General features: G+C 47.4%; 4 protein-coding genes, 2 long non-coding RNA genes and 1 other non-coding gene across 12 annotated transcripts; 4 read left to right on the plus strand and 3 right to left on the minus strand.

The window, feature by feature from the left end:
- Positions 1-4,176: 4,176 nt before the first annotated feature.
- TRNAM-CAU (transfer RNA methionine (anticodon CAU)) lies at positions 4,177-4,249 on the plus strand. Its single transcript has one exon. It is a non-coding gene; the product is annotated as a tRNA-Met (tRNA).
- A 1,598-nt stretch (positions 4,250-5,847) lies between these two features.
- TBC1D31 (TBC1 domain family member 31) lies at positions 5,848-31,119 on the minus strand. The gene is given in 25 exon segments (XM_077351572.1): positions 5,848-6,179; positions 6,962-7,084; positions 8,831-8,981; positions 9,092-9,286; positions 10,308-10,448; positions 11,690-11,782; positions 13,277-13,412; positions 14,444-14,596; positions 15,701-15,933; positions 16,679-16,858; positions 18,623-18,676; positions 18,678-18,727; positions 18,730-18,756; positions 20,155-20,288; positions 21,282-21,391; positions 21,393-21,429; positions 21,512-21,591; positions 22,364-22,531; positions 23,051-23,251; positions 23,990-24,149; positions 24,877-25,028; positions 26,256-26,434; positions 27,363-27,478; positions 29,183-29,329; positions 30,944-31,119. Coding segments are annotated over 25 exon segments (3,237 nt in total). The 5' UTR covers positions 31,021-31,119; the 3' UTR covers positions 5,848-6,039.
- Positions 31,120-32,509: 1,390 nt separating this feature from the next.
- On the plus strand, positions 32,510-49,431 carry DERL1 (derlin 1). The gene is made up of 8 exons (XM_077351573.1): positions 32,510-32,806; positions 37,218-37,329; positions 40,560-40,624; positions 42,140-42,166; positions 42,303-42,398; positions 42,654-42,706; positions 43,715-43,825; positions 45,123-49,431. The coding sequence occupies exons 1-8, from the start codon at positions 32,654-32,656 to the stop codon at positions 45,259-45,261; spliced, it is 756 nt and encodes a 251-aa protein (XP_077207688.1). The 5' UTR covers positions 32,510-32,653; the 3' UTR covers positions 45,262-49,431.
- Positions 49,432-50,542: 1,111 nt separating this feature from the next.
- On the minus strand, positions 50,543-89,500 carry ZHX2 (zinc fingers and homeoboxes 2). 2 transcript variants are annotated; one of them, XM_077351575.1, is made up of 4 exons: positions 89,081-89,500; positions 66,921-67,010; positions 55,411-57,997; positions 50,543-51,764 (listed from the first exon to the last, which is right to left on the minus strand). In XM_077351575.1, the coding sequence occupies exon 3, from the start codon at positions 57,818-57,820 to the stop codon at positions 55,415-55,417; it is 2,406 nt and encodes an 801-aa protein (XP_077207690.1). In that variant the 5' UTR covers positions 57,821-57,997; positions 66,921-67,010; positions 89,081-89,500; the 3' UTR covers positions 50,543-51,764; positions 55,411-55,414. The 2 variants fall into 2 exon arrangements, with proteins under 2 accessions (XP_077207690.1, XP_077207689.1); XM_077351574.1 differs by lacking the exon at positions 66,921-67,010.
- On the plus strand, positions 71,910-72,656 carry LOC143844451 (uncharacterized). Its single transcript, XR_013233987.1, has 3 exons — positions 71,910-72,128; positions 72,248-72,367; positions 72,499-72,656. It is a non-coding gene; the product is annotated as an uncharacterized LOC143844451 (long non-coding RNA).
- LOC143844448 (uncharacterized) lies at positions 73,019-81,351 on the minus strand. 3 transcript variants are annotated; one of them, XM_077351578.1, is made up of 3 exons: positions 74,130-81,351; positions 73,867-73,950; positions 73,019-73,587 (listed from the first exon to the last, which is right to left on the minus strand). In XM_077351578.1, the coding sequence occupies exon 1, from the start codon at positions 75,393-75,395 to the stop codon at positions 74,766-74,768; it is 630 nt and encodes a 209-aa protein (XP_077207693.1). In that variant the 5' UTR covers positions 75,396-81,351; the 3' UTR covers positions 73,019-73,587; positions 73,867-73,950; positions 74,130-74,765. The 3 variants fall into 3 exon arrangements, with proteins under 3 accessions (XP_077207693.1, XP_077207692.1, XP_077207691.1); XM_077351577.1 differs by having other exon boundaries at positions 73,019-73,950; XM_077351576.1 differs by having other exon boundaries at positions 73,867-81,351.
- LOC143844450 (uncharacterized) lies at positions 87,903-108,823 on the plus strand. Of its 3 annotated transcripts, none has more exons than XR_013233985.1 (3): positions 87,903-87,987; positions 91,036-91,204; positions 97,868-108,823. It is a non-coding gene; the product is annotated as an uncharacterized LOC143844450 (long non-coding RNA). The 3 variants fall into 3 exon arrangements; XR_013233986.1 differs by having other exon boundaries at positions 87,906-87,963; XR_013233984.1 differs by lacking the exon at positions 87,903-87,987 and having other exon boundaries at positions 90,532-91,204.
- The last annotated feature ends 33,779 nt before the right edge of the window (positions 108,824-142,602 follow it).

Consider the following 142,602-nt stretch of genomic DNA (forward strand, 5'->3'; position numbering starts at 1 on the left):
GTGGCAGGTTACAGTGGATGAGCGAGAGGGTTGTGAGTGTCCTGCACAGTGCAGGGGGTTGGGCTAGATGACCCAGGAGGCCCCTTCCAACTCTATGATTCTATGATTCATTCAGGAAACCCTGCCAGGGCCGTCAAGAAACTCCAGGGTTTAATGAAACCCTGGTTGAGAAAGGCTGAGCTAATGTTTCAGGTGTCAGAATGGAAGGTTTTTTTAAAAAGACAGAACAAAGTGTGCATAATATTTCAGTTGCGGAAGTTTCATTGCCGCTGAGCATGCCTCTATACTCACAGTAACCACGAGAGCAATATAGGTGGATTTTTGCTCTGTGGAAGTAAGATTAATATGCGAAAAATGCAGAACCCATTCTGTTAGTTCTGTTCGAGGAGTTGATGCTGGTGAAAATTACTGTCAAGTTGCAGCTGACCTACGGTGGCCTTTTAGGGTGTTCTAGGCAAGAGACATTCAGAGGTGGTTTGCATTGAATGTCTCTGTATAACAACCTTTCTCAACTTCTATGCCATTGAGAAACCTTTCAGGCTTTGAGAAACCCCAGTTGTGGCGCAATTGTGCAGCATATGGTTGGGAAGCAGAGCTATGTCCTCGCCCACTATGGACCCCTCCTCTTCTCAACCCCTCCAGGCCCATCAAAAGGCCATTTGGGGAGGGGTAGAGTGAGTTAACATGAATGTATATGGTCGTATCTCCCAGTAAATGTTTAACACATTAAAAAAAATATATTAAAAATTAATTAATTCCCACCCATTCAGGAAACCCTTCCAGGGCTGTCAAGAAACTCCAGGATTTCACGAAACTCTGGTTGAGAAAGTCCGCTGTATAGAGACCGTGGGCTGCCAAAATATTTACTGGGGCCAGCCCAGTTTAGCTTCCGTGATCTGACAAGATGAGGCTAATTTAGGCTATCCAGGTCAGGTAAGCTAAGTACCACCGATCAAAGGGTGGGCCATCTGTGTTTCTTGCGTTTCATGGCTTCCTGACCCTTTTCACGCTAACTCTATAAAATATATGCCTAGGGAGGATTCTGTAAATGAAGAAGAGCTTTTTTTATATATACTATTTTTTTATATACTATTTTTTATATACTATTATATACTATATATTTTTTAAGTATTTATGTTGTAAACCGCCCTGAGACCTATTGGGAGAAGGGCGGTCTAAAAATTAAATAATAATAATAATAATAATAATAATAATAATAATAATAATAATAATAATAATAATAATAATAATACAGCTTTTCTCCTACCCAAAGGGGCTTACAAACACCTTTCCCTTCCTCTCTCTACAACAGGCACCCTGTGAGGTAGGCAGGGCTGAAAGAGCTCTGAGAGAACTGTGACCAGCCCAAGGTCACCCAGCAGGCTTTGTGTGGAGGAGTGGGGATTCAAACCCAGTTCTCCATGTTTGAATCCCCACTCCTGCCACTATACCATGCTGGCTGCATCTAGAGAAGTGGTGAAATTTGTTTTTATTTATTCAATTTATACCCTGCCTTTCTCCTGAGTGGGGCTGAAAGTGTCCCACTCTTTTCTGTCATATCTTCACAACAACCCTGTGAGGGAGGTTAGGCCAGTCTGAGTGACCGGCAAGCTCAAGTTCATGGCAGAGTAGTGACGTGAACCTAAGTACCACTAAGACCACTGAGTGGCCGGAGGGTTGGGTGGGGGATGGGGTTTCAGATTCATGTTGAGAAACAACTAGCAATTTGGGGATGGAATCTGGGAGGACAGAGACATCATCAAAGGGGTAGAATGCCATAGAGTCCACCCCCCAAAAAAACATCCATTTCTCCAGGGGATCTGATTTTGGCAGTCTTGACATGTGTTGTAATTCCGGGGAATCTCCAGATCTCACCTGGAAGCTGACATCTCTCACCGCCGGCTCACACTGGTTCTCAAGAAAAGAGAATGCTAGTCTTCCAGATGTCACAAGACTCCTGTCTAAATCTGCAGCAACAGACTGAAAGGGCCACCCTGCTAGAAGAACTGACACTAACAAATCACAGCTGATCCTCCTTCATCAGCCTGTAGGCATTAAGCTGAAGGGTTTTTTTTGTAAGGTAATTATTCGGCGACCTGTTAAGTTCAATCACAAAGGATAGAGGTGTTTGGAATTGTGAACCTGACAGGTAAATTACAGCCTGTCATCCTCAATCAGGCCAGCCAGAATTGGCATGATATGGATTTGGGTTTTGGCGGGGGTGGGGGGGGGGTGGGAGGAGGTACGTTGCCTTAAACCATGTCAGGCTCAGGCCTGAAGAGCGTCATCACCTTTTCTTCTAAAGAGCTTTGCGACAGGCAGGCATTCAACCAGTCCGGCTTTCCTTGGTGTGAAAATGTAGTGACAGGGGTGGCTTGCCCGTTGAAGGTGCCAAGAAAACTCTCTTTTTCTGTTTGCGGCATCAAACGAACAGGCTAATTACCATGGAAGTAAAAAAGACAGACTGAGACTGTCTATCCATCCACTGCAGCCTGATCAAAGGCGATCATTGGGTGGTACTGAGCCACAGGCGAAAAGGAGGAGTAAGGGGCCTCCAAATCTTGACGGATACGACACCAAGGCCTGAGAAAAACCGCAGTGATTTTATTTGCCACCTTTCTCCCCTATAAAGGACCCAAACAGCCTACGTAAGTTACCTCGCCTTTTTTCTTCTCACAACAACCCTGTGAGGTAGGATAGGCTGGTTCAAAGTCACCTAGCAAGCTTCTGTTCGGAATTGGGGAGTTGAGCCTGGGTCTGACACACTGACCACTCCACCCCCCGCCCAGCTTGTTCATGCAACTCTTACAAGGTTCTAATGTTAACTTATTAACCCTCCCTACTCCAAAGGCCCAGGGCAGGTAGCAGCATATATAAAAATATAAAAATAGTACAATAATCATTCATTAAAAAGGTAAAGGTATCCCCTGTGCAAGCACTGGGTCATATCTGACCCTTGGGGTGACGCCCTCTAGCGTTTTCATGGCAGACTCAATACAGGGTGGTTTGCCAGTGCCTTCCCCAGTCATTACCGTTTACCCCCCAGCAAGCTGGGTACTCATTTTACCAACTTCGGAAGGATGGAAGGCTGAGTCAATCTTGAGCTGGCTGCTAGGATCGAACTTCCAGCCTCATGGGCAGAGCTTTCAGACTGCATGTCTGCTGCCTTACCACTCTGCACCCTTCAATCATACATTAGTAGAAGATGGAAGAGGCTCTTCAATCATACATTAGTAGAACCCAGTTACACCAACTCATTTCAAAGCTGCCTTTAATTATCAGCTGTGTGTTTAGGCTGTATAGATCTCAATACCTGGGGATTTAGGGGGGGGGGGGTGAAGGCTAGGGAGGTTGGGGTTTGGGGGAGGGATTTCAATGCATTATTTTGCCACAGAGTCTACCTTCTAAGACATTTTATTCAGGTGAACTGGTTGCTATGCTCTGCCGGAGACCAGCAGGTGTAATAGTGGGAGATTTCCAGCCACCACCTGGAGGTTGGCATCCTACCAGGAAAGGAGTTTCCTGCCACTGCATTGGGGACCCCTGGCCTAAAGCATAGGTATGCACCAAAGGATGGCTTCAAGGAATCCAGTGTTCTGTTCAAATGTACCAAAGCAGGAAATTACATCCAGTGATTGTGGACAGAGTGCTAAGCCTGTGCGTCTTATGCATGGCTGGGACGTTCAGGGGCAGTGCCCAGGAAGGGTAGACTTTGGGAGGGGAGGGTACTCAGAGGGCATCATCTAAAAGGGGTGGCCAAACGGGTGGCTCTCCAGATGCCCACGGACTACAATTCCCATGAGCCCTTGGAGAGCCACCGTCTGGCCACCCCCTGCAACAGGAGCCTTGTCTTCGGTTGGCCCCTCTTTGGCTTTGAGAACTTCGCCTAACAATTGCAAGAACAGCCAAGGGCTTCCCGTTGGGGAGCAGATGCTAAACGGGGCTGGAGTTTCACCACTGCAGGGGGATTATTCCCTGCCAATGAGAGCCGTTTCCCCGTGCTGCCTTCTTCCGCAGCTACCGGGGTCAATGCAAAGGACGATCTTGCCCTTCCCTCCCGCCCACAGCGGCGCCGTCATTCCTGAACGGCAATCAGCAGGAAATCGAGGCCAAATCGTCAGACCACTCCCATCGTTACAGCTTTTCTCATCAGACTTGGCTCCTCGAACACCAGCCGCCTCGTTAGCGCAGTAGGCAGCGCGTCAGTCTCATAATCTGAAGGTCGTGAGTTCGAGCCTCACACGGGGCAGCGGAATCTTTTCCTTCCCGATAACAGCTAAAAGGCAGAGTTTTTTTATAAAACGAAACGGGCGTTTTCCTGGGCTTCTGCAGAGCACTTGGACATTGCAAGCACGCTTGACTTTAAAAGGTTGATTGGTCTTTTGCAGTTGCAAAGGGGAAATGTTCACCGTGATCGCCCAATCCAGGCTGCTGGGGGCTTCAGGGGAACGATCCGCCCCGAGCCGATTTCAACGTAGCAGCCAAATGCTGCTGGAGCCTGTGCAGGCTGACTGCGAAGTAAGCAGTCCCGAATCCCCAAAGAACTGTGCAGAGTTTTGCAGTCGGCGTGCGAAAATACGGAATTTACGTGCAGGAGAGAAATTCTTTGTGGCTTCATGCCTGATCTTTTGCCTTTCCTTTACGTTTTTTGCCCAAACCTTGGGCGCCCCCCTCCCCAGGCAACTTCCGACTAATAATTTGTGCTTCCCTGCACAGTCCCAGGTGGGACTTGCAGATCCCCTGGAAATGCAAGAGACAGGAAGAAAGGGCTGCTTTGGAGGGGGGGGGGGGGGGCTCCATAGCGTCATACTTCACGGAGAACCCTCCCCGCCCCAAATCCCACCCACTGCTGGCTCCACCCCCCAAAATCTCCAGGTGTTTCCCAACCCAGAGCTGGCAACCCTAGTTTGCATATTGTATCCGGCCATGGATTGAATAGATTTAAAAGCATTGCACTGTTGTTAATTTTAAGCCTCGTGATCCTCATCTGAAATATTTGTCTCTCTCTCAAGGCATTTACAGTGCAATCCTAAATAGAGTCACTCCAGTCTAAACCCTTTGAAATCAGGCTGACATATGGCATCTGCACAACAACCAAGAACGAAGTGTGGGCAATATAGTGTTGTTTTGAATTTGTAGTAGCCCTAACACCAGGAAAGCGGGGTGTATCGATGTGTGTCCTTGTGTGGGTGGGTGGGTGGGGGGCACTAGGGATTGGACTGGGAGCCGAGGGGGCAGCCACCAGAAAAGGCTTAAGAACCACTGTTCTAGATGCTCATGCAGCAAAGGACTTCTGAGATATACTGCCAATCAAGCTTATTTCTAACCAGCCTAATCAAGAGGGGTCTTGATTCTCTGCAGCTGGGATGTCCTCAGAATGCTGGGTGTGGTTATATAGCCGAATTACAGCCTTCGCCTCCATCAAACTCCTTGCAAACAAATCAACAATACAGGAAGAATGGTTCATTAAAGCACCCTGACACGCTAGCTTTCCTGAGGAAGGAAGTATTTAACAAGAGAGCATGAAAATAAGAAAGCTTCCCCTATTCCGGTTGGTTCTTCCTATGGGATTATTTTTGACCAGCTCAAAACTTTACACAAGATAATTCTTGCATTTAATTCTGACAGGCAACACAAACCAGCTAAAATGTATTCTATGTGTGAACTTAGTCCTGTTGCAATGAATAGGACTACCCTGGTTTCCTTCTGGTATTATAAATATTGGCCAGCTGGAAGAATAAACTGGAATGGATTTTAGGACAGCCGACTTGGGTTACAGAGATGCTGCCCATCTTTGAACTGTTTCTCTCTGTATGTTAAACAGCCATCTTTTAAATAATGCTGACTTTTTATTTTAAAATGTCTACTCAAAACACTGGCTTAAAATTACAGTAACACACTGACACACAGGGAGGGGGTTTCGGTTTTTTATATACAAAAATATTTCTAAAAACATTTACAACAGTGTAAAAAGCCAATCTCTCTGATTCCCTATATGAAAAATCACTGAAGTTCATGTGGCAGGTGGATCGGATCCCTTCAGCTGCTCCACTGGGCATCGGGTGATGGAGTGTATTTTGCCCGCGCCTGTGACATAAGCTTTTGCCTCAGTTGCCTGACTTCCGCCATCAGTTCCCGCTCTTTAGATTCCAGATTTTGTCGTCCTCTGTCTAAAGAAACTTAAAGAGAGAGAGAGAAAGAGAAGAGTAGGCATTAGAAAGGGACTACAGATCCAAAGTATCTTCTCAGGATCAAAGCAGTCCCAAGTTATGTTTCCCTGGCAGGCCTTAACTCCCAGCTGTGATCTTTTGAATCTTTAACACAGTGTTTTGATCATGGAGCCCCAGAAATATTTTTTCAGGCTTCTAAGAGCCCTGATATCAGCTGGCTATGCCCCGAGAAGTTGCTATGCCCCGAGAAGTTGGCTATGCCCCGAGAAGTTGGCTATGCCCCGAGAAGTTATATCACCAGATATGCATTGACAGGCAGGCTCAAGGACTGTTGGGTGGTGGAATATAAACCCAGCAATGGGAGGCAGCTTGGTGTAGTGGTTAAGAGCAGCGGCTTCTAATCTGGCTAGCTGGGTATGATTCCCCACTCCTTCACATGCAGCCAGCTGGCTGACCTTGGGCCGATCACAGTCCTGTTAGAGCTGTCCTCACAGAGCTCCCTCAGCCCAACCTATCTCACAGTGTGTCTGTTTTGGGGAGAGGAAGGGAAGGCGATTATAAGCCACTTTGAGGCTCCTTCGGGCAGTGAAAAGCGGGGTATAAAAGCCAAGTCTTCTTAAATCCAGCTCTAGCCTTAGGATCATCTGATGAGCAGGGGCAGAGACATCTACCTGGATCACCACCCCCCCATCCCTGCCGCACATTGTAAAAAACAGCAAAGCAGTCAACTGGGAAGCTGAGGAAGCAGCCAAGTGGGGAATTTAAGGAAATGACTCCTGGCTGACACTTACAGGGTTCCGAGGAGTCCACTGTCGATGAATTGTTTAAGCAGATGTTGCCAGGCTGTGAAGCTGCCTTAGGGGGTGTCTGATGGTGTTGCTGGGATCGGGAGGTTCTCAAGTCACGCAGCCTCTCTGCAGAAAACAGACAGGGGTGTTGCTAAGCTACAAGACTCGGTTCCATCACATTTTCAACCAAGGATACTCCAAGTATTTAGATTCACTGAAAGCAGCAAGGAAAGTCTTGCGGTTTTGAGAAAATGGATAAGTGGCAGCGTTTATAAAGGGCTACATCCTGCGCACTGCCAGCGGAAGAGGCTGACGGGCCGGTCTTCTCTGCCTTCCCCTCGTGTCCTTTCCCAGCAGCCCTCTATGGGTATCAGATTTGGTTTTAATGTCTATTTCTATGCTTGTAAACGGCCACGAGCCAGCTGGTCCGGGAGTGACGGTATATAAAACTAATAAATACATAAATAAGTAAATAAGAGCCTCTTGTGGTGCAGAGTGGAAAGGCAGCAGACATGCAGTCTGAAAGCTTTGCCCATGAGGCTGTGAGTTCAATCCAGCAGCAGACTCAAGGTTGACTCAGCCTTCCATCCTTCCGAGGTCGGTAAAATGAGTACCTAGCTTGCTGGGGGGTAAACGGTCATGACTGGGGAAGGCACTGGCAAACCACCCCGTATTGAGTCTGCCATGAAAACGCTGGAGGGCGTCACCCCAAGGGTCAGACATGACCCGGTGCTTGCACAGGGGATACCTTTACCTTTAAATAAGTAAATAATAGTGGGCAGGCCAGAGACTGGAGGAAGTGATATGGACCACAAGCCGTGTGATATGGGTGGCTGCGGTGGGGAGAAAGGAAGATGGGAATGGTCCCCCTCTTGGTGGTGCATAGGGTTCAATTCAAAACCGGCTTTTCTTTCAAAGTACCCACCCCCAACCGGGGTGCAAAGCGTCACAAGCAAATAGTGACCCCATAGGGCAGGCGTAGTCAACCTGTGGTCCTCCAGATGTCAATGGACTATAATTCCCATGAACCCCTGCCAGCAAACGCTGGCAGGGGCTCATGGGAACTGTAGTCCATGAACATCTGGAGGACCACAGGTTGACTACCCCTGCAATAGGGGATGCAACAATGTAAAAAGCGCTCTCGAACAGTGATTGGCAGATGCCAGGACTCAACACACTGCCGTCAATGCTTTGAAGTTTACAAGCACCGTCTTGAATGTTGCTCTCTTGGCCCACCTCAATTCGTTCTCACACCAGCACGGGCTTGGGAACAGTCTTCAACAGCAGCCCCGAGCAGGCTGCATCGCAGCAGCCTAGCCTTGAGGCTCCCGCAACTGTGTGGTTCGAAAGGGGCAGTTCAGCTTCTTGCAATGAAGCAAACAAGCAGCGTTACGCTACAACAGGCCAAGGGAAGCACATGGGTCTGTGGTCCAGGTGATAGAAGGATGGATAAAGCAAGTGCGCTGGCCACAACAGGATGTGGCCGATTTGCCCAAGGCTCCGGGTTGGAATCCCTGCTGCGTTATCAACTCCAGCCCAGCCCACCTTGCACGTTTAAGAACGAGGTGGTGTCACCCCCACCCACACATCCACCCTGCAAGCTCCATGGAAAAAGGGCAAGATGTAAATTTTGGAAACCAGAGACTGGTGGTAGTGCATTCTGCCAGTGTGTTCCCCTTTCCTCCCATTCAGTTTTGTTGGCATTATGACAGCACATGGCTCCTGCATTCTGTCCTCCCTCTGAGGAATTTGGAGCAGCAGGCTCCCATTTTATTCTCGTGACCAGAGATTTGAACCCGGGCCTTCCCAGTCCAAGACTGAGTCTGCATCTGTTACTCCCCGTGCGAGCTTTCATGCAGCCACCACACTCACCGAAATAGCCGTTGTCACCTTGAAGCTTCGCCGCCAGCTCCATGGCATCGTCCATTTCACGCTCCAGAAGCCGCTTCCGGTTGGCATCCAACGTGGCGGTGATGGCCTGCTCTGCAGCCAGCTGCTCTCTCCTTTCCTGAACTTCCTCCCACTAGACAGGAGATGAACATACAGAGGACTAGCTCCGTTAGCGGTAGAGGGAGGGCAAGGGGGGGGGGAGGCAACCCAAAAGCTGCCTTTGGCCACCCTTTGAGCTCTTACTTTTTCAGCCTCCTCCTCTCTCAGGGTATCCAGCAGCTCCGACTCCATCACTCTCTGGTCACGAAGGTGCTTTGCCAGCTCCTGGTAGCAAGCTTCGCGGTCCAGATCCTCGCACTGCTGCTTGTGAAGGGCTTGAGCTCGCCAGTCGGCATCGATGAGCTCTTGGTCGGCCTTGGCCAGATGCTCCTCAGCCAGCTGAAGGAGATACGGTCCAGGAGAGTGAAACGAAGACACAGATGGCCAGGGAGAGAGAAAGAGAGAGGCGTTTTGTAAATATCTACATCCCTCAGGGATACCTCTGACCTTTGAACCTGCAGGCACCTCGGAGATCCTGACAGAGTGTGGTGGAGCCAGCCACAAAATGGCTGCTACAGGAGGTGGAGCCAGCCACAAAATGGCTGCTACAGGAGGTGGAGCCAGCCACAAAATGGCTGCTGCAGCTTTCCTTGCCACACAATGAGATTCTTCTGCTGTGGGGGCAGCTACTGCCAAAGCCACATTTTAAATAAACTGCCCAGCCCATCAAATCTGATGGCCAATCAGAAGCCTTGATGGTCTTAATCCTCGCCTCAAGAGATGTCTTGTATCATGCAACAAAATGACTAGTCTACTGTCCACAGCAGTGGCCCTTGTTTTACACATGCTACCACAGGGGTCCCCAAGCACAGTGCCCATGGGTGCCACGGTGTTTGCTGATTGTTTTTAGGAAATGGGCGTGGCCAGGTGGGTCTTCTGCTCAGCAGGGCTGCTGCCTGGCCACAGGGGACACGATGGGTTAATGCGGGCTAAAGACAGCTTCCATCCAAAATGTCAAAGAGTCTCCTCGCTTTGTGGCGGAACCTGAAAAGTGGCTGCTGGCTCAAAAAGGTTGGGGAATTCTGTGCCAACACATATTTTAACTGAAGGGAACCGGCACGGAAAAGCTTGTATTTCAGTGAGCCCCAACAATCTGAGGAGGCTGTGTGCCCACTTGGTTTCTGTCTCATCAGCTCACAACTGATAGGGTTGGGGATGCTACAACAACTAGGTTGAAATAACCGCCTCGAAACCGTCACCATTTCTCTGTCGCAGGTGAAAAGGAATACTGTCCAGAAACCACCTAGGAGATTGGCCTTCCAAAAGGGGGGTGAGGCTGAAAGAACTCACAAAAAGTAACTCTAAATGATTTTTGCATAGGATGAAACTTAAAACAGCAACTTTTAATCCTTGTCCTTACCATTTGAGCTTTACGTTGGCCGGCTTGCTCCGCTTCTACAAGCCTCTGAAGGAGCTGGTCCTCAAGGTCTGCCTTCGTCCGGTTGGCGTTCAGCTCCCCTTTCACTTCCTGGGTAGACGCTTCCTTTTCTTTGGTCAGTTTCTGTCAAGAGATTAAAGGAAATAAAGGCCCTTGCGCCTTAGAGATACCCCTCCCCCTATATTGGCACATTGATATTTTCAGTGTAGACCTTATACAGTCTAGAAATTATGTGAGCAAAGAATCTATGCTTGAATGCCAACTGAGGGACGCTGTCCCTGAAACCCCATTTGCTGTCTCAAAATTCCTTGCAGACATTTTTAAGATTAAGTCTAAAGCTTCTTCAATTGTAGCTTATTTCTAAGGAAAAAATTGTATGCATTTTATCTATTGTGATGATTATCTCACTCCTTAGCTTGGTAATTTTTAGTGAATGTGTTTACTGTGCTTGTTAAGGGCTGTTGAATGTACCTTTTGTCCAATATGCCAATAAGGACTGAATTGACGGACTGAACATTTATATGGCGCTTTGGATACCCTAAGCCAGGGGTAGTCAAACTGCGGCCCTCCAGATGTCCATGGACTACAATTCCCAGGAGCCCCTGCCAGCATTCGCTGGCGAATGCTGGCAAGGGCTCCTGGGAATTGTAGTCCATGGACATCTGGAGGGCCGCAGTTTGACTACCCCTGCCCTAAGCAATTCACAGGAACTGAGCCACAGCTTCTCCAGTGACCCAAACAGGAGTCAAGGCAGGGGATCAAGAGAGGGTGAACTCTTGATGATGCACAGCAAAATGGCAAATGACAGGGATCCTGCTGCACTCAAATCTGCTTGCAGCTTGGTGTAGTGGTTAAGAGCGCAGACTTCTCCCCAGTGTGGGCCCAAAGCAGCTCAGTTCTTCTCTCCCCCTTCTCTAAATCCGCCTTACTGAACAGGGGGAGCCGTTTCGAGAGCAACGGGATTCACGTAAGTTGCCAATTTGCTGCACATGACAACAGGCGTTCGCCCCTCTCTGACCCAGTCTGCTTCTCCCTGCCTTGACTACCACCTTGGTCCATCGGGAGGATGTACAGACACATCAGACTGGTATGAACAAGAGGGCCAAGGCATCCCCCCGCTCCCCCTCCCAAAGAAAGCACATCAATATCTCATGTATCTCATAAGGAAGGAAAGCTCAATCACAGTGCTCCTGTTTTGCACCTAGTGGGCTCCAATTTCAGTCCCTCTGATTAAAAAGTCAGTGATATGGGCTTGGTCAAGATCCTGGGCAGCAGCTGCCCGTCCAAGGAGACAGTACTGGCTTTTACAGAACGCCCTCAGAGAGAAGGTGGCTTCCCTGTGTGAACACGCAACGCTCGCTCACCTGTTCAAAAAGCCGCCTTTGCGCCGCGAGCTCCATCTGCTGCACTTCCACGTCACGAATGGTGGCGGCCGTCTCTCGCTCTCTCAAGGATGCCTAGAAGAGAGGTGCATGGGACGGCCGAAAGAGTGAAAACGGTTCGTCCTTTTTCGCCAGCCTCTCCTTTTCTAGCAAATATTTCAAAATGAACTAAGAAATCGCCAAATGGGGTGTGTGGGGGAGGAACTTGAGGGCCACCCAGTCCAACAGGGCCTTTCGAAGCTCCCCCACAAAACTGAGACAGGCATGAAGGTAAAGGTCTTCAGCTTGAAGTTAAGCTGTTCAGGGGCTGGAGTTTCCCTCGGCTGCTTGTCTGTGAAGAATCCAGCTCTCCTAGGCTCAAGAAGTCTCTCTGCATCTTTTGGAAAATGAATAACTGTTGTAGACCTCCCCCCCCCCTGCAGTCCTTTCATTGGCCAATCCAGAGCTATCCTACAAGGACTTTGGGCAAGAAGGCATGGGACTTTGGCTAAGATCCTGGGGGAAAGCTACCAATAAAAGCTGAGAATATTAAACCAGAATGACCAATGACCCAAGTGGATACAAGGCAGCTTCAGGCATTCATTTTTACCCCAAAAGAGACAGAACACTTGTTGTTTCTGAGCATTGTTTTTTGGCTCAACTGATGGAGAAGAAAAAGAAAGATGGAGTGCTGACATGCAAAAAAGCAGGGTTAAGGGAGGTTTGGAGATGAGGAAAGGCCTGGGATTTGAGCTGAACAAGGTACTCTTCCTCAAATTCTTGGAACTGCTCTCAGCCCTGCCCCCATCCTCTTCTATGCTTCACAATTCCAAAATTTAACAATTTAATTTGCAGATTCCAGAAAGGCAAGGAAGAGGCACACAGCAGTACATCAATTCAACTGCCTCTCCCAGTATGCCCTCAGAAGAACTTTTAAGATCTTCTAATACCAACATGTTGCTGGTCCATGGCCTGATGGAAGTGCATCTGGTCTCAACCAGGAACAGGGCCTTTTTGGCCATAGCCCCAGCCTGGTGGAATGAGCTGCCAGTTGAGACCTGGCTCCTGACAGAACTACCTAAATTTTGCAGGGCCTGCAAAACTGTGCTCTACCAACAGGCCTTTGACTGAGACAGAACAAACAAGCACCCAATAAAATCTACGGGCCTCACTGGCAGTCTTCAAGCAAAGGTTGGATACACACTTTTCTTGGATGCTTTAGGATGCTTTGGGCTGATCCTGCGTTGAGCAGGGGGTTGGACTAGATGGCCTGTGTGGCCCCTTCCAACTCTATGATTCTATGATTCTCCCTCCACCTCCGGGTACTTCCTTCCACTGAATCAGAATCCAATTAGAAGAGCAGACTGCCCGGGAAATGCACCAGGAGGCGGATTGACGAACTGTGCAGTTGTAACTGAGCACCGTAAGTTTTCAGTGTTTTAAACTGATTTCATAGATGATGGGTGGCGGGTATTATGAACCACCCTGAGCTTGCGTGCGGGGAGGGGCAGGATATTAAATCCGATAAGTAAATCAATCAATCGAACATGCATCTACACAATTTCACCAGATCTCCTCTCGCTCGATTACCTTCCTCGCGATTTCGTCATCCAGCCTGTTCAGCTCCATTTCCCGCTGATCTTCTTGGTATTTCAGAAAACGCCTCCTTGCAGCTTCCAGTAACTGTAGCTCTTTGACTTTCAGCTCTCTCTTGACGGCAGCCAGCCTTCCAAATCCAACCAAAAGTTATTAAAAGTAGGGGTAGTCAACCTGTGGTCCTCCAGATGTCCATGGACTACAATTCCCATGAGCCCCTGCCAGCATTTGCAGGCTCATGGGAATTGTATTCCATGAACATCTGGAGGACCACAGGTTGACTAAAGGTAAAAGGTAAAGGTATCCCCTGTGCAAGCACTGAGTCATGTCTGACTCTTGGGGTGACGCCCTCTAGCGTTTTCATGGCAGACTCAATACAGGGTGGTTTGCCAGTGCCTTCCCCAGTCATTACCGTTTACCCCCCAGCAAGCAAGCAAGCTGGGTACTCATTTTACCGACCTCGGAAGGATGGAAGGCTGAGTCAACCTGGAGCCGGCTGCTGGGATAGAACTCCCAGCCTCATGGGCAAAGCTGTCAGACGGCTGCCTTACCACTTAAAAGGCCATACCCCCCCACCTGGAAGCAGCAACAGAGAATTCTGGTGACCCGGTATGGCTGGCATTCTGCACTGGCCCGCAGTAAGACCAGAGGAAGCTCCCTGCAAGGGGCTGGCCTCTCTTTGGGAGAGAACTCAGAGAGAACTTCTCTATGAGAACAGCTCTAAGAGAACTGTAACTAGTTCAAGGTCACCCAGCTGGCTGCATGTGGAGGCAATCAAACCTAGCTCTCCGGATTAGAAGCTGCCGCTAGTTAACCACTACTGACTCTTTTAGATGCAGCCCTTTTGAGTTCTAGGGCCTTAGTGCAGGGGTAGTCAACCTGTGGTCCTCCAGGTGTCCATGGACTACAATTCCCACGAGCCCCTGCCAGCGTTTGCTGGCAGGGGCTCGTGGGAATTGTAGTCCATGGACATCTGGAGGACCACAGGTTGACTACCCCTGCCTTAGTGGACCAGCCCTGCCCTGAGAAGCTAGAGCTCTTTTCCAGCTGTGCTCCAAAGCGGCCACATCCTGCGAGCCCAGCCCCAGAGGAGCAACCCTTCCCAGTCAGAGCGTCAGCGGCTTCTGCCCACAAGCCGGAGGCTCCTCCGACGGAAACTACCTCTGCCTTTGCTCCGCCAGCTTCTCCTCCTCCTTGAGCAGAATCTTCCGCCTCTGCTCCTCAGCCTCACGGAGCAGCTCTTGCTTCCGGTACCACTTTTCGTCATCCACCCTCTGCTGGACCGCTTTCGCCTCGACCTCATGGACCAGCTGCCTGCACCGAGAGAACCGGGCTGTGCTTTTCCACCTGGGGAGGACTCTGAGCGAGTCTCCGTGAAAGCACACGTTACGCTTAAACTTGCCTCCTATCGCAGAGCAATGTTCACCTTCAAGTGCAGTGGGTGACGTAAACTCGGGAGGGAGGCCTTTGACTGAACAGGCTTCCTCGGGAGGCGGTGGGTTCTCCATCTTTGGAGATTTTAAAACAGAGGCTGGACAGCCGTTTGATGGAGAGGCTGATTCTGTGAAGGCTCAAGGGGGTGGCAGGTGACAATGGATGAGCGAGAGGGTTGTGGGTGTCCTGCATAGTGCAGGGGGTTGGATTAGATGACCCAGGAGGCCCCTTCCAACTCTATGATTCTGTGATTCTATGAAGTGCTTGCATGAGCCAAGGGGGCCCTTGAAGGCATGGGGGTGGGCAGATCGAGAGGTCCCAGTGTCAGAGGCGGCCAAGAAAGGCAGAAAAAACTGGAATGAAAACCCAGACAATTGCTGTGCTGTTTAAAAAAGCATATGCAGGCGGGTAGCCAGGTTGGTCTGAAGAAGCAGAACAAAGTTTGATCCAGCGGCACCTTCAAGACCAACCAAGTTTTATTCAAGGTGTGAGCTCTCGGTGTCTATGCCTTGAATAAAACTTGGTTGCTCTTAAAGCTGCCACGGGAGAACTTTTCTGCTGCTTTAAAAGTGGTTTATCTGCTGGAAACGGTCAAGCTGGCCACAGAGCCATGCAGGTCAAGTTCGGTTCACAAATAATCTGAAAATATTTCTGCGCTGTCATTTCCTGTGCCCTGGGAGTGGCCGGGGGATGTCACACCTGGTGGGAGTGTCTGGATGGTGTCACTTCTACTGCCATGTGACTTTCAGGGGCGTGGCATGTAGGTGTGGCCTGCTGACGTCATTTTTGGGGTTTCTTGAAACTGGAATGTTTCAGGGGTTTTGTTTTCAGTGATCAAAAGGCTGGGTTAGACCACCTTCAAGACCGATCCATTCTGGAATTTTGAATCTCAATTTCTCCCCCAACCTCATTTGCACAACATTTCAAAAAATTAGTCACCAAAGAGAGATGCCACACTTGTCCCCCGGTCTCCTCCAGCCATACCTCTCTCTCAGGTACTCGATTTCCTCCTGCCTGATCCGCTCCCGCTCTTGGGACTGGTAATCCACAATGAACTTGGGGTACTTATTAAAGATGGGGTACTGCCCCTTAGTCAGGGGCACAAAGTCATCCAGCATACGCTGGGGATGGATGTCTGCCGGGGTGCACTCCATGAGGTGGTAGGCCTCCTTCATCATGGCGCTGATATCCAAGTTGTTCCGGTGATGGAAGAAATACTGCAACAAAGATTATTTTGCTCAATACGTACATGTTCCCAGAAAGAACACTTGGAAGAAGAAGACTTGGATTTTGTAACCAGCTTTTCACTACTCAAAGGAATCTCAAAGCGGCTTACAATCACCTTCCGTTCTCCCCACAACAAGCACCCTGTGAGGTAGGTGGGGCTGAGAGAGTTTTGACAGGACGGCTTTGTGAGAACAGCTCTGACAGGACTGTGACTAGCCCATGGTCACCCAGCTGGCTGCATGTAGAGGATTAGGGAATCAAGACCAGTTCTCCAGATTAGAGGCTGCCACTTTTAACCACTACACCAAGCTGGCTCTCTTTATTCTCTTTAGTTAAAAGTTTCTCCAATATGCTCACTGAGATGACCTTCTAAGGTGAGCTTGGGTGGACTTGGAAACAGCGGGGGGGGGGGGAGAGAGAGAGAAGATGCTATTCCAGAGCATGGCCACCTATTTTTAAAATTTTTATTTAAAATATATTTTAGCCACCTTTCTACCTTCAAGGCAGTTTACAATATAAACATAAACAGAACAAAACATTAAAAATACTTTTTTAAAAAGCACAAAGCCAACCCACAATTTACAACAAAACAAAACAAATGCTGTCGGGAATAAAACCTACGGTAGGGCTGGACTGTGCAGCTAAAAGCATCACACAACTCCATCTCGCGGAGGGCAGAACAGAGCAGGCCCTGAGAGTCCAGAACATGGCCCACTTAAACAGTGACACACTCACCTCAAAGTCTTCTTTCTGATTGCAGTGAAGCAGAGGAGCTCTGGAGCGGATCACGTAAGCGGCAACCAGCATCAGGAGATACGAAGGGTGGTTGGAGAAGACATTGTCAAACACTTTGAGCCATTCTTCCCTTGTCAGCACCTCAGAGAACATGGTTTCTAGAAGCGGCCAAGCGTATACCTGAAGAAGTATGGATGAGACAGTCAGGAGCTGTGGGCCCAGTGATAGCAAAGAGCCTGGAATGGCAAGTTAGATGATGAAATATGTTTTCAGCAGCAACTGCAGGCTGCCACAGCACATCCCTTGGAAGCCACAGAGCTCCCCTTCTTCAGAAAAGGCAAACTATAGAAGAAGTCCAGCCTCACAGAGAATACAGTCAAATTGCTGGGGGCAGTATATAAATGGAAGGAAGGAAGGAAGGAAGGAAGGAAGGAAGGAAGGAAGGAAGGAAGGAAGGAAGGAAGGAAGGAAGGAAGGAAGGAAGGAAGGAAGGAAGGAAGGAAGGAAGGAAGGAAGGAAGGAAGGAAGATGCAATGTCCAGAATAGTGGAAGGAAGGGAAGGGAAGGGAAGGGAAGGGAAGGGAAGGGAAGGGAAGGGAAGGGAAGGGAAGGGAAGGAAGGAAGGAAGGAAGGAAGGAAGGAAGGAAGGAAGGGAGGAAGGAAGGAAGGAAGGAAGGAAGGAAGGAAGGAAGGAAGGAAGGAAGGCCGTTAATCGCACAAATTTGTTTGTCCATTTGTTTATTTTTAAGGGACCATGAGACAGTCTACCTTAGTTTGCTGCACTTGTTTCGTAATTGCAGGGAGCTTTTAAACTGAGAGGCCCGTTCCAAAATGTTGCCCGTCACCCCAGGGTATGAAGACGGGCGGTCTGTTCGTAACACCTCACTCCCTAGTGTGTCCAAGATAGGCCTGATGGTGGTACGGTCATTGGGTCACTTGCCTGCAGGGACCAATGTCACACGATTGCTTGATCAGCCTGCTAACCCAAGAGGAAACATCTAATTTGACACGGGGTGTCAGAATGGAGAATGACTTCCAGTTAGAAGAGGAAGAAGAAGAAGAGTTGGTTTTTGTACTCCTCTTTTCACAACTTGAAAGAGCCTCTTGTGGCGCAGAGTGGTAGGGCAGCCGACATGCTGTCTGAAGCTCTGACCATGAGGCTGGGAGTTCGATCCCAGCAGCTGGCTCAAGGTTGCCTCAGCCTTCCATCCTTCTGAGGTTGGTAAAATGAGTACCCAGCTTGTTGGGGGGTAAAACGGTAATGACTGGGGAAGGGAATGGCAAACCACCCTGTATTGAAGCTGCCAAGAAAACGCTAGAGGGCGTCACCCCCAAGGGTCAGGCATGACTTGGTGCTTGCACAGGGGATACCTTTACATTTCACAACTTGAAGGAGCCTCAAAATGGCCTACCATCACTTTTCCCTTCTTCTCCCCACAAACAGACACCCTGTGAGGTAGGTGGGGCTGAGAGAGCTCTGAATGAACTGTGGCTGGCCCCAAGGTCACCCAGCTGGCTGCCTGTTGAGGAGTACTGGGAAATCAAATTCACTTCTCCAGATTATAGGCCGCCGCTCTTAACCACTACACAACACTGGGAAGTTAGGGGAAAATAACAATCTTCCTTTGCCCCCAGGAATATTGGCCAGGCTCACAAGAGCAGAATCGAACTGAGCAAGGGAGAGCCCCCTTTACAGGATAATTTATGGTGATTTATACTTTGTGAGATCATTTTCGACTCTAAGCAGCAGCCGGAGGGTGTTTTGGGCCCATAAGGCCAAGGAATCTCAGAACCATTTTGAAGGTGTCTCTATTGGGGTCGAGTTCCAGTGCTATGGATAATTCCCCATGGCCTGGGGGTGTCTGTCCACTGGGGCCATCACACCCCACTCTTGCTCCCCTTGGCAATAGGTATGCCCTTCTCAAAAATGCGTTGAAAGTGTACCTGCGATGTTACGTTGCGGTTCATCAAATGCTGCAGGAGTTCTTTGTCGTGATGGGGCCAGGAGGTTTTCCACCATGCTTAGAACGTTGACGGGGGGATTGGGAAGAACTCAAACCAGTGCTGGCACCAGTTCGCTGGAAGAAAGAAAACAGAAGTGCTCTTGGAGACATTTCCATCATCTGGCAACAGCCCAGAAACGACGTTTCATCTCCCCCACCCCGCACCATCGAGGTAATTTCCGTCACCAGGAAGGCACAGCTGGTCAGCTCCTTATTGTGTGTACACACAGAAAGGATATGATAGGGTGCACATATTGTGTGTTTGCTCTCTTTCTCCAACACGCTAACAAAACTGAGACCAGAGATCACAGAATCAGAGTTGGAAAGGACCTTCAGGGTCATCTAGTCCAGGGGTAGTCATCCTGTGGTCCTCCAGATGTTCATGGACTACAATTCCCATGAGCCCCTGCCAGCATTTGCTGGCAGGGGCTAATGGGAATTGTAGTCCATGAACATCCGGAAGACCACAGGTTGACTACCCCTGATCTAGTCCAACACCCTGCACTATGCAGGAACTCACAACGACCTGCCCACCCACCCACAATGACCCCAATTTCATGTCCAAGTGATCCCCCCCCCCCCCCAAAAAAAAATCTCCAGAATCCTGCCTGGCCTGGATCCTGACACAGGGGGCAGGGAGGAAGAGCTGAAGCCATGGGGGCTTCCTCCACGATGAACACTTATGTCACTTTTTGCCTTCCTTTCTCTCATCAAGGAACTCCAGTCAGCCACATCTAAGACTGCCTCATACAGAGTCCAACTGCTGCCCACCACAACCAGAAGTCCCTCTCTGTGGTGTCAAGCAGCAGAAGTAGAAAAAGAGCAAGAGCCCAGTGGCACCTGAAAGACTAAATCTGTGGATGGGGAGAGACTTGTGTGAGTCAAAAGCTCATACATTTTGTTAGCCTTTAAGGTGCTACTGGATTCTTGCTCTTTTTCTGCTGCTCCAGAGAAACAGGGCTACCTGTCTTGCAGACAAAGAAGAAGAAGAAGAAGAGTTGGTTCTTATATGCCGCTTTTCCCTACCCGAAGGAGGCTCAAAGCGGCTTACAATCGCCGTCCCTTTCCTCTCCCCACAACAGACACCCTGTGGGGTGGGTGAGGCTGAGAGAGACCAGATATCACTGCCCGGTCAGAACAGTTTTCTCAGTGCCGTGGCGAGCCCAAGGTCACCCAGCTGGCTGCATGTGGGGGAGTGCAGAATCGAACCCGGCATGCCAGATTAGAAGTCCGCACTCCTAACCACTACACCAAACTGGCCCTCCTAGCATCAGAGAGTCCTTTTAACTGGAGATGCCATGTACAGGGTGACCACAAGCTGGTCAGTCTCCCTCAGCCTGACTGGGAGGAAGAACCATGCTTTCCCCGAACTCTGCGGCACCCCCCCTCCCCCTGAAGCTCCACAGAGAAGAGGTGGACATCAACAAATGGCCAAGGGTGCCCGCTGGTGCAGACTTCGGAATCCTGCCATACCTATGACGGTCGCCACCACTTCAAAGCAGATGAGCTGGTTGTTCTGGAAGAGTTTGACAAAAGGGAAGGCCAGCAGAGGGATGTAGGGGATCTCGCCAAAGATGGAGGACCAGTGGGCCAGAGCAGAGAGCGTCCTGCGCAGCAGAGAGGAGCACCAGCTTAGGAAAAACATCTGGTGGAGCAAAGAGTTAAGCTGCTCCAGAGTCACCTATTCAGATTTCTGTTTGTATTAAAGATAGTATTTGCTGTCATTCTGTCTCAGGAGGTAGTCAAGGCAATTTATGGAAGAAAACCACTGCCATGTCGTTCCCCTCGCTGCGCTCTGTCATGTACTTGGGGGGTGGGGAGGAATGGAAGCTCTATTTATTTGTGGATGGAGAGGAGATTGAACTGTGACAGGCAGAGAAAATGGTCAAACCGTCACATGATTTCCACAAAAGTTGTCTACAAGACCTTGTGTCAATTAGCAAGATTAGTACAGTGAAAAGTTAAAAGAACCACAGACGCTTCTCCTGCTATGGCAACTACAGCATTATCATCTGTTCCACATCAGCCACTCAGCATTTAACACCCACTCAGGGAGGTTGTCCCGCCTCTGAGTGGCTCCTCCTCCTACCAGCTTGCCTGTCTGTCCAGCAGCCAGCCAATCGCCTTCTGTCCCCCACCCCTGACCACCCCCCCTCCTCCTTCCACTTCCCTCCGAGGCTCGGAGGCGGCAGATCCCTGCTGCATGAGAGCTGCCCCTGCTAGTGAGTTCCCTGCCCAGGGACCTCCAGCCTGCAGCCTTTCCAGGTCGGGGGGGAGGGGCATCCACAGAGTTCTTTCAGCTCCACCCCCAATCTAGCGCCCGTTGTATTCCTGAATGCAATGGGCTTGGCCCCTAGTCATGAAATAACGAGCAAGAGTCTCGTAGCACCTTAAAGACTAACACAATTTGTGGCAGGGCAGGAGCTTTTGTGAGTCACTGCTCGCTCACTTCTGCAGGTAAACAAATTAAACAAAAACAGAGCAGATTTTATCCCAGCACAAGCTTTTGTGGAATAAACGTTGTTCACTTCCCAAGATTCCACCGGACTCTTGTTTTGAGTTTTCCTTGCAGATTAACACAGCTGCCCTCTGGGAATTACCTCTGTAAGACTCTCAAGAGCTTCCGGCTTTTAATAGGATATTCACTCTGAAGGTGCACGAACGCGGAATGGGTCCCTTTATCCAAGAGGCTGCTGAAGGCCAAGTGATTTTTCCGGAAGCTGGAGCAAGGACCGCCAAATAAACATCCTGCAATCATGAGGCAGGTTTACATTTGGGTACATTTTGGACAACAGGGCAGTCAACAAGAGATTAAGGGCGAGGCACACACCTGTATTTGGCTGGGTACTCCCCAAAACCCTTCAGCAAGGTTTGCAGTCGTTTCTTGTTCAGTCCCTCTGGCAGCTCATTCTAAAAACAGGACCAACACAGTAATTCCCCTGCACAGATAATGACACCATTGCCCACTTCCTTGGCTTCTTTCCTCCTGCCTCTCCCATCCATTTTGATTTCCCCACCCACACAATTTAAACCCTTGCCATAGTCCCTCCTCTTTCCTGGTCTCCACAGTGGTTCCTTCTTTATTCCCCAAAATGGCCTCTATCGCCTTCCAAAACCAACTATTTCCAAAATGGCCGTTCAGCAGAGTTCCAGCACCTGAGGCGGGCAAGCGTGGAGAACTACTGGTTGTCAGAAGAGTGACGCTCCCTGACAGGCCTGCTTCCATCTCTCGCGACTTCAAATTGCCAGATGTAAACATGGCTGCCATCCATCAACCACACCAAACAAATAAGCGTTGACCTAGTCTGTCTGTCACAGACAGCAGGGGAAATGAGCTAGCCAGGACGGTATTTAGAGTGGCCACGGACAGTTGATATTGGACGCATTCTTTTATATTAGAATTGGTTTAGAACTTATTACCTTATGACGTTTGATGTAAACTGCCCAGAGCTGTATGGAAGGGCGGTATGAATGAATGAATGAATGAATGAATGAATGAATGAATGAATGAATGAACAAACGAATGAATGAATGAATGAACAAACGAATGAATGAATGAATAACTATTTTGTTTGTGTGTTTGCATCTAGGGCTGGGCAAGAGGACTTTCCCTCCATGTCAATTAGCAAATGTCTCTCAGGCAAAAAGCAGCTCAGGCCGGCTCTGCCATGTGTGTCCTTACCTCTTTATCCTCAAGTGAGGCATTTGGCTGCGGCCTCAACATTTTAGCATGGGCTTTGCTTCCTTTGGGTTTCCACGGCCTCTCCGGCCTTCCAGAAGTCACTTTCACGGTCAGCTTGGGTGTCCCTTTGGAAGGCTCATCGATCACTTTGAACAAAGGTGGGGGAGGCTGAAACACACACACAAACACACAGATTTGGTACTGTTCAGTGGCAGCCTTCTAGCGCAGGGGTAGTCAAACTGCGAATGCTGGCAGGGGGCTCCTGGGAATTGTAGTCCATGGACATCTGGAGGGCCGCAGTTTGACTACCCCTGTTCTAGCAGCTCTGCTTTAAGTTACAGAGGACGTGGGTCCAACTGGCTCTTGTTGCCACCACCATTTTTAGAAGAAAATTTAGTCATTTGTTGTGAGAGCCCTCTGTTGTGTGGTAGCAACAAGTGGCCTGGTGTCCCCCTCCCCTTAAAGCAGGGGTAGTCAACCTGTGGTCCTCCAGATGTTCATGGACTACAATTCCCAAGAGCCCCTGCCAGCGTTTGCTGGCAGGGGCTCGTGGGAATTGTAGTCCATGAACATCTGTAGGACCACAGGTTGACTACCCCTGCCTTAAAGTGTCAAAACAGCGATCATGCCCTGATCTGATGCTTCCACGTGTTATCTGTGTGGGTTCCCATTTCTCCTGGGACTGACCTTATTGAGCTCTTGTGTCAGAGCTTGGACACTGTATAAGTTCAGGCTGCCATTCTCCATGACTGCAGCAAGGTATCTGCCATTGGGGCTGAGGGCGGCTGTGCCGATTCCCTCTTCGTGGCTGCCGACGTCAAAGAGAAGCTTGCACGTTCGTACGTTGATAAATCTCATGATGCTGTCTTGACTCAGCACCCCAAGAACCTACAGGGCACGAGAAAGCTTACATTTAGGATGGATTCAAAGCAGGAAATAAGTGTTAGATGTCACCCACATTACCATTGTTTCCAGCCAACTTGGTAGGAGATATCTGTCAGCACGTCTCAAAGTTCACAGTCAGAGTAGTTCAGCAGTGGAATAGGCTACCTAAGGAGGTGGTGAGCTCCCCCTCACTGGCAGTCTTCAAGCAAAGGTTGGATACACACTTTTCTTGGATGCTTTAGGATGCTTAGGGCTGATCCTGCGTTGAGCAGGGGGTTGGACTAGATGGCCTGTATGGCCCCTTCCAACTCTATGATTCTATGGCATTAGAATTCACTTAAGTCACCAATGGATTCCCAGGGCTCTCCCCACTGCATGAGTTGCTGTTCTGCTTCAGGCGCTTTCTGGTTCCTGTCTGCTGAGAGAGGTGGCTTGTTGCACCTCTGCATCAGACCCACAACTGCCCCTCCAAGCAGAGCTACAGGACATACCCAGTTCCAGAGTATGCTGTCTGCAGTATCTCTGACTGAATCACTGCTCAGGCCTGGCCTCTGTTTAAGTCCCATCCTGAACAGCAACTCACAAAGAAGCACCGAGGATAAGCTCCACCAAAGGTAGCACATCTCTTCAGGCGTAAGACCAAAGAGTGCCTACAACCTGAATCCAGAGGAAAGCGTTATACCTGCTTCTGCTGTGCGGGAAGCTCAGTGCTATTCCTTGGCTTCCAAGCTGGCCACTGACCTGATTCGAACCGCCGTCAAAACTGTCTGCGAGGAATTCCAGGTGGCGAACCGACCGCACCTTTGTCGGCATCTGGATGATCCGCAGCAGCTGCCGGGACTCCAAACACCACAAGTGGAGGTGATTCGACTTGCCACCCGCCGCCAGGACCCGGCCGTCTCTGCGGCACCGAAACAACGCAATTAGGTTAAGCTGATTCCTTCCATTCCGCGTTTCCGCGCTAACCAAAAACTGAACATAGCCAGGGCAAAGGTAAAGGACTAAGTTCGACACAGGTCAAATCAAATAAAGCTCTCTAGGGATGGAGCGCAGTCTTGTAGCGTCTTTTGATGTCATGCCCGACCTCAAGCCGCTTGCTCTCTCTCAAGCTAGCCTACCTCATAGGGTCGTTGGAAGGTGGAGAAGGGAAAGGCAGAAATCCTAAATGCCACCTCAGCCTCCTTTGAAGAAAAGCAGAGTTTCTTATGGTTCTCCGTAAGTTGCCTACCTGCATCATTTTATGAGATATATACTATTTTACCTGGAGTACAGGAATATAGGGCAGAATGTGGAAGGGAGGGGGATAGAGGACAATATTACAAGACAGGAGGGGAGCCTGGGGAGGATATAGTGATGTCGTGTCTACCCTACAAAACAGTCTTTCCCCCAAAGGATGTCTGTGGTCTGGAGATCATTCGTAATTCCAGGAGATCTCCAGGCACCATCTGGAGATTGGCAACTCTATGGCACACTCCCTGCAGACAGACTACGGGGGATGCTGTGGTACTCAGGTCAAAAAGGTCCCCTATCCCTAGTTTAAAAACACCCAAAAAATCCAGAGGGAAATGTAATTAAAACATTCTGCACGGTCCATGAAGGTTTTTGCCCACATGAAGATTACAACGTACCGGGTAGCAGCAAAAACTTTATAACGCAAGGAAGAGCCTTCTATCGGAGACGGCAGCTGATACTTGCAGTGAAGAGTGTCGAATTCCCAGGCAAAGATGGAGTTGTCTTTAAAGCAGCTGATAATGGTGTTGCTGAGTGGGAGGAAGAAGACCTGAAAAGGCAGCCAAGAACACCTAATCATGGTATTTTAAAACAAGCCTCCTCCTTTCACTTAGCAAGAGCCAAGTATCTCACACTCAAATCCAGCAGATCTCCCCCTAATCTGTTCCACTTAATATTTCTGGTAAGGCCTTGGAGGAGGAGCTGGTCTCATGGCTTAAGTGCCACTCAGCGCTTAACAGCCACCCACTGCGGTTGTCCCACCCCTGAGTGCCTCCTCTTCCAACCAGCTTGCCTGTTTGTCCAGCGGCCAGCCAATCACCTTCGATCCCCCATCCCTGTCCACCCCCTCCTCCTTCCACTTCCTTTCGAGGCTTGGAGGCTGCAGATCCCTGCCTCGTGAGAACTGCCCCTCCCGGCAAGTTCTCTGCAGCCTGCAGCCTTTCCAGGACGTGGGGGAAGGAGAGGCTGTAAACCCCCCTAACCTAGCATCCCTTGTATTCCTGAATGCAACGGGCTTGGCTCCTAGTCTCTGTTGTATTTCCCATATTTTATTACCCTGTGCTTTATATGAGGGAGAGAGAAAAGAGTTAATTATGCCTTGCCTTATGCGCTTTAATCCCTGTGAAAGTTTCTTGACTTATGCAGAGGATTTACTGTTGAAATACCTACTGGAGGATAAGCGCAATTTGGTTTGGCACACAGTATCAAGGCTTTGCTACATCGTGATTCAGAAATGGAAATCTCTTTTAAACAACATGAACAGCTAATGTGCACTAGCTCAGGGGTAGTCAACCTGTGGTCCTCCAGATGTCCATGGACTACAATTCCCATGAGCCCCTGGCAGGGGCTCATGGGAATTGTAGTCCATGGACATCTGGAGGACCACAGGTTGACTACCCCTGCACTAGATCATGATGTATCTTTTTTATCTAGTTTTTATACTTATGTCACACTGGGTCTTTTGCTTTGGGTTTTTACAATTATGATGTAGTTTATACATCTGATGCACTTAGAGGGGTATTATTCCAGAATCCTAATTCGTTACTTTTCTTTCTTATGAAAAAAATCTCTGCTATTTTGATCACATGAGCCTGGAAGTCCTCCTACCAGCAGTGCTAGTTGACAACCACTGCAGTATCCGGAAATTTCTGGGCCGCGGTGCTGCTGTTCCTCAAGACACCTTGGCCTCGCATGGCCCGTTTCCTCCCTCTCCCTCAGCTGAGAGCGACACCAGCTTCCCATGGCACAAAAAGGGCAACATTTCCTCAGGCCTGACCTTCTGGATGCCCACAGACTGGCGAACGTTCAGCTTCCTTTTCCGCTGAAAGGTGTCAAGATCCCACAGCTGGGCCGTATCTGCGGAGGTTGTGATGGCGTATCGGCCAGAACCGTGAACCGAGATGGAGGACACGGACGAATCGTGGCCCCTCATCCAACTAACCAGGTCTTTGGTACCTAGAACAAGAACAAACAGAAAAGAAGCTTTCAGATAGAGGTTCTAGGCTGTCTTTAGATGCCTGCCATTATGCAAAAGGTACACAGCCCCCATTGATGCCCGGCGTGAGCATGTGTTTGGCTCCTCTCTTTTTATGTGCAGCATAGTGGATGGTGACTGAATACCTACTATGTTCACCTGAGGTGTGAATGCAGATATGCATCTTTGTTCCCCTCCTCTCACAAACTGGGATTCTTGACTACTCTTTAATTCTGGTTTAAAATCTTGGTTAAGGACATGAGAACAGCCCTGCTGGATCAGACTGGTAGTCCTCCCAGTCCAGCATCCGGTCTTACACAGTGGCCAACCAGTTCCTCTAGACCAGAGGTAATCAACCTGTGGTCCTCCAGGTGTCCATGGACTACAATTCCCATGAGCCCCTGCCAGCGTTTGCTGGCAGGGGCTCATGAGAATTGTAGTCCATGGACATCTGGAGGACCACAGGTTGACTACCCCTGCTCTAGACAGCCAGCAACAGGCAAAGAGGCCAATGCCTTCCCCTGATGTTGCCTCCTAGGTCTGGGATTCAGGATTAGTGCCCCTGAATGTGGAGTTTTCTCCATAGTCACCACAGCTAGTTGTCTCCCCCCTAGGCTAAACAGACCAAGCTCCCTCAGCCTTCCCTCATATGCCTTGGACTCCAAAGTCCAAGTCTTCTTTCGTCTTCTGCAAACTAAAGACTCTCCATCCAGTTTGAATAACTTGTCACTTGACCAGTCCACATGACTTTAGGATCATTTCTCTTTTACCATTGAAGATGTTTTGTTTCTTCAGTTTTATGGGAGCCAGCTGGGCTGGCCTAGGGTCAAGCAGACAACTGAAGTGAAGACGTACAGCCCCCTACAGCCCTCTATCTGGAGCACTAGTTTCACGAACCATCTCTGTTACCTGTATCAAAGCACTTGATGGAATAGTCAGCCAAAGCAACCAGGAATTCAGTTTTCCGGCGAAGACTGAAAGCCAGAGCAGTGCAGGCTTGTGCTGTGCGCTGAACCAGGTTAAACCTGTTGGAACGAATTGAAAGAATGACTCTGTTCAAGGGCTAGTAAAAGGAACTGGCAGGAACTGTCAAAACACCCACAGCAACTGTCAACCAGAGGGACGCGGTCATCTTATTTGGTCTTCAGATACTAGCGAAAAACGCAGAATCGTCTCATTTACTCAGTGTCAAAACCATGCCTGTTTTTGCCACTTGGCCATTTATTTTACCCTTAGTTCATTCATTGCTTTGTTCTGTTTTCTGCCTGTGCAACTGATGACCTCAGATGCCTTAGGTGTAAATTTTCCCAGTAGTGGATTAGGTAGTTGTGGGTAATCTCCTGCTCTGTCCCTTTACTACGGCACCACCATCTCTGGCGGTGGCCTTGAAAGGTGGTTGTGTTTTTCCTGCGAACTGCAGGAAGACATCCCAGAATCTTAAAAAAAAATTATCCAAAATGTATTGAATCAAATGGGTGAGGCTACAAGGACAGTGCACATTTCCTCCAGACATCCCAGAATCCCAGAGGAGCAAGGGGGATTGGGGGGTTAAAATGGAGCAGTGGCCACTGGGTATTAGTCTGAACAAAGATCTCAGGTAGAAAGCATTGTACTTTCCATGACACCTGGATGGCTGAGAAGATATCCAAACATTCAGGACATAAGAAACAAAGCATGAATGGAGAGTTATATTCATCGCACTCTTACATTTAATACAGTATTATGAAGACATAGCACAGTACCAATGCAAAGACCTGAATGGGATCTTAACAGGGCAAAGGGAACTTGCCCCTCAAAGAGCTCTACGTTTCACCACCTCCAACTGGATAGTGACCCCTGGCCTCAAGGAAGTCTGCTTAACCTCAACCAGGGCCAGAACTTTCTCTGTCTGTAGCCCAGTGGTCCCCAACCTTTTTATCACCGGGGACCACTCAACGCCGGGGACCACTCACCGGGGACCACTCAACGCCTTTTACTGAGGCCCGGTGGGGGGGGGTAGTTTACTCCTCTACACTCAACCACTGCCCTAGCGCTCTCTGATCGCTATGGTAATGTTTAAACATCCCTTCAAAATAAGATACAGACACGCCACAACAATGAAGTGTGTTGTAAAGGGCTGGGGTAAAGGGCCAGGGGGGGGAGGAGAAGGCGTCCTTCGGGGCCCACCTCCAATTAGTCAAAGGACCACATGTGGTCCGCGGTCCACAGGTTGGGGATCGCTACTGTAGCCCACCTGGTGGAACAAGCTCCCAAAGATGATCAGGGCGCTGACGGAGCTAAAACAGTTTTGCAGGGTCTGCAAAAGGGAGCTCCTCCACCAGGTATTTGGTTGAAGTCGACCCAAACTAAAAACCAGCTACTGGGCCCCAATCCCCCCTCCCTGAACCCATGTGACTAATCGTACCAGCCATGGGCCTGCTAGATTATTTATATGCTGAAGGTTTTCTCTGTTCATTGTTTTTGTTATTGTTACCGTTCATTCATTAGGATCAATGAGTTTGATGTATTATTTTGTTCTATGTGAACCACCCCGAGCCTTTACGGGAGGGTGGCATACAAATGCAATCATTCAATCAAATAAATAAGAAAAGCAGGACAGAGCATTTAAAAATAAACAGCAATATCAGTAAAACTACCTTGCCCATTGCTTGACATCACTGTATGCCCGCTGTTAATATGTTTTATACAGGAGGAAAAAAAAGACTTAAAAATAAACAAGCCTCACCCACCGGTTGCCCACAAGATCAAAAACATAGATATTCCCTTGATGGTCTCCAGCAAGTAATGAATCTCCAGAGCTGTCAAAGGCCACATGCAAGAAACGGATCGTCTTGGAATGATAACCCGTCGTATTGTGGATAATATTTGCGATGATCCTGGGAATACAAGGAGAAATTAACAGCCCAGTCCAAGTAGAAGTGAGCGATCCAAGACCATCCACACAAAATGAGATTGGTTGGGCTAAACTACACAGGTCCCAAATTCTTCCTCATATAAGCACTATTTAGCTTTTCTGAGCAAGCCAGACTGTTTTGTGTACAAGAAGAGTGCCCAGCCAGAACCTTCCAAATTTCCTTATGCCATTGACTTAGAAGGGACTAAGATCCTTGGGGGATGGTCAATATGCACCATGTAGAAAATCTTCTGATAAAATGTAACATTTTTGAAAAGGGAGAAAATGTAATTAAAAAGTCACCTAAGTGTCACCAGGATAACAGATACAAAATAAAAGCAAAGAGGTCTATGATGTATAAGAAAAGAGAACTAAGCTGATGGGAATAGACTAGTTAGCACTGGAAAACCCATGGTGGGACATACCTAACAAAATTGTAGCTTGCACCATTTAGCAGAATCCTAGTTACAAGCTTGCCTTTACTACTTCATTAGGGCATTTGTTCACGGTCATAGCAACAGGAACATCTGCTCTTCTCTTTCCCAGCCTGGATCTGGCAATTCTACTGCATCCCCTGTCCATGGCTAGAGGTAACCTAGCAACCACCAAAATTCGAGCCATCACACTACAAGTCCCAAGGGAGCTTTCTTTCAGCCTCATACCTGATCCTGAAGATACCAAGGTCTGGGCACCTGAACTTGCACTTTTCCAAGCTAAGACTGCCGACAAGGTGTCCTGAGATAGCTTTAAATTCTTCAGGGAAATCTTCTTGACTAAAATACACCCAAGCCACCATTCATCTAAAACCACCAAGCAGCAACTGAGACAATGAATCAGATTTTAACATTTATCATCATGGACAACTGTAAAGGGCACTAGAATTGCTTTTTATTTGGTCCAAGTTCTGCTTAGCCTCACCTTCCATTCACAACAGCAGCCAATCATGTGGTTCTGGGACTGCACCCTTGTTAATAAATTGGATGGTAGAGTTTATCCATCATGGGGCTCAGTGTCGGAGAACCTGATTTGCATGCAGGGTGCCAGGTTCCATCCTCAATATCTCCATCTAGAGGAAACCAGTATCTTGAAAGACCTTTGTCTGAAACCCTCAAGAGCTACAAGCCAGAGGAGATGATACCAACTTGGACAGGCCAGTAACCTTATACTTATAATATATAAGACAAGCCTATGAGTTCCATAGCTATTCCTAGCACCAGCACCCACAACCTTGCCTGTCCCCTTTATGGAATCTATCGCAGAATCATAGAGTTGGAACGAACCTCCAGGGCAGGGGTGGCCAAACTGTGGCTCTCCATATCCATAGACTACAACCCTCAGTACTGGCAGGGGCTCATGGGATTTGTAGTACATAGACATCTGGAGAGCCACAGTTTGGCCACCCCTGCTTCAGGGTCCTCTAGTCCAACTCCCTGCACTATGCAGGCAAGTCACAACAAGAAAAATCTAAGCAGAATTTTCCAGCTTGCAGCTACCTGGCAAATCAGGTATACTGCTTCTACATAGAGAGATTCCGTTTTTAAAACAGAAGCTGGACCTAAGCAAGACGGAAACGGAAACTAATTTCTTGTACGGTTACCCCTGCTGTGCTGCTGGGGAAGGCTTGCGGTGCCAGATCTTGCCCTCCTCCCTGTTGCCCACATCGGTACTTTGCATCCTGGCCGGGACAGCAGCTCCTTTCCCTCCCAAAGGCTCCTACCGGACTGCCCCGCCCCAACCGCCGCTTTCTCCAGCCAGAGCCCGCCCACTTTTGGAAGAGACCAAATGCCACTCCAAGCAGGGGGAGCCCGAAACCACCGGCTTTGCAATGCAAGCGCTCAAGCGCAGCTCCCCTCCTGCAACCTGTTCAGGTCAGCCCGAGGCCTTCTGGGAGTTTTCCCTCCTGGGAGAACAGGACCGCTTTGACTAGGTGGAAAGTGCGCGTGCGTGCAGCAGCTCCCAAGCGAGAATTCTCTTGCATTTAGAAGACGCTGCTTCAGCTTGGCTGCGCTTCATAACATCGGGCGGACAGGGGGACTATGCATTTAGGGCGGGGGTAGTCAACCTGTGGTCCTCCAGATGTCCATGGACTACAATTCCCATGAGCCCTGCGTTTGCTGGCAGGGGCTTATGGGAATTGTAGTCCATGAACATCTGGAGGATCACAGGTTGACTACCCCTGATTTAGGGGACAAAGATAAGAGAAAACATTGTACCGATTTAATGTGTGTCGAACTAAGTGGGAGGCCAGATATGAGCCTTCATGTGCACCCACACTTCTTCAGAATGTGTCCTTTTGTGAAAAAATAGATTCAGGAAGTGGCCGTTTTGGTCTGAAGCAGCAGGACAAAATTTTGATTCCAGGGGCATCTTTAAGACTAACCAAGTTCAAATCTGGGCATAAACTTTCTTGTGCCTGGAAACTTCTTCAGATCTGAAGGTGTGGCATGCACCTGAAAGCTCACACCTTGAATAAGACATTGTCCCACGGGAAACTGATGCAATCCCTGTAATCCTCTGCAGAATTACTCCAATTTTAACCCTCTTGACTGAAATGAATCTTAGACTGGTTATAGCTGCATGTACCATTAGTTCTTTCCGGTATTTACAATTTTTTTACATATATTAATTATATTTTGATGTTTATTGTTATGTTGTGATTTCTTTTTTTCGCTTTAGGGGCCCTATATTGGGCAGCAAGGTGGCATACAAATGTTTGAAATAAATAAAGCGATGTATAAAATGTTGAGTTCTAATGGACCAAACTACATTTTTTTTAAAATGTGCTTTATTTTTTAAACGAATGCCCTGTCCTCTTGCTTGTTTTAACCCACTCTGTGTAACCCGCCTTGAGTTCCAGTGAAAAAGGCAGACTGTAAATTAAACAAAGAAAAAAAATGAAATAGGTGGGTGTGTTGATGTGATTCCCCCCTCCATCTGACTCATAAGCGGTTTGGGGATAAATAATAAAACCTCATAAATATCCAAATTAATAAAACTCTCAGATGGATTATTGGAAGCCACAGGCTGCACAAGGGCGGAGAGGAAAAAAGCCACCCGCGCCTGCGTCGGTCCCTTTAAGGAAGCCACGCCTCCCGACTCTCCCTTTTATTCCGCTGCTTAGCAACGGGAGGGCGGAGCCGGAAGTGCCTGATGTCCCGGCCGAATTCGGAGCGGCCACGTCGGAGGAAGGCGGGCTCCGCCCCTCGCCCATCCTTTGCGTCTCGGCGGCAGCGGCGTCTCCGGCGGCCGCGTGAGGCCTAAACTGCTAGGCCGGCGCCGCTTCGCGTGGCCCTCGGGGGCGGGCAAGATGTCGGACCTGGCGGACTGGATCGGGGGCATCCCGCTCATCACGCGCTACTGGTTCTTCCTCACCGTCGGGTTCACCGTCGTCGGCAAGATCGGCTTGGTCAACCCCTATTACCTGGTCCTCTTGTCGGACCCGTTCTTCAAACAGTTCCAGGTAGGAGCGTCGGGACTACGGCTCCCGGCGTGCACCGCGCGGCCCCGGCCGTAGAACTGCAGGCGGCATCGGGGCGATGTGCCGATTGGGAGTTGTAGTCGCGAGGAGGTGCTTTGCGGCATGCTGGGAGCCGTAGTTGAGCGGGCGTTCCCGGGGGTAGGGGGTCTGCCTGGGCTCATGAATGGGTGGGTGGTCGCCGGAATCCCCACCCCTCCTTTTTTTTTGCAAATGAGGACTCGCGGAGTTGCAGTTTTGCAAGCAGGGACCTACAGTCCCAATTAGGGAAGGGTGGTGACTCCGGCACGTGTGCCTTGTCTGCAGAAGGGCCCGCGTCCCTCCTGACCTGTCCTGCCCACAACTTCGGATGTCCACCTGGTTCATAGCAGCGAGGCTGTGGTGGGAACTTCATGCATGCAAAGGTCCCTGCCTCAGTCTCCGGTCTCCACTTAATATAGGGTTGCCAGGTCTCCTGGTAGGGGAGGGTAGTCAGCTCCAGGTTAGGAAACCCCCGGAAAAGGACCCTGGAAAGGTCAGGGATCTCAGTGGGGGACAATGCCACAGAGTCCACCCTCCAAAGCAGCCGTTTTCAGCATGGGAGCTGATTTCTCTAGTCTTGAGAGGAGCTTTGATCTCAGGGGATTCCCAGGTCCCACCTGGAGGCTGGCATCCCTAATTTAAAGGGGTCCGGACAGAGGTGAAAGGTCTTTGCTAGAGACCTTGGAGTGCCCCAGCCTTTCAAGGTAGTTTCAGATTGTTGATCAGCAGTAGAAGAGCGGAATTCAAGCTCTGTCGCATCTCAAAAGCCAAGAAGGTTTTTCAAGTCAGAGTTCCCCTTTTTTGAATCATTTTGAGTTTTCAGTTGGGTGCCCAAAGTCCCGGACAGGCAACCCAATGCCATCTATGCCTCCTCTTCTGCCTTGCAAAAAATAAAAGAGGTGTGTGCTTCTCTTACATTGTTTTCATTCAAGGGAGGAAACATTCCCCCCTCCCAATGTAAACTTACATAATGTAAGTAAAGTACACACTTCATTGTCTCTAATTGTTTTATGAGGAAAAGAGGGAGAATCTTTCAGACTGTGATGTTGGTCTGTTCTCCTTGTCCCCCTGATTTCAGAGGGTGTGAGATGGTGTGGCTCACAAGCTTACCCTTCTGGTAGCCTTGGGCCCTTTGAACCAAAGAGCAAGAAATTATTGGAACACCTCCATTTACTGGGTTGGATCCACCCAACTTTTTTGACCCTGTCCTGTTCTACGTGACTTTTGTCACTCTTTAGCGGTCATTGTTCCCTAGCAGCGGAAAGGCTAGTTGGGCCAAACACACTGCTGCTGGTCAGTTGGTTTCAGACTGTTGATTGGGGCATCCCTCCTGTCCTGTGAGAGGAGATGGACAACTTGCCTGACATGAGATTTCATTGTTGTTAATTTTATGAATTACTGTATCTTTGGAAATGGAGGATTTACCATAAATGTATCCTTGGCATAGGCGTGGTTGGGCATCCACAAATTGTGGTTGGGTTTTGTGACTGGCTTTTATTTTCCACTAGCCAGCTGCAGGGCTTAACCCTACCACAATATTATGTATAACGATAATATAGTTTCTAGTTTAGTATGTTAACACTTATACTGAATTAATGCAAGGAGAGCTGTTGTTTGAACTTTAGAGAATTAAAATTGGTATTTGAACACATGGCGTAATTGTTATTTTGAATGTTGCAGCCTTTACTGGTTGTCCTTTGAAGTTCTTATTGGGTGAGGGGGGGCAGCTGATAGATGTACATTGGGGGGCCGTGGCTCAGTGGTAGAGCATCTGCTTGGCTTGCAGAAGGTCCCAGGTTCAACCCTCAGTGTCTCCCAGTGAATGATCTGGCAGTAGGTAGTGTAAAAAACCTTTACCTGAGATCCTGGAAAGCCCCTGAATCAGTATAAAGCAACTTCATGTGTTCACATATATATATATGTGTGTGTGTGTAACTTTGTCCCAACCTCAGATGCTGTGTGCACAGTTTATATATTTTCTGACCTAGGAGATGTTTTCACAAGTATGAAGAAATCTGGCTCAGTCCTGAACTTCTTTCCCCTTGAGGTTTTGTTTAAACCCTGCAATGTTTATGCTGTGTATTTATGAGTTGACCTTATTTACATCCCATTTGCCTTCCAAAAGGGACCCAAAGTGACTTTTCCTCTGCTACATTTTATTCTCGCAACAGTCCTGTGAGGCCTGTTCGGCTGAGAGCCGAAGGTCACCCAGCAAGCTTGAACATGAGTCTGCCAAATCCTAGTTTGACACTCTACTGTCTATTCTTACAGTTACTAGAAATCAGGGGTAGCCACCCTGTGACTCCCCAGAGGCCCATGGACTACAGTTACCATGAGCTTCAAAGGGCAGGGGCTCATGGTAATTGTAGTCTATGGACATCTGGAGAGTCACAATGTGGCCACCCATGTTGTAAATGCTTTTTGTGCTTTGTTAATGGAAAAGTAATTTTTCCAGATTTAGAGAATGGGGAAAAGAGTTTAGTGGTAACTCTTTTTGTTTGCATGCGGAAGATTTCCATAGCCAGGTGTTCCTGGCATTTCCAGGTCAAAGGATCTCTGAGAACAATCTGTAGATGAGATCCCACGGATCCTTCCGCCCACGACTGTTCAGAACAGACTAGGCGGAGCCGGCAGGGCCAACAGTAAGTGATAGTTTTATAAGTTCTAAGGTGCAATCCTGTTCACAGTTATGTGAGAATAAGCCATATTAAACCCAGTAGGGACCTACTTCTGAGTCAATGTACATGTGGCCAGACCTAGAGATGAGAAGGCCTACAGAAATTTGTTTTTCGCCTCTAGCAGTGGAAATAATTGGGAAACTCTGGGGGAGCACAGAAAAAAGAAAAATGTTCCGTGAAAGTTCCCTATCCTTTTGGAATTAGCGTAACACTTTTCAAGACAAGGTTGGATTTGTTTTAATGTACATAGTCAAATTTTGATGGCGGTGCTTGGATGCCCTAGGGCAGGGGTAGTCAACCTGTGGTCCTCCAGATGTCGATGGACCACAATTCCCATGAGCCCCTGCCCTAGGGAGTTTGGTCTATTGTGGGGGAAATTGCAACAGAGGAAGAAATGATGGGACGACTCCTTGTAGGAGGTGGCACAGATCACACGACGGAGACTCAGAGATATCTACAACACTGCGGCCTCTGCTTCTTACCTCCGGAAACCCTCCGGTTAGGTTCTGAAGACCCATTGATTCCTAGACTCTCAGAGCTGGGAAGGGTCTGTTCAGTGCAGGAAACCCAAAGTTATCCCTGATAAGATGGCCCTCTAGACTCCGCTTGAAGACCTCAGTGAAGGACAGCTGGCCCGCCCTCTAGGTAATTAATTCACCTCTTAAGCTGCTCTCACCATTTGTAAGTTTCTATTCAAGTTCAGCCAAAATCTACATTTTGAGCCCATCAGATACCTGAGACAGCCGGAAGCCGATCTAGGGAGGGGCTGTGGCTCAGTGGAAGAGCCTCCGCTCGGCATGCAGAAGGTCCCAGGTTCAATCCCTGAATAAGTGATCACGGCTCCCTTTGGACTTGTCTTCTCCATGCTAAATATATCCAGTTCCTCCAGTCATTCCTTGCAGGGCTTGTTTCCCAGATCCGCCCACCCCGCCCCTTGCGTTGGCTCTCTCTGAACCTGATACTGCAGCCTTGTGAGTCAGGTTTGAATCTGGTTTGGGGCCTCGATGGGAGACATCTTGCAAACCTAACAAGAAGCCGTTTGGGAGGCAAAAGGAATGAACTGAGTAGTCACAGCCTTCGTCTAGCGTGAACTTTATTTAGAACAGCGTTGAACCAGGATCGCAGGGCGGCGGGTTAGGAGTCGCACCCTGCCCTGGAAGCTTGCTGGGTGATCTCTGGCCAGTCGTGTGCTCTCAACCTCGTCTGCCTCACAGGGCTGGTGTGAGGATAGAATGAAGGAGAGGAGGATGCCGTGAAGCATTTCGGGTCGTCCTTTCTTTGGGAGAGGGGTATAAACAAAGTAAATAAATATTTTAGTGGACTGGTTCATTGTGTACATGCATCCTTAAAACAAATTCGGTAAGTGTTGACAATATTCGATAGACATACTTAGACAGCCAAAGACCTCCCCAGCTGTCCAGACACTCGGATTTCATTTCTTTTTTTAACTACACGTCCCTTGCCCTCTTTGGTATGTGGAATTAGACATGCTTTTCTGTAATCTGCGTCCAATTTGGCCCCTGAAGGTGTTCCAAGCATCCTTTTCTTTGCCTGACCGCACCTGATCTGGTTAGCAGTGCCTTGCCGAGCAACAGCCCTGCCAGATGTTGACCTCTGCTGCCTCTGAAGCTAGCTCCTCAGGCCGCTGGTGAAGTAAAGCACAGTCTGTTCATGGTTTCCTTTGTTTCTTTCAACAGGTATGGAGGCCGATCAGCGCGATGTTGTTTTACCCAGTCAACCCAATGACCGGGTTCCATTACCTGGTGAATTTATATTTTTTGTATCAGTATTCATCACGACTAGAAACAGGTAATTGCTATTTAATATTTCCATGGGCATGTGTGAAGTGTTTTGTCCGGGATATTTTAGTGTTCTCCCCCCCGCTTCTGTGTCCTGCTGTTCAAACCTTAGAGATCTGTCCTGTGAAGACGGACACAGATTCAGCCCCGCGTTCAAACACCTTAAATGGATTCATACGTGAGGGTGGATCTGTATGTGATAATCGAATCCTAAAACTCACAGAATTCACTCTGTTCTGCTTACACAATTCTGCAGAACCCAAAGGTGGTTGTGGAGGGGGAAGTCTTGGTGGCTTAACCCTTCTGAAAATATGATTCTTGCCAGGTAGTGAATATCAAGCTTGGGTTTGGAAGGCCCACCCTAACCTGTTCTTGGAAGCTAAGCCAAGTGGGCTCTGGTTAGACTGGAGAGTCAAGGATGATGGTCTAGTGCAGGGGTGCTCAACCTGTGGTCCTCCAGATGTTCATGGACCACAATTCCCATGAGCCCCTGCCAGCGTTTGCTGGCAGGGGCTCATGGGAATTGTAGTCCAAAAACATCTGGAGGACCACAGGTTGACTACCCCTGGTCTAGTGTGTGGGTGGAAAATCTGGCTTTTCCTTGCTCTCTGTGAATTTCGCTTAAGTCTTCCAGATGCAGGTTTCACAGAGTTACACCAGGAGCTGTTGGCTCTGGGGGGAGGCCAAAACCCTGTTGTTGATGTGTTCGTTGAGAAAATACAGGACACCGCTGTGGTGAAGGGGGCAGGAGTGGAGGACCTGGCTTCATATCTCATTCATAGGACGTCAATCCCTGAATCCTAGTGCCAGGAGGCAGCATCAAGGAAGGGTCTTGGCCTCTGCGTGCTCCTTTTTAACCTTCTGGGGCAACTGGTTGCCCGCTGCGGGAGATGCTGGCCTAGATGGACCACTGCCCTGTTACAACGGACGGCTCTACTTACATTCTTAAGAAATGTGGTGGATGACTTTACGCCAGTCGTTCTCTCTGAGCGTAGCCCACCTCTCAGGGTTGTTGTGAGGCTAGAACCATATCTACTTGTACCGAGCTATTTTGAGGAAGCGTGGGATAAAATGCAACTCATAAAAGGCAGGTTTTATTTAAAATCTGCAAAAACGTACGGCTGGTCTCCATCCAAAAGCTTGAACAGGGCCAACCAACTTAGCTTCCAAGGTCTCACACAATCAGGCAAGCCTGGGCTAGCCAGGTCAGGCCAGATGACTGGTTAGCAAGGGACAAATGAAAGCTAAGCTACCTGCATCAGTTGCTAGGATACAAATGACACCTTACACGCCCCCTGGTGCAGTGGCAGCAACCTGGTGAGCTAGCAGTGCTGGGTGGATGATGGGTCTCCTCCGCCCTGCATTGCTGAAATCCTGCCTGTTGCTTGTTGACTCTGCTGCCAAATATTGCTGAAGTTTCGGCAAGGGAGAAAGTGTATCGGGCTGACTTCCTCCAAAGTGGCTGTGGGTGTCGCCTCCCTCGGCCCCCATAAAGAAGAAGAAGAAGAAGAAGAGTTGGTTCTTATATGCCACTTTTCCCTACCCGAAGGAGGCTCAAAGCGGCTTACAGTCGCCTTCCCTTTCCTCTCCCCACAACAGACACCCTGTGAGGGAGGTGAGGCTGAGAGAGCCCTGATATCACTGCTCGGTCAGAACAGTTTTTATCAGTGCCGTGGCGAGCCCAAGGTCACCCAGCTGGCTGCATGTGGGGGAGTGCAGAATTGAACCTGGCATGCCAGAGTAGAAGTCCGCACTCCTAACCACTACACCAAACTGGCTCAAAGAAGCCTCCTTGAATCCATTGTGTGTGGTTTGCATGTGAAACCGGTATTGACCGATGAGAGCATTTGCCAGTCTGCACGTGGGGTTGGGATTTTAGTCTTTAGGCAAGTCACAGCCAATTTATGGCGACCCTTTTGGGATTTCAAGGCAAGAAAGGTTCAAAGGTGGTCTGCCATGGCCTGCCTCTGGGTAGTAGCAACCCTGGTCTTCCTTGGTGGTCTCCCACCCGAGTACTGACCAGGGCCGACCCTGCTTAGCTTCTGAGAGCAGATGAAATCGGGCTACCCTGGGCCATCTGGGTCAGGGGTGCAGCCTAGATCAAATGGCATAAGAGGAAGGGACTGGTGCTTTTAGCAGGACTGGTTTCCTGGATTGTACAGTCTAGACCAGAGATAGTCAAACTGCGGCCCTCCAGATGTCCATGGACTACAATTCCCATGAGCCCCTGCCAGCGTTTGCTGGCAGGGACTCCTGGGAATTGTAGTCCATGGACACCTGGAGGGCCGCAGTTTGACTATGCCTGGTCTAGATGGCCCATTTTAAGGGAGCTTTATGTACAATAATTCTCTATTCATTCACTATTCTCTAATAAACAATCATCACTGGTTTATGACTATATGTTAGCATCTGTAGTATTATATGTATGTCAGTCCTGTTGGCCAGTTGAAGAACAGCTATTAATCTGCTTCTTCATGGACCGATCGGCTAATAAAATAAATTTTCAGTCCGCTCCTTTTGCTGTTGTAGCTGCAGCGTCTTTTCAAGCTGTTGCACTCGTAATTTTTCCTCCGCGTTTTAGTTCTTTAGAACGGAGAGGTACCATTGCATTAATGCACTGGTGCTGAAATCAGCTATGGCCCTCGTGCTGTGCGAGGTTTTCCTCGCTGGATTAGCCAGTCAAGGCTGTGTCACCTCCTGCTGTGTAGGCTTCCTTGGAAGCAAGCCTGAATTCCCTGGGGAGGTGCAGAGAGTTGTATTGCTATGCTGATCACAACATTTAAATCTTGCAGCCCTAATACTTGGAGAGCTGAGTCACGTATGTTCTTAAAGCTCTGGCCATAGCACGGATGCAGCTTCCAGGGAGACATTCGGCCCCGATGATCTTTCTTCTGTGTTTTTTTTTTTTTTTGAAAAATGACAATGCCAGATCTCAGATTGCTACCTGTGCCCAAAACTCCCTCCCCCTCCCCAATTCTCCCCTCAAATTGGCAGTAGGCTAAAAGGATCTGTTGAAATAGTCCCATTTGTCCATTGCTCTCCCTTCTTTGGAGGTAGAAAAAGGCTGTGCGCCTGCAGATTATACGCAAGAGTCTTGCTCTTTCCTCTGAGTGCAAGCTGCGGCTGTTATGTCCCTGCATTATAATCATAGCCTTTAAGAGCCACCCAGCCCCTCTTGGGAAACGCAGCGTGAACTGAAACCCGAGCGGCTGATTTGCTGACATCCTCCTTTGTTTGCAGGTTTGTTTGATGGCCGGCCGGCCGACTACCTGTTCCTGCTTCTCTTTAACTGGGTCTGCATAGCTGTATCCTTCCTTTTTGCCATTGAGGGGGTTTCATCTGGTGCAAGCTCAGGGGGCATCAGCCACAGAGAACAGCGGGGCAGGTGTGTCAACTGGGCCTCCAAGGTGTCCCAGTGAATCCCAGCTGAGTTTAAAATACTATGTACCGTTCTGGTTACCGTGTCTAAAAAAGGACTGGAAACAATACAGAGAATGAGAAATCCAGACAGCTTGTTGGAAGTGTCAAGCCAGGGTGCTGAAATGATGCAAAAGGCGAACTCTGGGTTGGGGGTTATCGGGTATGGGATTAAGAATGAAATGGCCAATACTGTAATGCCCCTGTATGTATCTTAAGTTGCAGCCTCATTTGATATACTGTGTCCAGTTCCCTTTATCTCAAAAAAGATATTGCAGAGCTGGGGACACTACGGAGGAGAGTAACCAAGATTGTTAGGGGTAGAGGTGTGTGCTTCGGCTTGGCTTGGCCGTCTTGGCGATCACCGAAGCCTGAGGCAGCCAGCGCTGCGGAGAGAAGGGATGGTGGTGGGGGCGTATCAGCGGGCGGCCACATGGAGGTGCAGAGCTCCTGGCCTCTTACACACTGCTTCGGGCTTTGGTGATTGACAAGTTGGCCGAGCCGAAGCTCACAACCCCAGCTAGGGGGTTGGAGCACTTTCCCTTGGAGGGAAGGCTGAAGAGCCTGGGACTTTTCAGTTTAGTAAAGAGCGAACAAAAGGGGGACACAATAGAGGTTTCTAAAATAATGCCTGGGGTGGAGAGAGTTGACAGAACTTTTTCTCCCTCTCTCAAAGGACTAGAACTCGAGGGTGTCCAGTGACATTGCTGGGCTGTAGGCTCAGGGGCAGGTAGTCGGCAGACTCATGCACAGAGGGATTAAAACATGGAATTTAGCGGCCGGAGGATGTAGTGATGGCCACAAAAAGAAACCGTTTTTAGAGGGGATTAGTTAGATTCATGGCCGATACGTCTGTCAGTGGCTACTAGCCGTGGTGACCAAGGGGAGCCTCCACATCCAGAGGCATCAAGCCTCCAAGTCCCAGAGCCAGGAGACCATCTTGAGAAGGCCTCATCCTCTATACCATGTTGTTGGCCCTCCAGAATAAGTGGTTGGCCGCTGAGTGAGACAGGATGGTAGATTTGATGGCCTTTTGATCTGATCCATCAGGGCTCTTCTTAGGATCTCATGCACTGCTCCTCATGCCATGACTGACCATGGGTGAGAGGTGCTCTGCTCCATGCAGTTCCCTCAAGATGGGAGAGGGAGCTACACTCTCTGCTGTCCTATGCCCGAGGCTGGGTGAGGGAAGCAATACACTGCCCCCTCTCCCTCTCTTGGCTGCATGGCTGTGTTCTCCTCCTATCCTGGCTCTGAGACCAGAAGCAGCTCACCTTGTGGGCTGTGTGAAAGGTGTGCAAGAGGAAAGCTGAAAGGCCTGGGATGCTATCCGGCCCTATACCCATGCAGGATTTGTAGCTTTGGAGCTGTTTGTTTGTTTTTCCTTAGTCACCTCTTTCCAGATTGCCTCCTTGACAGTGGGCCTCCGGGTAAGTGCCTTTCCATTCCTCAAAGGGATCTGGTGGGTGAATGGTCACATCTGTATTTCTGGGTCCGGTATTTTTAAACATTTTTATCCATGGTCTGTATGAGGAAGAGGAGGGACTATTCTCATTTCTCTCACAGGTCCTGATGGTGGCTGGCGTCATGTCCGTGATTTATATTTGGGCCCAGGTGAACAAAGACGTGACTGTATCGTTTTTGTTTGGGACGCAGTTTAAGGTAAGGATGAGTGGGCTCCACCCCTGTGGCCTTCTCCAGAGAACAGAGTTTTTCACACTTAAAAAAAAAATTCCTTTTTACATTTGGGAGGGAAGAGCGTCCTGTGCGCGAAAATGTTTCCATTGCATTTAAGCTGCCTGCTGCGTAATTACCTGGTTGGTGGTTTACGGTAGGCGAGGTGGTTCCTTTGGAGGGATTCTGCTGGTGGTGCTCAGTTTCCACTGGGCTAAACCCCCTTCTTGTCTCTTTCTCCAGGCGTTCTATTTACCTTGGGTTATCCTGTTGTTCAACTTGATCGTTTCAGGCGCGTAAGTGTTCCCCAAACACCCTTTTGCAAAGGAAAATGGGGCTTGGCTCCTTGTTCCCTGCTTGGGTGGGGCTTTTGCCCTGGTGTACGTGGGGGGTGATACTGAACTACTGACTGTGACCCCAACACCACCACCAGCTGGATGCACGTTTGAGCTCACTGTCTTGTGGGAGTGGAAGTGCTGAGTGCTGGAGGAATGCACAGAACAGCTGAGCCCTTTCTCTACAGTGGAAGAGACTGTTGTGCAAGCAAAAGCAAGACTTAGCATCCAAGCCGGAGGTTCCGCTATCTGCTTACCTGCTCCTTTTTATATGCCTCTTACTGTTTACTTGAGGCTCAGGCTGTTCTGGAGGGCCTGTAAGACAGAGCTCTTCTGCCAGACCTGTGGCTGAGGCCAGAAGAACAACATCTGGGCCATCCTGCCGAAAATCCACCCGCCGTTAGACAACCCCTCCAAGCTCTGTGCAGCCCTCACAGGGACATATGTTTAAAGGAGGTGGTTTTTATTATTTTATGGGTGTAAAATCTTTTCCACTAGGACTGTTTTAAATTTTGTGGTCAACCGCCCTGAAGCCCACCAGGGAAGGGTGATAAAGAAATAAAATATTTACTTATTTAAACTTAAAAGCACTGTGCAAAACAAGATGCTGGACGAATGAACCAGTGGTCTGATCCATCAGGGGTCATCTTACACTTTTATGACGGTCACCTCTTAGGATGCTGCCGTGTCTTTCATGGCTTTAAAATGCAAAAGTATAAATGAGTTGGAGTAAGTGACACTTGAGGAACCCTTGTTGCTACCAGGGCAGTTGGTCCTAGGATTCAGGTGTTAGTCAAACGGCACCTACCTTTCAAGTGGAAAATTGAACTATTTCCATAATGGGAATCATTGAAGGGCCCCATGGCACAGCCCTGCGCATTTGTGATTTTAGGACCCCTTCGGGCCAGCAGCACAAAATGCTTCTGAACTGTTCAGAACACTAACATCTTGTTCTGTTTTTTTCTCCAGTTTCGTCGAAGAGCTGATTGGCAACCTGGTTGGCCATCTGTACTTTTTCTTAATGTACAAATACCCCTTAGACTTGGGAGGAAGAAGTTTCCTGTCAACACCTCAGATCCTGTAAGTTGGTTGGGTCTTTTCCTTTAAAAACAACAATGTTGCATGCTTGAAATGTCTGTAGAATATCCCAGTCAATGAGTTGCAAAAGTTTGAAAGGAGCCACAGGGTTTAAGGCAGGGGTAATCAAACTGCGGCCCTCCAGATGTCCATGGACTACAATTCCCAGGAGCCCCTGCCAACATTCGCTGGCAGGGGCTCCTGGGAATTGTAGTCCATGGACATCTGGAGGGCCGCAGTTTGACTACCCCTGGTTGAGGGGGACCCATGTCGATTTCCCAGGCGAGGGTATCCGTGATTGGGTCAGCCGCATCACCGTGTTGTGACATCTCTGACTCCCGAGACAATGAAGGAAAGTTGGTTTTGTGATGGAAACTGTAATTGGGAAAGGGCAGAGAGAAAAAACGGCAACTATCAAGTGGAACTGAAGTACAGCAGACATGGTTCTACGTGTAGTCAAATTGTCCCAGTAGCCATTTTGGTGGAAGAATTCTTACCGAGAGCTTTTACTAAAGCTAAGTATATATTTGAGCATTCAAAGCACTCTTGTCTCAACACTCCTTGTGACCGCTTATCTAATGTGGGCTAGCATTTATAGCGCCTATTGGGGCTGGGGAAACAAGCTGGAGGCTAAAGTAATGGCTTGCTTCAGATCTTTAAAGATATATTTGAGAGAATTCCAGATTCTCAGCCGAGTTCTGTTCAGGGGTAGGCTAGTTCAGATTTTGAAGCCATCTGAGTACCCTTTTACGACTTATAATAATTTCTAAGATGCCTAAGTAATGATCTGAGAAGAAAGAATGGTCTGGTTTCAGGTCTATGCTGTAAACTGTCCTAATGTCTTTTAAGCCATCTATAAGTGGAGAATCAAGCTATGCAGCTCTTTTCCTGGACCCATCTGTGGATGCTTAAATCCAGAGATTGGAGTCATGAAGCAATGGGACCTGATTAAATGAAACTTCCTGCCAACCCAAGAAAAACCCTAGGTTTGCAGAAAAATTTGAAATAAAACAAAAAACATTGAGGAGATAAACCCTCCCCTGATAATGGCAACAGTAACCTGTACCTTTAAGAAAGGTACCACAATTGGGTCCATGAAGTGATTGATTAGATTGATTCTCAGCGGCCATTCTGGAAATTGCTAGGCAGTCACAAATAAATAAATAAATGACAATTGTATTTTAGGCCACTCCCCCCTGTCAATTGCTCTTTTTTTAAAGGGCCTACAAGATACCGAGTGTTACCGGTTTTGACTGCACACAGGCATAAGTTTTGAGTGGCTCTTTTCGTTGTCTCCCAGGTACCGCTGGCTGCCCAATAGGAGAGGGGGAGTATCAGGATTCGGCGTTCCGCCCGCCAGCTGGCGCAGACCAGCAGAGGAACACCAGGGCGGCGGAAGACACAACTGGGGGCGGGGCTTCCGACTTGGCGATCAGTGAAAGGAGAAAACCCCTCTGCTGCTTTGGTTCTCCCCCCTCCCCCACTTGAGGAACATCTTCAACCACACATGGGAAGGACTATCCCTGCAGGACACCCATAAGGGCCAGCTGGGCTCTTGTGCTGTTGAGTCTGAGCTGTGGAGGATTTTTTTTTTAATTGAGTTCTGGGTGGGAGATGACGTAACTGAACACACGGGGGGTAGATTTGACTCCATGCTCCTATTAAAAACACACACCCCAAAAACATTTTAATATTTACTAGCACAGTGTCCTTTCTCTGGCCTGTCTTTTAGGCAGGTTTTTATTTTTCTTCTTCTTTTAGGCTGCTTTTCTTTTCAGCCAGGAGGTTCACCGAGTCCGGTCAGAATTCGCCTCTCGGCCAAAGACTATTCTCTCGGGGTCATTGATCCAAAGGCAGTGAATGCTTAACACCCCCTCCCCCTTTTTGAATGGTTTGCTAGCCTTTGTTTGCCATGAATCAGTCAGCGAAAACGTCTTCTGTGAGTATCTCCTCCGAATTCCACTAGCCTGAGCTTTGTTTTTGATTGGGAAGGGCGACCAGCACGAACCTTCTGAAGGGGGGGGGCAACAGTGAAGAGGGGCAGCTTCTAATCTGGCAATCTGGGCTTGATTCCCCGCTCCTCCACATGTGGCCAGCGGGGTGACTTTGGGCCTCCTCACTGTCCTGTTAGAGCTGCTCTCCCAGAACAGAGCTCACAGCCCCACCTACCTCACTGGGTGTCTTTTGTGGGCAGAGGATAAAAAAGGTGCTTGTAAGCCACTTTGAGACACCTACAGGTAGTGCAAAGCAGGGTATAGGAAAAACTTCTTTTCCTGAAAGTGGCTACCTGGAGGTTGCTTCTGCTGCATCCACAGCACAGCGAAAGCCTTGATGCGCTTCAGTGCTGTGATCCTACCCACACTCACCTAGGAGTTGATTCCACTGAACTCGGTGAGGCCCCGGAGGAAATAGCGTTTCTAGGATTGGGCTAGCGGATCCTAGTGACAAGGTGTGTTTCTTGGTGGCTACTAGTGTCTTGAGAATGAAATCTGAATAACTGGAATGGAAAAGATGGGGGTTTGGGGTCTGTGCCCCAACTTGAGTCACTAGGTATGTGCTGAGCTTGGTCACGGCTGCATGTACAGCTTCTTTTTTCCGTATGCCTCGGGGCTTGGAAATCTCCCCAGTGGCCATTCAAAGAGCCCTTCTCTTTGGAAACTGATACACTGCATCATGGAGGTGATCTTGGCTCTCCCTCTACATTGCGGAGCTGCTTCAGAAGTGCCCAAGAGGCAAAACCTTTGCATGTGCAGGGGAATTCCCATTTGAACATTTCCCTTGGCACCTCTCACCCATGACAGCCATTTTTTGGGTGTCCACAGCCTCATGTGCCTAGACCCTCAGTTGGGTCCATCTGCTCTGAAATGAATAGGGTGGCAATTCTGGGTATGTCTTTTTTCACAGACAGAATCGGAGACAGAACGGCACATCCTTGTCAGGATTTACAAAAGGTTGGGACTCAATTAGATAAGCAGGTAGCCAGCATTGATAGCTTTTACTTTACATTAAGGCATCGTGATTGAAATCAGATTATAGGCTTAAGACAGATGCGTTCACCTCCCCACACCCCTCCGCCAATAATTGACATTGTGAAAATAGAGTTGGATACCGAAGGACATTCAGCATATTGCAAGCCAAGGTCTTAATAATTTCATTAAAAGTAATTTGTATTGTACTTCTATCCTGCATGGAGCTTTTGACCATTTTCTAGTAGGAAGTATCGGTGGAGATCTGCATTCAATGCCATCTGAAAATCTGTTCTGCTTAAAAAAAATATGTAGATGATATACCCATTTGTCAATATGGCCTACTATGGAAACCTAAGAAGCATTATAGCTGTCCTGGTCTCTCCCTGCCCCCATGGAATCTCCAATCTGGGCATGTCTGTTTTCCCTCCTTCTTTCCACACCGAGAATGGAGATATTTCCCGATAGCACTGCAAAAAAACGGAAAATGCAATATATGTAAAAATTATGAATGTTTTCAATTTCATTACTACTGAGATTTCTGCAGGCTCTTCAAAATGTACGGGTTAAACCCAGCCAGTTTTTCAGCTGCCGAGGCAGTCCCCTTGGACCGTGATAAAATGGAATGCCAGGGATCGTGGGATGGATGAGAGTCACGTGGGACAGGGGCTGTGGTAACAAAGAGAAGATTGGGCAGGATAGGTTTTTTTTGAATGGGCTGGATCCAACCCTGTATCAGCTGCTTGAACTGGGAAGAGGCAGCAATGCCTAGGGCTAGATCCAACAAGGGTATGTTTATGTTCACCCAATCCCATTGTCGTGGTTTCTGTATCAAGGGAATCTGGAAGTCTTGTTCTCATTTTGACTATGGAGAAAAGTGTGGATTAAGAAATCATTTTAGCACTTTACTGTTCTTAGCGCAGCATTTCTCTTTTTAAGAAAGCACGGTGCCCAAGGCTTACAAGTTACTATACCTCTCGTTATCCTTGCTGGTTTGTAGATCATGGGAAGCTCCAGTCCTGCAATAGATGAGTGCTGACTAATAACAGTGGTAACCTGGTATCCAAAGGAGGGGAGAGAACTGTGCACACAACCCAGGGATTTGCTTGCTTTTGTTTCTTCTTGGCAGCTCCCACTGCTGAAGAGACAAGCCACTTCTAAAATAGACCTGCCGCCTTGGCTCTTCTGCGCCCAAACCGGAAAGCAAAGATCTGGCTGTGTGCAAAGTCCCTACAGGGTACATCTCCCAAGCCCAACGAGTATACACTGTGAATGTTTGATTGTTCAAAACTCAGTGGCCGAAATAATTGAGTTCTGCTTATTGTGCATTATGGAAGGATCTTGTCCCTGTATTGGTACTAAGGTAGAATTTCTCACCAGGGGCATGCCTCTGAAGGTTGAAATGATGCTTCATAGATTTGCAAAAGGCATCACCTTCCTTGCATTGTACTGTTGCACGATGTTGGCACAGTATTGCAGGACTGAACGCACCGCCATGCAGAAAACTAGCAGCCTGGGAAGAAGGCGAGTCTCTGACTTTCCGCAGGCAGGGCAGGTTTCTTGGACGGGGAAAAAAATTAACCACACACCAGCATTCTGCAGAAGATAATCCTGTTTCTTTTTTAAGGAAATGTGTAGCTTGCCTCTAGCTTAAGGGATCTGTTGTGTAGCACGATCAAACCAGTCCCCTGCAGGATATGGGGCAAGGTGTTTCCAGAGATGCAGTGCTCCCCTGCTGGCCTCCAAGACTAGCGAGGATCCTGGGCTCAGACACTATACCATTTCTGACGGCAGCGCTGCCTCCACTACAGGCAGTCCTCTGGTGCTGGGTGCTTTCTGAATGATTCCAGACATTGAAACTCAGTAGTTTGGGATGGGGAAGGGGTGGGGAGGTGCGTGCACGATGGAGGAAGTGCTACAAAAAGGACGGGGTAGGGCTGTGTGGCCGACCTGGCCTGTTAAATCCGCACAAGGAGCTTTTTGATGGAAGCACGGAGATGAGCAAGGGGGGAAGTGGTGTGTCGAAAGTGGTGTGTCTCCTTGTCCCTACTCCCTATTTGCAATGCAGGGGTCTGTAATGCTGGTACACTGGAATGCCTCTGAAAGGAACATCGAATTGCATCCCTGGCAAATACATCGAATGCTTGCAAAGAAGCTGACTTCAAAAGATGTTTTGATTTGGTCTACCATATTACATTTGTAAAAATAATGAGAGGAAAATGAAATGTAAAGGAAAGGGGATTGTACATCATTCTCACGAGGCTGTTCTCATTTTCCTCTAAGTCCACTGAACTGGAACTATTTGTTCAGGGCAGTTTGTTGGGTCTTTCTTGAAGCAGGATGGGGCTTTTCAGAGGGGGTCTCCCTCCCCTGAATCAGAAATCCCATTGCCTGTGGGAGGAAGCCACAGGTATCGATGAGAGAACGTCAAACCAATTCTTCTGGCCAACGGGGTGAGCTCTCAAAATTCACTTTATAATGCTTGGCACTGCTTTTTGTTGGTTCACTTTGAAGCACTTTTCGGCTCTCTTCAAGCTGACACGATGGTGGGAGATCAGTACTTCTGTTCTTTTGTATAGAGATCTTTTTTTTTGTAATGAAATTTTTGTTGGCAAAATTTTTAAATTAAAAGTGGTAAAACTCTGTGCGCTTGCTTGGTATTGATAAGTTGTGTTTTGTTCTCTCGCAAATCCTTGACATATCATATGACCTCAGAAAAACTGATAGAATTATAGTGGGAAGGGACTTCCAGGGTCATCTAGTCCAGCCCCCTTCAGAATGTAGGAAACGTAAGTAATTCACAATTCCAGTCCCCTCTCTCTTACTAGGCTGTAATACAAATACTTTTAACAGCTGGCAACAGCTACTGTAACTTGCAAGGTAATAGATTATTAACAATGAACATGTTAAGACTCCATCTGCTGTCCCTGTAAATCTCATAGCAGTATTGTAAGGAAGAAAGATGATTAATTCATTTGTATTCATTCGACTTCTATACCACTCCTCACAATAAGGAATCAAGATAACAACCAGAAGGACCATGGCTTGGTAGTAGAGCATCTGCTTGATATGCAGAATGGATGAGCACCTGTCAGAGTGTGTTTTAAGTCCCTGAGAAAGTGGGTGGGATGGGGGTGGCTGGGTTGGATGGCCCTTGGTAGTCTCTGTGTGATTCTGATACTTAAAATTCGGAAAATTTTGCCTCCCTGTGCATAATTTACCTGTATTGAGCTTCATTGGCCACACTATTGCCCCCCCCCCACGCCCAATTTGTGGAGAAACTCCAGGAGCTCTTTGAAGTCCAACTTGGGTTTCAGTATTAATGGCACCAATAATGATCTTTGTGGGTACATTCCTCTGTGAATTCGTTTATTCCTAGGCTCTGCTTCCTTTCATTTAGCCAGTTTTTAATCAGTCAAAGGACCCATCTTCGTCCCTCGACTGTCAACTTCGGGTCACCATTATCTGTATGTTACCTCACTCTCAAATAACACCAAAAGTTTGGTGAGGTAGGACTTCTCTTTGCAGAAGCCATGCTGATTCTCCCTCAGCAGGTCTTGTTCCTCAATGTGTCTAATAATTCTATCTTTGATTACACTTTCTGCTGATTTGCCTGGGACTGACATTAGGCTAATCATCCAGTGATTTCCAGGATCCATTTCTTCCAGTTCCCACTTATAACTGGGTGAAATGAAATTGTTGTTATGCCCGAGACAAAATATTAATTAAAAACAAAACTGACAAGAGAAAAAGCTTACCGAAACCACCAAGTCTTTGTTTTATTAAATTACAACAACTAAGCAACGTTAGAAAAGTTTTTTTTATATTTAAATTCCCTAGCATTAGACTTGTGCAGCGTAGACTGGGAACCATGGACCTGTCCCTTGAAACCGCAGGTCACCTGTGAACATTGTACACGACTGTTCTCTCTCCCTCTTGGCTTTCAACAGTTAGTTCAAGGAGGCATGGAAAGTGCGAGTGCACTCGGGGACCTAGAAACAGACTACAAAAATTGGGACAAGTCCAAGGAACTTTTCGTGTTGCATGCTGGCAACATCTAAGGCTGAGAGGCTGGCAATAAGTTTCATTATAAAGATACTTGAGCTCTCTTGATGTAAAATCCTTTTGTTCTGAGAATGTACTACATATAGTAAAAAGAAAAAAAAAGAAAAGGTGCTCGGAAGAAGTTAAGGTGTAAAATCAACGTTTCTGGAGTTCCACGGTCCAAAGGTTTTGGCAAAGGATGAAAGGCAGGATGTAGCAGGAGAGTAGCTCTCCTCTACTGGGATTACGTGTTTTGTTTTTGCATGCAGAAGAACATAACTTAGCTAACTTGCAAGCAAGATGGCTTCTGAGACAGTCCAACAGGGTCCCCAAGATCTCTGGGATGGATTGTGGAGATCCATCAAGAATGCTGAGAGAGGACAAACTCAAGAACATTGAGATAGGACAAGCTTCTTGGGCTTAGGAACCCATCCTCTGAAACCAACGTAGGAGGACAGAAGGGTTCCGTAACAGTCTCCAAAGTAAACGACAGCGGCTGCTCGTTCTTAAGACAACGGATGAGCCACACCAAGACCTTGAGGCAGCGATGTTCCGCAGCAACATAGCTTATCGCACATTAGCTGGGAAAGGCAGCAAAAATGTTCCCCAACTGAACAGTAGGGCATTATAATTCCCCAGTGCATGTACAAACAGAAGGCAAGCAAGTAGGACGACGGAGAAAACCTATATACAAGGGCCCTTTTTGAAAAAGCCCTTTACAGGACTTTGGCACCACTGAATCTCTTGCAATGCCACAGAGGGTGGTCTCCTCTTCACTGGGACTGCACTGGCGTGTTTTGACTCCGGAATCAAAACTGGCTCGGTATCCTGTTTCCAAAAACAAAGGTTTTATCCCAGGCTCAGTAACGGTGGACTCCCAAGATCGTCGCCAAGTTAGCGAGAAGACCTGGAAAGCGGGACAACCGATAGGCCTAAGAAAAAGAAAAAAATGTGGGATGCTATTATATAAGTGAAGGATTCCATATTCACAGCCAGCCAAAATCACACCAAACACATTTCTTTATGCTTCTTCATGCACAAGTTGGCAAGTTTCCTTTAAAAAACAACTCACGCTCTGACTCTTTAAGTGCAGGTTCGCCTATCCGAGTGATCGAAAGGTTCCAAACCCAATGTTTTAAAATTGTTATTTATTTTTGGATTTATATCCTGCTCCACCAGGCTCAAAACACAATCGTAAAAACATTCTCCTTGCCTTGAGTGTTTTCCTGTGTGGGAAGGAATCCCAGTCATGATTTTCCCATTCTTATGATAATTTTTTTTAAATTCAATTTATATGCCATCCCTCACTATGACGTCTAATGGGAGTCTAGTCAAAGGAGGACTCTGATAAAGGTAAAGGTATCCCCTGTGCAAGCACCGAGTAATGTCTGACCCTTGGGTGACGCCCTCTAGCGTTTTCATGGCAGACTCAATACGGGGTGGTTTGCCAGTGCCTTCCCCAGTCATTACCGTTTACCCCCCAGCAAGCTGGGTACTCATTTTACCGACCTCGGAAGGATGGAAGGCTGAGTCAACCTTGAGGACTCTGATAGAGGAGACTAGTTTTCTGGTCTTGTAAAGATGCTCAATTATTAGTTCAAAGACAGAAAGCTAATCAAAGGTACAAGAGCTTAGGCCATCCGCTTGCCCCATGCTAATCTCTTTCCCCACCCCCATCCCCCAAAGAATTTTTCTGCCTTAATTGGTACTTCTATGTGAGTACCTCTATCAACTCTCCGGGTGTATGAAATAGCATCAGGAACTCCACAGCATTGTCCCTGGCCTGGTAGAATGTGCTCTCTCTCTCGGGAAATCAAAACCTTGAACATTTCTGCAGGGCTTTTAAAACAGAGCTGTTCTGCTAGCCCCATGGATGCGGCCTGAACAACATCTGAGAATAGCTGACCTCCCTGTCAAAATCCTGCCCGATTCATATTCCAATTAATGGACCCTATGCCCCTCTTCCTTCTCTAACCTGTAATAGGAATTGGGCAGACTGTTGGCAGGTGCTTACTTTAATTGGTTTTGTTTTTGTACTTTGAGATTTTAAAAAAAATTAATGTCAATTTTAGCTTGTATTTTACATGAATGCATTTAATTATGATGTCATCCGCCCTGAGACCACAGAGATAGGGTGGAAAACAAATACAATTATAAATAAAAAATAAAAATTCTTCCTGGAGATGGTCTTTAGGCTGTCAGGAGTCAAGGATGGCTGGTTGGAGCAGCGTTGCCTGAAGCTCAACCCCTCCAAGAGGTCCTGTGGCTGACAGGAAGCGCATATCCCCACCTTTGGACAAGACAGGAAGCGCATATCCCCACCTTTGGACAAGACAGGAAGCGCATATCCCCACCTTTGAACAAGACAGGAAGTGCATATCCCCACCTTTGGACAAGACAGAAAGCGCATATCCAGCTTTGGACAGGACAGGAAGCGCATATCCCCACCTTTGGACAAGACAGGAAGTGCATATCCCCAACTTTGGACAGGACAGGAAGTGCATATCCCCACCTTTGCCGGGGCATAACTTAACATCTTGCCCATGACAAGGGATTTTGGAGTGATCCTAGATGCCTCCCTTATGAAGGAGGCACAGGTCATGGGTAGCACACACGGCATTCTACCACCTTTGCCAAGCTCCCTACCTTCCCCCAGACTGCCTGGCCAAAGTGATCCATGCAACTGTCATCTCTAGGCTGGACTTCTGTAACTCGCTCTATGCTGGCCTACCCTTGTGCTTGACCCAGAAACTCCAGCTGGTGCAGAATGCAGCTGTTAGGATCCTCACTGGTTCATCTTGGAGGACCCATATCCAGCCAGTACCGAGTCAGCTGCACTGATTACCAGTTCTGGTCCAGATCAAGTTCAAGGTCTTGGTTTTGACTTTTAAGGCCATTCGCAGCTTGGGCCCAGCCTACCTGAGAGACTGCTTGTCTGCTTATGCCCCCGCTTTACTCTGCAGGTACTAATCAGTTGGTGATCCCTAGCCCCAGAGAGACTAGGGCCAAGGCCTTTTTGGTCCTGTCCCCAACCTGGTGGAATGAGTTCCTGGGACAGCTACAGGCCCTGTGAGAGCTGGCAAAGTTCCACAGGGCCTGCAAAACGGAGCTCTTCCGCCAGGTCTTTGATTGAGGCCGGGTTCATAAGATCAATGGGCCACCCTCAGGCTTTGCTATTACATCTAGTGCACCCCTTGTTAGAGGACTGTAGCCTTCTCTTGGCCCCGGGAGTTGCCTCGTTCTGCCATGCCATACCACTCCCCCCCCCCAGGAAGCCTTCATCATGCGAAGGCTTCCCTGGGGACGGGGGCCTAGCGCCCATTTTATTTAGACATAAAATGGGCTTTATTTCTAGTATGGTCATATCACGCAATAAATGCTTAATTTAAAAAAATGTAAAAAATTAATGAACTCCTATTCATTTCGGAAACCCTTCCAGAGCCTTCAAAAAAATCCCCAGTGTTTCATGAAACCCTGCTCCATGGTCTCAAGCCATGGGCTTTCATGTCAACTACTACCTGATCCTTGATGGACTGAAAGTCTGGTTCAGTATAAGGAAGCTTTGTGTGTGTGGAGCAATATGGAGCAAGCAAATATGGAGCAAGCAAATCAGCCACCCCTCCCCTCAGCCTACAATGACTGTCCCCTCTCTCTTCATGCTCATTAATTTAAAAAAAAATCTCTATCTGGATAATTGTTCCTTTCTTAATAAAAAAAGATCACGAGACTCCCAAACCAAAGTGTATTTAAACACACACACACAAGAGCGAGAGAGCAAAAGAAAAGTCAAGGCTGCATTCTCAACACAAAAGAAACCTCACTGAGCTTAAATCTCTACCAGGTTTTTGCCAAAATGCACAAGTAGAAAATGTTCAGGGTGCCTGGGTGGTACATTTCCCCACTAGAGGGCGCAAATGTTAGGCATCTTACACATATCAAGATGCTAGATCAACTACGGATTTGTGGGGCAACTTTGCTGGCTTTTGGCCCTTAGTTTTCTCCGTGTAAAATGTAACCACAGCACGGTTGTGAGGACAAAGACGGTAGAACGCTAACCTTATTACTGTTTTTGTATAAAAGTGCTTACGGCAACACTACAGCAAACTGGGTCAACTCTTTCTTTCCCAAGACAAAAACTGTCTAGCTAAATTTGTCTGAGGGGGGAATGAAAAATACACATTTGGCAAATTCTTTTACTGAAATAAAATGCCTGAAGAAGACGAGTTTGTTTTTATACCCCGCTTTTCACTCCCCAAAGCGGTTTATAATTGCTTTCCCTTCCTCTCCCTACAATAGATGCCCTGTGAGGGAGGTGGGGCTGAGAGCTCTGACATAAATGCCCTGTGACTAGCTCAAGGTCACCCAGCTGGCTGCATGTGGAAGAGCGGGGAATCAAACCCACCTCTCCAGATTAGAGGCCACTGCTCTTAACCACACTACACCAAACTGGCTTTCCTGAATTGAGCACGTTCTGTTCAAAATGAACCGTCAGGCAACAAAATAATTGAAACTGTGAACAAGGCAAAGAGGCAAAAAGGCCAGGGTGAAAGCAGAGTTCAAAATTACTGGCATTGTTACCTGTCTAGGTATGAGAGTTATCACCAGATATACTTTCAGGATCATACTCTACTTTGATTTCAGGCACTGTTCGAGTCGAGCTGTCCATACCGTCTGAAGTGGCATAGTCATCTCCTATGGTCACCTCCACCCAACTCACGTCCTCACTCTCCTCGGTATCCTCATTGCCCTGGCTGTCTTGGCTACTGCATTCTGATCTGTCCGTTCCTTCCCTCTTTAGCTTCCCCAGCTTCGGAAATTCCTTGTGCGGCTGTTGAACCGCATCGCTACCCATCTTTGTAACAGGAATTGGCCCCTTTGGGTCTTTATATCCATCAATGCCAAACTGTTGTTGGTACTGGTCCAACCATTTCAACGTCCCGGATCTTAACGAGCTCCTGTTCTCTTTGAACCAACGCACTATTTCAGTCCTAGTGAGACCCGTCTGAGCCGCCAACTCGTCGTACTCTTGTGGCGACGGCCACTGAGTTCTTGCAAATGTGCTTTTTAGTAAGTGGACCTGCTCTTGGCTATTTGAGGCAAATACTGGGGGACACCTAGACAAAGACGGTGGTGCTTGGGTGACGTTCAGCTGCTCTGTTTGACTCATGGCACCATTGGAAGTCCCCTCTTCTTGAGTCTTTGTGCTTGATCCCATTGAGTCCAAGACCGCTTGTTCCATGTTATCCCTGAGCTTCCTCCGCTCAGTGAACCAGTAATCCACCTCTTTTCGATTCATCTTGGCTTCAGTCCTCAGCCTTTCCAGCTCGCTTTGGGTCGGGAAGGAGCTCTTCAGGAAGCTTTCCTCCAGGATTCCCATCTGCTCTTGGCTTCTGTCTTTGAACGCCTGGGTCATTAAGTCTAAGGGGAGGTCATAAGGATGCCCTTGCCGTACAGTGGCCAGAGCGATCTGGTCTTTGGCTATGGATTCGTTCGTGATGTTAATGATGCCCCTTTGACTGCGGTATCGGTGGTCACTGAACCACTTCTTGATCTCACTCCTGGAGAGGCCCGTGAGGTCAATAAGCCTGTATATTTCTGCACTGTCAGGAAACTGGCTGGCGACAAAGCTCGCTTTCAGAGCTGCTATCTGTTCCTTGGTCTTCTTGCGGTCGTTGGGTGAGATCAGCGGCAGTGATGGAAGTATAGGCGTCAGCGCAGGGGGAGCAGGAGGATTTTGTTTTGGTGGGGCTTCTGTGGGGACGACATGGGGACGTTTCACTTCCGGGGCAGCCGGCTGGTTCTGAGTGCAGCGTTTCTGACCTTGGTTGGCGGCGACAGTAAGTGTGATGGGTGTCACGCTCGATCCATTTGACACTTGGGTCAAAACCAAGCCGGTCTGACCGAGTATCTGGCAAGGCACAGCAGTTTGGATCAGCGGCTGTGGCATTTTTGCAGGGGCGACATGAGCTGGCAGAACAGCAATGGTCTGGGGCGCAGGCGGTTGGATGGTGCCATTGAACATCTTCTTCCTTGCCTCCTCCACCTCTTCTGGAGACCAGCTGATCCCATGCTTCAAGCGCTGAGTCGCGAACCAAATTCGGATCTGCTCCTCTGGGTGTTTGGAAGCTGCCGTCAGCCACGACAGCTCCGCCTGCGTAGGGTACGGGAATTTGTTGAAGGAACTGATCATGGTGGCGTTAGTGTCCAGTGCAGAATTGTATTTGGTAGTATTCAGTGGCACGGGGACTTTGGGAACCAGGTTGATATTTGGCGGGAGCTGTACAGAGGGCATCACGTGAGCGAGCACATCCTGAAGGAGCTCTGCGGTATTAATACATGCGATAGGCTCACTGGTTTCCGTAACAAGATGGCGGAACCCGTCCAGGTGGTTGTCTAGAGAAGCTTTCTTAGCCTCCCCTTTGGACTTTCCAGTGTTCACATTTGGAGTCACTTTATGTGTAACGCTTCCTGCAAAGGGATCTACCTCGATCTCGGGGATTTCAGCAGCAACTGGGTTGTTCGAGACCTCAATGGACTGTGCTAGAATAGTCTGATTATTGAGTTTCATTAGCTTAAGCTTAAAGTTGTTCTCTCCCGGGTGGAGTTTTGCGTTGTGTTCGGATAAGGAATCATACTTTTTGGTTTTATAGTTACATTCCGCACAGACGTAGAGAGGGTTGAGGATCACATTGGGGTGCTGGGTGTCTATGTGCTCTGTGAACTCATTCAAGTTCTGCGAGGAGTAGGGGCAGTACTTACATTCGTAACCGCCTAAGAGTTTCTTTACGGGATTGGCCGGGGAAGATTTCCCCTCGATCACTTCACAGTCGTTCTCGCAGTTCTCCTTACCACCGGACCAACTGTCTCCCAAATCCTGCTCTGGCAGGCCAGCTGCTTTTCCCGTTCTGGAGTCCTTGGAACCTTCTTGCATTCCAGCTTCATTTGATCGCACCATACATGGAACTGTCGATTTCCTTTTGCTGGCCATGCTAGCCCTAAGATTGGAAGCAGCAATTTGCTTCCCTTAACCAGCTCCAAAGGTGCTCTTGGATGGGTTTTTTTTTTTTTTTTTTTGCTTTCTCAATGCTGCCCTGGATATCTTATAGAGTTCTAGCACCAATCATGGCCATCAGGCTGTGGCCTAACAAACTGGGCTGCGTCATGCCTGCAACACAAAACAAACATCATTAAAATACATTCACGGTATTCTCTCTCATCAGCAGCACTCTACCACCATGTTATCTTCAGCTGTAACATACTTCTGTACTTCTTCCACACTACTGCGAATTTCCTGCATTCTGCATGGGGTTGGACTGGCAGTCTTCAAGCAAAGGTTGGATACACACTTTTCTTGGGATGCTTTAGGATGCTTTGGGCTGATCCTGCATTGAGCAGGGGGTTGGACTAGATGGCCTGTATGGCCCCTTCCAACTCTACGATTCTATGATTAGATGACCCTGGAGGTTCCTTCTATAATTCTATTCCATGAAAGCATGGAAGGTGGGTGGGGAATAGGACATTCAATAACAAATGCATTAGGATTTTAGAAGTCTGGAACCACCAGAAAGAACATGGCATGTTAAGCAGGAGGCCTCCCACTATAGCAGGAGACATGGCCTCCCCATCCTGGGGATCTCCTGGAATTACAGCTCATCTCCAGACAATAATAATAATATTAATGATAATAAATTTTTATTTGTATCCCACCCTTCCAAATGCTCAGGAGATAAGTTCCCCTGGAGAAAATGGATGCTTTGAAGGCTGGACTCTATGGCATGAGCCAAGTGAATGTTTTAGGGACTTGCAAGGAACTCACAGATTGAATGCAGGTTAAGCGGAAAAGGCCCTTAAGAAAAACTTCCAGCCTCCTGAGAAAAACTGTATCGCGCAATGCCTGTTTCTTATCTGCAGAAAGCGGCCTTGGAAAGTTAATTGCTGAAATATTTGCACCAAAGCAGTTCTGGATTCATTAACTGTGCATATTAAAATAGCAACATATTAGTAGTCCCCCTGGAGAGGCCCAAACAACTTGAAATAATTGTGCTAGCTACAGCAACCTATTCTGCTAAAGGCACTGCTCACACACTGCTGAAAGTTCATCCACCCTCCTCCAAGTTCTTGGCCAATTCTTACGAGATTCTTGGTGTTCTCAAACCTAACCTGCTGTTAGAAAGAACAAAACTATGTGTGCAGTGCATGCCTCAGAATCTGTGTACACAGCCAGTAGCATATAGTGACAGGGCCTCATGGGAATTGTAGTCCATGGACATCTGAAGGCCACAGTCTGGCCACTCCTGTCCTATGGCATCAGTGGGGATTTGAACCTGTGTTTTGCAGATCTGACACTTTTAACCACGATACCACATTGGTTCTTTCTTTCTACCTTGTTCATTTCCTTCCTGCGTCATTCCTTTCTTACCCCAAGAAAGGAATCCAAGAATCAATAGATACCCCACTAGCAAGGTGGACTAATACTGTTGGGGGCCTGCTGTATATAAGAGGGTAAAACTGCCCTTCCTGCCTCTTCCCCCAGGCCAGCCATTTTTATCTGGTGTACCATAATGTTACTTAGTTATTTATTTCACTTATAGTCCACCTGCCTGAGACTCAAGGATCTGAAAACACGTCAATAAAGGACCATTATAATATCTACAACAAACAGCACAATAAAACTGGATCTCAACCAATGAAATACAGGCTCCCCAAAATTTGTGGCCTGTGTGCACCTTCAGAGTTCTGACAAAGGGTGTATGTGTTAGAGGCTACTACAAAATGGCCGCCACAGCAGTTGATGTCAATGACAAAATGGCCGCCACAGCAGTTGATGTCAATTACAAAATGGCTGCCACAGCAGTTGGCGTCAGTGACAAAATGGCTGCCACAGGGAGGCAGTCCAAGTGTGGGCGAGCTGAGAGGTAATTTTTTTTAAGTACACTGGAAAGAGGAGGGAGAGAAAATAAAACCAATACTGTGAGGGCAGCTGCGACTAAAACAATGCTATCCTGTTCTGACCAGAGAATCAGAAGCCTTGCTGGGCAAAAACACAACATGGCTCTGCTTTCAAAATACATTTAGTGGGCAATAGGAAAGGTGTTGGCAGGAGCCACGGCACCCACCTGAAACACATTGATGAAACAGGAGCAGTGTAATGCATCCAGTTAAAAATACAAAACAGGAACAACAAAAAAAAAACTGTCTAAATGCTGCAGCAGACTTTAACAACAAACTGAGGCAAAATTACACCCTTCTAAATCACTGATTTCAAGGGTGTTAGGATTGTTGCTTTATAGTGCAGTCCTATGTCAGATCGCTTTGTACTGTAATTTCCTTTTTGAAATAAAAATCTTCTTTTAAAAATCCTATCCTTTATTTAAAAAGCCCCCCTCCAGCAATTCCATTATGCCTCCTTATTTTAACCAGGCCCAGGGTCAATTGCCAGTTAAAATGAGCTTATGGTGCAGGTCAACACCAATCTTATGGCAGAAGGTCACAGAAACAAACTTTGGTGACCTGAACTCAGGATAGCTACCACCTGTTGGTGTAGGCGAGGCACAGCTAGGTGGATTGATGGTCTGCAGGAGCAGATCGGCCATTAAGGCCATCTGGAAAAGCTGTATCATGAGCCACATATTTCCGAGTGAGAGATGAACATGACCCACCACCTCCATAAACTGTCAACCCTTGCGTTGCATGAGGTGGGGAAGGAGCCACTAGGCTCCACCTTGCATGGGGAAAGAAGGAAGTCACTGCTTGGTACATGTAGTAAAGATGCCATGCAATGCCTCACAGAGAACAGGACACTCCCAGCCTGGCCTCATTTCATGTGGCAAATGACATACTGGGCCTTGCCCCACACAGCAAAGGATGCATCTAGCCAAGAACAGTGCAGTGCAGTGTGAGTTAAAGGGAACCACAGCAATAAATCATACATCAGAATAGCTGTAAAGCTATTGCTATAAAGCTAATATCATGGAATGGGGGGGGGGGGAAACAAGCATTAAACATGGAATTGACAGAAGTGAAAAGAAAATATAAAGACCTAAGTATTACAAAAAACATGCACCACAATATCCAAGCAAACGGCTCTGCTAAAAAACCTGAGCGGCATACATGGCAAGTCCTTGAAGAAACTCACATTTCTGGATCTTGCCATCCTGTAAACTAAAAGGCAGAAATGTAGAGATATAACAATCCTGGATTTACAGGATGCCGAAGATGAGACGGAAGACCTCCCAGTCTTAATTTGTCTGTTTCAAACTTCCTTAATCTTAAAATTTTCAGGAAGTCACAGTCTTCATAAACAGACTCAGCCTTGCATGAGGTGTTTCTAAGCGTGCGAATGGAGTTAATATTTATTTTTTTCTATTCACTTTTCTCAATAGATCAGGGGTAGTCAAACTGCGGCCCTCCAGATGTCCATGGACTACAATTCCCAGAAGCCCCTGCCAGCATGTGCTGGCAGGGGCTTCTGGGAATTGTAGTCCATGGACATCTGGAGGGCCGCAGTTTGACTACCCCTGCAATAGATTGTTTTGGACACTGGATTGATAAGCGTTGTTTAATGGCTGTTCCCCCCACCCATTCCAAGATATAGCTTTGCAGCAATTTACTATTGCTGTTCCAAGAACAGTGCAAGGCTGGCTTGAAAGGCTTATTCTTACTCCCTCCCTCCTGTGGAGAAGCCATTTTCTGCTCCAGTCTGCCCCTTGGGCCAAGGAAACGTCTACACCATTCTGCAAAAAGTTCCTCTAGTCTAGGTGTCCCCAACCTTTTGCAACCTGCAGGCACCGTTTAGATTCTGACACAGAGTGGCAGTTGCAGCCACAAAATGGTTGCCAAAAATGGCCACCTCAGTAGACAGAGCTGGCCACAAAATGGCTGCCGCAGCTTACTTTCATTCACACTGTGAAGATTTTTGTGCGGTGGTGGCAGCCACTGCCAAACCAATGTTAAAAAAATTAAATCTGAACAGCCAATCAGTACTCCGGTGGCCAATCAGAAGCCTTATTGGGTGCAAGTTCCACCCACTTTCTAAAAACACCTGGGAGACACAAGGAAAGGTGTTGGCGGGTGTCATGGCGCCTACAGTAGCCATTAAGATGACGTTTGTTCCTCACATATCATGGGAATTAAGTCTTGTCCTATTGCCGTTTCAAATGGGCCTTGCTAAAAACACGTCTCTCATCCTTACATTTTGATCTGAGTTGCTTTTGTGCTAGCAAGAATTAGAGGTAAAGAGGTCACAAATCCTTGGCTGCCGCTAGAAATGCAGTTCAAAGCTGCTGAAGCACGGGTCGCCTGCTCCTCTCAAAGGAAATAAAACCAGCATTCTTTACATCCTCCTGCCAACCTCTCTCCTAGTGGCACAGACATCCTTGATGCTCAAAATGTCAAGTTTTCCAGTTCTGAGAGACGACCACTGACATCTTCTCTGGGGCACATGTGTATCAAGAACTCCACACCGCTTGCCCTGAAGGCAAGGGTCAGTCCTCATATCTCATGCCCAATGACGGCCGCATATGCCATAGTCCAGAAGAATTACATCTTATGGCTGAGGAGCAGCTGCCACACCTAATCAGAGCGCTCTTCTTTGGCAGGATGCTCAGCCAAGGTCAGAGCGGCGTCCCCTGCAGCGTTCGACAACAAGCTTCTTGTCGAGGCATCCGAGGACGGCCGAAGGAAGCTTCACTACGTCTACCGAGGAATCCGCTAAGCGATTGTGCCGTGGGGGAGCATCCCCTCCTCCCCCCGGCCTGTTTTCCCAGAACAACAGGTTTGGAAACAAGCCATGCCATTAGAAACAGCCACCCATGCATTGCCTTCTTTTAATCAGCGCCAAAAGAGAAGGAACAAATGAACTCTCTATGACCTGAGGAAATGGGATTTTACTCCAAAGGGCATTAGCACCAAGAGGCTCCTGGCTTTTGGACCATCACCATTTCAAGTAAACCGAGAGCCAGTTAGCATGCTACCGTGACTTCTTAGTGTGCAGTGGTAATCTGTTTTGCAGGAACCCTATGGATGGGGCTGATAGGGTGTTTCTTTATCACTTGCATGAAACTGCTTTATACCCGTACATGGGGGAGGAGCTGTGTCTCACAGGTAAAGCATACGGAGGAGCCCAGGTTCAATTCCCAGTTATCTCCAGTTCAAACAACGAGGTGGCAGGTGTTGTGACCCTGGAGAGCTGTTGCCCATCTGAGTGGGAAATGCTGATCCTGAGGGACCCCATGGGATGATTCAAAATAAGGCAGCTTTCTAGGAGCAGTGAGTGGCTTTCCAGGGCCTCAGGGAGAGGTCTTTCACATCACCTATTGCCTGGTTCTTTTAACTGGGGATGTCTGGGATTGGACCTGGGACCTTCTGCATACAAAGCAGAGGTTATTCTGCTCAACCACAGCTCCCCACTGGCTCATCAAGGTTGATGTTGTCTCCTCCAACTGGCAGCAGCTCTCCAGAGTCTCAGGCTATGGCAGAGGAAGCCAAACTGTGGCTCTCGAGATATCCATATACAATTACCATGAGCCCTTGCCAGCATTTTCAATTGGCAGGGGCTCATGATAATTGTAGTCCATGGACATCTCGAGAGCTAGTTTGGTTAACCCTAGGTTACAATCTTTCCAATCACCTACTACCTGATCTTTTTAGCTGGAGAAGCTGGGGATTGACCCTGGGACCCTCTGCATGTAAAGCAGAGGCTTTTCTACAAAGCCACAGCCCCTTCCCAATGATTGGTCTATCAAGGTCAATGTCACCTACAACAAGTAGCAGCAGCTCTGCCACAAACCGAGATTCAGGTCTTGTACCTAGGATCTTCTGCTTGCCAAGTACATACTCTGCCACTGATCCGTGGTCCTACTCAAATGTCACCTTCCCCTTTACAGCTGAGATATACGTAGGTATTGATCCCCAGGATTTATTCTAAGCTCTCCCCCCCTTTGCACAAGCAGCCAGTACACAGCCCACTCTCGACCCAAACAAGCACACCGCCAAACTTTAAAAAACTGAGTGGGAACGACAGAGGGAGCGAATACAGGAAGTTGCCTTGTACTGAATCAGAACATCAGTCCATGGATGTCAGTATTGTGTACTCAGACTGGCAGCAGCTCTCCAGGGTCTTAAGCAGAGGTCTTTCGTATAATCTACCAGGTTCTTTCAACTGGAGATGCCAGGGATTGACCTTGGAAGCGTATGCTTTACCACTGAGTCATAGCGGTTTTACTAACAGCAAAACAAAATACAGGATGACCCATGAGGTCCCTTCCAACTCTATTATTCTATGATTCTAGGGAAGAATGAAGGTAAGAAGAATATTCATCTTCATATTCTTTTTTTATCTACTTTGTTGTTGTTGATGCACTTATCTATGTACTTTTAAGAAACAGCCTCTATTAAACTCCTATTAGATCATTTGAATTCGTCCCACTAACAGTGGTGCCTTCCTCCAGTGTAAAGGAAGGCTGTTAGTGGAGCAGATCTGTGGAATCCAGACCCATATAACCAACAGCTTGGTTTCTTCTGTAGAAAATACGTCCTTTTGCACATGCCAGATGGCTTCTGTGTTGTGGTGGATGCATCTGGTGGTATCAGATCAACGTGGGAAAAATCTTCAGGATAGATTTTTTTTAAAAGAAAGAACTTATGTGCTCAAGGAGGTAAAGTCTGCATCCCTGGTTATCACGCATTAAAACGAAATGGTACTTCCTTATCCAGAGACTATATCAATAAGACCAACCACTGGGGACAAAGGAAAGGCTATTGCTAGAGAAAAGTCTATACTCAAAGTACAAAGGCTTCCAGCTAGCTAGTGATGGATACAGAATGCTGGGCAAGATTTCAACATTCTGTATCTGTCACTGATTCTTCAGGAGACAAAACACTACCAACCTAGAGAAGCCATGGGAAAACAGCTCTTAGAAAGAGAGCTAGTGTGGTGTGTTGCTTAAGAGTGGTGGACTCTAATTTGGAGAACTGAGTTTGATTCCCCACTCCTCTACATGTAGCCAGTTGGGTGGCCTTGGGCCTGTCCCTGTTCTCTCAAGAGCTTTCTCAGTCCCACCTACCTCACCAGGGTGCCTGTTGTAGGCAAAGGAGGGGAAGGTGATTATAAGCTTCTTTGAGACTCCTTCAGGTTGTGAAAAGTGGGGCATAAAAACTAACTCTTCTTCTTCCCTATTATTTTAAATTTATTTTTGCATTTATACACTGCCCTCCCTTGCAGCTCAGGGTGGTTTACAGAGATCAGCGGTTTACAGAACACATTACAAGAGTGATAGTACAAAGATGTTTGATAACTGAATCAACAATCATAATGTCATCAATCATAACATAACATGTTCAGTGGCAATTTTAAATACAATCCCATAGAGTGGGTTTATTTGGATAAGAACAGGTTCTGTGGGCCCAGTAGGTGTTATCACTGGCCTCAACCATTCTGGCGGAAGAGCTCCATTTTGCAGGCCCTGTGGAACTGTGCTAGGTCCAGCAAGGCCTGGAACTCCTCTGGGAACTTGTCCCACCAGGTTGGGCCAGGACAGAGAATGATCTGGCCCTGGAAAAGGCCAAACAAGCTTCCTTGGGGCCAGGGATCACTAGCCGGTTGGCATTGGCTGAGTGTGGCATTCTTTTGGGGGCACAGGCAGAGAGACGGTCTCTCAGGTACGCTGCTTACAATTCAAACCGGCTTTTCAAACAGAATGCCTGCTTGTGTTTGGTCTTGTTCTCTGCAATTTACAGGGGAACTGTGTGCTCTGAGCAGAATGAGAAGCGGATAAATGCTTTGCTCCTTCCCCGGCTGTTAGCTTTCCTGTGCATGCCATCAGCTGCTCTGACACCAGATCAGAGAACTCTGTGGAACTGCCAACGGTTTCTTTCTGCAAGGCCGAGCTGCCTGTAATCTCAGGCCTGCTTGTTTGTTTGTCCCTGTGGTCATACGTGCAACCTGCTTCCATCTAAGAAATATATGACGTGTGAAGTGCAGACCGTAGAGTTTGGGGAAGTTCTGAAAGCCGTGTGATAAACAGAAGCCAGGGCAGAGATGACAGGCAACCTCACACACCTGCATACCAGATTGGTTCTCTGCATAAGCATCCAAGGCAGGGGTAGTCAACCTGTGGTCCTCCAGATGTTCATGGACTACAATTCCCATGGGCCCCTGCCAGCATTTGCTGGCAGGGGCTCATGGGAATTGTAGTCCATGAACATCTGGAGGATCACAGGTTGACTACCCCTGATCCAAGGCAAGTCCTTGAGGCACTGGCAGTGTTGCTAGGAATGGTGGCTTGGGAGAAGACCGTGGGCACCACTTACACCTGGATTTCGGGCCCAAGCCATGGTCACTCTGGGACACAACTTGTTTGCATTCATTTGGCCAAGTGCAACCATTGGCTCTCCCACTAATGTTTGGGTTGCAGGGAAGGCACCCCTGCAGCACTAACTTTCAGGCCAAAAGGTCAATATTAGGCAGCTTCCTGTGTGCGCTTTCCACCCCAAACCAGCAATTACCTTTGTGTAGAAGAAGAAGAGTTGGTTTATATACCCCACTTTTCGCTGCCCGAAGGAGTCTCAAAGCAGCTTACAATCACCTTCCCTTTTCTCTCCCCACAACAGACATCCTGTGAGGGAGGTGAGGCTGAGAGAGCTCTGACAGAACTGCTCTGAGAACAGCTCTAAAAGGACTGCGACTAGCCCAAGAATCCTCTGCATCATTTTGCTCATTTTGATGTCTAGAGTGCTTTTTGGCTCAAAAAAAAAAAGAAAAGAAAAAAGACAGGCACATGTAGCTGAATGTGAACATTGAAAGTGACATTTATCCAGGCACTGGTCCCTAGCTTCACTAAGAAAAGTGAACATGCGTTGGCTTTTTTCCACCAACAAGATGTATGCACATATATGTGGGATATATGTACACACACCATAACACCCAAGCAGGGCTTACATCTGCTCACACCATAACACCCAAGCAGGGCTTACATCTGCTCACACCATAACACCCAAGCAGGGCTTACATCTGCTCACGCAGCTGGGAAAGGCACAACAATCCTTCCAGGAAAACAGATTACCATTGGCAAGACAAGCGTGCAACTTGCCTGTTCTGCCCCTCCCTGGGCCTGATGCTGGTACCACTGTTGCTCCTCCAGCAACAGGGAACCAAGGCAATTGGCCAGCTGTTTCCCAGTCTATGTAGGAGGATGGATACTAGCTATTGTTATTGGCGGTTCTGCAACAAGAGCAAAGGAATTAAAAAAGGCATAGACCTGCCAGTCATTTGGACTTGGTACACATGATTCACTGGGACTGGGAGCCCAGAGTGTAAAGCATTTATTCCCCTCCTCTTGACAGCCCTGGTCCTCCCCCCCTCCCCAGTTTTCTTGTTAACGTAATAAGGCAGAGATTAGAGCATTTAAGGGTGTGTGTGTGGGAAGAACAGCATTATTATTTGGCCTTGAAGAGACATGTGTCTAGTGGAAACAGAGGGATTATCATAGCTAACTTTGTAAATTGTCTTACATGCTATGCATGAGAGAAAGCAAAACCTTGCCTTTAAAAGTATTGGACTCATTCCAACAGAGAAAATATTTCACAGGATTTGTCTTTTTTAATGTACCCTGCAATTGTCCAGTTTGTCCATTACAAAGATATTTTTTAACTCTTTGAAAAACAATACGAAACAAATGTGCTTCCTATTTTTTTATTTATATTTCCCCTGAGGCTTCTTTAGCTCTACACAAAACTGGGCCATCCAAACCACAACCCTCTGTTTGCTAAGGAGACGTTTTGGAGGCTATAAATTCATCGGGTCACCATAAGTCGGAAGTGATTTGAGAGCGCTTCACGCATGCACAAATATGAAATAGTGATGACGATGTGTTGTTTTGACTGGGGGAGTTATTCCTTTTTGGTCCCCTGTAACCCTACAAAATAATAAAAGCTCTGAGCATGCAAAAAGAAAGATACAGCCCCCTCCAAAAAAAGACCACCTTTTCCTATAGCAGCAGCCTTCTGCAACAACCATCAACAAAGCAGTAGGAAATATCCAAACCAGGCCACCGTCTGAAGGGCTGACGTGAAAAGTAGCTGATAAATACTGACAGGGATGAATCTCTGCTTCTGGCAGAGACGCCACAAAAAGTTACTCCCCCTCCAGCCATCCCGGCAGGTCAGCTGAGTGCTGAACCTTGCTTGTGAAATGCAGTCATTCCTTACAAAAGAACCCCTGCCAAGATAATCCAAGTGAAAAAGGAGGGGAGTCTGCTTGGATAAGCACAGCAGCAGAATACCTTTCTCTCTCCTCCCCTTCCCCCTTTTACCAACCCAGTTTTGCTCCATCAAGGCAACTGGGTGCAGTCATAGAAGGCAGGAATTTCAAGAAATGATTAAGGTAGGGTGCACAGAGTATCCCAATATTGGCAGCTGGGGGTGGAGGGGGAGGGAAATCAATGAAAACAATTCTGTGTGTTTCTGTTCATCTATCACATTTGTCTCCTGCCATTGTCGGAAGGAACAGAACACACAATTCGTTTGATTCTCAAAACAACCTTGTCTGTTTACCTCCTCAAAGAACTCTAAAAGGTTAGTGAGGGAAGATCTTCCCTTGGAGAATCCATGCTGGTTCTTTCTCAATAGCTTTTGTTCATCAGCGTGCCTTCTAATTCTATCTTTAATAACGGATTCTACCAACTCACTGGTGGTCTTTAAGCAGTGGCTGGACAGATACTTCTGGATGCTTTAGGCTGATCTGTATGGAGCAGGGGGTTGGACTAGATGGCCTGGATGGCCCCTTCCAACTCTATGATTCTATGATTCTAACTTGCCTGGTATCGAGATTAGACTGACCCCCTGTAATTCCCCAGATTGCCTTATATTAGTTACCTTCCAGTCCCTGGAAATTAAGGCAGATTTTACTGAAAGAGTGCATATTTATTCTTAGGAGATCCTCAAGTTCACATTGGGGTTCTTTAATGTATGCCATTGGGGCATGGTGATTTGTCATCAGTTTTTATATTGTCCATCACTTGTAGGGTCTCCTTTCTCATCACTTCGATTCGAGTTAGGACTTTCAACATTCCCTCCTGAAATCGGCAGCTCTGGAGTAGGCAAGGACCTCCCATCTTTCACGGTGAAGACATTCAGCTTCTCTGCTGTTTCCCTATAATATTTTAGAGATCCTTTTACCCCTTCAAAATTTGAGTCCAATGGCACCTTTAAGACCAACAAAGATTTATTCAAGGTGTGAGCTTTCAAGTGCACGCGCTCGAGAACTCACACCTTGAATAAATGTGATAGTCAAAGGTGAAATTGGACTCAAATTTTGTTGTGATACTTCAAATCAACACTTGGGGCCATTTCGCACAGAGCTCAAAGTTGCTATTTGGTTGCCGTTTGTGAAAGCGCTACTTCAAGTAGCGAAATGTAACTAGCCGTGCCCGTAACGCACAGCTGCGGTTTTTGCGGAATTTGGCACTTTCACTTCTCGCCACTTTCGTAACCCACAGGCTTCCGGTTCTCCGTCTTATCGCTACAAAGGAGGTCCCTTTTTAGCGCTTCTGGCCTCCCGTGCCCGTCAATCAAACTGCAGGCACACCTTTGACCTCGACCCTGAAGCCGAACTTGTCGGGGTTCCCTTTTTTTTTAAAAAACCCAGGAAACCCCGTAGCAACGCGTTATCGTCCGATCATTGGCGCCCTTGGAACGTGTTTTCTATTGTTTTCTAGGAACCAGATGCATTGACATGTTTGATTGGTTAATCCCCGCCCACAGTACACGCCCACAGGTTACCTGCTTATATGCACCTGGGCAGACACGCGGTCGGCCTCACTCTTTTGTTTGCGTAGCCTACTGCCCGCAGCACAGGTCAACGTTGCAATGGAGAGGCTTATTTTTCAATTGCTGGCTTACATGCTCGCGGTGGTCCAGCGCATGAATACCGCCTTGTCGCGTCGGACGTATGCTATCGCGGAGTACCGAGAACGGGTGGCCGGAACGCTGACCAGCAGCAGAAGACGTTCTGTAAGGGTAACCATGGCGGCCAAGAAACGCTGGCAAGCTCTGGCAGAGGTCCGGTTCCCCCCCCGGTTCTGGGTGGACGAACGATCCTCTGACTGGTGGGAGAATTTTGTGTGGACTCGCTGGGATGATGACCACTGGATTGCCAACTTCAGGATGTCGAGGGGGACATTTTTTGAACTCGTGGAGGCTCTACGTGGACGCATGGAGAGGCAAGTCACTGGCATGCGGCGCCCCGTTCCAGTTGAAAAAAGGGTGGCTGCCGCATTGTGGTACTTGGCCACCCCTCAGTACTTCCGGACAGTAGCCCAGCAATTCGGACTCGGAGTCACTACGGTTGGCGATATCCTTAAGGAGTTCTGCCTCGCCATGGAGGCGGAATTGTTCAGCAAAGTCGTGTGCCTCGGAGACCGGCTTGGAGCGGTGAGTGTCATTCCATCCCCTTTGCCCTTTAAATTTTTTTTCTTGTTTGACAGGTCAGCAACGAAGACGCGATACACCCCACGCTGACATGCCATGGCTTATATTCTTTTCTTTCCCTTATTCCAGAGTATGGACGGGTTTGCCAGGCTTGGATTCCCGCATTGTTTTGCGGCCGTCGATGGAAGCCACATCCCTATCCGTGCCCCCGGGGGAAGCATAAAAGAGTACGGGAACAGGAAGGACTTTTGCTCTGTTCTCCTGCAAGGAACAGTGGACTTCTCCGGCCGGTTTATCGATGCCGAGGTGGGGTGGAGTGGCAGGAGGCATGATGCCCTTGTTTTCAGGGAATCCAACCTCAGGAAAGCCATGGACGAAGGGGTCTTTGTTCCAGGAAACCCCACCGCCACCATTGAGGGCGTGCGTGTGCCGGCGTTGGTCCTCGGGGACGGAGCCTACCCATTACGACGCTGGCTCATGACTCCCTACAAGCGGCCAAGGACGGACGTGCAGAGCCACTACAACCTCAGTCACTCCCGGGCAAGGAATGTAGTGGAGCGTGCCTTTGGACGTTTGAAGTCACGGTTCCGTTGTTTAATGTCACGACTCCATGTACATATTGACAATGTGACTCCGCTGATAATCGCATGTGTGATTTTGCACAACATATGCGAGGACAAGGGACATAACATCCCCTTCCCTGAGGACGAACCTGAACCTGTAGTCCTTCAGGATACACAGGACATCCCTGAAGCAAGGAGAAAAAGGATATATGCTGAGGGGTGCAAGGTTCGGGACGCCATAGCCACCCACATCTACAGAAACAGGAGGCGTGTTTAATTGTTTTTCCTACTCTGTTGTTGAATAAAGTTTTGTGTTCTTTGTTTAACCTTGTCTTGTGCGGTTTGTGTACTTTGCCAGCAAAAAAACGGGGATTCTCTGGTCCAAAAGCACTTTGACAGCCCTAAATGCTAACTCCCCACTGAAATTGACAAACACAATACGGAAGCGCTGAATGGGGAAAGTTCGGGGAGGCGGGTAGCCAGGAAGTATTGGCGACCCCTGTCAAACCGGAGGATCAATCCACTCATGTTCCAAGGAATAATTTTATTGGTGGGCAGCTTTGATACATTTAAAAAACGGGGTGGTCGATCGGAGCAACGCACGTTCGTTCCCTAACCGTCATTCCGAAGATGCCGAAGCCACGGAAGGGCTCCTTCTGGCAGCGCGCCGAGGCTGAGGCACTTCTGGAGCTGGTGCTACAATCAAAAAGTGTTGGCCGCCTAATGGCCAGCACCCATTGCCACACCAAGGGTGCCTACCTGGTGTTGGCTTCAAAGCTGAGGGAGAGGGGCTATGTCCGGACCTGGGAGCAGGTCCGGACAAAATTCAAGCGCCTTAAGCTGGACTTCCTAAACAGTCTGGAACAGTGGGGGGGGATCCCGCAGCCAAGTGGGAGGACGGTCTTCCACGACCAGATGGTGAAAATATGGGAGAAGGCTGGGAAGCCCCCCCTGGACATGAGGAGGCATATGGGTGAGTGCTGCCCTCGTTGTGTTTTGCCCTTAAACATGCATGGAATGACTAGCTGCCTCTTTCCCCTACTGTCCCCAATGAAATTCGAGAAAGTATTTAGATGCTGTCAACCCCCTCAGACTTAGCCAGCCAGTACTGTAGAACCACTTTGGTTATGCGCTTAGACTCTAACTGTGGTGTGTCCACCAGCTGTGTTTCATCTCTGTTTTGTGTGCTTTTAATTATGATTTGTCTTTTTCTTTGCCCAGCCACACAATCACCATCCAAGCTGGCAACAGCACCTGAGCGTGAGGAGGGGGAGGAAGAGGGACCTTCCACCTCGGGACAGGCTGCAGGTGAGAGTTTTATGTCTGTGAGGGAGACCCATGTGTGTGTACCCACACGGAGCCATATGGGAGCCTGATGTGATGCTTCCTTTTGGAGTGTGATCAAATTCTTTGTTTGATTTCTATAGCTGAAACTGTGGAGGCAAGGCTGCGTGCCATGGAGGCCAGAGTTACTTCCCTGGAGGCTCAAGTGGCGGAGCTGAAAGGGGAGATTGAGCAGCACAGGCAACAGAGGGAGGCGGAAGAGCGTAGGTTATGTTCCCCACTGCCCAACTCTTCTCACACTGTGGCTAAGGCCACTTAAAAGTGTATGCATGTAAACTAAAGAAATTTGAAAATATGTGTGGTACTAATGTGTACTTTTTCTCCCTCCCCACAGTTAAGAAGAAGGAGGACGAAGAGCTCTTCCGGCGCAAAGTTAGGGGGACCGTGGGACGGCTGTGCAGGAGAGTTAGGGCGATGGAAGGGGCTGGGGAGGGGAGCGGTGGGACCTGAGTTTTGTTTCCTGTTTGTGTTTTGGGGTAGGGGTTGGGGGGGGGGGGCTCCAAGTTTCATTCCCCAATGTTTTTCCCCTGTTAAATGTATACTTTTGTTAAAAAAAATTGGTTTTCCAGGGGGGTGGGGGGTGGTGGTGCTGGTGGGGCTCCAAGTTTCATTCCCTAATGTTTTTCCCCTGTTAAAATGTTTTTTAAAATAAAATGTTATTGCAAATTTTATAACAAGACTCCAGTGTGACTTCTTAAACTCGCACATATTTAACCCCACACCACACTCCTAAAACTCCTTGAACTAACACCCCTCCAACCTCCAACCCACACAGCAGAACCACAATATACACAATCACTAGAGAGGCCGCTTTCAGCCTTGCAGATTCTACAGTAGGGTACACAGAGACAGAGTCAAAAATATAAACTTTATTCAACAAACAACAAAACACAGATAACATGAAATAGAAAAAGTGGGCAAAACTAGGAGGGGGAGTACTTGTCTGCTGGTTTTATTTTTCTCTTTCCGAGAATAGTCCTCCTTCTTGTTTGGGTGGAGGCATTCTGAGAGGGAGTCGGTGGGGTGGGTGCTGGAAGTGGTGGTGTTGGTGTGGGTGGTGGTGGGGGGGCGATTTGTGGAGGGTAGGCCCTTTCCATGACCGCTACAGCCCTCTCCATGAGTCTCCTTATCAGACGCACCTCCTCCACGCCTTCGCGTAGGATTTGGTTTGTCTCTCTAAGGACTGCCCTCAATTTTCTCCCCTCCTGGGCAATGAGTGTGAGCATGGCTTGGTCAGCGGCCGCGGCACGCCGTGACTCCTCATAGCAGTGCTCAAGGAGCCTCTCTCCCACGCTTGTCAAGACGGAGACGCGCCTCAGCCTGCCGCGTTCCCTCGTAAGCCTCTCCTCTGCTGGGAGCGCACCTCTAGGTGGTGGGCTGCCTGGAGCCAGGGGTGGTTCCTCCTCCTCATCTGAAAGAACCTCTGTTGGCAAAAAATGAGAAACAAAACTGTTAGTAACATCCAAAAAGTCAAAACACACCATGGTGGACATGGTGTTCTTTTTTGTCCCCGTGTTTTCCTGCCAAGAATTTAAACAATCCCCGGCGAGCACATGGCTATTGTTTGTTTGCCCATGGTGTGCTTTTACTTTTGCCTACTTGCACAGCAGGACTCTCAACAATTAAAAGGGAGCACATGGTTAGTGCCTAGCGACATTGTCCTGCAGCTATGGCTCGAAAGGAACAGGTCATGCACGCTCACCATCTTGAATCTGTATCCGCCTGCGCCGGGCAGGAGGTCCAAGCACCCTAGGCTGTTCCTCCTCCTGTGTTCCGGGTATGAAATCTGCAAAAAAAGGAAAAAAAACAGATCTAGGACCAAAGGGTGGCAAAGCCAGCTTCAAAGCCTACACCAGCAACGCAGAGGGACTCTCTTCTTTCTCTTAGCAGTGCTGCTGCCCTGCACAAACAGAAAAGCACAAAGCAGTTAAAACAGCCCCCCCCCCTATTTTTACTAATACCTACCAATGTTAGTTGATGCCCCCGAATCACTATCCACGTCAGGTGCTGCTGGAGACTCTAGGGGCCCCGTCCCTGGCAACTGTGTCTCTGTGGACAAGAGCAGAAAATAGTGAAAAACGAGCAAGCATACACCATGAACCACAAAGCAAGCTCCCAAAGTTGTGAGCCAAAGTACTGCAGAAGGCCTATGGGCGAGGCATGCTGCAAATATTTTGGGGCTGTTGGTTAAACATGACCGTTTCAAATACTAACCACATCAAGCACTCCACAGCCAACCATCTTAATAAATCTTTTAAAAATTAAAATTAAATTATAAAATTAAAACCGTTTCAAATAGTAACCACAGCAAGCACTCCACAGCCTACCTTCTTTTAAAATCTTTTAAAAATTAAATTATAAAATTATAAAATTAAAACCGTTTCAAATAGTAACCACAGCAAGCACTCCACAGCCTACCTTCTTTTAAAATCTTTTAAAAATTAAATTATAAAATTATAAAATTAAAACCGTTTCAAATAGTAACCACAGCAAGCTCTCCACAGCCTACCGTATTATGCGTTGCAACGAACACACGAGAAAACGATGCCCAAACGTCAGAACACACATTTGCTTAAAAGGAAATATAAAATAAAAAGAAAATCACTTACCGGAGGCAAGGGGCGTTTGCTCAGGAGCCTCCTCTGGCTCCCCAGGAACGATGGCGATCAGGTCCAGCGTTACCGATTCCGCGGCTCGTTGCTGGACGGGGGGTGGAGGGCGAAAGCTGGAGGAGGTTCCCTCGCCGGGATCCTCCTCAGCGGGTGGTTCCTCGACCGGGGCAGCCGGCTTCCGAACCACCTTAAGGCTCCGGCCGACGCGCTTCGGCCTGCCGGATCCTTCCCCGTCCCCGTACAGCTGGCGCTGCTCCTCGAAGTAGGGGCAGGTCACCTTTTCGTTGCCGGAACCCTTGTTATGGTTCACGGCTCTCATGTACTCTGCCCTCATTGTCTTCGTCTTCGACCGGCATTCAAGGCCGGTCCTGTTGTGGCCCAGGGCGCGCATCTTAATAGCCACTTGTTCAAAAACCTCCCTATTCCTGTGGGAGGACTGGAACGCGTCCTGGATTTTCTCCTCCGAGAAAATCCCGATCAGGTCCCTGATCTCCGCGTCCCTCCAAGTTGGGCCACGGCCGGTTGCAGGGACGGACGAGGCTTGAGAAGACGATTCCATGTTGCTTTTGCTAGTAGCTGAGCAAAATGGTGGTGGGAGGTGCAGGGTGCAACGGATCATATACCTTCCCGCACACAAAGACAAAGGGACTAGCCGGCTCCTGATTGGTGGAGGGCAGCAGGGGACACGCACATTGGCCACATCAGGTCACATGTCACGTTCAAAACTCCTCGCGCGGGAACAGGATCTGCTCCTAATGGCCAGATTGGCGCCCTTGTTGTTTGACTTAACGCATGCGCGTATTCGTTTACACGCGAGAAGAGCAGTTTGAACATGCAGCGGGAGCCATTTTAGGAAAATGTCCGCCATTACACAAACGCATGCCGGTGTTCAACCGAGAGCAAGTGCGGCAGTACTCGGCAGTTCCCCAATAATATTCACCAGCCACAGCATAAATCAACCAAACATGACATGTAACTGGCGTACGTTCGTTGGCACGCTCAGAGGAATGTTTTTTAAAATGAACGGGGGACGGCGACTCCGCTTGCCGGAGGTCTAGCCGCCAATGGAAGGGGTTGTCCGCACCCAAGCACAAGCACGCACCGGGAACCACACAAAGACCCACTACACATAAGCCGCCCCTCATGATATCACCTCGAATCATGTCTATTGAACCCCTGTAAGCTAAGCAGGAGACTGCGAGCGGCGACCGTTCGTTGGCACGCTCAGAGGAAAATTTTTTAAAATGAACGGGGGACGGCAACTCCGCTTGCCGGAGGTCTAGCCGCCAATGGAAGGGGTTGTCCGCACCCAAGCACAAGCACGCACTGGGAACCACACAAAGACCCACTACACATAAGCCGCCCCTCATGAAATCACCACGAATCATGTCTATTGAACCCCTCTAAGCTAAGCAGGAGACTGCGAACGGCGAATGTTCGTTGGCACGCTCAGAGGAAAATTTTTTAAAATGCTCCCTGTACGTTGACTCCGCTAGGACTGGCCGATGGTAGACGGGGTTTTAAGCTTTGGGCAAATTTTGGGAACGTGACGGTGTGTGCCACTGTGCTTGTGAAAAACTCTTGTGGTGTCCGGGCAGAATTTCCGAAAGTGATCGTGCTTGAAAGCCAGTCGCTGTCCCGTTGCCTCGTAGATCCCCGCTCGCTCGGAGAAAAAAAAAATGGCGAACAGTTCGCCGGAAGTTTGGAGGACAGGCTCGGGAGGAGGGACTTTGAAGAACCCGCAACAATGGTAACGCACAGGTCTTTAGCGCTACTGTTGCAGATTGGTTGCAGGAGTGTATCGCTATCCGGAGGGTGAATCCAGTTTTCTGGATTCCCCTAGAAGCGCTACAACGAAGCGCTTTTTGCGGGTCGGTTTCAGGATTGTTGCAGATTGTTTACGACGTCGTGCGTTATGGCAAATTAGTAGCGTTTTCAATCAGCAACCATTGTGCTATTTTTAAGCCGTGGGAAATGGGAATCTACCTTTTATCCCTTGGCCCTCCAAGGACCCCATTGCCTCTGACTGCTTTTCTGCTTCGAAAATTACCAAGGCAGGACACAAACCTATGCCTGCATACTTAGTCATTAGATCTAGGCTAGCCTCTCTCAACTTTTTTACGGTTGAGAAACCCATGAAAAACTCTGCAGGCTTTCAGAAACCCCAGAAGTGGTGCAATCCCACAGTATATGGTTTTTAAAAATATACTAAGAATTAACTCCCACCCATTCAGGAAAACCTTCCAGGGCTGTCAAGAAACCCTCGGGGAATTTAGACTCTCCAAGGCTTACGCCCCCCAAATATTGCTGGTGTTTAGGGTGCTACTGGACTCAAATCTAGTTCTTAGACTGGAGGAAGACTTCAAACTGGAGCCAAAAGAAAAGATGGGGCAGAGATACTTTTGATTGATAGCAGGAGTGTGGGATCCACCAAAATGGCTGCAACCGCCATGGGTCTCTCAGGAAGGCACTCGCTCTGATAGTGACCCCTCCCCAAATGTCTTTAAAGGTTCTAGTAAAATATGAAAACATATAAATCGTACAAACACCACGAAACACAGAATGATACACACACACACACATCTGGCAAGAGTGCAAAGCCCTGCAATTTTGCACTGCTGTTTGGTGTTCCCCATGTCAAAGATTTGTTTTTTAAGTTCCCAGCCTGCCAGAAAACGCTGGTTTGTCCCCGCCCTTTCCCACTGCACACAGATCCAGGCTTCCGGGCAAGCTGTGGGAGAGAAAGTCATCCGGCTAGATATGCGGAAAGCGAACAAGTAAAATCTGGATAAAATCTTGACAAGTTAAAAAAAAAGAAAAAGAAAAAGGAAGGGCGGAAGTCTCAACAGCAGCTTCCCAAACACCACCATAACTGCTTGGATATTTACCAAGCACCAGGCTTCGGCAGAGGAGTCCAAATGATTGCTTGCCTTACGTTTGCTATCTGCCTTGAGAACAGACCTACGTTTTTGCGTGATGAATGAATCCTAGCTATTCGTCAGGGGAGACGACAGTCCGGTGCCAAGAAACTCGCCTTCCGCCGCTAGGCCTTTGCTGCCACAATCCCGCCCTCTGCCTCGCCAAGAGGCATGGTTTCCATTAAATATTAAAACGGCTATTTGTTAAAGTCGCTTTACCATAGCAACTGGGGAAGGCCAAAGCAGGCCAGGTGCGGTGGCTGCTGTTCCGTTGGGGCCTCCTTCCCTGCCTAAACTTTGCCGCCACTGCAAATGTATTAGGAGAAAGCGACGTCAACTCGCACCCGACTTGCACCCGACTCACGATGATCCTGCGGGGTTTTCGAGGCAAATGAGCAGCAGAGGTGGTTTGCCATGGCCTGCCTCTCCAGAGCAACCCTGAACTTCTTTAGTCATCCCCTAACTGAGGGGCTAAACAGGCCTGACCCTGCTTAGCTTCTGAGTGCCGACAAGATCACACTAGCCCGGGTCATCCAGGTCAAGGCTACTAGGAATATGGCGATTGGTAAGAAAAAGAAGTATAGGGAGAAGCAACCTCTAGCCCAGCGGTTCTCAAGGTTCCTGCCACTGCGACTCCCGCCACCAACTCAAAGGGTTGACTGGTGATCATGGGAGGCCGAGGCCAGCATAGCTGCTGGCCGAATCATTGAGATTCGGGTAATGTCACTGGAGCTTAGCTTGTCCCAAGTATATCCCTAATCCAGGCTTTCTCAGTCAGGGTTTCGGGAAACCCTGGGTTTTTTTGATGACCCTGGAAGTGTTTCCCGAATGGGTGGGAGTTATTTAATTGGTCAATGATGGGCCTGGAGAGGGTGAGGAGGGGAAAGGCCCTGGGTGGGCATGTCCACAGCTCTGCTTCCCAACCATATTCTGCACGATTGCGCCACTTCAGGAGTTTCTCAAAATCTGAAGAATGTTTCAGCGGTATCCCAAGTGCAAAAAAGTTGAGAAAGGATGCCTAATCTATGACTTCACCTCCACCCACCCGCATCTTCACAGGAAGACATGGCATTTATTCTCCGCTTGGGCCAAAAAAGATTGCCTACCTGCAAACTAGTATAACACTTGGATGACTTAAAATATGAACATTTGCTTCTGAACATGTGGCGCATCTAGGCATTTATTCCCTCCCCCCATCTATTTTCAAGCTCTTTTGTTGCGCTGTTTCCGATTTTAGCAAGACTTTCCAATCGGCCATTTTGAAATTTGGGTCCTGAGTCTATGAAAGAGAGTGAGAGCTGGTCTTCTGCTAAAGACTGCTCTTTTATGAACGTTTGCTATCTTGGTACACCTGAGAATTATGCTTTGCTAAGGAATTCAGGAACGCAGAGTCATGGTCCTCCAGGATAAGGAACTGAATTCTCATTGCTCTGTTGGCGGGTTCCGGCTGGGTGACCATGACAACCGCGAGCATCCAAATGCCTGTCGCTCAGTCAACAAAATGAGCTGAATGGCCTGCTTGTTCACACCCCGTTTAAGAAACGGTACAAAATATTTCTTCCTTACTCTCATATGGACTGCTGGCTATAATGAAAATAATGTGCTATTGGTATATCATGGTTTGGCTGCTGAAGCAGCACAAGGAATTTTGGTGCCCTCATTAGGGTTGCCGACATCCAGGTGGGGTCTGGAGATCTGGAATTTTTACTCATCACCAGGCTTAACATGACTCGTTTCTGATGGTGGACTATGACATGGCGTCTGCACGGAGCTTTCGCCCCTCCCCAAGCCCCATCCTCTCCAGCAGGGTTTCCCATGAACACCCCTTAATGGTACGGGTTGGGTTTTCAAAATGGCGGCTGGGAAGAGCTCTCCTACCTTGTGCCTGCTGTTTCTGGCTCTGAGCAAAGAGGAAAGAAAACGTTTTAATAAAAAACCCTACCCTTATTTGGGCAGGTTGACCCGCCCCTACCCCAAGTGGCCAATTATGGGCCTGGATGGTGTAATAAGGGGAGGGGCCCGGCCATTTAAACCTTTGCAGGTCAAGGCTCCTCTTATATTTACAGTGTCCAGTCTCCAGCCCCAACTTTTCCTGTTGTATTCCTCTGGTAATTATGGCAGAAAGAATATTTGCCCAGTCCCATGTCAGCACCACCAATTCCTAGGAGAATCTGAGGATACCATATGAAGTGACAGGGCTCAGCAGTTTCTTATTTCAAGACCTACCGGCGAGGCAAAGGATCGACTGCACAGTGTATAAACGGGACCCAAACTACGTGTCCCCCATTAATAACTTTGCAGTGCAGCTTCAATTTGGCATCTGACTTCTCCCCCTCCGCCTCCAGCCTCAGTATCAGTCCCAACTCTTCTGTGTACGTCACGCAGGGTCATTAAAACAGGGTTTCGTGGCCGCTTCCAACAAAGACAAAAGACAGAGCGCAAACGAGAACCGCATCCAACTGGAAGCGAAGAGACCATCCCCGGAAGAAACTGCCGGCACGCAATCTGTGCCCATTCGCCCGTTCATCAAATGATTTCGGTGACTGATGGTTGTGCCTTCCGCCTAAAGAACCTGTTATGCGTGTGCATCCCTTAAAGAAAGGTTCTCTCAGACGGATCTAATTTAAACTATGAAGAATGGCCTGCCACTCTGCCCCCGGAACATTTCCCCTGATCAGATACCCTTCGCAATTCTTCCTTCACAACTAGCGTCTTTGAACAAACAGAATTGGATCCCACCAATAATTTTTTTGCTCACAGAGGGTACATCGGTGACCCCAGCATGACGGTACAAGAGGCAAACACTGAACCAGAGAAACCCCATGAAAACCCCAACTTATGAACAAAAGATCAACAGAACAAAAGATCTCACCAGCGCACGCTATGGGTCAGTTTCGCTTTGAACTGACTGGATCCGGCAGATGGGATCCGACCATGCGCTGGCCAATCGCGGTCCCAGAAGGACGATCCTGCCTTGGACCTCAAGCTCGGTTCTCGGCAGGTCTACAGACATAGCATTATTTGCTAGAATGCAACATAACGTTCTTTGGTAGGAAGAGCCAGTCTTGTGAGAAGTCTCGTACCCACCATGTAGGATGGACAGGGGTTCGCCCTTGATGTGGCACCCCTTTGGCCTCTTGCCCGCCGTTTCGACAGGAGTTAATTGCCCATGATTGGAATGAGTGCTAAGGGGGCATTCTCATAAGGATTAATCCAGTGAACGCTTGATGTGGTCTTTTGACACTGAAGCTGGCTCAGGGCCCGAATCCTGCTGCAACGGCAACAAATGAATTGAGCATTCATCTCCACATGACCATTCGTACCTCTCCCAGCGTCTGTCTTTTCTGAGTAGCCTAGTGGTCCAAGGTTTCTAAGGATCTGCTGGATCAGAGCAGTGGTCCGTCCAATCCGGCATCCTGACCTCTCACACAGTTGCCCATATGTAACAAACACCTCCCCCCCAAGCAAGCCTGATCTCATTAGCTCTTAGAAGCTAAGCAGCATCAGTCTTGCCTAGTATATGGATGGGAGAACTTGAAGGAACACCACAGTCAAGATGTGGAGGCAGGCAATGGCAAACCAATGCCTCTCGCCCGGCTGCCAGACAATTCTAGGAACTCCTGGCTATACGACACAGGTGCCCTACAGCAGGGGTAGTCAAACTGCGGCCCTCCAGATGTCCATGGACTACAATTCCCAGGAGCCCCTGCCAGCGAACGCTGGCAGGGGCTCCTGGGAATTGTAGTCCATGGACATCTGGAGGGCCGCAGTTTGACTACCCCTGCCCTACAGTAAATTAAATAAATCCCCCATGTCACTCTTTTGAGGGATACAGATGAACATGACATATTTCATTCCTCCCAGCGCAGTATTATTGGAAGCCGCTGAGACATCACCTTCTTGGAGATTTTTTTTTTTTTTTTAAAGATCAGCTCTGTCATGTTAAAAGGGAGACCAGGAGCTTTCCAGGACAAGATCATTTTCCAGACTCCTTTATCTGGGTCAGCATTTCTAATGAGTCAGCTGGAAGAAGCCGTTTCATAATCTTCGGCCAATTATCAAGCAAATTAAAGATGAATGCTCGTCAAGGTGGAAAAGCCCACTGTATTCCAGTCGAAGCCACCAGGCTGCAAGTGAGGAGGGTTCACATGAGGTAGAACTCTCTTGCAAAGAAACCGCCCCGCAGAGAGAAAACTAGCAGCACAAGAAGAGGGCTGGATTAGAAGCCATCGCCTTGAGGTGCTAGTTTTCTAGGCCCTCAGAAAGTGACTCATTCACAGGGACCTATAGCTGAAGTCTGAAGTGATGTGGCATTTATTTACCTCCTTGCTGAAACCTCCTCCTCTTCTTATTGAGCAGAGCAGTGATGCGACTCAGTACAAGTCCACATGGACAGAGACCACAACACAACGTCTGAACATATACTTTGCATGCAGAGTGGGATGGCAGCCTCCAGGTTGGACCTGGGGATCCCCAGGGATTATTGCACATCTCTAGACACAGTTCTCCTCCAGAAATACGGATGCTTTGGAGGGTAGACTGTGGCATTCAACCCCAGAGGTCCTCGTCATCCCCCCCCAGGCTTTATCCCCAAATCTCTAGGAGCTGCCAAACCCAAATCTGAGAACCCTATTCCCCCCCCCCCCCTGACTTTCAGGGACCTGGCAATCTTCCATGCAAAAGGTCCTAGGTTCAGGTCTGCAGTTCTCCAATTAAAGGATCTTAGGTAGAGGGCCCTTCTCTGAAAAATATCCTGAAGGCTTGCTGTTAGGTAGCATCGTGGTCTGTCTTGTTATAAAAGAACTTTGTACATGCATATGTTCACTTGGGGAGAGACCTACCTGATGCACCTACGCCTGCATTGCAACATGGTCCTGGCAGTGATATGCTCGAGCCCCCCCCCCCCCCCCGCCCCAGCTTGGAGAAAGATACTTGGAACTAAAATTCAAGCATCCATCCCTTTTTCTTTGGCTGAAACACTTATTTATGAGCTCTGGAAGTATAACCAACGAGAAGTATTAAGTGATTTTCATACATAGTCACTGAAACTTCCCCAAAGCTCAGTCGGACCAGAACTCAACACAGACCTAAGGGACTGGCAAAACATTCAAGAGGTTTAATAGCCCACAAAAATGCCATTGCACCTGCCTGCTCATGCCCACAACAGTAACGAAAAAAGACAGCTTTTGTAAAGCTTTCATGTCTGTTCGCCTATTGGGAGTTCCCACTCACCATAGGCGACCAGCTCAACAGCCCGTTCCCAAGCGTCTTGGTGAGTGAGATAACAATTTATGCAGTGTTCTCCCAAGCAATTATTTTTACCCTCTTCCTTGCTAGCTGCTACTGACCTACATTGTGGTTTTACTTTAGTTTGAGGCTGGGCTAATTGATTTCTTGGAGCTTTGCAGGGGGGTTGTGCACAAAAAGCAAGACCTGGTAGAATAACATGGAACACAAGACAGGGACCAAACTGTTAACTAGGCAAAACATTCCCCTGCCAGCCAGCCAGGTTAGAGCTCTGTTCATCAGGTCTACAAGTATATCAGAAGAAGATGACAAGCTGGATTTTCACTACTTGTAGGAGCCTCAAAATGGTTTCCAGTTGCCTACCCTTCTTCTCCCCACAACAGATACCCTGTGAGGTAGGTGGAGCTGAGAGCTCTGAGAGGACTGGCCCAAGATCACCCAGCTGGCTGCATCTAGAGGAGGAATCAACCGTGGTTCTTCTAGGGGCTGTTGCTCTTAACCACTACACCAGGCTGGTTCAAACACTAAGAGGACACCATAGCCCTTAACACACAATAATTGTGCTGCTCAATAATAGCTTGAAGGGCTTGGTATAGGCATAGTCTAAAGCGCATAACACCTTTCTTCAAAGCAAGTCCTGCTGCTTCCAAAGAGATTCCATGTCCATGCTTGGCTCTTGTGGCCCTTTCTTGCATGCTCAGGGAAATGCCAATGGCCACTTTGGGGTCGGGAGGTGCACTTCCTCCAGGTCAGACTGGCCAAATCGCCTAGTACATGCTTAGACAGTGCTGGGAATGCGGCAGTTTATATAGAATTTTAATCCAAATAATATTAGAGGGAGCAGGGGGACTGATCTCTATTGATTTATTGTATGATGTGTGTAGTGTAGCCACAAGATCTGAGGATGGAAGTAGTCTGCCATCACTTGCCTCTGTGACATGACCCCTAGTATTCCTTGGAAGAACTCCCACCCAAATCCTTGGAGGCCTCCCATCCAACTACTACTCAGAGTCAGCCCAGCTTATCTTCCCAGATCCTACAAGATCGGGCTTACCTGGCCTATCCAGGTCTGTCCTGACTCTGCCATCTGGAGTTCCGTTGTAATTCCAAGAGGCTGGGCTGGCTTGCCCCACTGCTTAAGACCTCGTCTACACTAGCAGCAGACCAATCATTCGAATAACCCCTGGACTGCAGTCATTCACCAGGTCTCTTGTGATAAGTTCCAGGTTCATCGGGACTGCTTCCTGTTATCTGCACAACCCTTCCCCAAACTGATTTGCATCCCCTGAGAAATTCCCAGTGATGTGGAGGGCTGCACGTTACCGGTGGGAATATGTAAATTCTGACGGGGTCCAATGGCAGAAAGCAGGAGCATCCGCTGCCCCCCCAGGCGCTAATTAAATCACCACCACCTTTGAAGTCATGTGGAAAGTGTGAACCTTCATACCCTACATATCACTAATTCCAAGCAGTGTTCATTTCTGTCAATTCAGACCCAATTAAACGCTGTTAGGTAAGAAGCCTTCTCCCCAAAAACTGAAACTCAAGGGCATCCAATGAAGCTGATGGGCAGTAGGTTCAAAATGGACAAAAGGAGATGCTACTTTACACAGAGTGATTAAAATGTGGAATCTGCAGCCAGATGATATAGTGATGGCCACAGGAATAAACGGCTTTGGAAGGGGATTAGATTTACGGGGGATGTCTATCAATGGCTAATAGCCATGATGACTGAGGGGAACCTCCATGTTCAGAGGCACTAATCCTCTGAATCCCAGTGCCAGGAGGCAACATTAGGGGAAAGTCTTGACCTCTGTGCCCTGTTTTTGGCCATCTAGAGCAGGGGTAGTCAAACTGCGGCCCTCCAGATGTCCATGGACTACAATCCCCATGAGCCCCTGCCAGCATGGCAGGGGCTCGTGGGAATTGTAGTCCATGGACATCTGGGAATTGTAGTCCATGGACATCTGGAGGGCCGCAGTTTGACTACCCCTGCTGGATCTCATGTGGCTTTGGTACATCCAAATCCCATGATCTCCAGCACAGCCTTTTTGGGCAGTCAAATGGAACTCTAAAGAATTCCTCAGACAAATCCCAGTTTTTCTGATGGTTGCACGCAGCATGTGTGGTTAACGTCCGGTTCAATTTTTCCCAGGATGCCACTGACGCATCTCCACTCCAGCTCATCTCACCCCATAGTGCCCTGGAGCAGAAGACGGCAAGAAAAAGAGAGGTGGGGGTTTTTATACCCTGCTTTTCATTACCCAAAGAAGCCTCAAAGCGGCTTACGATCGCCTTCTCTTCCTCTCCCCGTAACAGACACCCTTTGAGAGAGGTGAGGCTGAGAGAGCTCTGATATTAGTGAAGAAGAAGAAGAGTTGGTTCTTATATGCCGCTTTTCACTACCCAAAGGAGCCTCAAAGCGGCTTCCCTTCCTCTCCCCGCAACAGACACCCTGTGAGGTAGGTGGGGCTGAGAGAGCCCTGACTGAACTCCTTTGCAAGAACTGCTTTCAAAGGACTGTGACTAGCCCAAGCTTCCCCAGCTGACTGCGTGTGGAGGAGCGGGGAATCAAATCCGGTTCTCCAGGTCTGAGGAGGCCACCGCTCTTAATTACAATACCACACTGACAAGAGAACACATGACTACATGAGAGAACCAGTGTGGTATAGGGGTTAAGAGCAGTAGCTTCTAATCTGGTGAGCTGGGTTTGAATCTTCGCTCTTCCACATGCAGCCAGCTGAGTGATCTTGGGCTCCTCACAGCCCTGATAAAGCTGTACTGACCAAGCAATCCTGTCAGATGCTCTCTCAGCCTCACCTCCCTCACAGGGTGTCTGTTGTGGGGAGAGGAAAGGGAAGGTGAATGTAAGCTGCTCTGAGACTCCTTGGGGTAGAGAAAAGCAGCATATAAGAACCAACCCTTCTTCTTCTTCAGTAGTATCAGGGCTCTCTCAGCCTCCCCTCCCTCACAGGGTGTCTGTTATGCGGAGAGGAAAGGAAGGCAGTTATAAGCCACTGTGAGACTTCTTCGGGCAGTGGGGTATAAAAGCGGGGTATAAAAACCAACCCTTCTTCTACATTCTGCTTCACGACTGGAGAATCCATCAGTCAGGAGGGATCGCCAGCCTCGATGTTCTATAGATCTGTTCCTTTGTCCGTATTCTCTTTTCTGATTGCTGGTATATGGTTCTTCATCTCACTTGAATTGGAGAGACAGACAGCAACAACAAATAAGGGTACCATATTAAAAATTATAGGAAAAGTACTGGATTCGGCCTACCCTGAGCAAGACTGTTGCCCCTGCTGGTTCATTACTATGTTCTCAAATAAGCAGGTGTTTTTTTTCAAAATCTCAGGCAGGGAAAGGTCTTTCCCAGCCTGACTTCCTGAGAGCCATGGACCTCACCTGTGACCTTATGCAAAGCATGTGTTCTTATAACAGACCGACCCGCTTTTCCAATACTCCCCCACAAAGCACGCCGATTCGTCCTGCAGACTCTGTTGATGACTAGCTAATATACACACATACACCACAAGGAAATGTGTACGCCCAAACTAGATTTAATTTCCCATCATACTTTTTTCCATGCGTGAGCGTGAAAGTCATGGCAACAAGATTCATGCTTCTAAATTATGTCACCCTTTGGCCACATGGACTCAACGGAGAGCGATCACCCCCAATGAACTTGAATCAATCAGTACCTGGTTTGGCTTCGTGTATCGACACGTGTTCTCGGTGTGCATGTATTTGTGTGTACTTGTGACCACAAGAAAAGGCCTACATCGCTCACTGGGATGGTGGTTTTGTTTGTACATCGTCAAATTTTGGATATTCATGACCCGACCTGGATAGCCCAGGCAAGTCTGATCCTACTAGATCGCAGAAGCTAAACAGGGTCTCACCTGGCTGCCCCTTGGAAAGGTGACCTCCAAGGTCTACCAGGGTCGTGACATGGGGACAACATGTATTTTAAGCACACAGCAAAATAAATTCATTTAAAGTCATTTTTATATTCTTTCTGCTCAACCTTCCTGGTACCCAACTCAATGTTTTGGATTTGGTCCGTCCCCCCTCCCCTTTTTCTTGCAATCACTACCGCAGGCCTACCCCGAGGCTAGCCTATTAGGGACCAGATAAGCCTCCTGGGATTGATGATTGGCTAAATTGCAAGTGGAGGAAAGGGGGCGGAAGTCTAGCATCTGATTGGCTGCGGTTTGGTGTTGTATAGGTCTGCTCTACTGAACACGAAATCCAGCCATGCCCCATCATGGTACTTCTACCGGACAAAGGCCAATTTTGGGGGTGGATGGGTGGGATCTGTTACCAACTCTTACTTACATGGAAACCAAGAATCTCACAGAACAAAAAACAGCATTTTAAAATCCCACTCCTTGTCTTTTGTCCAAATGATTACCAACTCTTATTTAAGTGGAAACGAAGAATCCTGCACAATTAAAACAAGCAAAGGGGGGGGGGGAGAAGAAGCATTCCTTGCATTTTGTCCAAAGCACCATCATTGACTTCCCCCCACGCCTCTTTCCCGACATATGGGGGTCATCTCCCTTTCTCTCTCTTTCCGAACTCTCTTCCTTCTGGGACACCGGACCCCACTGCTGTGGCCACCTCAAGCAAGAGAAAAGGCGCACTGTGCCTTTAAATGAAAACACCACCTGGCTGTACATCAGCCTGGCATTCCCACCCCAAGCAAACAAAAGGCACTCAGGAAGTAGTGGGGGGGCCCAGACCCCCACATGGCTTTGAAGTCCATTAATCAGGCGGAGCTCAGCAGCAAATCACAACTTCACTCCTTTGAAAATGAAGTTTTCTCCCCCTCCCCCCAATAAGAGGGGCTGAAAAATAGGGGTTGCTTGGTCCACCCCCCCCCCCCCCGGAGAGGTGCAGCGCCGAATACACACATGACAGGGGAATGAAGCCATGCAAAGAAACCCAGTTGACCTGGAAGCATCTCCAAGAGGGAGGGTTTCTGGTCGTGGGGACCGGGAGGAAACAAACCGACAGGTGAAAAATAAGCAGCAGCAACCGGTAGGAGTCACCGGGGCGATTTTTGGGGAAATGCACTGGCCGTGGGCAAAGGAGACTTGGCAAGAGGATTGGCTTCTTCTTTTGAAGAGGGAGAAAAACTAACAACAACACAGAGATGCGCAGGGAAAGGGCACGACTGCCTCTTTGGAGGCAAGATATGGGGGGGGGGGGGGAGACGAAGCGTGGTTTTTCTTTTTTGTTGTCGTTCCGGCCCGTCTCCGCCCGGGAGCCTCTTCCCGTGCGAACGCGACCCCTGGGGTCCGCTGCCTCCGGGGCCAGCTGCAATTACCCGGCCCGGGAGGGAGGGGGGAGTCCCGGGGCCCGGCTGCAGCGCCCGGCGGGGGTGGGTGGGTGGGGAAGCGAGACGGCGAGGCCAGCTCGGTGCCAACTCCCAGCTGGAGCCGGGGGGAGGGGGCTGCTTCTCGGGGGGCGCCCCGGGGACTGCCGCGCGGGCCCTCGGCGGAGGGTATTTGGTTATTGCCACCCCCGCCCGCTTTGCAGCTGTGCTGGAAAGCGACATGCGACCGAAGAGACGGAGAAAAGCGACGCCCGGGTGCTCCTTTCGCCTCGCCTCGCCTCCTCTACGTAACGCCCTCTCGACAGCGGACGCCATATTTTGTATCGCTGATGTCGACACAGGCAAACGTAGACATGTTTTATTTCGGGACCGGGGGGGGCCTTAACCTTCGTGCTTTTTCTCCTTAGCCCCCCCTCTCCCCCCGATCGCCAGCCCCCCTCTAGGAAAACTTGAACGAGGGGCTGAAACAAACAAAAAGACCCCTGGCCAAAGCCACCCCCCCTCCCCCGCCCAAGAGACCCACTTTTGTTTTTGGGCAAAAGGCAGCCCGGTTTCCCCCTCGACCCCCCCTGCCCGCCGCCCCAGGACCCTCAAGGCAACGGGGCCTCGGAGGAGGGGAAGGGGAGAAGTTGCGCGCCGAGCCCGCTCTCCCGCCGTGGAGCCCCCGCGTCCGACGTGGCTCCGGGGCCGCAGCCTCACTTCCTCGTAGCGAGCCGGCGGCCGCGGGCTGGAGGGGGCTGCTTTCTCCCGCTGCGCCGGGGCAGGCTTCAAAGGGCGGGCGAAGTTTCCCCTTACCTGCGATCAAAGCTTTGGAACGCGGCGAGGCGAACTTTCCCCCGCGATGGAACTCCCGGGCGCGCGCCGGGCCACTCTCGCCCGCAGAGCCCCGGAAGGGGGAGCCCCGCGACCCAATGGCGATTTTTTGGTGGGGGGCAAAAACCCCAAATTTAAAAAAAAAATCTCTCCGATCGGCGGTGGCGATCTACGCCAAAGCCCACATGATCCCTGACGTCAGCTTGCGTATTTGCATACGATACAACCCGCGGCACCCGCTGCCCGGGCGCAAAGTTTGGCGCGGCCGGAGCCAACTCCGGAGTGGCGCCGCTTTCCCGCGACCCTGCCTCTCGCCCACGCTTGGCTGTTCTTAGGGGCAAGCCCGGGCGGGTGGATCTGCCCGGAAATCCCGCAAAACACCCCGGGAGGTGGGGGTGGGATTGCTCCCGAGGACGCGCGGGGGGCAATCGGGTCTATCCGTCGTTCTGTCTACACGTGGATCTCCCAGTCTGGGTCCAGCTGTAGCCTAACTTTGATGCGCCGGTCACGTACTAAGAGGCAAGGTTGAGAGTGGAAGGAAAAGAAGGTGCTGCCACTAATATTTAATAACTCACATAGCTTTTGGGGAGGGGGCACTGCGCAGTTTGGGGGTCCGTCTCACGAGTAAAAACCCTTCAGGACTATCATCTCAACTCTGGCGGATTTAGGGCTTCTTAAAGCTGCTCACAGAAGTTCCCGCGCAAGCCTAGGCTAGTTGACACCAGTGTAAACCTACGGAAACCACTGGGCTTCGATTGGAAGAACTCCGCCGGGGAGGACGGGGGTTAATACGCTGCGGAGTAATTCCAACGGAACTCAGCGGGGCTTCCTACTCCTGCTTACTCCCGGGAGCTACATCGAAACCGACGGGGCTTGCTCTTAAGTGAGAACACAAGATCGTCGCCGATGCTGTGCGCGGATAGTGAAGAGAACCGGTCACCCTTGCGAGTATAAAGGGAATTCTGGATCGTGCCCATTGATATGCTGGCGAGTTGATTTCTCCACTTCTCCCGGGACTTCCAGAATACATGGTTGCCAAGCTCCAGGTGGGGCCTAGAGATCCCTCGGAAATAAAACTTCTCTCCGGGCTACATAAGTCTCTTGTTTATTATTTATTTAAAAGATAGACGATGCATTCCACTCCAGGGGCAGCTTTGGAAACTAGACTGCATGGCATTCTACCATTTGGTGCAGCCCGGAGGCTGTTCTCCGATCCCCAGAAGTGGACTCCGGTTCTCCAGAAACAGACTCAAATGCCCACAGGAGAAAGGTTGAGTCCTGGGGCATCCGTAGTCAACCTGTGGTCCTCCAGATGTCCATGGACTATAATTCCCATGAGCCCCTGCCAGCGTTCGCTGGCAGGGGCTCATGGGAATTGTAGTCCATGGACATCTGGAGGACCACAGGTTGATTACCCCTGCTTAAGACGAACCAAGTTTTATTCATGATAAAGAAGCGTGCATCTGAAGAAGTGCGCATGCCCACGAAAGCTCACCCCTTGAATGAAACTCTTGCTGGTTTGAACGGTGCTCCTTGTCCTCCGGCTCCAGACCAACACGGCCTCCCACCGGAATCCGAATCCCATAGAATGAAAGCATGCCAAATCCCAGCCCCCTCGCGAACACGCGCCGCTCTAAACTGGAAAGCCGATCCGTAGGGACGCTTACTTCCAAGGAGACCGCCTTCGCCGGGGTGGGGTTCGAATCCCGTGTTGGAATTCATCGGGAGGGGCGCGCAGGTTTCCTCCGAGGCTCCCTCTGCAGCCAAGGGGTTTGACCCTCTGGGCCAGAAAGTTGGGCGTTCCTTTCCGGGCGGCCTCGGAACCAGCTCGCCGTCGAAACGCTCTGCTCTGGCGGAGAAAGCCGATGAGGCCTCACTCCGCGGCTCGGTAGCCCCTGCACCTACGAATCTGAAAGGATCCAACCCTAATTTTTCAGCTACAAGTTTCCGGTGACCGGGGAATGCGTTGTGGATTCGATTGCGATGGCGCAGAGAGCGGCGCGTCTACACCTGACCTCAAGCCTCAGTACCGGACGGCGGGGTTACAGCTGATGTTGGCCATGTGGCCAGATCCAGATGTGGCTTGGTGTTTGTGAGTGTGTTAAGGTAAGGTTCGACCCCTTCTCGGCGAATCCCTCTGATCTGGCGCCCAACGCCCAGAAGGAATCACAGAGAGAAATATACGCTGGCCCTTTAAGGTTGCCAACTTTGGGTTGGGAACCCCCTGGGGATTTGAGGAGTGGAGTCGGGGAAAGCGGGCGGGATCTCAGCCGGTTATACAGCCACTGAGACCACCCTTCAGAGCAGTCCTTGTCTCCCGAGAGCCATTGCAATGGTGGGGGGTCCCCAGGGGCCACCTGGAGTTGGCAAGCCTCTCTCCCTTGGATCTCGGTGCGAAACGGGGGACAGGCGGGAGGCGGTGTCAGGGGGCGCCGAAGCCGGTTTGCTGCCAAGTTTCCACCTGCTTCCGCCTTAGGGAAGGACAACTGTAAGTTCATCGCAGCCTTGCAGTGGAGTCCTACCCAGATGACAGAGAAAGAGAGGCGCGATCGGCATCTTCTTTGTGGTTTGGGGGGGGGGGATAAGGAAAGGACGGAGGCTTCAATAGGCAAACTATATTCTGCCCCCCCCCAATAGGCTTCATTAGGGTGTTACTTATCTCTGCCTGCCCAGAAAGGCTTCACCTGCCAATTTCCACACATTAGCCTTACATTAAAGGCACAGGTCTCGCCCCTTCCAGTTTGCTGGCAATCCAGCTAGCCTTGGGAGCTGAGTGGCATTGCCAACCTCCAGGTGGGGCCTGGCGATCTCTTGGCATGGCAGTTGCTCGGCAGACTGCAGAGGTCAGTTCTCCTTGAGAAACTGACTGCTGTGATGAGTGAGCTCTGGAACATTGTGCCCTGATTCTCCACTCCTCCACATGCAGCCAGCTGGGTGACCTTGGGCTACTCAGATTCCTGTTAGAGGAGAAAAGTAGAGGTGTTCCATAAAACAAATAACAAGGAACAAGCTTATAAAACTGACCTTGGAACAACTTAAACCTCCAATAAGTTAAAGTAGAGTGTAGGTGAGCTTGCTAACTTTTTTGTTTGTAGATAGAGATCAAGTTTGACAGAGCAGAGAATCCTTAGGGTCTCAGTTTAGGAGGTAATGGCACATTCCTTGCATAGAGTTGAGTAAACCACCCTTTCTTAAGCTCTCCTTCTGTTAAACGGAGTGGTGGGGGGAGAGAGAGAAAAAATAGCCTGCCACATAAGATTGTTAAACAAATTGGTCCGCTAATTGCTCGGCCAGTTTTACCAATATGCAATATCACTGGCACGGATCATCCAGGGGTTGCCTGTGAGTAAACAGTGATGAATGAACTTGGTGATTAGGATGCAGTGCTCTAAACCTCCAATCATGCTTTAATTGCATTTCAACTGCACTTAGAGTAATGCTCTCAGCGTTCCCATTTGCCGCTTAATGCCCCTTTGACTTATAACCTCCACTGAACTGTATTCTCATTTCACCCTCGCTTGCTGGTTGGCATTTGATTTCCCAAACACCCGTCTGCCGGTTGTCGTGGCCAGCGAGAACACAATAACCATTTTAATATTGGATATAAACTAATTATAGGGTACTCTTTGGCAGGGGATAATTAATAGCTTGCTTGAAAGTCATGGGAGGCCTGGAGTCTGGATTTATGTTTCAACAACGCAGGTTGATATTTTTCTTCTTCCCCCTTGGTTGGATTTGGGCGTAATGCAGCAATGGGATTTGTCAACGTCGTCCTGTGGTTTTTCCTCGTGCAAATCGGACAATTGCTTTTGAAATATTGGGATTTGCTAGGCTGAGCCCGACCCTTCATCCTGAGCTAATGAAATAAGAACTGAAATTGGTGGGGATTAAAGACATTTGGAAGTCCAGTTTGTGCAAGGTTTTCAGGAGGGCAGGATGCTGTTTCCGTTGGCTGCAGAGGAGAGGACCCGCAGTAATGGGTTTAAACTACAAGTACAACGATAGAGGCTAGATATCAGGGGAAAAAATTTCACAGTCAGAGTAGTTCAGCAGTGGAATAGGCTGCCTAAGGAGGTGGTGAGCTCCCCCTCACTGGCAGTCTTCAAGCAAAGGTTGGATGCACACTTTTCTTGGATGCTTTAGGATGCTTAGGGCTGATCCTGCGTTGAGTAGGGGGTTGAACTAGATGGCCTGTATGGCCCTTTCCAACTCTATGATTCTATGATTCATTGGTAGACGAAGTGGTCCAGGTCTTCTGGGGTTTACCAGGAGTGTTTTAAGGATTTGTGGGGCCCGTAGAGTGGGGCCGTAGCAGAGCATAGTTGTGGTGGGAGCAGCCAGATCCCCCCACAGTGGAAAGAGGTGTCACTCCAAGTGTCCTTAAAGAGGGAAAAGGGGGAAAAGAGAGGCTGTAGCCCTGATCCATGAGGAGGGGGGAAGGCCCCATGCCTGCAAGTGCGGGGCCGTAGCACGTGCTATTTGGATAAACTGGCCCTGGGTTTCACTTTACATGTGAGAGAAGAGAAGACCAGGTTTTAATACCTCACTTTTCACTACCCAAAGGAGTTCCAAAGTGGCTTACAAACACCCTTCCCTTCCTTTCCCCACAACAGACACCCTGTGAGGTGGCTGAAGCTGGGAGAGACCTGATATTACTGAAGAAGAGTTGGTTATTATATGCCACTTTTCACTACGCAAAGGAGTTCCAAAGTGGCTTACAAACACCCTTCCTCTCCCCATAACAGCCAGCCTTGGAGGTACGTGGGGCTGAGAGAGCTCTATGAGAACTGCTCTGTAAGAACAGCTCTGTGACTGGCTCACAGTCACCCAGTTGGCTGCCTGCGGAGGAGTGGGGAATCCAACCTGGTTCCCCAGATCTGAGACTGCTGCTCGTGACTACTATACCATGCTGGCTCTCCGCTTTCCTTTCCAAGGAAGGATTTTTTGGGGCCAGGCAATATCTGCCCAAATAGCTTTGTACACATGGCTCCTCAAGGCGAAGAAATCCAGACCTCTGTACCCATTCCTGAAAACAAGGACTTGTGTGGTGTATTTCAGGGCTCACCTCTCTGCCATTGCGTAATTGGAATAAGAAGCATGAGATATGCAAAAGTCGCTTACATCACTGGTACACAGCTGAGTCACATTTAGAGAATACTGGGTCAGTGTTGGGGAAAGAAGGCAAATGAGACCTTTGTTGAATCACCATTATGTGGTGGGGTCTTCAAGCAAAGGTTGGATACACACTTTTCTTGGATGCTTTAGGATGCTTAGGGCTGATCCTGCATTGAGCAGGGGGTTGGACTAGATGGCCTGTATGGCCCCTTCCAACTCTATGATTCTATGATTCTATGATAAAAGAACAGGGGGTTTGGAGCTTTCTACTTTCCATAGGGCCTGCAAAATGGAGCTCTTCCGCCAGGTCTACGGTTGAGGCTGGGCAGCAAGGGACAGCAGGACTCCCCAGGGAAGTGGAGGTAGCAAAGTCTACTAGCACCCTCTGCACTGTCCCCTCTAGATGGTGAAGATTCGGGGTTTTGGCTAGCAGTTTTTCGCCATTTCATCTTGTTTTTTTGGGGATATTTGTAAATGTACTGGTTTTATATTGTTTTATTGGATTGTATTTTGGGTTTTTTATAGAGTGATGTAACCCTCCTTGAGCCTTTGGTGGGAGGAGGGTAATAAATAACAACAACAACAACAACAACAACAATAATAATAATAATAAAGAAACTAGCATCACTCTCTGATCTCTAAATATTATTTAAGAACCACCCTACTGAGTTTTGGGGGAGAAATTGCCTGCAGATTTCACACAGGAAACTTTGTGATCATGAGGACTAGAAGAACGGTTTAGCACTTTGTTTTGCAAGGGGCGGGTGGAGCAAATATTTAGGGCTCAGATTGCATCCACAGACTCCTTGGCTGTAGGCCAATCCAAACGGTTGTTTCTTGTAATCACGTTCTGATGATGTAAGAGTCACCTGGGTTGCATAAACTCTGAACGATATTAACGGCCTTTTTTGCCAAATGATCAGTGGAAGCCAGGTTTAATTGAGGAGCTTGACAATTAAAGGTGAGCTGTTTTTGAGACCGATGTTGGCTTTGGAGGGGGTGCAATAAGAAATGAAAAACTTAAGACAGTCTCTCCTTTTTGACCAGGAGTCCGTTGCATCACACAATTGTACCTAAACTCGAAAGGAAACCCAGTTAAGGGTTTCTCATGTACATCTGCCTTTAAGCCAACTGCCATGTAATCATGAAAAGGGTGCAATCCTTCTACATTCATTGACTTTAGGATGCTTAGGGCTGATCCTGCGTTGAGCAGGGGGTTGGACTAGATGGCCTGTATGGCCCCTTCCAAATCTATGATTCTATGACTTAAAAGCATGCAACTCTGCTTAGTATCCTGCTATTACCCAATTTGAAAGGGGGCCACTGTTCTGCTTGCATGAGCTTTATGTGAACCTTGTTGACAATGTGGCTCAGTGCAATTAGCATGACTGGACAATCCTCCTGATTGTTTAAGAGACATAACGGCAGCCATGTTGGATCTAAAACGTGGTCCATCTCGTCTGGCACTGTGTTGCATAGATTGGCCAGCCAGAAAGGCACAAAGCTTTCAAACTCCCCAGCTACTTCTGAACAGAGAGGCTCCCTTAATCATCATGGCTAATAGCTGCTGATGGACCTGTCCGCATGCAGACAACTGGGTGACCTTGAGATAGTCACAGTTCTCTTGTCTTCAGAGTAGTTTGAGAAAACTACTGTCTCTCAGCCTCACCTACATCACAGGGTGTCTGTTGCGGGGAAAGGAAGTGAAAGGTATTCGTAAGCCGGTTTGGGACTTTTCGGGTAGCTTGACGTAGTGGTTAAGAGTGGCGGCTTCTAATCTGGTGAGCCAGGTTTGATTGCCCGCTCCTCCACATGCAGCCAGCTGGGTGACCTTGAGCTAGTCACAGCCTTGACAGTTCTGTTCTCACCGAGCAGTCTTGTCAGGGCTCTCTCAGTCCCACATGCCTCACAGGGTGTCTGTTGTGGGGAGAGGAAGGGAAGGTGATTGTAAGCTGCTTTGAAGCTTCTTTAGGCAGTGAAAAGTGGGGTATAAAAAACAGCTGTTCTTCTTCGTCATCCTCCCTCTTCTCTGTCTCCCATGAATATGTCTAATTCTAGCTTGCCTCCTCGTGGTGCACCATGGATACTGCTAGAGAGCTGGAACATTTGGCTGCCGGACAATCATAGCATCTCCTGGCTACACTATAAACATGGAAACAATCAGTCAAGCAAACCTTCTTAGGGCCACTTGACAAGGATTGCAGGAGGCAGCCTCCGAACCTGCCCAATGAACATTGAGAGTATAAGCAAGCCTAAATGACAATATACTTGTCCTGAATCCTGCTGCCAGTAAAATAGTTAGCTCTTATTCAAGAAATTCTTCTTGTCCTGTGTGTAGTTCTTCCACACAATAAATGAATAAATAAATAAGCTCTTTTTAAAGCCCACTAAACTAATGATCCTCAACACATCTTGCTGCAGGGAAATTCAGGAGCTCACCGTTCTTTGAGTGAAGCAGTATAGAATCCTAGAGTTTGAAGGGGGGTCTATAGAGGTCATCTAGTCCAACCTGCTGCTCAATGCAGGATCAACCTAAAGCATCCATGGTAAGTAGCTGTCCAGATCAGCCTGTCTCAGCTTTTTTACCATTGAGAACCCCCTAAAACGGGGGTAGTCAAACTGTGGCCCTCCAGATGTCCATGGACTACAATTCCCAGGAGACCCCTGCCAGCATTCGCTGGCAGGGGGCTCCTGGGAATTGTAGTCCATGGACATCTGGAGGGCCGCAGTTTGACTACCCCTGCCCTAAAACATTAACCAGGCTTCAAGAAACCCGAGAGATGGTGTGATTATGCAGAATATGATTGGGAAGCACAGCTGTGTACATGCCCACCCAGGGCCTTCCCTTTCCCACCCCTTCCATGTCCATCATTGGCCATTTTGGGAGGGGGCGTGGGTCGACAGGACCATATATGGTCATATCACCCAATGAATGTTTAACAAATGAAATATATATATATATATATATATATATATATATATATATATATATATATATATATATATATATATATATATATATATATATATATATATAAAATTAACTCCTACCCATTTGTGAAACCCAGGGGTATCAAAAGACCCCAGGGTTTCACAAAACCCGGGTTGAGAAAGCCTGGTTCAACCACTGCTTAAAGACCACCAGTGAGGGGGAGCCCACCACCTCCTTAGGCAGCCTATTCCACTGCTGAACTATTCTGATTGTGATTTTTTTTTTCCTGCTGTCATGTATATTTCTTTTCTCTCACGTTGCAAATCTCTTGATAGCACAGCTCGTTATGTTGAATCAGGGTTGCAGTAAAATGCTAATCCCAAACATGTGCTGACTCCAATGCAGGGTGTGAGCATTCACACATCCACATATGCTTCATGCCTAAAAGGGTAGTGAGAACAGGCGTCGGTGAGACCAGAAGAGATGGGAAGGTGGCGGGGCGGGCTGGTGGTGGTGGTCCCTATTGTTTGTCTTGGCTTTGTGAGTGACAAATCTCTTCCTGCCACCCTCTCAGCTGTGAACGCTCCAGGTCATCTTTGAAGCATCTCCATAACAACACTGGGAGAGGTGATAAATGCAGACGTGACAACCCCAATCCAGGGCCAGGCAGGCAAAATGCATGGTAGAAAATATGGATTTAATTTTTGCTTTTGTTTTGGCAGAGGGAACAAAGTCGCAAAAGCACCTGTCAAAATACACCGATGCACAGAAACATACCACAGAATGCAAGGTGCTGAAGTTCATCTGCTGTGCTTTTGAAATTCTCTTCCTCCGATTGCCATCTCTGGATTGAGAAATACCTGGAGAGTTTGGGGGTGGAGCCGGGGAGGGGTGTGTCTCCCAGATGCTACTACAGCATTCTAAGCCCTATACCCAAGAAACAATTAATTTCAAAGAAGAAGAGTTGGTTCTTATATGCTGCTTTTCTCTACCCAAAGGAGTCTCAAAGCGGCTTACAGTCACCTTCCCTTTCCTCTCCCCACAACAGACACCCTGTGAGGTGGGTGAGGCTAAGAGAGCCTGATATCACTGCTCAGTCAGAACAGCTTTATCAGTGCGAGCCCAAGGTCACCCAGCTGGCTGCATATGGGAGAGCGCAGAATCAAACCCGGTATGCCAGATTAGAAGTCTGCACTCCTAACCACTACACCAAGATGGCTCTACACCAAAGTGAGGACTGACTGGCTAGCGTGGAAGAAGCAACCAACATGCTTCTCTTGCTGTCCAGCAGCAGAAATCTCACACAAGAGAAGAGGAGAAATTATCAGGCTCTGGGGGCATTGGCCTTCCTCTCCTCGCATGGGCAATGTCTCCCATTTCAACCCTGCAATTCTCCCCAATTTGTAAATCAAAGAACCAGCAGGTGATACCAGGCATGTACTTGAAGGAAGCCTCAAATAGGATCTGTTCAAGCAAGATGTGCTGGGGTGCAGGAGAGAGTAAACAACAAGCACTCTTTGGTAATATGCTCTGTGTTTTTATGGGCCATTAAGCGTTTTGCAAAGAGTAGCTCATTAGAATGATAAAGGGGATGAGTCAGTGCTAAGCTGTAGTTCTTATGGTGAAGCCATTTTATTAATAATTCTTATGAATAAGACTCATTGTTCAATTCCTGTCCAAGGCGGGGAAATGGTCTTTTGTGTTCTCTTTGTACTAGATAGAGTTGCCAACAGCCTGGAAGTGGCCTGGAGATGACTTGTCATTCCAGAGCCCCCCCCCCCCCACTTCCAAAAAAGCTGGTCTCTATAGTCTGCAGATGACTTTCAATTCCAGGAGATTTCCAGGCCACACCTGAAGGTTGGTGCCTCCTGGGTCAGGAATACTCCTTGAGTTTTGGAGGCGGGGCCTCAAGAGTCCAGGGGTGGGCGGGAGTTTTTGCCATGTCGCCATCCCCCAGGAAGGCCACAGTGCAGGTATGCATTCTAGCACCCGTTGTTTCCCTGGGCACAATGGGCTTGGCCTCTAGTTATTATATATGTAAAAATAATATTAATAATAGAATCCGTTAACAGGTGTGCATGCCAATAAAGAGATATTACAAATATGGTACACTAGCTTTGTGAAGGCTGCCCCTGGCATTCTAAAATGAGAGAGTTGCCTTCTCAAATTGCAAACCTTATGAACCACACAATCACCTCTCCGTGTAGGAAATACCTGAGTGTCTCTCTCCTTGGATTGCTCTGAGAAGCGCACCCCCAGGGAGGGCCAATCAGGTATGGAGTAAGTTATCTGCATGCAGTTTGAACTGACTCGGTCTCATTGGCAGAGCGCAGTTGAATTGATATGCCCTCATTGGCAAAGTGCTCTCTCTCTATTGGGGGCACACCTCCACGGAGGGTCAATCACAGAATCATAGAGTTGGAAGGGGCCACACAGGCCATCTAGTCCGACCCACTGCTCAACGCAGGATCAGCCCAAAGCATCCAAGAAAAGAATCAGAGAGGGAATGAGCTGTCAACTTGAGACTCCTTCAGGTAGTATAAAGTGAGGTATAAAACCAGCTCTTCCTCTAAGAAGCAAAGTATAAAAATAACAGCTATTATTGTATGTGGAAACCATTTTTTCTTCTTCTGCTCCTGGGTTCCTTGGGAATAGGAAGTTGGGACCAAGGGCAGGTAAGTCCCTGCTTTGGGTGGAAGGCCTATCAGAAGCCACAGTGTCCTATTTCCCATACAGGAAGGTTAAGTCTCTGGCAGAGGCGGAATCTACAGAAGCGTCTCTAATGCAGGGGTGGCCTCTAGACATCCAGGGACTACAATTACCATGAGCCCCTTCAGTCGGCCATGCTGGCAGGGGCTTATTGTAATTATAGCCCATGGACATCTGGAGAGCCATATTTTGGCCACCTCTGCTTTCATGTATGGAGCGTGAATGCCATAGATCAGGGGTAGATCACACTCTTTTGGAATTCCTCTTACTTTTTCTGTCTCAGACCTTTGATAATATCTCATTGCTATACCTGGCCTGATTATCTAGCTGGAAAACATCGCTATTTCCAGTTCATTTTCACATCCTCAGAGGCCCTGATCCTATTGTGGTGCATGCACTGTCCCCTCCCAAGAGCACAATGGCTTGAAATATTCTCAGTTTTAATAATGTCCTGCCTTTGACATGCTGAAGGAAAATCATCAGTCACAGCGTTAGGATATCAGCTCCTGTTGTGCTTGTTAAATAGCCTGTCCAGGTGAAATGTGCAGTGCCTCTAACTTCATACACTTTTTGCAGCACCAGGGAGCAACAAAATAGCGCATAGGTGGTTATGATTAAAAAGAAATTTGTAACGCCATCACTCATCATTATGTGCAGAGTTATTGCACAGTTCTTATTGCTAATGGCCTTTTCATTATTTTGCTTGCTCCTGGTTTTTATTCTGTATGTTTTCAGCATAAAATCAATGACTGCCATTACAACTGTGGTGAGATACTCATTTAGATCATACTAATCTGTCATTCCTGGTCGAAAGGTATGTCATGTTTAATGGCTGTCAGAGGGCATCAAATGTGGTTAACATATTTATTACTTGTCTATTGCCTTATGCATATAGAAGACTAGATGACTGGTAGAAGAAGTCTAGGTCTTTTACCGGCTGGTTTTTCACATGTGGGATTTTTGATGATGCTGATGCTGATGGATTGTCACAGTCAGATATGTGGCTGGTAGATGGTGTCCTGCAATTTGGTATCTTGGGAACCACAGATGTATATTTGTAGGATTCTTGTTGTTCCAAGCAACACGCTCTTCTGTAGCTGATCTGATGTTAATACCCAGAATGCCCAAGTATTTTCTGAGACTTCGAGGCCCTGCTCCACAGGCTCCAGTGACAATTCACACAATAGTATCTTCTCCCAGAGATATTCCCAGAGATACTCTAATTCTTTTCAAAGGTCATGGTATTTTGCGATCTTCTCCTGTTCTTTCTTTTCCATTCTGCTGTATCGTGGGATTGCATTGTCAATGATCCTATTTCTCATTTTTTCCTAAAATTGTGATGTCAGGCATATTATGCTCCATGTGTTTATCTATTTGAATCTTTGTTTCTTCATTCTCCATGTTCTTGCCTGGTTTGTGAGCAATTTTACTGTAGGCACTGACCAAATGGTTGACTGTTTCATCATTTGTCTTGCAAAGTCAACTTTTTCTGTTATCACTGGTCTTCTCATTCTTGGTTTTTATAGTATACATTTCAAGTGCCTGCTCTTGTGTAGCTAGAATGAGTCCTTCCATTCCTTTCTTCCAGCACCATTTTGGAGCCAGATATTTTCACTAACAACAGTGTTCTCTGTTCCCCATGTAAGTAGTTTTCCTTCAAACTGTCAAAGTGAGTTTTGATTTCAGTGTTTTCTATGCTTTCTGGAAAGTTTGCCTTGTACACTTCAATTAGAAGCTTCTCTTTGCTTTTCCCAGTGTAATCATTCAGTGCTCACTTTTCTTCTTCAATGACTTACTTAACTTTTGGAACATCTCTTCCATCTAATATTCTTGATTATTAAACACCATCAACATTTCTTCTAGAGTGGAGGGCTACATTGTTACTCTTTTCGTGACAAGGCCTTTTCCTCTTTGTTTCCATTGCCTTTTGGCTACTCATAAGAGTAGCCATGCTGGATCAGATCTTGTAGGCTAGCTAGTGCAATCCCCTTCCTAAAACTACAGCATCCAATCCCTAAAACTACAGCTAGACAGTCCCTGCTTGAAGAGAGGGAGAACTTGACCCTCATCCCTGGATAATGGGTTCCACTATCAAACTGCCCCCACTGTGTTCAACAAATTTCTGCCCTTCTAGAAGTCTCCTAGATCTATTCTTTCTGGAGCAGCAGAGGTCAAATGTTCCCCCTCTTCCATGTAACAACCATTCAGGTATTTGAGGATTGCAATTATATCCCCTAGCTTTCTTTCCTCTCAGCTAAACATATCCAGTTTGTCCAAACTATCCACATAGACTTGTTTTCCAGACTCCTTCTGCCAAGATGAAGGCTTTCAATACACTGCTAACAGTAAAGTTAGGAAGAAATAAAGGGAATATATTCAGCAGACAGAAGTTTAGAAGGAGGAGGTTAGAACTGAAAGACGATTGGTTACTGCTTGGCTTGGCTGTAGTTGGTCAGGTTGGTAGCCCTGGTGCCTGATTGGTGGGAGTTTGAAAATTCTGAAGAGAGTCCGTTAAATTCAGTTAAAGGCAGTTGGGCAAACACAGAGACTTGGGCAGAAGGCAGTAAAGGGAACCCTGCTAAGAAAATAGAAGCGGTTAGTCGTCAAGGGAAGTGTGCTTCATAGATTCACATGTAATGGAAACAGAAAGATTATACTGTATCTAAATGGGGACTTAGAGTTAGTGCCGCACATTTTTCTCATATTACTCTTCTTGGTTTAATGCACTTCTCGCTGAAATTTGTCACAATTATTCAATCCTTAATGAAATTAATTGCTTTAATCAATCCTTACATCCAGTACTCGACTCCACTAATTACTATAAAATATATCTCCCAAGGCATAGTTGAGGATACTTATGAAATAAAGGAACAGAAATCTTAAGTCGTGACAGTACCTTACCCCCCTATCACCTTTGTTGCTTTGCTTTGCCCCAATTTGTCTGCATCTTTTGTAAAATGCAGCCCCCTCTCCCCCCATTCAGTCTTTGCCATCTCTCACTAAATGATTTTTTTGCTGGGAGAGGAAAGTCCTTGTTTAAGGTTCTGGGGAGATGTTGGGCTGCTGGGCAATCATGCTGGGCAAACCTGCTTCATTTTGAAAGCCAGAGAAAAGTTCTACCACTGCAGAAGCCTGTCACTCAAGGCTCTATGTGTCTGTGAAGAATTAACCCTTCACAGCCCTTACCTATTTCTACAGCACTGCTAAACTTTAAAAGTACAGTCTGTTACAGGAGTCAAGAAGAGAATGTTGGCTACTTTTTTGTAGCTTTTGTGAAGTCAGAATCAGAATCACACAAAGCCCATCCAGCCCAGCCCCACACCTTCTCAGGGACTTAAAAAAAATACACACTCCTAACAGGTGCTCTCATCCAGCCTCCTCCTGGAAACTTCCAGGAGAATCTGGAGTACTGTGTTCAGTTTGGGGCACCCCAGTTGAAGTGGGATGTAGACAAACTGGAGTGTGTCCAGAGGAGGGCAACAAAGATGTTGAAGGGTTTGGAGACCAAGACGTATGAAGAAAGGTTGGGGGAGATTGGTCTGTTTAGCCTGGAGAGGAGATGACTGAGAGGGGATCTGATAACCATCTTCAAGTATTTAAAAGACTGCCATGTAGAGGATGGAGCAAAGTTGTTCTCTCTTGCCCCAGAGGGATGGACCAGAGTCAATGGGATGAAATTAATGCAAAAGAAATTCCATCTAAACATCTGGAAGAAGTTCCTGACAGAGTGGTTTCTCAGTGGAACAGACTTCCTTGGGAGGTGGTCGGTTCTCCATCTTTGGAAACGTTGGAGAGGCTGATTCTGTGAAGGCTTAAGGGGAAGGCAGGTGACAGTGGATGAGCGATAGGGTTGTTAGTGTCTTTCATTGTAAGGCGGTTGGACTAGATGATCCATGAGGTCCCTTCCAACTCTATGATTCGATGATTGTATGACAGGGCAATAACAGCTTACATGGCATGGTGTGGCATCCTGTCTGCTTCTTTTTCAAGAATGTGTCATAATGACATTCAGCTTGCCAGGATGGAGTGCGTGCTTGAGAATTATAAACATCAGCTAGCATGTCTTTGTGTTAATTGCCTGTTACTAAGTTAGCACAATGGCTCTTAAAACTGTGGTTGGGGGACCACCCAAATGCCTTAGTGAACGGCTGGTCAGGCTCTGCTGTTGCAATTACAACAGGGAGGAGGGATCTGCAGAGGGAGACAGGCCTTTGAAGTCTCTACACAAACTTGTGGGAGACTGGGGGAGGGGTGTGAATATGGCCATGGCCTATGGCGGCAGAGTGACATGAATCCCAGGGGAAAAGAGGGGAAAACAAAAAGGGAACAAAAACCCAACCTGAGAAAACAAGCCAGGAAGCCAAAGGCTCAGCCACAAAGATACGTAAGGATTAAAATACATGGTTTACACATGAGGAGGTATACTCAGTATTGCACCTTGGCCCTGGAGAGGATTCTCAAGCCACCAACCAGATCTTATTGCTATATTGTAACAATTTTATTGTTGCTTATTGTTATGCTAGAGGCCAAGCCCATTGATTCTGGAATAAAACGGGGGCTAGATTGGGGGTAGGGTGGGGTGGAAGAACTATGTGGATGGCCTCTCCCCCCCCCCCCCCAGGAAATGCTGCAGACTGGAGGTCCTTGGGAAGGGAACTCATTGGCAGGGGCAGCTCTCATGCAGCAGGGATCTGCAGCCTCTGAGCCCTGGAGGGAAGTGGAAGGAGGAGGGTGTGGTCAGGGGTGGGGGACAGATGGCGATTGGCTGGCTGCTGGACAGACAGGCAAGCCGGTTGGAGGAGGAGGCACTCAGGGGCGGGACAGCCCCTCCTGAGTGGGTGTTAAGTGCTGAGTGGCACTTAAGCCATGAGACACGCTTCTCCTCCAAGACTTTACCAGAAATATATTCCGTGGAACGGATTGTAACTTGGCCACTGATGATGACCCTCTGGCTTGAAACGTGTTTGACCTGGGGTCATACCATGTGCAAGTGTCGAGACTGTACGTGCAACATTGCATAGACTCTGTTTCCTATATTTTAATGTTTTTGATGTTCTTAAAGTTCTCTGAATAATTATTTGTATTTTAATCTTAATATACATTTGTTGTTCGACCTTTGGGTTCCTGATCCATTCCAGGAAAACCTGCAATTGACATCACATCTCTCCAGGAATTGCCAGAAACTCTACGGAAGGTCCCAGAAATTCTGTTGTCTCCCTGATAGTCTTTTTGTTATATTTTTCCACACTGCCACTCAGAGCAGGAAGATGAAGAAGAGCTGGGTTTTTATACTTTACTTTTCACTACCCAAAGGAGCCCCAAATACCTTCCCCATCCTCTCCCTACAACAGACACCCTGGGGGGTAGGTGAGGCTCTGCAAGAAAAGGTCTAACAGGATTGTGACTGGCCCAAGCTCATCCAGCTGGCTTCCTGTGGAGGAGTGGGGATTCAAACCCAGCTCTCCAGATTAGAAGCCACTGCTCTTAACCACTGTACCAAGCTGTCAGGGGATCTCCCACTGGGAAATGCCAATCTTCTTTGTGAGACATCCCATTAATTTGATTTGTAGGGTCATATTAAGCATTAGAGCCTCTTGTGGTGCAGAGTGGTAAGGCAGCCATCTGAAAGCTTTGCCCATGAGGCTGGGAGTTCAATCCCAGCAGCCAGCTCAGGGTTGACTCAGTCTTCCATCCTTCCGAGGTCGGTAAAATGAGTACCCAGCTTTTAAAGTCTTTTAATGGGAGTTTTAATGGGTTTTTTAAGACATTGTAACCCGCCGCGAGCCATTTGGGAGTGGCGAGAAATAAATCGAAATAATAATAATAATAATAATAATAATAATAATAATAATAATAATAATAATAATAATAATAATAATAAACGGTAATGACTGGGGAAGGCACTGGCAAACCACCCCGTTTTGAGTCTGCCATGAAAACGCTAGAGGGCGTCACCCCAAGGGTCAGACATGACTCGGTGCTTGCACTGGGGATACCTTTACTTTTACCTATGAAGCATAGATGCACCCTTCAGAACACACTGGATTCAATGGTTTAGATCGGTGTGGCTCTGTTTAAGATGGCCCTGGATAAGAAAAACACAGAGATCCATCAGCAATAAATATAGCAGTGGTCCAGAATGCAAGGCCATGTAACAGTAATATATGAATGGCTATATTAATGGAGAACCTTAATATATGAACAGTAATATATGAATGGCTATATTAATGGAGAACCTTAATATATGAAATGTAATGCCACATGCTCAGAAACAGAGCAGGCTGTAGGGTCACAAATACACCCTACTGACACTGAAATCCCTGTAACCATTTCTTTTTCTTTAATTACTCTTCTCATTTGTAATAAGCCCTTATGCGTGCTTCATGATTCTTAAGGAGTAATTGGCCTCTTGGGTTGATCCACAATTCTTCACACATAGACTCGAAGGTCAGATGCAGAAAAGCTCATTAGCAAAGGAAATGCTCCTTTTGGAAAATTAATGAAAATCAGCCTTAATTGATTCACAGGGTATAGGAATTTCACACGAGGCATTAACATTCTAAAATGAGCAAATGTTTGGGACAATCTGCGTGCTCAGAATGGGGTGGGGGAGCCGTTTGCTTTCTTTTTAGCTACTGCGATCTAGTGAGACGCCATGAGTCACAAAGGCTCTTTCGGGCCGGCCGTGTGTCTTGATCTCATTTTATCCTTCTTGAGAATCTCAGGATGATATCGTTTCAGAGGCTAATCGTGATGGTCTGCAGTAGAATAGCCAGAGCCAGTGTGGTGTAGTGGTTAAAAGCAGTAGCTTGTAATCTGGTGAGCTGGGTTTGATTCCCCACTCTTCCACATGCAGCTAGCTGGGTGACCATGGGCTAGTCACAGCCCTGATAAAGCTGTTCTGTCTGAGCAGGAATATCAGGGCTCTCTCAGCCTCACCTCCCTCACAGGGTGTCTGTTGTGGGGAGAAGAAAGGGAAGGCGACTGTAAGCTGCTTTGAGACTCCTTTGGGTAGAGAAAAGCGGCATATAAGAACCAACTCCTCCTCCCCTTCTAGATTTGATTCAGAGCCTTTTCACACACTGAAATTTCTACACACAATCCAACAGCGTGCACCCAAGCTTTTGTGAACCAAAGTTTTCCTGAAGTCCCTTCTGATCCCCGGTTTGATTCCCCGCTCCTCTTCAACATGAGGCCTTCTGGGTGACCTTGGGCCAATCAAGCTTTCTCGGTACTCTCTCAGCCCCACCGACCTCATTAGGTGCCAGTTGTGGGGACAGGAAGGGAAGGGAAGGAAACTGTAAGACACTTTGAGATGTCTTAAAGTAGAGAAAAGCTGTGTATAAAAAACAATTCCTCCTCCTCCTCCTCTTTCCTGGAGCCATGGGATCCACCCAGAGGAACAGATTAGTCCAATTGCTATAGATTCTAGCACTTACTTCATGGGAAGAAGTAAACAACAGAGACATGTCTCAACTGGAGCAGGGAAGACCAGCAACATCCAAATTCACAGGCGCTGTTCCCACTTCAAGCACATGAAGTTGGCGAAGAGATGTATTTCTATAGCAACCACTCGTGGTGGCTCAGATGCCGACTCTCTAGTTTCCCAGCCTCGTGGCTTTGATCCTGAATTATTTATGTGTGTATGAACATTTCCTGTATGTTTGTTCCACAGGTTTTGCTGCCTCCTTGTTTGAGGACAAATGGTTTGGTTTGTTGGCTAGCACTTTGAAGGAAAGACACACACCCAGAGAATGGGCTGAAGGCATGTGATGTTACGAGATTTCATAACAGAAGGGCTGAGAGAGAGAGGATGTTTAAATCCTGCATGAAAAACTATCCTCGGAGTTAAAAATCAGAGCCAAAGTGACTTCTTTTACATTTGGGTTCACGTTTAGCTGCATCCAGCGTCATTGTAGCGTGGCTCTGGGACGAGCCACTAAAGGTTTGGTAATGCTTTTGGACCTGGTTCTGTTCCAGTTTGCTTGGGGATGTGATTTGCACAGCAAGATGGAGAAAATTAATGCTGACTTTTCTGGACAAAACATCTGGATAGAACGCTGGCTGAGCACTTCTGTCTGGCTTCAGAACAGGAATGGGGGCCAAAACAGCACTCTTGGCCACGGCTGATGATCTTTCGCTACAGCTGGGAAAGACAATCCCTTGCTACAGATATTGCTGGGTCTTTCAGCAGCACTCAAATACATTCATCCACAATATTTTGGTGGATTGACTGCAACCAGTGTTTGCAATAAAAGGGACAGCCCTCCGCTAGGGTTCTTTTCTCATGGGCAGGAAGCAAAGAGTTACTATAGGAAAGACAGGAGCTTAGAGGGTGCAGTTTGGGGAGGGAAGCAACCTCTGTGGGGCATATCGAGCCCACCCTCCAAAGTAGCCATTTTCACCAGGGGGCACTGATTCCAGTCGTCTGGAGATCAGGTGTAATTCCAGGAGACCTCCAGGTTCCACCTGGAGGCTGGCAACCCAAAGCCTAGGTGATATTATCTGCCATCTTGCCATGAAAACTTCAGCTTTCTACTTCCATATGTCCAATCTCTCTTACTGGGCAGCCCTTAGACAGCTGGCAAAAGGCCTTGTAGAACAAAAAGGATGGGTCTGCTATACTACACCCTCTTAATGCCTAGAAGAAGAAGAGTTAGTTTTTTATACCCCATTTCTTATAATCGCACTTTCCCCACAACAGACACCCTGTATGGTAGGTGAAGCTGAGAAAGTCCTGATATTACTTCTCGGTCAGAACAGCTCTGAGAGAATCTGCTCTGTGAGAACAGCTGTAACAGGACTGTGACTAACCCAAGGTCACCCAGCTGACTGCATGTGGAGAAATGGGGACCCAAACCTGGTTCTCCAGATTACAGGTGCCTGCTCTTAACCACTACCCCAAGCTTGCTGCTTTCTACTTCCGCCTAACTTTAAAAAAATGGCAACGATGGCTCCTCAAGTTGTACGGGATATTTTTTTAAACCATGGCAATTTTTGGTAAAACAAATTTTCCAGCATAAAATGGCAAAAACTACGGGTACCGCAAATTACTGTTAAGTGCATAGATTGAAAACACGTCTATGCTTTTCTTTCCCACTAGGTGGAGCTATGTTCACATTTTAAAAGGTTTTAGGCCATTTGCGCTGCCTGCTCTCTGCTTGTTTGTTTTTGGGCACCTTGAATCTGTCTCAGGTCAACCACACTATCTTCCAGTTGTCATTTGTTCTCCTGCATCTGTGTAACTTTGTCTGTTTTCACACACTTTGAATAATGCACTTTCAATGCCCTTTGCCAGTCCTTTGGAAATGGGCTTTCCTGCTCCATACAGGGAAATCAAATTGCAAAGGATTGTGAAAGGGCACTGAACGTGCATCCTCCAAGCAGGCTTAGAGAGCAATGGTTAGTGCTCTCAGTGCTCAAGTGCAAGGGCTATGGAACAATCCCCTGCAAAGTGTCAGAATCCTTGGGTTTCTGCCATGATTTATTAATGTACTCTGAACCTGTATGTAACCATTTTGAAATGTACTCCCGTTTCTCTTTGTGTCTGGCTGCTAGTGTTAGGCGCCTTTCTCCAAGGTCACTGCTTGCCGCTCAGTTATCTTGTCTGGCTGGCCTCCTGGACCTAGCACCTGCATCTCTTGTTATTATGTCTGCTTGTTATGTGAATCTTAATGGGTCTGGGAAAGGTGGGAAAACTGCTGGGATAAGAGCAGGGGTTTGTCTTGTATTTGTCAGATTCATCTATGTGAGTCCAGGGAGATCTGCTTGAATAAACAATCATCTTTCAATACAGTGGTGTTTTATTTACAAGTCTGCAATCCTGACACGAAGTAGTATTCTTTTTCAAATGTTAAGTCCCACCAAGGGATCGGATGTCTTCCATTTTCTTTTCCTGGTATGGTGATGACAAGTAGGATGTTCAACAGGTACTGCCTGTCCTCCCCTGGAGAAGCAGCTATGGCTTGCTAAATTCATTTCGCCTAGGACTGGCTAATGGAATAAAAATGGCTTGTTGGCATTTTTTTCAGGGGGAATGGAACTAGAGGAGTGGTTCTGGTCTCCTTGGCTAGGTATGCCAACTCTGGATTGAGAAATGGCTGGAGGATGGTGGCTAGAGCCCAGAGAAGGGGTGGTGGTGTTGGTTGGGCAGGGGAGAGACCTCAGGGAGGGGGAAATGCAGGCGTTTCCTTCAGGGGAACTGATCTCTGGCATCTGAGCTTCAGTGGGAGATCCCTAAGCTGCTTTGAGAAGGTGATAACCTATCCTTTGCTGACTCCTGACCCTGAAAAAGCAACCTTGAGAAACTGCCTTTTAAACGTTTTAAATAGAATTGACAAAAACATTATACAATTTGAGGCTAGGGCATTGTTCAGTAGTAGCTGGCTAGGCGTGCTCCAACAGATTGGGGCCATGGAGCAGGAAACGTTTAAAAAATCTCTTTTCCTCTTTTTTTTCCAGTCTCAAATTCCTCCTCCTCCTGCTTGCTGTAGGTGGGAGACCCATCAGCAGTGTACAGAAACCTGTTTCTCTTTCCCCCGGCACAACAAAAAGCAACTTGTGTGTGTGTATCTGTTGATGTCAGGAAAATCAGACGGAGAGCTTAAAGTCTCTTCCTGTGCTAGGGCCCTGATACCTCTGCTGCAGCTCCTTTTGCAATGAAAAAGGCACAGGGGATCCATTTGCAAATCTTCCAGCATCTTGTATGGCTGGATGAGGGATGCCAGATTCCAGGTTTGACCTGGGGATCCCCCGGAATCACAGCTCACTCCCAGACTAGTTCCCTTGGAGAAACTGGATGCGTTGGAGGGTGGATTCTGCAGAATTGGACTGCACTGAGATCCATGTCTTTCCGAGGCTTCATCTCCAAAGCTCCAGGAGCTTCCCATCCCGGACCTGGCAACCCTATTCCCACATCTCCTTCCGTTGGCAGGTTGGTGGGAGACGTGGAAATTGCAGGCTGCCTCCTAAAGCTGCATACACTTGTTCCACAGAAGGAGTGGCCAACAATGTCCCTATTGAGGAGACTGGCGACTTATCGGTAAAGCAAATAAGCAGCCAGCAGCTTCTTCTGGGGCTTGATGGGTTACAGCTGAGCCAGATGACAAACACTGCCCATCTCATTCATAAATTCCGCGAGGGCTTTGGGCCGCCGTTCTCATACGCGGCCCACGCTGAGCGAGGCTTTAAGCACCTCTTTCAGAAGGAGTTAGGAGCCGTCTAATGGCTTGCTTCCTTGCCAAGCGCGCTCGTTTTTATGTTTTCCCTTTTAACTGTCTCAAGAGCATAGTTTAAACAATGCCATATTAATCTCGGCAAGAGCCTCCACTTCAGAGGCAAGGGAGCCAGGAAATTATGTATCAAAGGAAAGTAACCGAGAGAGTTATTAAGGAAGCACCGTTGGATATTTAGCAGGGCAAACGGAGCGCGGCGGAATAATGCTGCACAGACACGCGTGTGCTTAACTCGTGAGGAAACGTTTGCTTCAAAACGAAGGGAAACGTCACCCAGAAAGAAAGCAACAGCAGTCGAACGGAATCATAGTTCTGATCGCCGCCATCTTGCTTATTTGTTCCCTCGGACTCTGAGAAGGAAACGATTAGAGATGCCAGCCTCCAGGTGGGACCTGGAGATCCCCTGGAATTCCAGCACATCTCCAGGCAACAGAAATCATGGAGAAAATGGCAGCTTTGGAGGGAAGACTCCACAGCATGATATTATAGTGAGGGCCCTCCCCACCCCTAATTCTGTTCATTCCTGGCTCCGCCCCCAAACTCTCCGGGTATTTTCCAACCCATTGTTGGCAACCCTAGAAAGTATGGATGTCCCCCCCCCCCAAAAAAAGCTCCACCCCTTGTGTACGAGCATAGGAGCATGAACTATTTCCAATATATTGATTAGCCAATCTTAAGGTCATCTTATTAAGAATAAACCCGCCTCCTTGGTGGTAAGAAATACAACTAAAATTCATACAACAGTGATCTGTCCCCCTAGAGCAGGGGTAGTCAATATGTGGTCCTCCAGATGTTCATGGATTACAATTCCCATGAGCCCCTGCCAGCATTTGCTCATGGGAATTATAGTCCATTGACATCTGGAGGACCACAGGTTGGCTACCCCTGCCTTAAAGAACATGACTGCTTTGGAAGGTGAATTCTATGCCATTATAGGCCACTGAAGCTTATCCCTTACCTAAACCCCATTCTCCCCAAACTTCAACCCCAAATCTTCAAGAATTTCCCAATCTGGAGCTGGCAGCCCTAACCCCCAGGCCTGGCCTTGCTGAATCCTCCCTCAGGGGATTAATAGGCCTGGAAAGGGCCCTGCCTCTCCCCACTTTTACTGACTGGAATTCTATGGTTGCCTAGCAACAGCCATGGCAGGAATCTGTCGCTTAAAGCTGCAGGCACTCCGTTTACCATTGGGGAGTTTTCACCCTCCCTCCCAGTTATTATTTTTTAGATTTCACATTTTTCTTCAAACAAGGTTGTCTTTCAGGTTTGTAGAAAGATAGGTCTTGCCCGTTCAAAGCTCTATCCACCAGAATTATGTATGCTCCGATTTAGCTTAGTTGGCTGTTAGTATATCGAAGAAGAATAAGAGTTGGTTCTTATATGCTGCTTTTCTCTACCTGAAGGAGTCTCAAAGCGGTTTACAATCACCTTCCCTTTTCCTCTCCCCACAACAGACACCCTGTGAGGTGGGTGAGGCTGAGAGAGCCCTGATATTCCTGCTCGGTCAGTACAGCTTTAACAGTGCTGTGGAGAGCCCAAGGTCACCCAGCTGGCTGCATGTGGGGGAGCAGGGAATCAAATCCGTCTTGCCAGATTAGAAGTCCGCACTCTTAACCACTACACCAAACTGGCCTGATGTTGCTGGACTTAAAGAAATGTTCAGTACCATCACTTGTTGAACTTCTCTAAGCATCCACTCTGGTTCCTCTGCTTGCTCACTGTAAATATGCTTTCTTAGGTTGTTTTTTTTTGGGGGGGGGGATGTATGTCATGGTGGGGAACCAGCCTTGAATCTAATTTAGTTGGTTTTCCTTTCATCAGGAAGGGAAACAACATCCACAGGCCAGGCCTGGAGGGAGTTTATGGAAGGCACCGCTGCAGTTGAAGGATGTGTTGACAAGTTCTCATAGGCATCACTTTCTGGAACTATTTCTGACAACCAATTGTCTCTTCCCCTGTTGGAACCGATAAGACATGTCATGAAGTGGACTTGATTAACTCACTATTCTTAACAACTCCTAGCAGTTGCCAGTCCCCATGAATAAAAGAAAGGAAGCAGGTACAAACCTGTCTTTTGAACAACTGGGGAACATGTCATGCCTTGGATGTGGCTCGCTGCCTGATTAAATCCTAGCCTTTAAACAAGGGTTATTGTAGCCGGTCGATAGGTTTCCCCCTTTATGCCCCAAGAACATTGGGTTTAAGCCCTGAATTCACACCTCCCCAGCCCTGAACGCCATGGTCAGAGGCAAGTACATAGCTGTAAGATTTGATACTTCATCTATTTGTTTTTTTAAAGATAGAATAATTTACTTCACATTGGACATGAGCAAAAAGGGGAATGGGAAGAACCCATAAAATGCTAAATATTTTGAGCAGGTTCCCGGAGAGAGAGCATAAAATTTACTAAATACATTTTCTAAATGTGTATGTTAAAAAGGAAGGAATGATCTAAACCAAACAAACATTCCGCTATATATGAAAGTTCGGGTTGCCAACTGTGAGCTGAAACATTCCTGGAAATTTTGAGGAGGAACTTGAGGAGGGCTAGGAGAACGGGAGGGAAGTTATACCGAAAAGCCCACCCTCCATGGCAGCCATTTTCTTCAGGAGAACTGATTGCTGTAGTCTGGATATCAGTTGTAATTCTGGAGGGATGCCAGACCCTACCTGGAGACTGGCAACCCTAGAATGTTGGGTGTGTAAAACAGCCCCTAGGAGGTGTGAAACAGCCTGAATTCTGCTGCCCTCCATATCCTTATTATTGGTCATTTGTTTATCCTAAAATATGCTGAATTTTGGCTTGAGGCAATAAGCATATCCCAAATACAATTTGGGTGGTTTTCTTTTTCTTTTCACTTTCCAGTACTCTGATGACTCAGCATAAACCGCACAAATGCCACCCCCAAAGTCCCTCCTTGCATTTGTGTAAATCCCGCCCCCCCCAATTGTCATAATCGGTTTATTTCCTCTGGGAATGGGGAAGGAGAAGAACTTATTGCCAGCTGTCTGTAAAGCCCCTGCTTTGTTTTGTTTTGTTTTTTTTGAAGAGCGGTACCAGAAAACAAATCATTTGCATATGTAACGAGGTTACAGAGGCCTTGAGAAAATTGCTTTCTGATTTCCGAGAAAGCACCCTTCCCAGAAATATCTCAAACGAATGGGAAGAGATGAATGTGTGCGAGAGCTGGCTGGCACACAAGCTTATGTAACAGTATTATTATTTTTGCTGTCAAGCTGCAGTCAATTTATGGCAACTCTGTAAGGTTTGCAAGGCCAGAGATGTTGGGGGGGGGGGTTTGCCATTGGGTGCTTCTGTGTCATGACCCTGGTATTCCTTCGGTGGACCATGTATGGATCAGGGCTGACCCTGCTTAGCTTCTAAGATCGGACAAGATTGGGCCTGGGAGAAAGAGAAGGCATATTGATCTCAGAACATACAAGTATACCTGTCTGATCACAGCAATGACAGGAAGGGGCTGTGGCACCATGGAAGAGCCTCTGTTTGGCATGCAGAAGAGGCCTGGTTCAATCTCTGGCATCTCCAGTTAAAAGGATCAGGCAGAACATGACGTGAAAGACCTTTGCCTGGGGCCTTGGAGAACCCCTGCCAATTTGAGCAGGCAGCACTCACTTTGGTGGATAGCATTTTTGACTCCCTATACCAGGCTTTCTCAGCCAGGGTTTTATAAAACCGTGGGGTTTCTTGACTGTCCTGGAAGGGTTTCCCGAATGGGGTGGGAGTTAATTATTTTTTATATATTTTTAAATAATCTGTTAAACATTTATTGGGTGATTTGATTATATGTGGTCATGTCAACCTACCCCCCAGTGGCCATTGATGGGCCAGGACGGGGTCGGAAGAGGACAGCCCCCAGGTGGGCGTGGACACATATTCTGCACAACCACGCCACTTGAGGGGTTTCTTGAAGCCTGAAGAATGTTTCAGGGGTTTCTCAGTGGTAAAAACGTGGAGAAAGGCTGCCGTGTACCATTTCCAAATCTATAACTGGATCCTTCTCTGTATGCTCTGGGTCTCTGGAACTTTGGCCTGTTTCTGGTCTCCTAATGTGGTCCTCTAAGAACACAGATGACAGGGGGAAATACCTGTGTAATCCTGAAGTCTAGCGGTTGTGGTCTGCTGTTAGAGTTGCCAGGAACTTTCCTGGAATTTATCTCCAAATGAAGATTTCCTGGAACTTATCTCCGGACGAAGGAAATCAATTCCCTTGAAGAAAATATCAGATCCAAAGGGTGGACTCACACCTCTGCTGACTTCATCCCCCCACGAACTGCAAAGTTTTCCCAAACTAGAATTAGCAGCCTTGTCTGTTGTCTATGAAACTGGATTGAGTGCCAACAGAGTCGAGACACTGAACAATGTCCGGCTTTCAAATGGGTAAAGCCATTGACTTGTCCCTTCTTGCGTCTTTAATGAACGCTGTTCTACCGTAAGCTACGTTAATGGGAAACACATCTACGGAACGCCAGCTTGGACTACAAACGTTGGGCGTCAGGCCAAGCCAAATACTAGAAGGGATTTTCTCTGCTTTCTCAGTGTGTTTTTACATTTTATCTTTAGAAGGCTAGTCTGGGGGCATAATTCTGCCGCTCAGCAGGAGGGGGAAGAGTTTAAATGAAATATTATATTTGGCTCTCCTTTAAATGACAGCCAAGTTAAGTGCAGGGGCTACAATGGTGGTTTTCAAGTTGTGTTCTGGGGAGTCCTGGGAGATTCTCCGTGGGGAAGATTAGGCCAAGAAGCTTACCCGAAAGATACATTGCCTGCTACTATGCATAATTCTGACCTGAAAGTCCCCATTGTGGTATTGCTTCTGCCTTACGGGAATGCAATCTGTGATTTCTTTAAAATTAAATTTTATTTTATCTTTCCCACACACAGTAAAATAGGTACGTTTTTTTCACCATTATATGCCAATAAACAATGTGCATCAGATATATATCGTGTTAGAAGTTATGGTTATAATGTGAACTGTTATAATTCCATTGTTCAGTTTTGAAACCGACTGTTATGGTTGTTATTTTTATGATTATTATATATATAATAATCTAGACATCACCCTGCGAACAAAAGTGCATTTAGTCAAGGCTATGGTCTTCCCAGTTGCAATGTATGGCTGCGAAAGTTGGACCGTAAGGAAGGCCGAGCGTCAAAGAATTGAGGCTTTTGAACTCTGGTGCTGGAGAAGACTCTTGCAAGTCCCTTGGACTGCAAGGTGAACAAAACGGTCAGTCCTAGAGGAGATCAGCCCTGACTGCTCCTTAGAAAGCCAGATCCTGAAGATGAAACTCCAATACTTTGGCCACCTCATGAGAAGGAAGGACTCCCTGGAGAAGAGCCTAATGCTGGGAGTGATTGAGGGCAAAAGAAGAAGGGGACGACAGAGAATGAGGTGGCTGGATGGAGTCACTGAAGTAGTCGGTGCGAGCTTAAATGGACTCCGGGGAATGGTAGAGGACAGGAAGGCCTGGAGGATCATTGTCCATGGGGTCGCGATGGGTCGGACACGACTTCGCACATAACAACAACAATATATAATAATCTACATTTTGTAGATTAAGGCTGATCCTGAGCCTTATGGGAGGGTGATATAGAAATACAACAATCAATCAATCAATACAGTATCAGTTGGGTATTACAAGCACATAGTGTATGAATATGATACAAACAAATGTACAATTATGACAGGAGAGAGTCAACAACCAAAACTGTTAACAAATATATTCAAATATATGAATAGGGATCATAACAGTTATTCCTACATAGTCTAACCATTCTTCCCCTGTGATGTGTAGCCATGGGAGAATGTTGTTCTAAGGTGTGTATGGTGAGGCCTAAGGTTGTCTATCCATTCTAGAACAATCCAGAGCCAGGGTGGTGTATTGGTTAGGAGTGGTGATTCCAGGAAGGTGGTTTAGAAATTCAATAAACAATCACAATAATAATCTGAAGCACTGGGTTGTATTTCCCACTCTTCCGCCTGCAGCCAGCTTGGACTAGTCACAGTTCTCTCAGAGCTTTCTCTCAGCCCTGCCAACCTCATAGGATGTCTGTTGTGGGGAGAGGAAGGGAAGATGATTGTAAACCACTTTGAAACTCTTTTTCTGGCAGGGGCTCATGAGAATTGTAGTCCATGAACATCTGGAGGACCACAGGTTGACTTCCCCTGCAAAACATGCAGTGATTGACATGAAGGAGAACACATGAAGCTGCCTTATACTGCATCAGACCACTGGTCCATTTCATGTCACCCCTTACTTGGAAAAAAATGCTCTTTTTAATTGGAAATGCTAGGAGACCTTCTGCATGTCAAGCAGATGCTCTGCCACTGAGCTACAGACCCCCCTGCTTGAATTTTACTAGTTCAAATTTGGGTTATTAGCTGAACTTTTGGGGGCAGGGAAATCTGGATCAGATTTAAAGTTTTGACTTCGACCAAGGTCCTAACAGTCTGGGACTCCTGTATCTTCAAGACTGCCAAGAGCCAGCTTGGTGTAGAAGTTAGGAGCGCTGGATGTTGGCGGCATCATGCAGAGTGGCCGGAATATAACGACTACCTGAGGTAAGCATTTCACTATATTTAACAGGTGCGGAAAGGCCCTATGTGACTTTTTTCAGGCTAATCATGGACTCAGCAGAAGACGCCATAAAAATGGGAGAAGAAAACCACAAGAGTCCAGAAGCACCTTAAAGACTAACAAAATTTGTGGCAGGGTAGGAGCTTTCATGAGTCACTGCTCCCTTCTTCAGATATGTTCCAGGCAGGCAACAAAGAGACTCACAAAAGCTTCTCCCCTGCCATAGAATTTATTAGTCTTTAAAGTGCTCCAGAGTCTTACTCTTTTCTGCTGCTACAGACAGACTAACATGGCTACTCATCTTGACCTAGACCAGTGGGAGGTCACATGTACCAAGGGGATTTCCCCCTGCTTCATTAAGCACATAGGAAACAAATACTTGCATTTGGAAGATCTGAACAAGAGAGCGTTTGTAGGGATGCCTCGAATTTCAGCCTTCCCCAGCCGAACGTGAAAACAGACTGGAGCAGTAGAGGGTGCTCACGCCTCACAAACCAAGAAAGATATGATGTGGCATTTATCCGTGAACTAGGGCCATTTTTTCACAAGCCTGAGCCTGGTGCAATGAGCTAGCAAAGGCTGCACACTTACAGAGGAGTAAGAAGTGTGAGTCCAGGGCCACCTTTAAGACCAAAACGTTTAATTCTGGATACAAGCTTTCGTGTGCACCTGACCATCGAACGAGAGAGACCCACAATGCAATATGGGCCTTGGGGTGGCAGCCGGCACTGGACAAGAAAGCAAGTGGTGTCAGACCTGTAATGAGCTCCAAGGTTGCCAACCTCTTGGCCAGACCTGGAGATCTCCTGGAATTACAACTGATCTTCAGGAGACAGAGATCAATCTTCTTGGAGAAAATGGCTGCTTTGGAGGGCGGAGCTCCATGATATTATATCCTTCTAAAGCCCTGCCCCTCCCTAAGCCCCTCCCCAATCTCTAGACGAGCCCTTGTGTCTCACATTTGAATCAGCCTCGCCTTAGGGTAACCACATCCTCCTTGGCCACTTGTGAGGGATGGGAGGATGCAGTTGCCATATTTATGTTGGGAAACTCCTGAAGATTTGGGGATGGGGCCTGGGAAGGACAGGGAGGGACCTTGGTGGGATACAAGATGATAGAGTTCACCCTTGAAATCATCAGTTGTCTCCAGGGGATTTGATTTTCGTAGTCTGGAGACGAGTTGTAATTCTGGGGAATCTCCAAGTACCACCTGGAGGCTGGCATCTCCACTCCCCTAGAGTACTATGTATGGCTAATAATATTAATAATAATAGTAATAATAATAGTAATAATAATAGTAATAGTAATAGTAATAATAATAATAATAATAATAATAATAATAATAATAATAATAATAATTCACATGTCCAAATGATTTCTGGCACTCTAAAAGAGGATTGACAGGGTAAAAAAGCTCATCTCTCATGTTTGATTAATTCTCCTTCTGGCCTTTCAAATGTCATGTTCTCAGTCGCATGGTCAGGAGGGATAGTCGATGCTGGAATTTTGATCAAGTTTGGTAACATCTGTTCCCGTTTTGGAAAGCTCAAACACAGCTGACTAGCTTGCCAGAAAATATTAGCTATAATCCGAAACACTGGATGCGGCTGCAGAAGAAATGTTTTCTTCACTTTGCTTCATTATAAATCTGTACAAACTGGGAGAGGGCCTGATTTGCCAATAGGGGGTTGTCCTGGACGTCTGCTTTTGGTGTTTATGAGGCGGATGCTTCTGTACATCTTGCACTTATTTCATAAGGCGAGTTTAGGCTTTGCAAGAAAGCAGAGAGAATCCCTGAGCAGCTCTGTCTCCATTCTGATACGGAGCACCTCTTGAGAAAAAACAGTCGAGGTGGGAGTTTAGGAGTTCTGGCATTACCTTTTAATCAAAAAAGGGCTGGCAGCTTGGATCATGGAAGATCTCCAAAGGGAATCCCATTTAACAGAGATCTCTTGATTGTCAGAAGTCAAGACAGGTTTCCTGCGGTCTTATTTCCTGGGATGTGCAGCGTAAAGCAAAGAAAGGTCTCTGCTCCAAGGAGCTTACAGTTGAAAGCCTGATCCTGGAAAGAGAATGGGGCAATTAACAGGGCAACCCTAAGCAGGTTTGTTCAGCGTCCTACTGAAGTCTACTCAATGGGGTTCTGTAAGAGACTGAAAAGTAGTAATTGCTTCAAACACTGTCACACAGATAATTGACTTGGCAAACTGGACAGTTTATATCTAAGTAAAGGTCAGTCGAAACTTCTGATCATCAGAATCATGCAGAGCCGGAAGAGACCACAGAGGGCCATCCGGTCCAGTCCCCCACCTTCTCAGGGGCTTAAAAACACACACACTCCTAACAAGTGCTCATCCAATCACTTCCTAAAAACTTCTAACAAAAGAGACTCCACCACCCTCCAAGGCAGCATATTCCATCTATGAGCAGCCCTCACCGTCAGAAAATGCTTTAAGTGGGATCTCCTTTCTCATAATTTGAACCCAGTGCTCCTAGTCCTAGCTGCAGCAAACAAGTTGGCCTCTTCTTCCACATGCCTCCCTTTTATGTAGTTAAACACAGCTATTCTATCACCCCTTGCCCTTCTCTTCTCCAAGTTTCGCATACTCAGCTCTCTCAGCCTATCCTCCTAAGGCATGGATTCCAACCCCTCGACCTTCCTAGTCACCTTTTTCTGATCACTATCAATATCCGTCTTGAACTGCCGTGCTCAGAACTGGACGCAACGCTCCAAATGAGGTCTAACCAATGCGGAATAGAGTGGTATAACAAATTCCTTTGCTCCAGTTCAGACTTTTTCAAACTTTTGACCATGAAGGAGCCGCTGAAATAATTTTTCAGGCTTTGAAAAGCCCTGGAAGTGATGTCAGCTGGCCACGCCTCCCTGCCACACCTCCGGAAGTGACATCACCACCTGCGTTAACAGGCAGGTGCATAAACCACAAGATAACTCAGTCGTGCTTGGGACAGGGAGAAGTGGAAGCTGGTTCCCTAGCTTGTGGCTGAGTCCATTAAGGCAGGGGGGAAAGGACGCAAACCCCCTCCAGAGCTCCCAAGGACCCCCAGGGATCCGCAGACCGCGGGTTGGGAATGCCCACTCTGGATTCTATGTTCCTAGCAGTGCAGCCCAATATCGCATTAGCTTTCTTAGCTGCCATATCAGCACACTTTGTATGTGGCTTGGATTGGGAGGGGCAGGGGCTCTCGGTCACGAATATTTGCTCTGCATGCAGGAAGTCCCAGGTTCAATCCCCAGCAACTCTTCCTAATAGAGTCACCTGACTGGTGATGTGCGATACTTCTGCCTGAGACCCTGGAGAGCTGCTCCACCACCACACAGACTAGATACTGCTGATCCAGATAGACCATTGATGTGACTCAACATAAGGCAATTTTGCATGTTCACTCGATTGGACAGTGTGTGGGTCAGAATGACCAATTTATTGTCAGTTTCTTGGCACATCCTTCTCCTGGCTTCAGTGTGCAGTTTTGGAGCACTGAGCTCCACCCTCCATTGGCCAAGGCTTTCATTAAAATCTTCCACCACCACTTCCCTTGGTTTGAAGATGTCTCCAGCTCAGCAGTTTGATTCATGGCCTGAATCCAAAGAGATGTGTAGGGAGCAACCAGCGAGGCTCCTTACCTTTGTGCTTCCCTGCACTGTATCCGAAGCCATTCAAGGATAACCTCTGGCTCAAGCACAACATGAAGAGTTTAAGAGTCTCATGGTGACTTAAAGATTAAAGGGTGGAGTCAATTTTGGACGAATGGTATCACTCCCTCTAGTGGTGGATTCAATGTTACCTTGGTTTATGTCTGGCATAAAAACCTGCCACTTAAATTGGCGGGGAGATATGCCAGGCATAAACGGATATAATATCAAATTGAAGGGGCAAAACACATGAAGAACAGGGAAACATCCCCCCCCCAAAGAAACAGAAACCATTAGTTCACAGGTGAGTCAATGCATCAAGGTCACATGGACCTTGGTACACATGGAGCTCAAACCTTGGACTAACAGCCCAAAGTTGAGACAATACATCAGGGTCATGGAGGTGAGTTTGAAAGGAGGTTTCATGTGGCCCTTTGGTATACCTGCAGCCCACATGTCCATGTAATTCCCCCAAATACAATGAATAGCAAATCCACAAGGTCCTTTTATGTCAGGAAAATGGTGCAGGAGAGAAGGCTTATACCTCACCATCTGAACTGGCACCTGCATGTCTGAACATATAAGTTTCAATGTGGAACTCCCAGTGCTTATATGGCTGACAGCAGATGAGAGGCCTTGTATTGAATATTAGGAGAAGAAAATGTGTTTTTTGTGCCCCACTTTTCACTGTCCGAAGGAGTCTAAAAGCGACTTACAATTGCTTTCCTCTCCCCACAACAGACACCCTGTGAGGTAGGTGGGGCTGAGAGAGCTCTGACAGGACTGTGTCTAGCCCAAAGTCACCCAGCTGGCACAGGTGGTGAAGTGGGGAATCAAACCCAGCTCACCAGATTAGAAGCTGCTGCTCTTAACCACTACACCAAGCTGGCTATTAGTGGAGAACTGGACCCGAGTGTCCCACCACTCCCCTCTTGGGTGCACTCAGTGACTTGGATCCCGCTATGTGCAAGCAGAAAAATAAATAGACTTAGTGCAGTTCTGCTTGTCTAAGATCTTTTCACCTGCAGATTTTTCCTTCAGACCTACAGGACTGCCTCCTCCATTACATCCCCCAAAGGAGTTTACGACTGAGCCAACAAAACTTTCTCAAAATCCTCATCTCCAAGGACGTCTCCATTTTGCCCTGGCCTGGTGGGACACTGTCCCTGGAGAGATCAAGACCTTGTGGAACCTTGGACAGTTCCCCTGGGCCTGTAAAATAGAGCTGTTCCACCAGCAGGCCAAAAATATCACTGAAATTCTGGTCTCCCTGCCTGAAACATCAGCCAACCCTTTATCATTTGACATCAGTTCTGCTCCCATTGGGAAATCAATGGTAGTTTGAACCAATATAGAATGTTTTAAAATATCTAATATATATGCTGTTATCCACCCTGAGGCTTCATAGAAATGCATGTTAGAGATAAAATTTGATGATGATGCCCAGAAATTGGTTGCACAAGATCTCACACAAGCAGAAATACAAATGTGGGCGCAATAAATCTGATTTAGCACCAAAGGCTGCCATGGGCAAAAATAAGGGTGGAATTTTGGAGAATAAACCTTTTAACAGGGGGCTCTAAGAGAGATACATTTGCACATATTTTATAAGTGTGGGAGCCTCTTCCTTTATATTTTTTGCCACCTAATAGTGCCCATTATAACATTACAAGTGTATTTAAATATCAGACCACTGAGGAAGACCCCAAGAGGGGAAGAAACACATTTGTTTTTTTTGTATCCTGTCACTTATCCGTGTGTCAATATGCTCTAGATTTGTACAATAGTGTGAAACTAATGTGGATGTTTAAAAGTTTTTGGCAATAGATATTTGTATTTTAATACTTAGCATATTCTTCTGCTGCTCAGCCTTTAAGGTTCTTAGCACTAGGGTGAGTAGGATCTGGGCCCCTCTCTGTGCTAACCAGGTCATTGGCCTCCAAGGTGTGCTCTCCTGGGGTCTATTCTTCCAGTCTGTGAGTGGAGTAGGGTGGGGTTCTGTCGCCATCAAGGGTGGGTTTTAATGGAGATTTTATGATTGTTGGGATTTTATGAGGATTATTGTTACCCACCGCAAGGCACTAATTGGGAGTGCTGGAATATACATGTAATTATAAATAAAATTAAGTGGCTATCGTGGTCTGTTAAAATTTATTATTATTTATTAAATTTCTATACCACCCTTCCAACATGGCTCAGGTTTTGCTTGCACAAAAGCTCTACCACAGGGGTAGTCAAACTGCGGCCCTCCAGATGTCCATGGACTACAATTCCCAGGAGCCCCCTGCCAGCGAACGCTGGCAGGGGGCTCCTGGGAATTGTAGTCCATGGACATCTGGAGGGCCGCAGTTTGACTACCCCTGCTCTACCACAAGTGGAAATTTTGTACTGATTAGGTCTCCTTTTTTAACGGAAACATGCAAGGGGAGAATTGTGACCGGGGAATATTAACCTGTCAGGACTGCATGCCTCGAAGGGACATTGGTGAATCATTTAGCAAAGATTCCAACCTGTTCTTCATTTGACGGAGCCTCCTTTAGAACACCCAGGGTGCCATTTTGTTTTGGTGTGGGATTCCGTCGCTTCCTTCTTCCCTCTGCTCTGCAAAGTTCTTATTATCGTTCGAAGGGAATGGCAAATAAATCACTGTAGCTGAGAATTTCCTAGACATTTATTCCCAGTTCAGATGTCTCCATTTTATTGAGTAGTTTTCCTGACTGCCTCCCAGTCCTTTGGAAAGATTTAGTTGCTAGGCATTCATGTCCAAACCCATCACTGTCTTTCTTTTAAATACAAGTTTGACTGTAACATAGAACCTTATGAAAAATATACAACTGTAGCATATCTGTGTAATGTTGTTGGGAGGGGTGATTTTTTTAACTTTCTCAGCTCTGCTGTTATGTCTCTCCCCCCCCCCCCCATTTCCATTTCAATCTCTCGCTTCTTGTTTGTATGAATTAAAGCCTGTGGTTCATTAGCTCTGTCTTTTAAAACATTTTTAAACAGTCTGCTTCTAGCTTGAGTTTTCTTTTACAGCTATCATTTTAAGTTGCTACATGGTCTTTTACATTGTTTATATGTCCTAACTTGACTTTATGCTGTAAATGTAAAGACTTTGTTTTTAGTTTGCCGTTTTAATGGTTTGTTTTTATGCCATTGTTTTACAGCATTGCTGTACTGTTTTAGTTATATGTCGGTCCAAGTCAGTCTTTGGAAAAATGGCATATACGTTTTTAAGATAACTAAATTTTGCGCTGTGTTCTGTTTTGTCACATTTTTTTCTAGCAATACGTATGCATTTAAAACATTATTTCTGTGTCAAGAAACCAATGTTATATATGACCGGTATATTATACATACAAGTGATATTCATTGCACGTAGAAATACAAAACTGCTGCCCTAAAAATATACAAACTACAAAAAATTCTACAAATCTAAACGTTTCAGAACTCAAACAGTTGACAAACTATACATGCATACGAGCTCCTCTTTTTTGGGTCCCTCTCCCCACCTGTATTCCGCACATGTTCTGTTTCTTCTTCATTGTTATTTATTTGATGATTTATAGCAGTGGTCCCCAACCTTTTTATCAACGGGGACCGGTCAACGCTTGACAATTTTACTGAGGCCCGGGGGGAGGGGTAGTCTTTTGCCGAGGGATGTCGCCCCAGAAATGATATCAGCTGGCCATGCCCCCTGCCACACCCCCAAAAGTAACATCTCTCCCCACCTTTATTACTGCTATGGCAGCTCTGCCTCGTGTAGGCCGGAAAGAAGAGTAGGACTGAGGAAACAGCCCAGACATCCCCCAAACATGCCACTTCAGAGCTCCTTTGGACCCCCTTCAGATCTCCTGTGGACCACAGCCCCCTAGTTGGGAATCCCTGAGTTAGTTGCTACCTGACCTAAGTCCAATTTATCTCAGCCTCCCCTACCTCAAGCGTGTCTGTTGTGGGGAGAGAAAGGGAAGGCGATTGTAAGCCGCTTTGAGACTCCTCGGAGTAGTGAAAAGTGGGGTATAAAAACCAACTCTTCTTATTAAATCTCCCAAATTTGGTTGCTTTTACACAACCGCACTGCCCCTGATGACCATTATCATGTCACTCTGCCTCCTTAATGATATTTTGCTGAGATAATCTAGGACATTTGTGGATCTAGCGTTCAATTAGGACAGCATATTTATTCCAACGGGAGGTTTTGTTTTAAAAATGGGGTGTGGGGGGGGGCTGGAACGGGGTGGGGAGTCTAATTAGCTCCCTAGAAACAGTCTGTTGATGTTGGGCTCCAGGAGCAAAGCCCACAGGTCTCAGGTTTCGGTCTGATCCTTTTTACCTCCACTGACTTCAGAAAACATTCCCACCACAGAGAAGGGCAACCAAATCAGAACCACGTTTGTGTACATTTAGAGAGTCCCTCAAGCTGGGAGTTCAGCAGGCAATCTCCCTGGGAGAACAGGGCCGGTCCTTTCAGTCATGTGCTCGGTTTCCGCTTGTGCCGGTGCCTTGCAAAGAGGTCTGTTTTACAGAAATGTAGCATGCGTTCTTAGAACATATAAACATCCAGTGCCAGATGCCGGATTATTTTGTGACTCCTTCCCCTTGGGCTGCCCCTGAGGGCTGTCTTTGGCCAGGTTTTGAAAGCAAAGGAAGCCCTCCTCAGGAAAGTTCTCAAAGCAGCGGAACAGGCCGAACAGACGAAACAGGTAAAAAAAAAAAAATATCCAATGCGAATAGAATAGACGAGATACACAGTGCGACCCTCATACGGATTTATGTGCATTGAAGACAATGTTATTTAGTGTGTGAAAGTGCACTCATCATGGTGGCAGCCTCTGATCTGGAGAGCTAGGTTTGATTTCCTGCTCCTCCACATACAGCCAGCTGGGTGATCTTGGGCTAGTCACAGTCCTGTTAGAGCTGTTCTGTCAGAGCTCCCTCAGCCCCATCTACCTCACAGGGTGTTAGGTGTGGGGAAAGGAAGGTGTTTGTAAGCTGCTTTGGGACTTCTTTGGGTAGCGAAAAGCAGGATATATTAAATAAACAGCTCTTCTTCAGTTAATATAGCCAACTTTGCTTCTGCTCTCACTGTATCTTCCTAGCCGCTCGCTTGAGATTTGACCAGCCCACCTATTTGTCTTATTCTCCCTAATAAATGTCATTTCTGATTTTATTCTATACCAATTTCTGCTTTCAAACTTGCAGCAGTGCCTTACTAGCACAGGACATTTAGTATTGATGTATGGATCATTGCCTAGATATTCATTGATTGATTGATTGATTGATTGATTGATTGATTGATTGATTGATTCATTCATTCATTCATTCATTCATTCATTCATTCATTCATTCATTCATTCATATTTATATACCGCCCTCCCCAAAGGCTCAATACATAGAACTGGAACTGAAACTATACATGGAACCACACATACATAACATTCATATTATTAACTAATAGTAACAGGTAACAGTATAACAACCAGTAATTCAAACAATATAACATAAACAATTCAAACTGGTCCAGGAATCTTGGTGGATTTCTAGGGAGGGAGGGGGGACAGGGGCCCTGCAGATGTTGATTGATTGTGCCTGGCTTCAGCCAAATGCCTGGTGGAAGAGCTCCTTTTTTGCAGGCCCTGCGGAACTGTTTTAGTTCCGTCAGGGCCCTGATCTCCTCTGGGAGATTTTGAATTTGAGGCTGGGTGTAGACCCTAAGCCAACATCCTTTTCAGAATGTGAGGTAGTGAAGGAAAGTAGCTTCCTTCTCTCTCTAGGCTCTTTTAGTGTGGATTTGGGATCACTTTGTCAAGTAGCCACACCCTAGGGCTGCCTGTTCTCTTTCCTGCACAGCGGGTGAACACTCAGGCCAATGGTCTGCATACAGCTACTGTTGGAAATGCAAATAAAATAAAGCAGTTGGATCTGTAGCTAGTGGACATATCTGACAGGGGTGAAATGCACTGCTGGCTATTCTGTCCATAAGGGAATGGAAAAATAAATTCCACAAATAAATAAAGCTTTATTAGAGCAGGAGAAGGAAGAGAGATTCAACCATTTAGTTTGCCATTTAGCACATATTACATCTGTACTCTCCCAGCTGCACTGTCTCCAGATTGGAGACGGAATCAAGTTCAAGATTTCAACTCTCACTTGAAAGCTCAAAGCCGACTTCTAATCTGGTGAGCTGAGTTTGATTCCCTGCTTCCCCACATGCAGCCAGCTGGGTGACCTTGGGCTCTCCACAGCCCTGATAAAGTTGTTCTGACTAAGCAGGACTTTCTCAGCCTCATGCACCTCTGTTGAGGGGGGAGGAAAGGGAACTTCTTTTTCTTCTTCTTGTTCTCCTCCTCCTCCTCCTCCTCCTCCTCCTCCTCCTCCAATTGTTCCTATTGAAAATGTCTACCTACTGAATAACTAACTAGACCTTCAGCAGTATCTGACCTTAGGCTGCAAGATTCTGGTCCAATAGTACCTTAAACGCCAACAAGATTTTCAGGCATCAGAGCTCCCTTCAAAGCCCTTGGAAGCTTATACCTAGGAAATCTTTAAGGCATTATGGGATTTGAGTCCAGCATCTCTACTACAGCCCAACATGGCTGCCCACCTGCGGAGGAGGTTCCTGTGGCCTGAATTGCCTTCCTCAAACTCATGGGGCTTTTCTGTTAAAGGAAGGGATGGTTACATTGGAGGAAGGCTTCAGATATCATTTTGTGGAGTTCTAGGCCATTATTGGCGCTTGTCCTACTGACTCCTGTTTAACGTTTGTGTCTCTCTAGATCCACTCTAATTCACTGGCTGCTGTTTGCTGGGCGAGGACAACCGGCGATTGTCATGGTGTTGAGATGTTACCAGGGAGACGCGTGGGAGTGAGGAACCTTGGCGGTTGTCATGTAGCCCCCACGACATCTCATTAGCCTCCAAGATCAATCCATGACCTTCTTATAAACGGGTCCCCAGGTCGGCTGCAGGGGCTGCATTTTCCTGGCTCGGCAACTTCCTGCTGCTCATCAGAAAGGTTGTCCGAAGGGCAACGAAACGGGGACCATGGAAATGAAAAGCCAAATTCATATCGAGCTGGCTTTATAAATCTGGCCTCCATTTCCTGCTGTCCCAGAATACCCTATAAATAGAGACCCCGTATGACATGCCCCTCTTGTTGCCAGGGCGGGGGCGGAGGCGGAGAGAAAACAAACTGAATCGGAGTCCGTTTTACAGTAAGGTTGCCTTTCGCGCTCTTGATGGAGCTCAAGGCCGGCAGGTCAAGCGACAGCTTTGCAAATTGACTGTGGCTAAAAGTGGTTCTTAAATGCCTCATTGTTTCTATGTGAAGTGTGATTGCCCATGTGTGGTTAAAGGAGAAAGAGAGCCAGAGAGAAGGAAAGAAATGCAAAATCGCAGTGGAGGTTAGAAGACAAGAAAGAAGCGTTTGTGTGTTTCCTTGCATGTGGAATGTTCTCTTCCGAAAACCTTTTAACAACTAATCTTTTTTACTGGGGCAGCAATAGGCCGAACAGTTGCCTGAAGTTGGTACCTGGGGGGGACTTGATAACTTGCAGACTTCACAGAGTTCCCCCCCTCCCCCTCCCTTCTTATTCGAAAGGGATATTTAAAGTTTTCAATTTAGTACCAGCTGTTCCTTTGAACAACGCCATGCTTATGATTCAGATCATGGGAGCAGCGTTATGAGCAAACCAAACTGATTATTTCCCTCCCTACTCTTACTCAAGGAAACAATAGGTGGGCTTGAAAGATAGGAGAAACCACACACACCCCCCTCCCAAAATGGGAGACTTGTGAATCAGTTTCCTGGTCTAACTGTGGCCACATGTGATTTTTTTTTTAAAAAAATATTGAAAACACATGCCACTTTGATAAAAGATTGCATTTAAAGAAGGGGGCTGGAGAAAGGCTACAGACAAACAGGGGACTGTTTTTCATCAACCGTTCCAGCTACACGTTTTGCAAATGTTTTGCATTAATGGACATGGGACACGTTCAAAGCCCCTTCCCTTCGGCCATGTGGACCGGCTTGGCCGATGGGCCGCTCCCAGTGTTGTCCTTCTGTCACACGGGAAGAGCTTCTGAATAGGGGAAGCAGGGTGGAAGTCGTACGCCCCTTTTGCACTGGGAAGCCCCCCCCCATTGTTTGTGCCCTCCCAGGGAGTGTTTATCCTACGACGTTGCTCATCACTGGCAGAATCGAACCGGGCATGCCAGATTAGAAGTCCGCACTCCTAACCACTACACCAAACTGGCTCTGCACGTAAGCTGCATGTATGCAAGAAAACATTTTAAAATGATATGTTCATTTAAAAAAGGCATACTGTAAAGCAGAGCTTCTGCCTGGAATGTTGAAGAGGTACTCTTATCTCTAATAGGGAGAGAAGTTATAATTTGGGGGAATTCCAGGTTCCACCTTGTAGCTGGTAAGAATCTAAAAGGAGCCATCTTGGATCTGGGCAGTGGCCCATCCGGTCCAACATTCTGTGTCACGCGGTGCCATCATGGTGCCTGGAGATCTTCTGAGGATTCAGCTAATCTTCAGGAGACAGAGATCAGGCCACCTGGAGAAAAGGTCACGTTGGTAGATGGATTTTATGGCCCGATACCCCACTGAAGCCTGCCCTCTCCTCTCCCCAACCCCCATGGTCCTCAGGCTCAAACACCCAAATCTCCAGCTGTCTCCCAACCCAAAGGTGGCAACCCTAGTTATTTAGGACTGCAGTGTTAACCTGTAGAAATCCTGGGAAAGGAAGGAAACCTGATGGAACAACATGAACAAAATGCTTGTAAACTTTTAGCCAGGCTTCCCCCAAAGGCAAAATGGGGACAGGGACCTGTTGCGGCAGAGACCTACGGAAAAGATTGTCTGTGGTGTGACCGAAGGAGGCCTCGCACAGTAACGCCTTTGCAAAGCGATCCTCTCCTTGCACTCTTGTGACTAAGCGAGCCCATCTCTGGTTCCTTCTATTCATTGTGTGAAAGCGTCTCCACCATCTGGACCACCTATGTGGAAATGTTTTCTTTAAGGCGGCGAGTTTAAGGAACAGGGATTTACACCTCAGCCCCAAAGGTAATTACCAGATGGCAAATGGCTTGTTTTCACTTAATGATTCAGTGCAACTGACTCGGGAAGACAGACATGGAGGCCGAATGTCGTTTCCCAGCAAACTCTTTGGGGGTTTTTGTGTGTGCAAGCGCAGCTTGTGCCGTGTTTCATGTAGGGCAACGGCCCTTAAGGCAGGGGTAGTCAAACTGCGGCCCTCCAGATGTCCATGGACTACAATTCCCAGGAGCCCCTGCCAGCGAATGCCTCTGATGAACCTCTGCTCCAGGGGTAGTCAAACTGCGGTCCTCCAGATGTCCATGGACTACAATTCCCAGGAGCCCCTGCCAGCGAACGCCTCTGATGAACCTCTGCTCCAGGGGTAGTCAAACTGCGGCCCTCCAGATGTCCATGGACTACAATTCCCAGGAGCCCCTGCCAGCGAATGCCTCTGATGAACCTCTGCTCCAGGGGTAGTCAAACTGCGGCCCTCCAGATGTCCATGGACTACAATTCCCAGGAGCCCCTGCCAGCGAATGCCTCTGATGAACCTCTGCTCCAGGGGTAGTCAAACTGCGGCCCTCCAGATGTCCATGGACTACAATTCCCAAGAGCCCCTGCCAGCGAATGCTGGCAGGGGCTCCTGGGAATTGTAGTCCATAGACATCTGGAGGGCCGCAGTTTGACTACCCCTGCCTTAAGGCCACCTTTCCTAAGTTCAGTTCAAGTCTGAGCATTCAGGGTTTAACGCCAAGAACTCCTTGGAGCTGGAGAGGTTGAGTGTTCTCTTTGGCCAAGAACATGTGCTGATTGGGAAATGACTAACCACCCTATCCTTAGGCTCCAGGAAGACACAACGCACACTGGGTTTTGACACTGATTGTTGTTGCTGCATTGCATTCAGAGTTGCAAAACAGCTATTTGAAACATGGAGAGTGTCTTTAGGAGGGGGAATAGAAATCTTATGGAAAGTAATGGACGGGGGAATACAGAAAGATGCCGTCAGGGTTGTGGGTACATGTTATTCTTTGGACGTAGAAACATTTGGAACTGGATGGAAAATTCAGATGGACAGGATATGGCAACTCACTGGCATTGGTGCACGTCGTCAGTGGCTTGTGTCAAGAGCTGAGGGGTGAGTTGCTTCCTGCTAATTGTCCTCATTGTATCAACCCAAATATCCCCCTCTGGCCTCTGTACCACCACCACCACTGAAAGCATCAGAACATAGAGCATAGTTGCTAAGTAAAACCATAGAGTTTGAAGGGATTTCTAGAACTATCTGTTGTCACTCCTGGAAGTGATAGAATAGAATCATAGAATCATAGAGTTGGAAGGGGCCATACAGGCCATCTAGTCCAACCCCCTGCTCAATGCAGGATCAGCCCTAAGCATCCTAAAGCAGCTCAACGCAGGATCAGCCCAAAGCATACCCAGCATGATGATGGGTAGCTCTAGGGATTGCTACGAACTCTATGGATTTGCTTAGGAATTCTAGGCGAGACTTAATTTTTTCAGAAACAAAAATGGGATGGTGGGCAAAGGGAACTACTTTGCAACTTCCTCCTGCCTTGCCTCTGTTCTGATGCTGCCAGCATTCCTATTGCCAACCCAGCTCCAATATGTGGGGAAATAATGGTGAAAGCAACAGTGGAGCAAGAGAGGGGAGAGAAGAAGAAGAGTTGGTTCTTATATGCCACTTTTCCCTACCCAAAGGAGGCTCAAAGCGGCTTACAGTTGCCCTCCCATTCCTCTCCCCACAACAGACACCCTGTGGGGTGGGTGAGGCTGAGAGAGCCCTGATATCACTGCTCGGTCAGAACAGCTTTATCAGTGCCGTGGCGAGCCCAAGGTCACCCAGCTGGTTGCATGTGGGGGAGAGCAGAATCGAACCTGGCATGCCAGATTAGAAGTCCTCCTAACCACTACACCAAACTGGCTCTCAACACATGTGGACCACCTCATCACTTCTAGTTTGGTCCTGTGGGTTGTAGACATGCTTCAAAGCATGCAACTGATGCCTGACAAAAGAAACCAGAATAACATTTCCAGGGATCCAGCTGTCTAGTTTTGTTCTTTGCCCCACTCATGACTGGTAAGAGCAACATAAATTATTTAAAATAAGATAAATTATGTTAATAGTTTAAGTCAAGTAGCTAACTGCCTTTTTGTAGAATTTGGGACACTGTTGCAGAATTTTACCTTTCTCTTTAAGCACAGAGCATATGTATCTCTGATTTTGGATCAGTGGCTTTGTAACAAGTTTATAAATCAAGAGGCTGCATCCTACCAGGTTTTCCATTGGCAAAAGAAAGAAGAAGGGATCTCTTTTGACCACCGAAAAGCTTCGCCAGGGATTGTGGGACCTGTATAGGCAAAAGTCACATGGAATAGAGCAGGGGTAGTCAACCTGTGGTCCTCCAGATGTTCATGGACCTGCAGCGTTTGCTGGCAGGGGCTCATGGGAATTGTAGTCCATGAACATCTGGAGGACCACAGGTTGACTACCCCTGGAATAGAGGCTATAGTGAAGGATGGAATTAGAAGAGATTGAATGGACAAGCTGGTAGATCCTGCCCATCACTGGAAAAAAAGTATTCTATGTGTTTGAAGGGAAGAATTCATGTGAACAGATCACCATCTTTTCTGAAGTGGTAGTTATTTCTACATAACCCCTGAACAACAGCTTATGGAATTCAGAGCCATTATATTCAGAGCCAACTTAACTCTAACTTGACTCTAAAAAGAAAATAAACCATGGTGGAGAGCTCTATCACCAGCTCTTCACCATAAGGGTGAAACAAAATGTCCACATTTGGAAGTCATGTGTCTTTAAATGTTAATATGGTGGTGGGGTTGACAGCAACAGGGAGAGGTTTTGACTTCCATGCACTGCTTAGAGATCTTCTAGGATAATTGTTGGGCAGTTTGGGAAACAGGATGCTGGCCTAGATGGAACTCTCAACTGATTAAGCAGATCTTCCTTTATGCTCATCCATTATCCAAATTTCGAAAGGGGACACATGCCCTATCCGTTCTGTGTTATTTGCCAGCCGTTTGTCACAGTTTCCTGCCCTTCTTGGTTATAGGCAGAGACCTGTTCTCTCCAAGAAGGCCTGCCACCCTTTTTCTGTGAAGAAAAAAAATATGCTAACTTTTCTCAGCATACCATCTTCTAGTCTGTCCATCTGGGAGATGAAGAAGGTTATGGAGTCATGTTACACACAAGATGGGTTTCAGAGAATGAACAGTCCTGTGTTTGTCATGTGGTTTAGGGACAATATTTATTTTCCCAAAGAATTTCTAAGGCATGTTTAGGTCCCCCTCCCCTTTGAAAAGATCACAGAGCCTGAACCAACAGAAGGGAATATGATATTAACCCAAAGGCTTGTAAAATTGCTCTGTAGTTATAAATTTGTTTTCCAGGTCCTCTGTTGTTTTAAAGGAAATCATAATTGACAAAGCAGATTTAATCCACCCAGATGAACATTTCATAATAGGAAGCCCTTTTTCCTTCCATAGGGCTGGCCCAGGAGGCAGAAGAGCACCCACTTAACCTGGGGGAGAGGGAATAGCCCAAGACTTGTATACAGTTCATACTGATAAGGTTGCCAACTAGGGATGCCAGGCCCCAGGTAGGACCTGGGGATACCCTGGCCTCATGTGTATGCATGAATAAAGGGCTGTTCTCAGCACCGTCATAAGAAAAAAGTAATTGCAAAGCTAGTTTTAGATACCTTGCTGAAAAAATGCAGTCAACACTGTGGGGTGGTGGTGGTGACATACAGAATCAAAAATACTATGGTGGGTTTTGCACAGTGAAAACCCTGCTATCTGCAGAAATAAAAACAAAAATATTATTGGGGGCAGACTTTTAAAGAGGTTTCCTGCCATGCATAATACATCCTGGTGGGTGCTAGATATATACTAGAATCATAACTGATCTCCAGACTACATAAATTGCTTGTCTATTAATTATTTAAGGAAAACTTTCGTTATCCTGAAGACAATGGTAAGCTATTGAAGGTGAATTTTAGGGCATTATACCAGCCTTTCTCCACTTTTTTACCATTGAGAAACCCCTGAAACATTCTTCAGGTTTTGAGAAACTCCAGATGTGGCATGATCATGCATAATGTGGCTGGGAAGCATAGCTGTGTACATGCCCACCCGGGGCCCTTCCCCTTCCTTCCCTTGCTTTAGGATGCTTTGGGCTGATCCTGCGTTGAGCAGGGGGTTGGACTCGATGGCCTGTATGGCCCCTTCCAACTCTATGATTCTATGATTCCCAGCCCCTCAAGGCCCATCATTGGACATTTTGGGAGGGGAGGGGCAGGTCAACATCACCATATATGGTCATATCACTCATTCATTATTATTATTATTATATTTATTTATTCGATTTGTATGACCGCCGCTCTCGGAAACCGACTCCCGATAAATGTTAAACACATTAAAATATATATAAAACATTAACTAACTCCCACCCATTCAGGAAACCTTTCCAGGGCTGTCAAGAAACTGCAGGATTTCACGAAACTCCGGTTGAGAAGGCCTGCATTATACCTCACCAGGGTCCCACTCCTCCTTAAACCACACACTCCCGGTATTTCTGAACCTGGAATTAACCATCCTCCCTACAGAAGACATCCACTCAAATCAGGTCCAGCTTTGTGCAAAGTTGGGCTGGGATTCCGCCTTGGCCACCACCCAGTTTAGGGTGCTTTTGATATTCCTAGAGATTTAGGAGCTGTGCCTTGGGAAGTAGGACAATGGGGAGGGATTTCACTTAGAATCTATGGTATGCCATAAAAATCTGCCTTCAGAAGCAGTCATTTTCTCCAGTGGAGCTGGTAGCTGATGTCTGGAGGTCAGTCATAACTCTGAGGTAACTTGGAGGTTGGCAGCCTTCAGTTCAGTCCAAAGAGCAGGAGCTGTTCAGGGGTCAGCTGAACCCAGCAAAGAAGTGGCTTGACAACAGCAGGCCAGAGTAGGTCAGATGATTCTTGCTGACCCCTGTAATGGTTTCCAGGTCAGGCTTGTTCATGGGCTTGAGCTCTGCTCCCGTCGACAGACTTCCTGTTGTCCTTTTGCCTATTGGCACGCCTGACCTTTCTCTCTTCCTGCCCAGCGTTCAACTTGACGGGTGCCAGGGATGACAGAAGGAAGTCACAGAATGGGGTATTTTATTTCGTTATTTCAACTATTCACACATCCCCTCTTCAAAGTCCTGCTTCTGGCGGCTCATGACATGTAAGATAAAACGATGAAACATAAACTGATTAAAATGAACTACTGTTAAACCCAGAAGCATAAAAGCTCATAGCAACCTGGGGCATAAAACATTTGGCTGCTTCTGTTGTCCTCATAGCATTCCTCAGGCTAGAAGCAGTTCATACAAACAATGAAAAAAGATCACTCTCTTATTAAAAACGTGGAAAGGGAACGTGGAAAAACATGGAAAGTGAGAGAAATGGGGTCTATAAGTTAAGAAAATAGAGATTTGGGGTATGGATCCTAAGGAAGGTGGGGTTTGGAGAGGGGAGAGACCTCACAATGCCATGGAATCAACCATCCAAAGTAGCCATTTTTCTCCAGGTGATCTGTTCTGCATTGCTGGGAGATCAGTTGTAATCCCAGGAGATCTCTGGCTAGAACTCGGATATTGTCAATTCTACCAAAAGAGAATATTGTAAGTGCCACGGAAGCCTCAAGTGGGTGGGCATTCCAGAGGTGGGAAGTTGACGATACTTTTAAAAATTAGGGATACTAAGTCCCTCTTGGAAACCAGTGCCTATGTCACTGCTCACATGACCTGGAAGTGACCCTTCACTTGCCGGATGCCATGATGATTTTCTGATACTTGGGCAAAAACTCTATGGCAAATCAGACATCTACCATAGAGTTTTTCCAAATACCAGAGCATCACCCCTGATGTCCTGGAAGTGATAGCATCACTTCTGGGTCATGGGATGCACATAGACATGTTGCTGTTCCTGGGAGAATGTTTCTTTCTTTTTGGGTGGTATGTTTACAATTGCCTACCATTGCCACCGTATGCCATGTAATGGATTGGCAAAACTGCCCAAATAACCTACAGTGTGGAAAATGAGGGAGGAGGAAGAAGAAGCAGACAACCTTCTTAGAAGAATTAAGAGCACCAGGATGAAACAAGAAGCTCTGGAAACGTTTACTTTGCTTAGAAAGGGAAGAATCTCGACTTCCTTGAAATTTCCGAAACCCAGAACGTTTTCATATAGCTAAACTAGATCTGAAAATGTAATTGGTGTAATCAGTAGATCAGTCAGCTAAATCTGTGGTTGATTAATCAGTGAGGCCCAATTTTAATCCTTGAGCAAAGGGGAAAGGTTCATTTAAAAAGGATATTTTGATTCTGGGGTATTACTGTAACGAGAAATGAAAGGGAAAATTGTTGAAAGAAAGGCCTAATGTAACTTTCAGGAAAATGGCCTCTATCAAATGTTTGGTAACATGAGCATGTACTGAAAGGGAAAGGAAAAATTAAAAATTCGCCATAGCGCATTGGATGCTTTAAACCTAGAAGGTTTGAAATAATTCAGTGGCGTAGTTGCAAACTTTTGGAATAAGGGGCATTCTCCTCGAACCACAGCCAGCTGGCCATGCCAAAAGGAATGCAGAATCTGTCAAAAATCCAGATTCCAACCACTGAAAGTCTACAGTCAGACATGTTTGCTTATGCTCATCCTCTCCCAAGAAGAATGTCTGTCTCTCACTCAAAGGTTGAATTCTGGAGCAAAGCTTTCCCAAGGTTTGAAGCTTTTCGCTCCCCCCAGCTTTTCCTCCCTGGTTTTGGTCTATGTCCAGAGAATATGGAATGATTTAAGTATATTAAGAATATGATTTGGGCTTTGTATCTAATGGCGTCTTTAGTGTCTACAGCATCATTTGATTTGTCCATGAATGACCTTTAGGTCCTCATGTTGGCATTGCATATTCATAATAAGGAACAGTGAAAAATGAGAATACCAGACCTCTGCTCTCAACCCCCTGGGAGCTTTTTGGAATGGGTCACAAAGGGGAATTCTTCAATGAATGTCATGATAGTCTAGGAATTTCCCAAAGCTCTATGATAAAGCCGTAGCTTTTTTGGAATCACGTTGTGACGTCACTTCTAGGTAAAACCTGAAAGTGATGTCATGACATCAATGTCATTTCCCCTCGACTGCTCTATTGAGTGAGTTCTGGGTACACTGGAAGATTGGCAGGAGGGCTCTTGCATTAAGTCAGGACCCTGGTGGAAAAGGAGAAGAATCACAAAACACTGGACTAAAAGTCAAAATTTGGCTATTTGCCATTGAGTTCTTTTGTGACACAACCCTGGTATTCCTTGGTGGTTCCCCTCTAGAAACTAGCCAGGGTCAACCCTACTTAGCTGCAGAAATCTGGTGAGATTTGGTTAGCCTGGCCTCTCCAGGTCCTAGATGAAGAACTGCTAGTGTGTGCTGACTATTGCTATTCATACAATCTTCCTGTGTAATTCCTGCATTATTTAAGATGTCATTTTTATAGGCTTCTGCGTTGTTGCAGCTCTGGTTCAGTTTTTTGCTTGTTTCCCATTTTCTGTAATCTAAATCGTTTTATACTATTTATGGGTTGTCTCATCCTGTTGATGAGATTCCTACTGTATATTCTGCCGCAGCAAGAAAGGTAGAATGTACGTGAACCAACAAATAAAATAAAGCAGTTTGTAGACTGGAGTCTTAGGACTATTCCATTTTACGCGCTTTCAGTTTTTAACCAGATATTTTAATGCAATTTTATTATTTTTTTAATATGTTTTTATTGGACTCAAGTCTGCAGTATATTTGTGTGTATGTAAATCTGAACAGATTCACAACAACTGTGTGAAATAGTTTTTCAGGGCCAAAAACGATGATGATTAATTTATTTCTGGCAGAAAGCATGGCTGACTTTATTTCTTTGTATTCATCCAAGAAGGATGATCACTTTTTAGCCACACAGCTTGTCCAGTAAAATAATTAAGAAGAAGAACGTTCTGTCCCACAAAGTGCTTCGGATTGGAAAGAATGTGGTTCCCAGGACACTCAGTGGAGAACCTCAAAGGAGCTGTTTTTTTTTTTTGCAAAGGAATTTCAGAAACAGACTGGAACAGGAGATTGCTGAATTACAAGTTATTGCAATACTCCATACAAGGGAGCCCCCTGGGCTTAATAGGGATATCAGCTTCTTATCTTACTACACATGCTAAATCAATTCTCATGTATGCCCAGAAATTGAACTTATTGGTCTTTTTTTTCGGGGGCCCACTGGACTCAAACTTAGTTCTCAAATCTGTTAATTATTTTATCGGTGGTATGCCAATTTGCTGCTATTTACATGTCTCACCAAATGTGCTGTTCCAGTCTTAGCTGTCTTCATTACTTGGTTACTTATGCATCTTCACTCTAATGAGCCCTTCTTGGCAATTAACTCCCTCCCCCCCGCCTGTCATGTAACATTTAAGGAAATTTGTTTCAATGTAACTGAAGGACCCTGCATCTGCACATGCTAAGTCTTTCAGTTCTATCAAAGTGTGCATGCCCACGAAAACTTGAATCAAAATGTCTTGGTCTTTGAGTTGCTGCTGGACTCCAACTTTGTTCTGCTGCATCAGACCAACACGGTGACCCACTGGAATCTATAAAATTCTCATATTAGTTTACTAACTTTAGAGGCCCCAAGGGAACTTTATTGCTTCAAGCAGCAACCCAACTCAATTCCAATGTGACACATGTCCTTGGCAAATGCCATCAGACAGTTCTCCCCTTTCCGTAGTTAAATGTTCTTTCACCACCCGGCTGAACTTGTTTACTCGGTCACAGCCTGTCCTGCACTGAATAGTTTTGTTCCTTGGGTTGCACCTATAAGAGAAGGACACAACTACCCCATGCTGCATAATCAGCATATGCAAATATCCCTGTTCCCTTATTTGTGTGAAGAAGGCTCCATCTGTGCACCAGATTCTATGTTGTTGTTGTTAGTTGCGAAGTCGTGTCTGACCCATCGCAACCCCATGGACAATGATCCTCCAGGCCTTCCTGTCCTCTATCATTCCCCGGAGTCCATTTAAGTTTGCACCGACTGCTTCAGTGACTCTGTCCAGCCACCTCATTCTCTGTCGTCCCCTTCTTCTTTTGCCCTCGATCGCTCCCAGCATTAGGCTCTTCTCCAGCGAGTCTTTCCTTCTCATGTGGTGGCCAAAGTATTTGAGTTTCATCTTCAGGATCTGGCCTTCTAAGGAGCAAGGGCTGATCTCCTCTAGGACTTACCAGTTTGTTCGCCTTGCAGTCCAAGGGACTCGCAAGAATCTTCTCCAGCACCAGAGTTCAAAAGCCTCAATTCTTTGATGCTCGGCCTTCCTTATGGTCCAACGTTCACAGCCATGCATTGCAACTGGGAAGACCAAAGCCTTGACTACATGCACTTTTGTTGGCAGGGTGATGTCTCTGCTTTTTAGGATGCTGTCTAGATTTGCTATAGCTTTCCTCCCCAGGGGCAAGCGTCTCCTATTGTATAGGAGATCCTATAGGATATTTCATTCATTCATTCATTCATTCATTCATTCATTCATTCATTCATTCATTCATTCATTCATTCATTCATTCAACTGCCTTATCACACCACACATGGTTTTACTATTTATTTAATTATAATCTAATTTATATGCTGCCCTTCCCCAGAAGGTCAGGGTGGCTTACAACATCAAGACAAACTTTTTATGCTCTGTTGTTCTCTTAAGAAGACTCAAAGCAGCTTACAAACACATCCCCTTCCTCTCCTCACAACAGGCACAGGTTCTGTGAGAACAGTCTAAGCAAACTGTGACTGGCCCAAGATCACCCAGCAAGCTTCATGTGGAGGAATGGGGAATCAATCTCGGTTCTCCAGATTACGGTCCATCACTCTTTAACCACTGCACCATGCTGGCTCTTAACCACCCCACCCTGGCTCTCAATCTGGGACCATCGGGGCAGTATTAGGATGGACATGGCTGTGGGAGGAAGGAAGTTCCTTCCTGAGAGTAGGCTCCCCCTACCAGTTGTTGGCTCTAACCCCATGATGCTTTTTGGATTTACATCTGATGACTTTTCAAGCCATGTGACTCTTGGACATTGTTGTGGCTGCATATCTGCTGAGGACCGAGCCTGAGGTCCAAGGCAGCATTGTCAATGAGCCAATGCGTGGATAGATGCCAGCTACAGGATCCAGTCAAGTGAAACTGACCAATAGCACACACTGGTGGGAAGATCCTTTTGTTTGTGCATGCATATAAATTGGGTTTTCGGGGGAATTTTTGGTTCAGTTCTGCTTTTCCTTGTCCCATGCTGGGGTCCTAATAAAAAATTCAAATCACTACTGGTGTCCGTGTCCACCCTGAAGCCATGGATCTAACAGGCAAACTGTGAGGCTCCTGGAAGGAGGAAGCAAAAATAGCCCAAAATCATTGTCTTTTGCCAGTGGGTGAAGATTTCATTTGGTTTTGTCTACTGTTCCTTCACTGGTTCTCTTTGACTTTTCCTCCCATTCATTGTATTTGTGCTACGTCTTAGTTATTTTTAATTGCTTTTATACATACATACATACATACATACATACATACATACATACATACATACATACATGCTTATTTTAATGTTTGTATCCATTTTTCTGTAACATGTAGCTGAGATGTTTGTTTTTAAATAAAGGAAGCTGTTGTACGTTCTGAGGGATTTCTCTCCATGGAAAATTTCGCCATGGATCTGTGCTTTTGCGTTGTGTTTACATTTCACAGCCTTCCAGAATGGTCTCGGAGGAGCCATTACGGTCGATCGTATATTTGATACAATTCACTATGAGTCAGACAAGAGCTGGGCAATTGTGGTCTACAAAGAAAACGATGTATGGTATTAATATTATATCTTACCAACAGTAAAGAATTTTTATAATGTGTTCCTGGAATCTTTGCATTACTTGGACGGTGTTCTGTTCAGATGACACTTCTTATTTGAGCAAGGTTCAAAGCACTTCACAGATGTTACCTGAGGGCCAAAACAGAAGTAACAAAGATCACGGATCTCCGCTGGTCTGTAAAAGGCAATTTGTGCATGCGGTCACAATTCCAGTTGGGATCATGTGAGCTCTGTCCAAAGACAAGCATCTCCATATGCTACGGAGCCGTTGGCCGGATTATATATTAAGAATCTTTTTTGCGTAATTAAGGAGTTATACATTCCTATTTGGAATCACTTATACCGATCTAATAGTGAGGAAAAGTTTGAAAACAGGACACATCTAGAGACTGTTTTGGTTGGAATCTTCACACTAAATGAAAAGAAAAACAAAGAGACAAGTTTTTTCAAGTTGTATAGCTTTATGTATTGCAAAGACATATTCTGTAAAATATTGATATTGTTACTTTATTGTAAGCCTAAGGGACAGGTTCACTTTTCTGCTCAATGTATAACTACAAACCATCCCTCTTTTCGTTGTTGTTACCTAAGATATTGGGGCAGCACAGTGATGCACACTGATGCATTGCAGGCACTCAGTTCACTGCCAGCAACGTGGGAGGCCACTGGCATCCTGGGCTGGCACCTTCAGTAGCCAGCTTCAAGCTAAGCTTGGCTGCTGGTGGCACATGAGGAACCAATGAGTGTACCTTGAGTGATAAACATCTCTGCAGAAAAGGTAGCAAAGCCAAGACAAAAATCCACACCACTACTGCATCAGTGTAGTGTTGTCCCAAAGAATTATTTTGGGGGAGATTTAACCCCTCCTTTTACATTTCAGACTTTTCTGCAAGCCTGGAGCTTCTTTCAAATTTGTAGAAAGATCTGTCTTTTCTGTTTATGGCCTTAGTCTACAGATTTAAGTATCCGCAGCTGAGGCCACATTGGGAATCAGATATATTAACATTTAAAGCTGGCTTTAATGTTTTTGCTTGTTTCCCATCCTTGTAAGTCATAAGTTGGGTGGAAAGGTAGCAAAAAATCATTTAAATGAATAAACATTTTACATACCAATCACAATGGCAATGAATGTGCTTTTTTGATGGATAGATTCTGATGAGTAGCCAGGTTGGTCTGAAGAAGCAGAACGCAGTTTAAGTCCAGTGGCCCCTTTAGAACCAATGAAATATTATCTGAAGAAATGCATATGCAGATGAAATCTTATATCATTGATAAAATTTTG

Source organism: Paroedura picta, chromosome 9 (assembly GCF_049243985.1).
Source record: "Paroedura picta isolate Pp20150507F chromosome 9, Ppicta_v3.0, whole genome shotgun sequence".
Classification (NCBI taxonomy): domain Eukaryota; kingdom Metazoa; phylum Chordata; class Lepidosauria; order Squamata; family Gekkonidae; genus Paroedura; species Paroedura picta.

Coding starts and splice junctions, on each gene's coding strand:
- DERL1 (XM_077351573.1), top strand. CDS start 32,654: ATGTCGGACCTGGCGGACTGGATCGGGGGCATCCCGCTCATCACGCGC. Junction 42,167..42,302: donor CCTTGACAGTGGGCCTCCGG/GTAAGTGCCTTT, acceptor TTTCTCTCACAG/GTCCTGATGGTGGCTGGCGT. Junction 43,826..45,122: donor CTGTCAACACCTCAGATCCT/GTAAGTTGGTTG, acceptor GTTGTCTCCCAG/GTACCGCTGGCTGCCCAATA.
- ZHX2 (XM_077351574.1), bottom strand. CDS start 57,820: ATGGCCAGCAAAAGGAAATCGACAGTTCCATGTATGGTGCGATCAAAT.
- LOC143844448 (XM_077351578.1), bottom strand. CDS start 75,395: ATGATCCGTTGCACCCTGCACCTCCCACCACCATTTTGCTCAGCTACT.